We start from the raw sequence: 124,235 nt of genomic DNA on the forward strand, positions 1-124,235 counted from the left end.
AGACTGAATTCCTTAACCCCTCTCCACCTTCCCTTAGCCCTTCTTTATCTGAATCCCCCAGGGTCCCAGGAACACCTCCAGGCCATTGTTCTTGCTGTTCCCTCTGCCTAGAACACCCTTCCAGCTCTTCATGTCCCAGTTTCTACTCTCCTTCAATCTCAGCCTACCTGTCATCTCCTTAGAAAGGCCTTCCCTGACGTGCGCCTCCCCCTCATAAATGTCTATCCACTTACCGTGTGTCCCGTTACCGTTTATTTTCTGTACAGCATGTACTCCCATCTTTAATAATACTGCTCATTTTCCATTTGTTCCTTTTCTGTTTCCCCCACTAGAACAGAAGCCCCATGAATGCAGGGACTTCGTATTTCTTATTCACTATTGTGTCCCCAGGCCCCAGCACAGGACCTGGGACCTAGTAGGATCTCAAAAAAATTGTTGGAAAAAAAAATTGTTGAATGAATGAAGGAAGATGGATGGTCCTACCTAGGCCAATCCAGGCAACATTTGATACCTGCTGTGTGCCAGGCCTGGGCCACTCACCACTAAGGAGACCCAGTGAACTTAGGGAAATGGACATGCACATGTGCCCATACTGTGTATACCAAGGCAGAATGAGGTCAGTGAGGCCACAGGATGCAGTTGACTTGGCAAACATGAGCATTTGGCCTGTGTGAGGCCCTGTGTTAGAGCAAATGGCCTTCTTTGGCCCAGGCCTCTGCCTGCAAAGAGCTCACAGTATAAAGACTGCTAGAATTGTCCCCTAGGGAGACAAACCCATGCAGAGAATAATGCCAAATCACTGAGCTGAGTGATGTGCTAGGCATTGAGAACCAAGGAAACCAGGGATGGGAGAGACTAACTCCAGGACAGGGGACAGCCTTGTGGATGAAGTAATCTGGGCCTGGAAGGAGAGAAAGGGCGTTCCAGCATCAGGCACAGATGCTTGGAGAGAGAAGTACGGCCACTTGGTCTCTCAGCCCCTCTGCAAAGCTAAGTCCAGGAAGAGAAGAGAGCCCCCAGGCTGGGACTGGCTACTCTTTGCCTAACTTCCATTTTCAGTGCTCTCTGCCCTGCCCTGTGTCCTGGGATGTCCTGGGACTGGCTCCTGCTGACAGTCTCACCTGGGCCTCCATCTTATGGTTTCAGGTAAAGTGTGGCCATTAGGAGACACTGCCAGGAGATCAGAGGGAAGGAGAAGAGTGAGATACTGTGATTCAGGCAGGTACTCTGTTCCTCCACTAAAAGCCACGGCTCCTGTTGGGTGGCCTGTACCCACAGGCATGACTCCCGCCAGCTTCACTAACAAGGTTCCCTTCCCTTACTTCTTTAGGCCCTTGGAGTAGTGACTGTTCCACTGTTGTGAGCCCCAGGGTGTTTCACCGTGCCTTCCCTCATCTCTGTAAATTGTTCCTTCTTTAAACCCTCTTCTGGCAAATGCTTTGAGTCTTCCCCTGTTTCCTGCTGAAACCACTAAAGTAAGAACTAAACCTAGGGAAGATGAGCCCTTGGCAGAGAATTTGGGGAGAACTTTTTTCTAAATCACCACCCAAAACCAGGTTCAGAAAAGTTGTGAACTACTACAATGCTACAGTAATCAAAACAGTATGGCACTGACTAGTATAAAAACAGACACATAGATCAATAGAACAGAATGGAGAGCCCAGAAATAAACCCACACAATTACTGTCAATTAATCTATGACAAGGGCAGCAAGAATATGCAATGGAGAAAAGACAATCTCTTCAATAATTGGTGCTGGGAAAACTGGACAGTTACATGTAAAAGAATGAAATTAAAACATTTTCTCAAACCATATACAAAAATAAACTCAAAATGGATTAAAGACCTAAATGTAAGACTAGAAACGATAAAACTCCTAGAAGAAAATGTAGGTGGAACACTCTTTGACATAAATCATAGTAATATTTTCTTATATCTGACTCCTAAAGCAAAGGAACTAAAAGCAAAAATGGGATCTAGTTAGACGTAAAACCTTTTGCACAGCAAAGGAGACCATTAAGAAAACAAAAAGACAACCTGCTGAATGGGAGAAGATATTTGCAAGCCATATGACCAATAAGGGGTTAATATCTAAAATTTATTAAAGGTCATACAACTCAACATGAAAAAACAAACAATCCAATTAAAAAATGGGATGAAGAACTGAATAGATATTTTTCCAAGGAAGACATTCAGATGGCCAACAAGGACATGAAAAGATGTTCAACATCATTCATCATCAGAGAAAAGCAAATTAAAACCACAATGAGATATCACTTCACACCTGTCAGCATGACTATCATCAAAAAGACCACAGATAACAAATGCTGGCAAGGATGTGGAGAAAAAAAACTCTCATACACTGTTGATGAAAATGTAAATTGGTGCAGGCACTGTGGAAAATGGTTTCTCAAAAAAACTAAAAATGAAACTACTATATGACCCAGCAATTCCACTTCTGGGTCGATGTCCAAAAAAACCCCTAAAACAGTAATTCTGAAAGATACATGCACCCCAGTGTTCATAGCAGCATTATTTACAATTGCCAAGATACGGAAGCAACCTAAGTGTCCATCAACAGATGAATGGGTATTAAATTATTAAAACAAAAAGTATTTTTCAATGTATTTGCTAGTGCTGAATTGGACTTTTTTTAAATAAATGGAAAATTTTGATGTTCAAAAAAACAGATGAATGGGTAAAGATGTGATGCATATATACAATGGACTATTACTCAGCCATTAAAAAGAATGAAATTTTGCCATTTGCAATAAAATGGATGGACTTGGAGGATATTATGCTAAGTGAAATAAGGCAGACAGATAAAGACAAATACTGTATGATGTCACTTATATGTGGAATCTGAAAAATAAACTATTGAATATAACAAAAAGGAAACAGAATCACAGATACAGAGAACAAACTAGTGGTTACCAGTGGGAACAGAGAAGGAGGAGGGGTAAGATAGGGATAGGGGATTAAGAGGTACAAACTATTATGTATAAAATAAATAAGCTACAAGGATATATTTAAACAGGAAATATAGCCAATATTTTATAATAACTATAAATGGAGTATATATAACCTTTAAAAATTGTGAATCACTATGTTGCACACCTGTAAGTTATATAATATTGTACATCAACTATATCTCAATTAAATTTTTAAAAACCATTTTCTACTAAAAAATAAAGTTGTGAACTGATTAAAATCCCATTGTAAGTGAACAGTGAGCTCCTGGCCACAACTCCGAGCAGGGTCCCAACCCAAGAGGTCACTCTTAGCTCACTTTCTGAGGCTTAGGCCTATAGTTACCCTGACCAGGAGAATGGGTCAGGGAGGGGCTGAGTGTGAGGGAGCGACTGGCAGAGGGATGAGCTGGGGAGCAGAGGCTCCAGAGGGCAGCAGGGGGAGCATACCCCAGAGTGTGCCCTACATAAGCTTGGGAAGGCAACCCTGAACCTCAGTTCCCAGACTGTGAAATGGGCGACTAATACCCTCTTCACAGGATTGTTGTGAAAAGCAATGAAATGTGAGGTTCAGCACAGGAGGACTGGAAGTGAACTTGCTCTGAAAGCCGAAAGTAGCACATCCCCCATTATTACTGGGGCAGATGGAGACCATTCTGCTGAGTTTCTGTGTGCCAAGAGCTCCAGCAAACCAGCTAGAGGTGGGAGGAGGATGGTGAGAGATGCCCCACGAAGGCCCTCCAGCACACTGCTTCAAGAGAGCCAGGTTCAAATCCAAGCTTTGGAGATGGCAGGCCCACACCTAAAATCTGCCAGGAAAATCACTCTTATCTCACAGAGATTTTCTTTTCTGTAAAATCCAATAATGCTTTTGACCTCAGGGTTTGCTGTGAGGATGAACTGAGAATATTTAGTTGAGTACCTGATGCAATGTAAGTGCCCAAGAGATATTTACTATTACTTTATTTTTAAAAATTTTCTTAATGGAGATGCAGGGGATTGAATCCAGGACCTCATGCATGGGAAGCATGCACTCTATTACTGAGCTGTACCCTCCACTCTTAACTATAACTTAAAAAATTCCCTTTTTTTCCTCTTACTTTCCCTGAAACTGCAACCAGGGACTGACTGACTGCAGTATGTCCATTCATTCATTCATTCAGTCAGTCCTTTATTAGTTCATTCATTTCAACATTTATTAAGCCAGACAATGTGCTAGATCTTAGAAACACAAGACTAGGAAATAATTAAAGCAAGAAAAAAAATCTGTATTTCTTCACTGCTGAATCCCTAACCCCTAGGTTTTAAATAAATAATGACCATATGAGCAAATGGTATTAGCTATTTTCTTGAGCACCTATTACACGCTGGATGCTAAGCTAAGCATTTTGTCTTGCAAAGTATCCTCAGAACAGCCCTAGAGCATAAGGCCTGGGAGTTTGATATTTACAAATGTTAGCCACTATATATAAAAATAGTTTTTAAAAAAGTTTCTGCTATATAGCACAGGGAACTATGTTCAATATCTTGTAACAACCTTTAATAAAAAATATGAAAACGAATATATGTATTACATGCATGACTGGGACATTGTGCTGCACACAAGAAATTGACACATTGCAACTGACAGTACTTCAAAAAAAAAGCTTAAAAAATAGAGCGTAAGTCCTGTAATAAACCTCATTTACTGATGTTTATGTAAAACTGAGGCTCAGAGGAGTTAAGCATCTTGGCTGTCCAAAGTCACACAGCAGGAAATGGTGGCACTCAATTTCAGTATACTGCTCTGCTAATGACTGAATTATTTTTTATCATCATTGTCATTGTCATTGTGCGTGACTTCAAGAGACTTACAGCCTAGTGAGGGTCTGGTGGCCTTTTCCTTCTCGGACTTACGGGAGAGGAGCTCCTGGCACACACTGGGGCAGAGTTGGGTTCAAATCCGGTTCTGCATCCCTGGGCAAGTTACTTAACCTCCCAGAACCTCAGCTAGGTTGGGTGGGCATTAAATGAGAAAATGTGGAGGAAATGCCCAGTACCTTGCCTGGTATACAAGAGTGGCAGGTAAGTGTTAATCCCTTTATTTCCTCCTTCCTCCCCGCCTTTTGGGACCGCTGTCTGGGGGCACTCAGCTTGCCCGCCCTCAGTGCTGACCACCGGTGCAGTGTGCCGCGCTCGGCGGTCGGGCTCTGGCAACAATGTGGAACACTGCCTCCAGAGGGCGCCACCACACGACCCCCACGCCCGCGTCCCGGGAGTTGTTGTTCCCACCGCTGCCGCGCGGGGTCGTCTGGGCCCGGAGTTTTCAGAGACCGCGGGCCGCGAGGATGTTCAAGCCTGAGATGAATCAAGGATGTTCTTCTGCGTCACAGTGATAATAATAAACAATAATAATAGTAATAGCACCAGATCCAGCGGGAACCAGCTGTTATCGATTTAAGAGACGCATTCGCGTGCTGGGACGCTGTGGGACTCAAGGGAAGGAGCCAGGCTTAGTCCCATACGGCGTTCTATTACACACAGCTCACTGTCGCGTTCTGCTCTGTGACCTTGGGCCTCTCTGCGCCTGCTTCATCAGCATTAAAATGGGAACCATAATAGTATAGTTCTTGAGAGGAATAAATGAGCTCCTGGAGAGCTCATTGGAGAGCAACTTGGGTAAGTGTATTTATTGTAATTCTCACCTCCACCTTGTGAGGGAGCTATTATTAAATTCCCTTAACAGCTGAGGATCCATTGGTGGCCTTTCCCAGGCTCCCTCCTTGGGCCTCTCTCTTAGCACAGCCCAGAGGCCAGTCCAAGAGCTCACGCCCTAAACTCACCACTCAGCAGTGTTTCCTCTCTTCTCTGGAGGTGCGGCTTCACTCTCACACCTTCAGGCTCCTCTGGACACTATCTGTCCATCCCAAGGTACAGACTCAGGCTAGCAGACTTCCTCTGGCTCGTCCCACCACAGCCCCCTCCACCCTCAAACTGAAACTCTGCCCCCTCTCTTTGCCTGCCTACCTCTTCCAGACTCCATCCAGTCACCTCCTCCAGAAAATCTTTCCTGGGATTTCTCTCCCCAGGTCCACAGCCTTTGCACATGCTGTTCCCTCTACCTGGAACACCCTTTCCCCCAGCCCTGAAGCCTGTTACTCAGGGCACAGCTTCAATATCAGTTCTCCGAGGGAGTCCACCTCCCTATGCTCCTGCAGGCCCCTGTGCTTCCAAGCAGGTTGCAGCATAGGGGACTGCTTTAGTGCTGCATCTACCACCCTTACACAGTGACACTCCCAAGAGCAGACACCACACCTATTGAAGGCTCCATAGCATCCCACCATGGAGCCCAGTGACTGGGACAAAGTGATCCTTCAATGAATGCATGTCCATTGAATGAGTGATCAGATCCACCTGGGTCCACTCACTGAGACTTCTCAACAGCCTCAGCTCAGAGGCACATGCCTAGTCACCGAAACAGAGGCAACAGTCACACCCAGAGTCACATGCACACACAGAGTCACAGTCATATGCAAGAGGCATATACACAGAGCTGAGTTCATCTGTGCTCATCTCTGTTTCTCTTTCTGGGTACCTTTGTGTTATAGGTATGTATTCACTCTCTTCTGCTGTGACTTGGGGTCCCTGAGAACAAGAGTTGTGTCTCCCTTCCCAGCCTGCTAGCCCCTAGGAGAGGGTGAACTGCCCTCATCAGACTGGGACCCCCAGGGGAACTGTCTCCCCATGTAGTTTGGAGGCCTGGGCCAGGGAGTGTCTTCCCTACCAGCCTGGGAGCTCTTGGATTAGACTGTCTCCCACATAAGTCTTGGAGCCCTTGGGACAGGGCCATCTCTCCCCACCTGGATAGTCTAGGGCCCCCAGGTCAGAGTACCCTCTTGGGTACTCCAAGAGAAGAGCTGAACTGGATATTCCCCATCAGACTGGTGGTTCCTACGGGCATGTATCCCCCTTTCAACCACTCTCCACCCCTGCCACCTGTCCACCAGCAAGGCCCTCCTCCCACCATGGGACAGTGATCAGGGCTGGGCTGGGCTGCTGGGCTTTGGAAGCAGCAGCAAAACTAACAGCAAATCTGGGAGAGGCTGGACCTGCAGGATCCCCTAGAAGGCACCAGGATCAGAAAGGCTTCAGCAACAGGGGACCTGACCCAAATCAGTGTATCTGACAAGCCCTTCATGTGTCTTCAGTTCATTCACCAAGCCTGTCCAGAGTCCCTAGGCCTGGCCCTGCAGCCTCCACCTCTATTATCTTGTTTAATTCTCTCACCAATCCAATCCCGGGAGGTAGGTGTGATCATCACCCCATTTCTAGATGAGGAAACTGAGGCTCAGAGAAAAGCAGTCACATAGCTGGGAAGTAGCAGAGTTGGGCCTCCCACTGCACAGGCTGACTTCGCCCAGGTTTGAGGAACACTAGGGAGATAGGGTCCTCAGGGTGGGCAGTTACTTGTTTTTGTTTTTGTTTTTTTTTTAAACATTTTTTTTTTATTGTGTTATAGTCATTTTACAATATGGGCAGTTACTTGTTTGTGTGTGTGTGTGTGTGTGTGTGTGTGTGTGTGTGTGTGTATTTGTGTGTTTCTGGTTCAGGTCTGTGGTGCTGGCTATGGAGACCGAACTGCCAGGGGATGGGAGTGCCTAGTAGGGAGAATGGGAACAGTGAGGAGAAGCAGGTTCCACACGCAGCCGGCCAGGGCAGGCAGGAGGCGGGCCTGGGCCTGGAACCCAGTCGTCCTTGTTTGCAGAACCAGCATCCCCTCCCCACCAGCTCCTGGCACTGGAGTCCTGGTTTCAAGTCCCATTCACCATCTGACCCCTCTCTGAGCCTCACTTTCCCCATCAGAGAAACAAGGGCAGGGACCTGGTGGGGACAGAGCCCGGGATTCCTGCCCCTTTAAGCCTTTCTCCCTGGAGGGTGTGGCCTGCTGCAGGTGAACGGCGTTGCCACATCAGCAGGGCGAGCCCCGCCCATCCCCTCCCCCAGCTCCAGAGGGAGGCCCCAGAGGCCCCAGAGGACAGTGGGAAGTGGGTGGAGAGAGAGCTGAGCCTAGTTGGCTGAAGTGGGGGGATGGTTGCTGGGGTGGGTGAGGGAGGCTGTGTGAGTGTACCTGACCCTGCTATCCCTGGCCGAACATCTGTGAATGTTCCAGAACATACAGGAGTGTGTACACACAACAAGTGTGAGGAAGTACTCAAGGGTGCAAGCTTGTGTGCCAGCACGTGTGAGTGTGTATCTGAGTATGTCTGTGTGCCCCTGGGCGTGCAGGAGTGGGTAGGATTGTGCCCGAGTGTGTTCCTTTTGGTGTCTGTGTGAATTTGAATGTGCAGTTGTGTGTGTCTTTGAGTTTGCCCTTTTGTCTGTGTGGATGTTGTGGACAGGAGCTTCTTTGAAGGTGTGCCTTTGTGTGGCTCTTCTTGAAGGTAAAAATGTGTGTGGATGAGTTTGTGAAAGTCTCTGAGTGTGTCTTTGTGTCTGGGGGTGACTCTGAATGTCCTGAGTGCACAGCAGTGTGTGACTGTGTCTGTGTGTTTCCAGGGTGCCTTTGTGTGACCATGTGGACAAGGGTGTGGGTGACTGGGTGTGTTTTGCAGAGTCCTATCAGAATAGGTCTGAGCCTTTGTGAGTCCACATGGCACAGCAGCCCCCTCCCACTGACCCCTGACACTTCAGAAAAGCCCAGCCCCTGTGCCCTGCTCTCTTCCAGATGATTCACCTCCCTGCCTTCTCTGCCCCCCACCAGCCTCCTGCCTTAAAGGGAAGTCCCTCTCTTGTCTACTCTGCCTTCTTCCCAATCAAGCTTTCTGTGACCAGAGGAGACCTGACATCAGCTAAGCCTGTTGTACCCCCGCTGGACAAATGTAAACACAGGCTCAAAGTCCTGCAGGGACCCGCTGCAGGTCCCATGGTGGGCACACGCATTTGATCCCATGACTCCTACAGCTCAAGGTAGGACGCCTGGCCTCCTCCAGCTCCATCAATGGCCGCAGACCAGGACTCTGGGAAAGAGAAAAGGACCTGACACTAAGGGACCCCCAGCAGCTTGTTTAGCCCCTCCCATGTCATCTCACCCACTCCAGTCTTGCTCAGAGAAGTCAGGCAGCTTGCCCAAGTCACAGGCAGGAAGATGCTGAGCCAGGACTTGAACCCAGGTCTCTCTAGCTCTGGAGCTCATGCTTCTAGGGGTAGGGGTGAGGGTGGGGGGGTCAGTCCGGGGCTGACAGGCCACTAGTCCCCGAGAGAAAGGCACAAAGGTGATGAGACTTGAGTAGAAAGGAGGAAAGGTGCTCAAGACAGTTCCCGTGCAGCATCACACCCAGAGCTGAGGTGACATAGTCTCACGTGAGCCCCTGTGACGTCCTGGCAGGACTTCCTGTTCTAACTGGCTCCCTGTCTCAGGGTCCCTTCCCGTGGACTGAGGAACCGGGTTGAGGAAAATCGTGACTAAGTGGGCACGGCTGCTGGCTGGTCACAAGTGTTTGAAATTCCACCTTTCCTCTGACCTCTGTCCCCAGAGGCTCCCCTTTGAGATCAGAACCCCTGGCTCTGGGGACAGGGTGGTGGTGGGTGGCGGGGGGCGGTGTCTGGGGTCACCTCCCAGCCTGAGGGAACTGATTGGAGTGAGGGTCTCAGATGGGTGGAAGTCCTGGATGCCCTTCTGGAACAGGGATGGGAGCAATGAAATGGGACATGGGGCAGGAGGCAGTGTGAAGGGTGGGCCTGGGCAGGAGGCGGAATGGGGCTCTTCCTCCCAACAGCCCCTGGAGCAGCAGGCTGCACTCCTGTGTTTCTGAGGAGGTAACCGAGGCTCTGAGAGGCAGATACCTGACAAAAAATAGGACTTATATCTCACCTTTGGACCCCAGGTCCATGGGGGGAAGGCATAGCTCAAGTGGTAGAGTGCATGCTTAGCATGCACAAGGCCCTAGGTTCAATCCCCAGCACCTCCTCTTAAAAAAAAAAAAATGAACTCAATCACCTCCTTCCCCCAAATTACAAAACAACAACAACAAAAAAAAACAATAATGGTAATGGACTTCAGGTCCAGGACTGTTGCTACCGTTTGTGGCTCCCTCTGAATCCCAGGGCTGGGCTGGCTAGGCTGGGAAAAGGCCAGAGAGGCAGGGATGGAGAGGCAGTGTCCCTTTGACTCCTTTGGATGAGAAGGACCAGGGAGACTCCACCCTGTGCTTCAGGAAGCGGGGCTTGTCCTGGGGGACGTGGGGAAGTAAGGAAGACAGGGAAGTGCCTGAACCTCTGGGCCTTACACCGATGTCTCCCTCCCACGGGTGTTCAGGAAGCAAACAGCTCCCCTGACCTGGACTCTAGTCTTGGCCATGGCTCGAGGCTTGGTCATTCGGGCCTTCACTTCTGTTCTTCCTGCACGCCCTGCATGTCTAGAGTCCTTGCTGGACTTGGCTCCTGCAGCCTCATGACCCTGTGCCCGGCTCTCTCTCTCTCTGAGTTGCTCCCTTACTCCTGGAGAGAAGATCTGCTTCACTCAGTGAATCTGATTCCTGGAGGGCAGTCTCCAGCCAGACCACTTCACGGGCCCCTGGCCAGCTGAGTGAGAGCCCGGCCAGGCCCACCTCTGGTCCAGTCAGTGGCAGGGCAGGTGGGCCACTTGTTTCATAGTACAATGACCTAAGAAACCCTTAGAAAGGACTGTGGGTGAGGTGTGCATTTAACTTATAAACAACTCTCTTGAATCCAGACCCTGATTTCAGCCACTTCCACAAAGAGGGGGACAGTGCCTTGTCATCTCTTTGCCCCTAGTGGCCAACACAGGGCTGGCAGGGCTGAGTTGTGGTGACTGTGTGGAGTCAGCCAAGGAGCCTTGGGGCTCTGTTGAAGTCTGCAGCTGTGCTGTGGGGCCTGTGATTCCTATGTCCTTGTCCGAGCCACCCAGGATCACTTTTACCTCCAACCTCCCTGGACATGGGTCTCCCTCCTGTGCTCCTGTGTCCAGGAAATGCCTGGAACACCCGGTGACCACCCCTGCCACTCTGGACTCTGGGTATAAGCCACAGCCTCTCCGCCTGCAGGTCTGACTGTAGACTTCTGACCCTTGAGCTCATAGCCTCTCTCCCTTGTTCCTTGGCTGCCTGGGTGTCTTTCTGTTTCTGGCCTCCATGTGTGGCCCTGCCTGACCCTGGCCTGGCCTGAGGGGAGGGGTGGGGGGATGGGAGGGGTGTGCACAGTGCAGCTCTTGTTCAGGGGATCGGGGTGGGACCCACGCCTGCTCGCGTTCCAGACCCTGGCTTGACTCTTGGGGAACCAGAGGGGGAGCTGCCTCTCTGCCTGCAGGATCATCTCAATATCCTTTCCACTGGCAAAGTGGCCACTAGTCATGGTGGAAGCTGCCCAAGAAAGCCCTTAGCTGGGCTCTCCTTCCAGGCTATTATTGATCCCTTTGCCTCTGGCTCTTCCATCTCACAGCCCATGCCCTGGGCCATGACAAAGACAAGGATATGGCCGGAATGGCTATGCCAGAGACTGGGTGGACACAACACTGGTCCCAGGGCTGCAGTTTCGAGTGGCTCCTCTAGGAATTGAAAGTTTACCAACAAAGCTACATTAGGGAGATAAGGAATCAGTGAGGGGGTGGGGCTCTGTTTGAAGAATGGGAGCTCAGTGAGGGTGATGGGGACTCAGGCACACAATGTTGCAGAAAAATGTGTTATAGCTCAGTGTTACAGCTTGGAGCTACAGCTCAGTTGTAACAGCAACCTGGATCCGGGGGAGAGACCAAGCAGCACTTCGGAGAGTTGGAGAACTCAGGTTACTCAGGTTTATTATGCCAGCTGGGCCAAGAAAAGTTAACACCCCAAACTCTGGACGCTGTCTATAGGTTTACAGACTTTTATAGGCTGCCAGTTTACACTTTGCAACATCATATGCAAATAAGGTATAACAAAAGTTGACTAATTAGGAACAAGCTTTGTAGAAATGGACCAATCAGGAGGGAGAGAAATAACCAATCAGGAATGAGGGAAATGGACCAATCAGGAGTGAGAGAAATAACCAATCAGGAGTGAGCTCCATACAAATAAAGTACTACAAACGGACCAATCAGAAGTTAGGGAAATGGAACAATCAGGAGTGAAGGAAATAACCAATCAGGAGTGAGCTCAGGGAACCAATAGAATTATAGGGGTAAGTTCCACTTTCCTAGAAGTAAGCCATATCAGAGGCAAAAAGTGAGATAGAGCCTCTAGGCCAGGGACCCAGATGTTGCTGGCAGGAGAGTAGTGGCCCTGCCTGGGGGTCCTGCCGGTCTTTTTATGGGGCTTCCCACCTCAGCAACACCAAACAGTCCTCAGCAATAGACTATGAGGTCCTAGGGGCTAGAGAGCCAGGGCTGGGAGTGAGCCCCTGGAGACAAGTGAGAGGGAGGTCTGGCCTGGGGCCATGAAGGACAAGGAAAACTTTCCCAGGTTTTCTCATTTCTTAGGAGTTTTCTGTCACCTTTGAGGTCCTGTAGACTGCAGGCAGCTGCCAGAAAGGCCTTTGGAACCCTGGGATGGCCCTATCCAGGATCTCCAGGACCACCCCACTTGCCCCTCAGGTTACAGCCCTTGGCAAGCCTCCAGGACTGGAATGGGGAGAAAGGGATGGACAGTGAGACCACACCTCAGATTCTTGAGATTTCTCCCCCTCAGTGAACTCCCTCCCCAGCACCCTCCTCACCATTGAGTCCCTTGTTTTTTATAGAGGACCTCCCCCTTGATTGAGCCCACCCCATCCCTAGAGAGTCCCTAGCTCTCTCTGAGTTTCTGTCCCCTTACTGAGCCCAGGTCCCCTTCACAGAGCCTTCACACCCTGGACCCATCCACCCAAATCAGGCTGAGGCACTATTGCCCAAAGAATTGCAGGGGCTACTAATGAGAGAAGATGTGCTCATTTGCATTTATTTGCATGGGATCATTTAGTATTCAAATTCCAAGCTTGGGCTGGTGAGGAATGGCTTCTAGAATGTATGCTTTTGCATACTTTATTTTTAGTAAGAAAAACATCCAAACCCTCCTCCCTCTCCAGCTCCCCTGTTAGGAGACTGACTTGAGGAGACCCTTAGTTGGGCTTTGCAGAGAAGGTACAACAATGCAGAACTGTAAATAGGAGCTAGTCCCCAGAAGTATGCTGAGGACAGGCCTGGGGTGGGAGAAGGGGCAAGGATGCCCTCCACATTCCCCAGAGGAAGCCAGGATCTTGAACAGGGAGTAGAATGAAAAGGGAGAAAGCTTCTTAGAATGTTAAAAACTGAAGTGATTCTTAGGGATTTCTTAGACTACACAGTGGCTACACAGGAGACACACATACTACCACTACTGCGTTCTGCAACTGTAACAGACATGATTAATGGATCATGGCACTCCAAACCCAGAGCCATTTAACTTGATGTGAAATGAAACCTGTCTTCCTTGATTACTTCAGTGCTTTCCTTTCCAGACAGGGAAACTGAGGCCCAGAGAAGATGCAGAAAATGCAGATTATATCCACCCTCAACACTGCCTACCCAGCCTGGAAGCACGTGGGTCATTCTTTTGGAGGGTGAGGGAGGGCAACTCCACTCTGTAAGAAAATCATCAGCAAAAGGTGCTTTTGGGTGGAATTACAGGTGATTTTGATTTACAACTGTGTGCTTTTCTGCATCTCTCAGATTCTCTTTGAGCATGAATTCAATCTGTAATCAGAAATCCCTCAATAATACTAGGTATCTGTGTGTGTGTGTGTGTGTGTGTGTCTGTGTGTGTGTGTGTCTGTGTGTGGTTTTTCTTGTTTTTTTGTTTGTTTGTTTGGTTTTGGTTTTTTGGGGGAGGTTGGTTTGTTTGTTTTAATGGAGGTACTGGGGATTGAACCCAGGAACTTGTGTATATTAAGCATGCTCTACCACTGAGCTATATACCCTGCCCCCAAGGTATCTTAAAAACAAAACAAACAAACAACAACACTACCTGCTTTAGGCATTATCTAAATCAACCTGACGACCACTCTGATAGGGAGGTGTTATGATTGCTATTTCTGTTTTAAAGAGGAAGAAACCAAGACTTAGGGGAGACTGGAAGTTTGCCCAAGGTCACACGGCAAGTGTGTGACTCTAGCCACATTAAATGCAATGAAATCAATGAAAAGTTAATATCAGACATGGTCCAGGGTCTATGGAAGAATGCTGTTTGGGGTGCTCTTCTGTATAGTATATGTGGGCTGCCCCAGCTGGAAGGAGGTCAGTGACTTACCCAATGTCATTCTGGATGTCGTGTGGACAAACGGCCTGGGCCCTGGGGAAGGCTACTGAGCAGCCTGAGGAGAGAGGAGAGGCCTGGCGTGACCCCTGCCCTGCCCCCTCCCAGGACCTGGACACCTCTCCGTACTCAAGACAATGGGAACACTGTGCCCTGGCAGAGTGCAGGATGGCAGGACAGAGTCTGCCAAGGCCCCTGCTATTCCTCTCAGCATGACAGGGTGAGGAGAAGATGAAAGACACTGAGCAATGAGGTAGGGGTGGCTCAGAGCTGAGCCAACAACAGCAGGGGCAGAGGGAATGGGGAGGAAGGAGGGTCTGCCCTCCAAGGGGCTTGGAAAGGAGCCATTTTGGCAGGAGCATGGGCCAAGTGCCTTCCCCGACCCAGCTTTTGCAGGCATCACCCACTCACCTGAGCCCTTCAGCCCCTTTGTCCATTGTTTCCAAACATCAACCCCGCCTGTGTGCCCAGAGCTCTCCAAATCTGTGTGGCCTTGCCCAAGCCACTTTGTCTCTGAGTTTTCTCACCTGTGCCATGGAGACACTTTTTCAGGGCTGTTCTAAGCATTAAAAGCAAGCACAGAAGCAAACGACCCCAGCTGGAGTGGGATGAAGCAGCCCAGCAAATGCTAATGATTGTTGTTAATATGACAAGGGCTCTCCTCTCCCAGCCTGCCCTACTCAGCTGGCAAAGAGAGGACTGGCCAGGAGAGCTCGTCGGGGAGGAGTCCTCTTCCTTCCTGCCCCTTCCATCTGGGTATCAAGATCTGAGACCAGATGTGTGGCTGAGTGACTCAGCCCTTTCCTGCCTGGAAACTCCTCCCTGCCTGCCTCACCAGGCTGGGCCAGGGAGGGTGAGACAGCAGATTGGAGGTGGGGGTGGCTGGTCCTGAACCAACTCAGGGGAGCGGTGAGGGCGGGGTAGGGGAGGGAGAAGAAAGGATGAATGAGGCCAGTGTGGCTGGGCCTGCAAGATGGGGATGGAACGGAAGAAGAGGCGGGATGATCTCGCGGAGCTGTCAGGAAAAGATAGAGGATGTCCTTGACTCCAGTTGCTGACTCAACCTGAAATGCTCAGATGCTCACCCCCTCCTCCTCCCACCTGCTTGAATCCCTTCCCCAATATTTCCAGGCCAGCCTGAACCTGTTTGCCCCATCCTCCCAGACCCACATACCCACAGGGTGCTCCCTTCCTTCCCTCTTCTCTGCTTCTCTTTCTAGCCAACCACCTCCACTTTCTCACCTCCCACTCAGGCAGGTCCTATTACTGACTCCTCGAAGCACGTGGAAGCAGCTCTCTGGAAGGTTGCCTCTTAGTTGCTAAATCCCTCACCCAACCCAGCTTGATCTCTCAGGGACAGTAGGCACTGCTGACCTGGCCCTGCTTGGAGCTCTTTTCTTGGCCTCAAACACCTCCCTGCTGGTTTCCCTTTTATCTCTTGAATGGTTCTCTCTCTGATCTCAGCTTCCTACTCTCCCCCTTAAAGGTATGTGTTCGATAAACTCAATCCTCCATAGTCTACCATATGAAGGAGGGATTAAGTGCATGGACTCTGGCACCATGCAGACCTGGGTTTAAATCCTGCTTCTGCCATTTACTAGCTATGTAACTTTGGATCAGTTACTTTACCTCTCTGAGCCTCAACTTCCTCCTCCATCAAATGGGTTGATATTACCTATCTCCTGGGGATCAAATGGGATAATGCACATAAAACATTCAGCACTGGGTCTAGCACATAGTTATTATTCAGTCACTGGCAATTGCTGTGAATATCTTTTCTTCCTGGTCAGTTTTCCTCCCCACCCCACCCCCAACTCCTACCTACCAGGCCTGTCCAGCTGGATGTCCCAGTGGCACCTCAGGCTCCAAATGGCCAAAAGCAAAATCCTATCCCTTGTTTTTCCTCCCCAAATACTAGCTTCTCTTCTTGATGCCCCTATTTCTATTAATGTCCCACCATCTTCCACTAGGCCCAGCCCTCGTCATGTCATTCATTTATTCAACAAGTTCCTACTGAGAATGCAAATCTATGTGCAGGGAAGATAGACTTGAAAAATCATTGTCTTTTGCCCTTAAGGTGCTCACAGTCTGATGAGGGAGACAAGCAATTTAATTAGAGGATATTATCTATACTCTATTTGCACAGAGAAATCCAATCCAGAAAGCCTTCCTGGAGAAGGCATTTGAGTCAGCATGTGTAGGCTGAGTAGGAGCTTAAAAGGTAGACAAGTCAGGGAGAGCTGAAGAACCAGCCACTGGCAAAGGCATGGCAGTGTGAGGTGTGAGAACAGAGCTTAGCTGGGTCCTTAGATGTGGAGGTGCATGGTAGTATTTTGGAGAGCTCCCTTGGGGCAGCATGGAGGACTGCTGGAAGGAGGCAGAAATGGAGGCAGTGGGGCAGCAGGGAGACCCAGGAGGAGGATTAGGGTCTGAAAGTTTTCCCCACCTTTGCCCTGCATGTGCTGTGCAATCTTGGGAAAGTCACTCGACCTCACTGAGCCTCCATCCCTCATCTGTCAAATAGAGATAATAATAGGCACCCGAGGGGACACTGGGGAGGGCTGGATGAGCTAATGGAAGGGAAAGTGCTGGACAAATGCAAGCTGTTGTTGTAAAAAATCCGCCAGAGCAGGCTGTATTCCAGACACAGCCCCACCTCAAAAATGGCCTCCTTCAGTCTCCTCCGAGTCAGCCCACATCCTCTCTGGCTCTGGGGTTGAGGGGGTAGGCTGCAGGGGAAGAGATGCTACACATTGACTCTGGATCCTGGCTCACTGGCTGTGTGATCTGGAACCAGTGTCTTTTCCCTGTCTGAGCCTCATTTCTCCAGCTGCAAAAATATGACTGAGAACCCAACCTGCAGGGCTGTTGGGAGGATTCTATGGCACCTGGTAGGTGGTCATTAACTGTCTGCAGTTCCCTGTCCCCTGCTCTCTGGTCCCCTCCTCCAGGGCCTGGCACCAAGCTGAGCAGAGTGGGAAACAGTAAATATTTAATAACAGATTGGCTGAGAGCTCCTGACGGAAGGGACATGTGGAGGAGCTAGAGGACACCTGCTCCCCCAGCAGGGTCTGCACAGATATCCCTGTGCCCTAGGAACAGCCACATCCCGATCCTGAGGGAACTCTTGCCTTCAGCGGCTTCCTGGGGAATCCCATCTAGCAGGCGCCCTCCCAGGGTGCCCTGACCCCCCCCAGGTATCTCCTCTGCTCTCCTTATTCTGTCACTCAGGGTGACAGCAAGTGGGTGGGGACCTCATTTAATAACCATTCACTGAGCCCCTCCTCACTGTCCAAGCCTGTGCTGGCACCAGAAGGAGGCCAGTCCCTGCTCTGCAGAGCTTCTAGTCTAGCTGGGAGGGCAGTGGAAACATGTTTGCTATTACGTGATTGTATGTGACCTGGCCAAGGACTGACTTTTTTTAATTAAAAAAATTTTTTTTCCTTAATGGAGGTAGTGGGGATTGAACCCAGGACCTTGTGCGTGCTAAGCACACACTCTACCATGGAGCTATCCCCTCCCCACCAAGAACACAACTTTGAGGAAAGCAGCCCTTCAAGAAGGGACTTAAACCTTTCTGGGCCTCCATTTAACCATCTGTGAAGTGCAAACAATACTTCTGATCTCTTTAGGGCTATTGTAAAGATTAAGGGAGACAATTATGTCATACACTTAGGGCAGGCCTTGGAAGCTGGTCAGTCTGTGAGCAGAGATGCCATGATGGTGACTACGAGCCTCATGGGGGATGTCTGCTGAGCACACTGTGGGGTGGGGGTTGGGGGGTGGCGTGAGGTGGGGGGTAATCTGCATGGGGGAGTCAGAGAATGCTCAGCCAGAGGAACATTTGATCTGGTCCTAAAGGACAAGTGCTTTGCCAAAGGGAGAGGCAGGTTGTGCTGGAGAGTGAAGGGCCCTGTGTGTCCAAGAGCCTGGGATTTCTACTGGAGTCAACAGGAAGGGATTTAAGCAGTGGAGGGACAAGGTCCAGATTTAGCCTTCAAGAAGAAGGGCCCTTTGGGGCCCGTGGAGAAGGGATTGAGGGAGAGAGAGGTTGGGAGACTGGGGGAAGCTGGAATTGGAGCTGTGCCTGCTCACTTAGTCACCTGCTCACCTGGGGTCAATGATTCAAAGGTTCCCGTCCCAGGAACACATGTGCCCCTTAACAGGAATTTATACGGACAACGCCTTTAGCCAGCGGAGCCACCCAAGGGACCCAGAGTAATCAGGCAGAGAGCCTGTTGGGCCTCCCTTCCTCTCCAGCCCAGAGGTGCAGCCCTTCCCCCTGCTCTGGGCCTCCCCTTTGTGAATCTGTGTCTCTGTGGTTGTCTGTGGGCTGAGGCAGCAGAAAGTGTATTTTAGAGTGAGCCAGAGCTAAATCCAAATCCTGATTCTGCTACTAACCAGCTCTATGGCCTTGGTCACATTTCTTAATCACTCTGAGTTGGTTTTGTGGAAAATGTTCAAACTTGTATTACTTATATTATTTTTTAAATTTATTTTTTGGTGGGGGGTAGGTGATTAGGTTTATTTATTTAATTTATTTAATGGAGGTACTGGGGATTGAGCCCAGGAACCACATGCATACTAAGGATACACTCTACCACTGAGCTATATACCCTCCTGAAACTTGTGGTATTTTTAAATGCTTGTGTATAAATGCATAGAAAAACTGTATCCATACTGCCCACTGACATGAATAGTGGTGGGGTGGGGGTGGGGAACATGTGTGTGAAGAGGCATTTTCACATCTTACCCTATTTACTTCTGCATTGTTTGGGCCTTTTAGGGGCATGTATTAAAAGGCGGGGATAATACTACCAACCCCAAATTGTTGGAAGGATTTAAAAAAGATCCTACAGATGTAACTCCTTTCACGCTGCCTGTGCAGAATTGACCCTCACCAAGTGCTAGTTCCCTTCTTGTCTCTTCCTCTTGCCTGGATCTGTGTTGGGTATTTGTGTATCTGTGTTGCTCCTCGTAATTGTCTGTTCATATCTGTGTAACAAGGCCTCCTGTTTGTCTCTCTCTGATTTATTGGCCGGTGGGTATCTGTGAGTGTTGTTTTTGTATCAGTGGATGTCCGTATGAGTGTGCATCAGGAAATGTGGGCCTTTGTGTATCTATGTGTGTTGGTGTATCAGCATGTCTGTATCATTGGGTATGTTTCTGTATCTGTGTGTGTTTACATCTGTTAAGACATCAAGCTGTCTTAGTGTACCTGGGTGTTTGTGGGTATCTAGCTGGGTCAGTGTGTATCTGGGTTTGTGTTTTGGTGTGTGTACCATGTACCTGGGTACGCTGGTGTGAACTGGTGTGCATGTGGGTGTGTCAACGTGTGTTTGTGTCTCAGTGTGTTTGTGTAGGCCCCTGTGTGGATGGTGGGGATGGGGGATGTCTCTGAGAATCCACACACAGATGTTTCCCTCTGATCATGGGCACGCAGCTCTGCCCACACACATCTTGACCTCTCCCCCAGCTTCCAGAAGGCCCTGAGTGTGGGCACTTCCCTCCCAGCCTTGCCCTTGGGCACAGGGCCAGCTTTACTGCCCAGAACTGGTGGAGTGGGTGTCTGCAAATACCTGGAGGCCCCACCCAGCAACTCGCTACACGAAGCCTTATCAGCTGGCAGGCCAAGCAGGTCATCCCCCTGTTTTGGGGGTTAGAACTGATCCTTCTCCTTGGAGAGCAGTGAGCCCTGTGAATCTGGGGTCAGGAAATCCCAGCTCTCTCAGCCTAGGTCAGGGTCCATCTGGCCTGGTTTTCTGTGCTTGTCAGATGTAGCCAGACAGTTGGGAAACAAAGCATGTCTCCATGGCAACTCGCCTACGACTTCGAACTTGGGCAGTTAGGTGGTTTTGTGGCCCCTTCTTCAGGCCCAGTGCTGGGATGGAGTGGGTGGTAAGGATGAGTAATGAAGCTTCCATATATGTGTGCTGCCCCACCCCACATACCCCAACACATTCTAATACCTCCACACACACTCTCCTTTTCTAGGTGAAATTGGATGTTCATATGGGGACACTGGTGCCCAGAGAGGGCAAATATCTTGCCCAAGGACACCCAGCAAATTAGTGGCAGGACTGAGATGAGAACCAGGTTAGGCTAACTTTTAACAAGCCAGTAAGCTAGGCTGGATAACCCATTTCTGTGCAGATTTCAGAATCAAACTTCTTCTGATATTTCTACCAAGTTGTTAAAACTCTTACCATTTGCCCCTGCTTGTCTATGCGTTGCAGTATTTTCTAATTACCAACTAAGAGAAACTGCTGCAGAAATTAATTGAACACTGGCTCTCCATTAAAACCGCAGCCATCACCTGTAACTCAGGGTTTCAAAATTTTAGTCTGTCAGTCTTCCATCGGTTTATGTTATGGTAAGTTAACACATTTATACATTTTGATTTACAAAAATAAATTTGGATGTATAAAGCATTGTTTTTATCCATCTTATCTGTCATATAAAATTCAGGTGGCTTTTGTTTGAAGGGAAAAATAAAAGCTCCACTGCTAAAAAAAAAAAAAAGGTTGAAACCCACTTGTCTATACTGTATACAGCTCAGAGAGTGACAATCTGATTACAGACTAACTGGTCAATCTGGAAGCCTCAAGCACAGAGCTGGTGCTCAGGAGATAGTTGTTAAAGGAATGCAAGGAATCAGAATTCAATCCACAATGGAGACTGGGCAGTGGCAACAGTAACCTCTCCTTTCTGTCTCTCCCTCCCCTCTCTCTTTCCTTCCCTCCCTCAGCCTCCCAGGAGCTGGCAGCAGCTCAGAGTTAGGAGCCCACAGAACTCCATCTCCACTCCAGCCACACACCACTAACACCTTGGGCATTATTTCACTTTTCAAGCCAGCAGGGCAAATGGGTGGAATTAGGCTTGGAGCCTGATTCTAAGGGATGCTGGGAGGATCAAAGATCTCAGCAGGGATGGATGTTGTTTGAAATGCTGACACACTGCCACAGATGCCAAGAGTCACAGAGTAGGGGGCACAGGATTGCCCACTGTGGGGATGAGACCTGCAGGGTCCCCCATCCCCAGGTTAGGGAGAAGAGAGGTGACGGGCATTAGATGCAATAAGCCCCTAGCTATCTTCTCCTTCCGCTTAAAAGGATCAGAGGGTAGGTTCTTTGTTCATTCTGAAACAGGAACCCCTTTGAGAATCTGGCTAAAGCTGTGGACCCTTTTCCCAGAAAGAATGCATAAAAGTGCATTCGAAGTTAAGCAGAACATTTCTGGAGGTTTCTGGAGGCATAGCTGTGGCCCCAGGATAAACACTTTCCTTTTCCAGAGTGTTCCCTGTCAACCCTTGAAAGCAGCGGGGGTAGGGCAGGGACACAAACAAGTGATCCATTAGGAAATACGCACACACACGAACACATATCAGCTTTAAATTCCACTTCTGTCCAGAGGTAGCTGTGTGCCTGTTGGCAGGTCACTTCATCTCTCTTTAGGCTTTCTTGTCCATGGAAGAGAAGGATTATTAATCTGTCAACTAGCTTTGCAGAACTGCTCTGTCCTCTGACTGGTCTAAGAACTGAGGGAAGCCACAGGGGCTCCCACCAGTGGGTGTGTGATTTATAAGCTCTTTTCCTTCCTGGTGTGGGGAGGTTCAGCCACACCTTGGCCTGGCTGCCTGGTCTGGAGTCTGTGGGTGGAGGTCAGGCTCAGCAGGGGACAAAGCTGGAGCCTGTGGGAGGCAGGTCTTCCAAGGAGGGGGTGTCAAGGAGCATTGGGTGGGCGTAAGGGCAACATGGGGTAGTCCTTGGTTTTCTAAAAAGAAAGGGAGCAAAGCTGGATGGCCCTGGGGGCTGTTGCCCCAAGCCTGGCTGTTGCTGGTTCCTCCCTGGGGACTGGCTGGCAGCTTCCTGCCTGGTCAGGTGACAGCCTGACTCCAGGATGGACTTTGGGCCCTGCGGACAGGGGCTGCTGGGAAGTCAATTTCCTTAGCTGCCCAGAGGGCCAGCAAAGAAATGTAGCTGAGCTGAACAATCATGCATCCAGAGAGCAGAGGAGCAGGCTAGCCCTTCTCAGCTAGCCCTCGGGGGCTCAGAAACATGCCTGTCCATTAGGCCAGGGGACAGGAAGGAAAGATGGGCTGCTGGCCTGAGGATGGAGATGGGAGGTAAGAATGTCTGGATGTTAGAGTTAGGAGCAGTGAGGGGAATACAGCCCTAACCTCTCCTCACTCTTCTCTCCTCTCCCCACCTCCAAATCAGGTGACCCAATCTATGCATTGACTCCCAGGGATTGTGTTTTGAGAGAAGCCTTTGCTGATGCACTGGCAGGACCAACTTCATGGGTGTCACATACAAGGCCTCATGCTTAGTTGAATGCTCTGCTGTTGCCCTTCTTGAAATTTTGAAAAATTCTGGAACAAAAGGCCCTGCATCTTCATTTTGCACTGGGTTCTGCAAACTGTGTAGCCAGTCCTGGCCACCGGGAAGAAAGGACGTGCAAAGGGTTGGTGGGGGGCAAGACTGCCCAACTTTCGTCTTCTGATCACCCCTGCCAAAAGCCAGAGTGTGTTTGTCTTCCTCTGTCCTCCCTACCAACCCACCCAGACTACCCAACAGGGCAAGGCCCTGAGCATCACTCTCTCTCTAAGTCTCAGCCCTGCCTATGACACTCTTCCTCCCATACTCACTAATGGAATGAGAGGTAGGGTCCTTAGGGCTAGTGCTGGGCTGGGCAGAGCACCATGAGGACAGCGCCCACTGTGATGCCTGTGCATGGCACAGTATCTGACCCAGAATGGGTGCTCTGGGATTGTGGGCTGGATCCGAATGAATGGTGGTTAGATGGGAAACTGAACCCTAGCATGGACAGCAGTCTGCCCGAGGGCCCCCAGGCTGGGGGAGTGTCAGTGATGGCCCAGGTTTGCCACAGCTGAGCCCCTGGGGGAACTCAGGGAGCCAAGGCAGGTCAGAGAGGTCACACTGCACACTCTAATCATTCTACAATATTGCAGTGAGTGTTGTCTACATTGTGGCACAGCTGACTGGCCTGGTTGAGTCTCCCTGTGGTTCGAGGGAAGCCTAATAGCATCAGGAGAAAGCTATTATGTGACTTGGGTCAGGTCAGGTGATGAAGACAAATTCTAACTGGTGGGGTGATCACAATGCTTTTCTGAGGACCCAGACAGGGAGTCCAAGAGCCCTGATCCCACAGTTGGCCCCTAGGGTAAGTTCTACCTCCTGGGGGCCAGAGAGAGATAGGACCTAGATTGTTGGTCTTAGCTCCTCTGCTGTGGACCACTTCTGTGCTCTTGGATAATCACTATCCTCTCCTGACCTCAATTTCCCTTCTATACTATGGGGGTATCACTCCCTAGTAGCTTGTTGTGGGATCAGATGATATAAAAGTGCTCAGTCAGCTACAATAAAGAGCCAGAGGCCTGGAGGAAACAAGCACAGCACTTTTATGATTCTTAAAGGCTTCCTTCCTTACCAGCTTCCTCAGTCACACTTGGCACCTGCAAAGGATCTCAAAGCACTTTATAAAGCTGTGAGTTCAAGTCCAAGATCAGCCCTAATCCAGACCCAGGCAGGAGTGCTCTCACAGCCTGGCCCAAGGGTAAACAGCTCTCTTCATCCCAGTTACCAAAGGATGAAGTAGGAACCCAGGAGGATTGATGGAGGCTGGGGGAAGGTGTGGTGAGGAAGGGGAAAGGAGCAAAGAGACCACTCCCAGCAGCCAGATGAGAGAGGAAGGCCCACTGTCGGTCACAGGTCTCAGGGGGTTCTGAAGTCTCAATCTCTAGAGCAAAACTTCCAATACTGTCCGGGTCCTGGAATGCATTCTCAAAATTCCCTTATTTCAGAAAAAGAATCCAGAATCCCCCATCTCGTCCCTGACCAAACTTAGGACACTAAGTTCTCTTTGAATCCAACTCCAACATTTCTCTTCCCTCCTTCCCTGAGCACCCCCCACCCTAGTCCCAGTACCTCCCTCTCGGAACGCAGCTCCCTTTAGTGTCCCCACCGGGACAGAACCTCAGTACCGCCCCCTCCCGGACCCGCCCCCGCGACCCCGCCCTCTCCGCCCGGGCCAGTCGGCGCCGCTCTGGGGCGCCGGACCACCTTCCCTAGGGACCCAACCTCGCAGTCCTCCAGCCCACGAGCTCCCGGACCCGGGCCGCGGACGGAGGAGGCTTGGAGGGGCGGCAGGCAGCGCCGCCCCCGCCCCGTGGCCGCTCCCTCCCGGCCGCCTCCGCGCCCCGCCCGCCGCCCCGCGGCCCCTCCCGCGCCACTCCCGCCGCCTGCCCGCCCGCTCCTCGCCTGCTCTGCCTCCGCCGCCCAAACTTTTTTCCGGGCGCGTTTCGCGGCGGCGCTGTCTGTCCGCCAGCCCTCGGCCCATGGGCTCCCCGCTGCAGGGGGCCTGAGCCCCGCCGCCAGGTCCGCCCGCCGCGCCATGGCGGCCCGCGCGCCCCCCGCCGCACCTGCGGCCGAAGAGCCGGGGGGCCCGGGGGGCCCCCCGCGCAGGAAGAAGTCCCGCTCCGGCGCGTCCAGCCTCCGCCGCGCCTTCAGCTGGCTGCGGAGCAAGCGGCGCAAGAAGAAGGCGGCGGTGGCCGAGGGCGCCGAACCGGCTGCCCCCCGGGCCAAGAAGGCGGACGACAAGGCCAGGAGGGCCAAGGGCAAAGGCCGAGGTAAGGCGGCCGGGCACCTGGGCAGGCTCCAGGCGGCGCCGAGGGTGCGGCCAGGGTGGCTCCGCTGGAGGTCCGCGGCATATGGGAGGGGGACGACTCCCTAGGCTCGGGTGCTGGGGGATCGAAGAGCCCAGGGCTCAGCCTGAGCACCCCTACTCTGCACCGCCCCGTCTCCAGAATCCCAGACTCAGCCCTGCCCCGCTCGAGGGGCAAGGGTCCCCTGGCTGGGGCAGAGATCCCCTGGGTTAGGCAGGAAGTGCTGGCCGCCCGGCTCCTGGGACGGTGAGGCAGTCCCCTTCCCCCAGGCTCACTCAGATTCTGCCCTCTGCTGAGTCAGGGGGTCAGAGACTTGACTCTGGCGTGGGGCCAATGGGAGAGGCAAGTGGCCTTGCATCTCTGGTGGGGGGGTCCCCCTGGGTCTGGAAGGTCAACTGCACTCAAAAGGTGTATCAGACGTCGAGGTGAATCTGGGTTTCTAGCCCCCAAAAGGACCCAGCACGGAGCATAACATGCTTTAGGTTTTTAACAGTGTTAGCTTTTCCCACCTAGCCCCCCTCACCACTTACCTGGGCCAAACCGCAAACATCCACCTCCTGAGGTGGTGAGCTCAGGATGTGAGCCAACTGCCAATGCCACTCCTCCCACTCCTTCCCCCAGGCCTGGTAGAAACGTTCTGTGTTGGAAGTGTGCTTGCAGGTGGGGGAAACTGAGGCCCCCAAGTTGTTGGAGAGGCTGTACCTGGGCGGGGGTGGGTACTTGAGGCTACAGCTAATTGCCTGCGTCCAGGCTCCCAATGGCCTGATGGAGGGGCAGCCTGAGGGGAGGGGTGGCTGACCTGGCCCATCCCTACTGGGGTCACTTTTTGTTTGGCCGCTTGTTTGGTTCTTCCCTCATCTTCCTCTCTGTTTCTGTCTCCTGCTTGAGGGGGAGAGCATGAGTCTCTGCAAGAGGGTGGGGCTCCCCTGGGGCCTGCCATCCTAGGAAGTCTACCTTTCCTGTGCTCCTGCTGCAGTGCTAGAGGTGAGGAAATGGCGGTGTGTTCTGGCCCATCCCATTCTGCCTGTTTTTACCCTCCCAGTGTCCTTTAACCACCTTCTCTGGAGGAGAATTGGAAGGAACACTTTGGGGGTCAGGAAGAGGGTGAAAAGCCTCTTGTGTGATTGCATCCGGCCCCATCTTCCTTTTGGACATGGGCCCTGCTCCCCTGCGGCCCAGCCACAAATAGAAGTTGGGTACTGGGGCTGGGATGGCTGAGCCAGGCCCTGAGGAAAGGTTTGTGTAAGAGGTGTTTCCAAGGGCTCTGCAGCCCCAACAATATGTGAAGTCTGTCCCAGGAGTGCCCCACTGGGATTCAGTCTCAAGTCATCCCCATCTCACTCAAGGGGGCATGGGTCAGAATAGCAACAGGGTGGACTGTGGTCAGACTGTAAGAACTGGAGACAGAAGGCTAGTGGTGTACCCCAGGGCAGTGGACCCTTTTCCCTTGGGAGACCATGCTGGAGGCAGGGGCTGGGAAATCTGACTGTAGGTCTCTGCTCTGACAGCCTGGGTTAGGGCTCCTTGGGTCAGTGGCCTGGCCTCCCCCAGCCACTGTGTTTGGTATTGGGTAGCGCTGGGCTTTCTGGGCAGCAGGTTGGCCTGATTTGGGCCCACGTGCATGGGCAACACCTCCCTGCCCCTGGCTGTTGTTTTCTTGAGTCTGAGGGTGGCCCCAGGTACATCTGGAGGAAATCATGCTCCCTTTTGCTCCCACCTCCTATTATTCCAATTGTTTCCTTGTCACCTGCCTGGCCAAACTTCTTTTCTGTTTATTAAGAGAAATAAATCTGATCTCTCTTAATCTCCACTGGCACCGCTGGTCAGAAAAAGGAAGCCCAAACAAGGCTTAACTCTTTCTGGGGAAAATGTTTAGAATGGAGGTTGGGGGAGATGGGGAGGAGGCACACACAAAGTTCCTGGGAGGTCAGGGGCCTTTGCTAGGGAGGTCATTATCTCCCCATCCCAATGGCTGAACCAGACACCCACAGATGCAGGTCTTCGCTTCCCTATTCTGAGTCTCCTATTATAAATGGGAAAAGAGCTTGGAATAGATTTTGAACATCTGTCTTCCTGGACTCTCCTGCTCTCCTCACTGGCCTGCACAGACTTAGAAAGAAAAGAGAGGCAGTCTGACATTTATTGATTATTCTGAATGTGCCAGGAGCCCTGTATCCATTATCTCATTTGCACCCATTTGCAGATGAAAAAATTGAGGCTTAGGGACAATGAGTGATTGATTTGCTCAACTGGGATTTGAACTCAAATCATTTGTCTCCAAAACTGGTCCTGCCTTCATGATTCTTCCAAGGACATGGACTAGGAGGGTAAGGCTTAAAGATCTTTTTATTCAGCCCAGTCTACAGCTAGGAAAAGGCCCAGAGAAAGGTGAGGGAACTGACAGAGTGGGAAGAGTATCAGAGTCAGGCAAATTAATGAGAGTCCACATCCTGGCTCAGTGGTTAGCAAGCCCCATGACACAAGGCAAGCAACTTCCCTGTGGCCTCACTTATTCCATTACTGTCTCTAGAAGAGAGGGGACCTTTTCACAGGTGTGACCCTCTGGCTGGACATATCCTTGATGGGTCTGTGAGCTTTCTGTCTCTCCAAGTCTCACAAGAAAGGATGTGAAAATTGTATGATGTGAAAATTATATGAACGTGAAGTCACCACAGAAATGTAAGGGGTCGCTGCTATTATTGTGTTTGTGAGTTTAATCATCTGAGTTGTAAGGACCCAGTCTGGAAGGGATGGGCTCTGAGGCTGACAGGACAACTCCATCCTAGGCCCTAGTCTGCCCATCTTGGGCCATGTGACACTAGCAGGTTATTAACCCCTCTAAGCCTCAGTTTCCTTATCTGTAAAACAGAGATAACAAATCTGACTTCACAGGGGTGTTTCAAGGATCAAATTAGATAACAGACATTCAAGTGCTTTGTGAACTGTGGAGCATGGTCCAGATGGCAGCAGGTTGCTGCCGTTGTGATGCTGAGGACTTGGGCATTAGCTCAGTTTAACCTGACCCATGTTTAGAAAACGACTGTTTGGTTACACCTCAGATGCCCATGATGATGATTATTGAGGGGGGATCCACAGAAGGAGGAGTCTTTCCTTTTCTGACAGAGGACTCAGGTACTAGAAAAAAACAAGCAGGAATCCATATTTCCCAGAATATCACCTGGACTCTAGGCAAGCATGTGGGGAGAAGTGTTTCAGGGACAGATGCCAGAAATGGAGCCTTGCAGATAATCCGGGGAGGCTTCCTGGAGAAGGTGAGCAGAGTTTGGAAGGAGGGCAGAGTGCTGGCTCATTTGAAGAGGAACATGAAGGCTGTTAAGTGCCAGACCCTGGCCAGGCATTTTTATGACTGTCTTCCCTTGTCCTCACAACCACCTGGGAAGTAGTCAGTTATTACTATTTATAGGTGAGAAAATAGGCCCAGAGGGTGAAAGTAAGGTGGTCAGAGTCACTCGGCTTCATTCATTTGAAGAAGACCTATTCCTTGCTATATAATGTAAGGCACTGTTCAGGGTAATGCAAATGTTTGGGACAAGATGGCAAGGTTCCCCCTTGCATGGAAGTGATGAACACAGTGTGGCAGTGACAGAACCACTCAGTCTGCTTCCAGAGGCCACACTCTCTAAACAAGATAATATGAGGTTGGATGTGTCCCTGACTCTGGAGGGGAGTAAGTGCTGTAGAATCTTAGGACCAACTTTGGGGAAAGGAGCATACAGCCCTCCTGAAGGTTTCTCTCAGGCAGTGGGCCACTAGTGGCTGGGGGGCGGTGGGGATGGCTATGATACTGACAGTGAGAATTTAGGAGCTCCCCCACCAGACTTAGCAGATGTAATCCCATGAATTTTGGCCACTCACTCAGGGAGAACTGTCCTTGGTGTGGGGTTGTGGAGAGACTCCTGAGTTTGAATTCTGCTCTGCCGAGTGCTCCTGCCCCACTCTTGGCAAGACACTCTGTCTTAACAAAAAGATAGGCTTTAATGGCCTCTGACCATTAATGGCCTTTTCTCATTTTAGAATTCTATGAGTTTGAGAATGGGCTGGAGGAGCAAGCTGGTAGGGGCTGGGGGCCTGGGGGCCTGGGGGTGGGAGCTATGTTTAGGAAAGGAGAGCCCACCTCTGGCCAGTCAGTTGGATACAACATTGGGACCCAGTGGCCCGGACATCACAGGAAGGTGGGTGAGGAGAATGCAGTGTGAATAATGCCATCTCTCCCTGCTGAGGAAGGGGCCTGTGTAGCTCTAAGGTAAAGTGAGGACCCAAAGGCTCTTTGGTTAGTGGGCACTTTGCCTCTCTGAGGTCAGGGTGGCATCTGTTTGCCTTCCAATAAACACTCCATGTATTTCCACATTCTGTGCCATTGCATGTGCTGTCCCCCACTTAGGATGTGCTTCCCTTCACTTTTCTATCCAGGGAACTCCTCAAGGCCTGGTCCAGTGTCATAATCTCTGTGATACCCCTGGGGAAATTATTGCCCTCAGGCCCTAGAGCAGGGTGCAGAAGAGACTTGGAGCTGGACAGGGTATGCTTTCCTGGCTACCCTCTTGGGTAGGGCTATCTCAGTGTCCTTAGCCTGGGGCCTGGACTGATATGATGTGGGCAGGGCTCCCTCTGCTGTGGGACACATCCAATGGGGGAGTGGCTTCCACAGAGGAGTCTGGGTCCACCTCCTCCAGGCCCCTCTGAAGGGATGAGCATTGTCTGCCTTGGGTCCAAATGGGAGAGGAAGGGGTCTCACTAATTTATTGCACAAATACTTATTAAGTATTTACTATTAGTAATAAGTACCTACTATGTTCCAGACCCTGTCCTGAGGGTAAATGAAAGACAAGGTCCCAGTCCTCATGAACCTCACAATTTGAGGCAGGGTGGCAGACACTGAACAAGTAATTAAGGGTCAAGAAGTGTGACTAAGGAGGGAACAGAGTAACCCCAGGTGGGGATCAGAGACAGCTTCCCCATGAGGTGATACCTGAGCTAAGATGGAAGGATGAGGGGAAGCTGGGGTGGAGGGATTTGCAGAGCTGGAGTTAGGCAAGGCTCCTGCTGGGGGCTGGGACCTGCTGGCTGTTGGGTTCTTTGGGGCACAGGAATTGCCATACTTCACTGTTCCAAACACCCTGAGGGCAGGAGCCATGTTGACAGACTTTTCCCTCTGCACTGCCCAGCACAGGGCCTGGCCCTAATTGGCTTTGGGTGGTAGGTGCGTGATCTGATATGGGCCTCCAGAGCATGGACATCTCCAGATGCTGGGCACTCAGAATGGATGGCCTGAGATGTCACAGGGGGCCCTCATGTCACATACACATGGGCCACTGAGTTCCCGAGGAGGAAGTGGCTTGCTCAAGGCCACACGGTGTTAGAGGCAGAACAGCAGCCCACCCCTGCCAGGCTGACCTCAGCTTCCCTACTCCTTTGTTCTAACTTCAAATGGAAAATCCTTTCCCAGAGAGGTGCCTCTACCAGGGGTGGGATGAGAGGAGCAGGAAGCCAAGAAGGCCTCATCCATCCCCTCCCTTACTTCCGTCACCTTCAGGAACCTGTTCCAACAGCCTCTCCCTCTCCCCCTCCATGGAGGCCCAAATCCCCACCTGTGGCACACGGCCCAGGTTCTCTTGGAAACCCCCCTCAGGCTGGGGGGTCCTCCCCCCACCCTACTCTCTCCCTCTCCTGCTCCTGAAGCAGGGCTGCCAGCAGGGTCTGCTGCACTGGGGCAGCTATACCTTGTGGCCGGCAAATCTGTACTCTGGTCTGCAGAGGGCAGGGGTAGAACCTCCCATCGCCTACCTGCCCCTGGGAAATTCCCTTCTTCCCAAACCTTCAAAGCTGTCTCAGCTGCTCCTGGCCTGTCACATGCTGAAGAAAACGCATGAGAGGAGGCACTGTATATTGTTCAGGCCGCAGTGAGTGTGGCGGGGTGGGGAGAGCAGGTATACACACCTCCACCTCCCATCTGCAGACCCCATGGCCACCTCCAACCCTGTGGCTGACTCGGGGAAGGAAGTTGGCGGAAGTAACTTCCTTGGGCAGGAGGGTTGAACTCCTTGTCCAGCTCTCCCGTTATCATACTCCCTGGACTCTGTGCTTTTGTGTTCCACTGTCCTGGGGGCCGGTTCATCAAAGGCTGCCAGCTGCATTCACAGAGTGCTCTGTGGGGGCATGGAGGGGCGATAGCTCAGCCTCCCAGGAGGTTAAGCCCCAAATCTTCTGGCAAAGTGCATGCTGCCCGGGGGCTGCTGGTGGGATCTAGTCCAAGTAGAGCCTCCTGCCTGCTTAAGGACACCCTCTCCTCCAAGCCCCTAGCCAAGGGAAGCCTTTACTGGTCTCCAGGAGAGTCAGGAGACACTCAAGCCCTGCCTTTTGGTTCCAGGAGTTCTGGTCTGTATGTCTTCAGTACCGCCTACTTCTTCCCACCAGTCCTATCCCAGGCTCTCCCATGCTCTTGGCAGTAGGCTTCCTCCTGGATCCTGGAGCAAGCACAGCCCTTGTAGTGAAGGAATGTAAGACTGGGAGAGTGCCTTGGACTCTCGTGCCTGTGCCTGTTCACCTCCATCAGTACTTAAGTGCCATCATCATCACTTCTGCCAGTTTCTGTTTAATACCTACTATGTGCCAGGTACTGTGCTGAGCCTGGGGTTACTAAGGGGAGTGAGAAGATCACTGCCCTTGGGGAACTTGTTTTCTGGTTGGAAAGGGAGACACCAAAACAAACATCTGTCTTGAGACAAGTGCTGGGATGTGTTACACAGGGTGCTGGGGAGCCCTGAGGTGTGATCAGTACTGTATCTGAGGACAGCACTAATGCCTGGGAGCGCTGAGAACTGAACTGGACCAGGGGCAAGGAAGACACTATGGAGGAGGACACTGCTGAGCAGGGCCTTGAGGACAGGCAAAGGTGGAAGAGGAAGGAGCATGTGTGAAGGCCCCGAGATGTGCACTGGGGAGTGGCATGCAGTTCTGTGTGGCTGGTGCTCTGAGAATGAGAGGGCTGTGGTCTGAGATGAGGCTGAACTGGTGGGTGGGGGGCTCCTGCAGGGCCTCCTGCTACCCTCCAGACATCCTTCTAAGCTCTTTGTATGCCTGTCCTCACTCAGTTCATGCCAAAGGATTTGGACTTTACCCTTGCATGTCTCTCTGCTTCCCTATACCATCTTTCCCCTTTATGGGCCTCAGTTTCCCCATCTGTAAATTAAGGGAATTGGCTAGCAGATCTCTGAGGTCTCATCAGACTGTGACACTAAGACCCTCTTCTCTGTGCAAAGCAGGGAGCCTGGTGCACACAGTGTGGTATACAGTGTATGCTCAATAAGTATTTCCTGGGTATATGAATAAAATACCAGCTCCTCAGGGACTGCACTGTTCTCAACCTCGGTCTCTTAGCAAGAGATGGGCCTCAGGGAGGGTGTGACTTCAACTCTCCTATTTTGCAGGGAGGGAGCAGGATGTCTTGGAGCCTCTGGGCATAAGAGGCAGTGTGCTATAGTGGAGGGGCTTGCCTAGGTGGCAGAAAGGATGACCATAAGGGGATTAGAACTGAAGGCTGTGGACTCCCAGCCCAGCATGCTCTCTCTCTCTCCACCATGCTGCCTCTGGTTGGAGAGACAGGGTAGTGATGGTAAAGATAAGTCATTGCCCAGTGTGAGGGGCCCTGGGCAGGTCCCTGGATACAAGACACTTGTGAGGACATAAGGGTGGGGGCCTCGGGCAGCCTGGAAGGCTTTCAGAAGGGGTGAAACTTAGCTTGCTTTGAAAAACAAAGACTTGTACAAGGAGAGATGAGAGAGAACTCCACAGATGCACGTAGACATGGGTGGTTCCACGTATGTTTACCTATATGCTGCATTACTTACACATAGACCCCCCGCCAATGTAGATATGGGCATATCAACAACAAACAACTGCACAGTCATACTGATACACAAAAGCACATGCAATTACACAGTCTTATAGACACATTTTCACTTACATGCACACTTACATGTAACAGGCAGGCTGTTACAACTCAAATACACAAAAATCAGTGATATTAAAAAAAAAAGTCAATGATATTCAGCCACCTTGAGAGAGATGGTCACAATTATATAGGCAGATACACAAAAGTACACATCCAGATCTATATAAACAGACTCAATTAAATGGATACAGACATGCAGTCACATGTAGATGATTATACGGAGAGGAACCCATAGGTTCAGGGTCACAGATACACAGCTATATAGCCACATTCAAGCACACAATTACAAATGCCCAATTACATGCCCTCCTTCAAGGTCTTGCAGAGGCATAGATAAAGTGGAGGGGTGGGTAGCCTGGAGCAGTGAGTACTGGAGTCAGTCTGGGTTTGAGTACTGGCTCTGTAGCTTAATGCTATTTGGCTTTGAGCTAATCAGTTGACTTAATGAAACCTCAATTTTTCCATCTGTAAAATGGGGATGGTATAAGTACCTCCCTCACAGAATTATTTTGTGGATGAAATGAACTAATTCATGAAAACAGTTATAACAGTGCCTGGCACAAAGCGCTATATAAAAGATGCTGTTATTAATTTGAATACTATTACTGCAGAAATAGTCAGATAGATAATTGTACACACAAGCAGAGACAGGAGATATACAGACAGACACATAACACTCACAGGGTGGCGGTTGGTGGGCCCTACCAGCAGCAAGGCTCCGTAACTCGCCTGTCTGGAGCCTGGGCCCCTTGTTCTCTTGGTTCCACTGCAGATCTCAGAGGCAACCCCTGAGTTGGGGGAGCGAGCGATCAGCCAGCCCCACCTGGACAGGCCCGGCCCTTCCCAGAGCGCTCTGGGCGGGGCGGCTCAGCAGGTCTCCCAGGTCCTAGGAGGGGTGGAGCCTATGGGACGTGCGCCAGGCCCCGCCCCTCCTCCTGCCCCGCCCCCGCCCCGGCCATTGGCTGCAGAGCTCGGGGGCGTGGCCGAGCTGGGGCTGGGGGCGCCTGCGGTGGCCGCCCGCGCTTCTCTCTGCCTCCCTCCTGTGGCTGCGGGCCCGGCGGCCGGGCTGGTTGGGCTGCGCTAGGGTTCCCGCGCCGGCTCCCGCGCCCACCATGGGCAACTCACACCACAAGAGGAAGGCCCCCAGCGGCCCCCGGGCCCGCAGCTTCTGGCGGTTCGGGCGGTCGGCGAAGCGGCCGGCAGGTAGGGGCTGGGGGTGGGGGCGGGGCAGGCGGGGAGGAGGGTCTCCCTGCCGCAGCCGCCGCCGCGGGTGCTGCCCCCTCCCGGGGCTTGATGGGTGTGAGTGTGGGGGGGCCGGGAATCCCCCGCACAGACCCTAACCCTCACAGGCACACAGAAACAGGTACGCAAAAATACCCACGGACGGGCACACGTACATGTTCACAATTTACACAGTCACATGCACAACACCCACTCATATGTACGGCCATGCAGACACAATCACATACATATTCACACACACACCATCGCTGTGGGACGTACAGATCCTGAGACACAGGTACATATACCTGTGTATAAGGTTTACACAGCCACACGAACTACACCACACGCGCAGATTTAGACACAATCGTACACATCAGTCATGCAGGTACAGTTGCCCAACGTCTTAGGCACATATATGTACACACAGGTTCAAAACTGCATGACCAACTAGACACACAGGCTCAAAGACAGACCCTAAAGCACTTATACACACACACATTCACGCACACTTGTTCCCCAGGCTTTAACCCCCACGGACTGAAAGTTTGCAGGAGGGAGGGGAGACAAAGGTGGAGGGGAGAAGCAGGAAACCAGGGGCTGGAGACTCGGGCCGCCTCCATCTGGCGTGATCGGGAGTCGGACTGGTTCTCTGGGCTCCCTCCCCACCCCCATCCGCGTCGCCACTGCCTCTCTCTGTACCCTTTCCCCCCACCCGCGGTCCCCGTGGTCGCTGCCGCATCTCCCCCCTTTCAGTGCAGCCACCGAGCTGGAACGCAGCCTTTCCCGGCGTGCTGCGGGATCCCTCCGCGGGTCACATTCCATCCTCCAAGTCAGGGGGGAGGGGGCAGAATGGGGAAGGCCTCCAACCCCAGGGCTGGGAGCCAGGATTTCTGGTTTTCCCCAGGGAGTGTGGTGATTCAGGGTATCCCCGGGTACCAAGGGGTGTTGGAGGAGGAGTTGTCGGGGGTGCCTAGTTCTCTCACCTGGTGAAGCCAGACATAGGGTAGGGGCAGGGTGGGGGATCCACTCCCCAAACCACAAGATAAAGGATCTCCAACAGAGTCGGGTATCTGTTGGTCTTTGGGAGTGAGAGAATCCTGAAGAAGGTGGCTTGGGGGAGCTTCCTGCTGTGGTGGGAGAATCCACTGTTGTCTTCCCAGGATGGCCCACATTCCTAGAGGTTCGGAATTAAGCCTGATCTCATCCCTCCAAGCAGGGGGCAATAGACAGGGCCTAGGCTGGGAATTATGGGGTCTGGGTTCTCAGTGCGGCTCCAGCTCCGGTATGGGCTCTGTGACCTTGAGCAGATTGCTTTTATTTCCCTGCACCTCTCTGGCTCCTAGAGGGGGCCTGTCTGCGAAATTAGGGCAGCATAGCTTAGGTGACTTCTTGGGACCCTTACCGTTCTGGCTAGTCATTTCATGGATAGAGATTAAGGTCTAGAGAAGGTAGGTGGGCTTGTCCAAGGTCATCGTGTGCAATGGTTTGAAGAATAATCATGATTATTAGGAAAAGGGTTAATTAAGTTCTGTACACTCTCTGAAATTCCTCAGAAGGTGGGTTGATAAGAGACTCCTGGACCTTCCAGTCATCTCCCTGTCGCAGCAATCCCGAAATCTGGCTGTGCCCACCTGTCTCTCCTCTTGAAATCTGCATGGGGGTGGGGTGGGGCTGGGGCTGGGGCTGGGGCTGGGGCTCTTCATCTGCCCTCACATGGCCAGTCTAATCTCATGGTTTCCTGAGAACCAACTGTGGGTCCAGACTTGTGACCATTTGTGGTGGGGGCGAGAGAGATTAAGAGGTCTGTGTTTACAGAATCTGCTCACTGGCCCTTGCGGAAGACGCATGGGGCTTCTAGCACCCCTTGTGCTTTTCCAGTTCCTGCTGCAACTCAAGGGTCAACCAGGCTTTAAAGGTGTTCCTAAAACCAGAAAGCAATGTCAAGGCAACACAGAAGAAAGTGCGGGGGCTGGAGAATAGTCTAGATTATATATTAAAAGACTTTTGGGTTGAGGTCAGTTTTAGAAAACTGGGGAGCTGGTCTTAATTTGGTCTTTGAATTAACGATAGGGTTGGAACTAGTCCTAAATTGTTGATTAAATGAGAGAACCTGGCCAGGGATGCATTTCAACTCTGGGGTATGGTCAAGAGCAAAGGCATGGAGTTGAGACAGAGTATGGAGGTTGGAAAGAAAAGTAGTTGAGGCTTCTTCCTTGTGCTTGGGAGGAGAAAAATTTCCATTGTGAATGCAAACTTCAATCCTTTTGGTTTTACTTACGCTGAGGATTCTAAGGCTTCCCTGGACTCAGCCTCTGCTGTCACAGGCCCAGGTATGGGACTGGGGCTTGAGAACTTACTCATTTGATTAGTCTGTGAAAGGATAGGGGAGAGAATGCAAGGCAAGCAGGGAGGGCTGGTGACTACAGGCCATAGGGAGCCAGTGAAGGTGTTTGAGCAAGGGAGGAACTGACGAAAGTAGTGTTTTAGGAAGATGGCAGGTGCACTCAGGACAGGCTGGCGGGGTGGGGCGGTGAGAGTAGAAACTCATAGAACTGTCTGGAGGCTGTTGCAGTAATCTAGGGGAGAGGTGATGAGGTGAGGGCTGGGGACAGGGTGAGGGCTGTGGGAGTGGAGAGGAGTGGCAGCTGCAGAGACACTGTGGAGGAGGTGGGAGAAGTGATAGGACCTGGGATTAATCAGATGTTCAGGATAAGGGCTAGAGAGGGCTGCTTGGCTTAGGGATGGTAGCAGATAATACAGAGATAAACCCTGTGCTAAACCCTTTACATTGATGAATTCATTTGTCGTCCAACAGTCTTACAAGCTAGAAGCTATTATTCTCCCCATTTTACAGATGAGAAAGCTGCAGCTCAGAGAAGTGACATCTCTTGTCCAAGGCCACTCAGCAAGGTTACCAAACAGGGATTCAAACCCAAGCCTGTCAGATTCCAAAGCCTGTGCTCGTCATCATTGTAGGGATAGATGGGTTTTCTCTTATGATGAAGGGGCCTGCATGTCCTCTGGGCAAAGAAAGCCTGAGGCCCTGAGGGATTTGGACTGTGTAGAGAGCACACGTGGAGGAAGCACTGTGGTGGAGGGGGCGGAGGAGGGGTTGAGGACTAAACATTGAAGCCCCCAACAGCTCAGAGAGGGAGCAGGTGGGCAGTGGGAGGGGAAAAACCAAGATTCAAGGAAGAGTTGTTCGATCCTATGTTACAAATACCCTTAGACCACAGACAAGGATGAGGGTGGATGGGGAGAGGTCTCCCCACTGCTGGAAAGACACCGTAACCTGGTTGGGATTGCTTAGCCTTGGCTCTCAGGCATCCTACTCAACCCTCCCACTCCAGTCCAGCTGTGGGCTTGGTCCTGGGAAGTTAGGGGATTGGTGGAGGATGTAAATTGGAAGTTCAGGGAGTACCCCTACCACTCTGCCCTCCTCCTGTTCCCATGCATTATACTGTCAGGTTTACACACATTGCCCTCCTCCTAGTAGGGTTTATTGTTCCCACTTTGCAGATGAAGAGATTGACTAAGTCATTGGTGGAGTCAGACTCCCCTGCCTCTGGGCTTGAAGTATCAGGGGCCACAGCTGGGGGAAGGCCTGCTCCTGTTACCTCCACTGCCCCCTTTCTTCCTATGTCTCCTCCCATTTATTAGGGTGGGGAGACCTGTTACCAACTGTATGTCTAGACTTGCTTGTGGGAACCCTGGGCTTTCAGATAAGGCACTGGCCCAGCCCTCTCTGGTCTGAGGGATCTGAGATAAGCTGAACCCCCTTGTGCCCCAGGCCCTGAGCAAAGAGTGGGACCACTGCCCTCGTTCTAGGGGCAGAGTCATGCATGCTAAGGGCTCTTTAAAGATCATCTCTCCTACCCTCCCACCTCACAGATGAAGAAACTGAGGCCCAGAAGAAGGCAGGGCCTGGCTCAGGATCATGCTGCAATTGAGGGGCAGTGAGAGCTCAGGCCTAGCACTCCTGACTCCCAGGCAGCGGGATGCCTGATCTGGGCTCTGAATTCCCTTTCCTCCCAAACAGGGGTGTTAGGGCTGCCAGACAGGACTAGGCCACTGAGGAGCTGATACTGGAGCTGATGTTAAGTGTCCCTTATCAAACCTTATCTTAACAATGGTTCTTAACTCCACTTGAGATTTGAAGAGCACTCCGGAAGTGGATGGGCTAGGAGGCCTCTGGTGGCATGGGAAGAACATGATTTTGGCAGCCAGTCGGAGCTGGGCTCACATCCCGACTACCATTGCTAGCTGTGTGACCTTAGGCAAGTCACTAACCCTAGGGGAGTGTCTCTGTATGGTGAGGAGGATTTAGTGAGACCATGTGTGTCTCAGTTGGCACTCAGATCCTGGAGAGGCAGAGGCTCCTGATGATGACAGAGACTTTGTGTTTACACTTGGTTGCGTGGCTTTAACTTTCAAAGGCACTCTATGAGGTGGGTATTAGTCCCACTTTACAGATGAGACTGTGGCCCTGAGAGGCTGGTTCGTTTGTCCAAGGCCTGGAATCCAGACCTTCTGACTCCCAGCCTTTTTCTCTCTTGACTTTATGGTGGCTGCCTCTCCGGCATCTATAAAATGAGCTTAATCATGCCTTGAAGGAACAAAGGAAAGAGCTTTGGAAAGTCAGAATTGCACGCTGGCCGAAAGAGATTATTATGTCATTGTCAGTAACAGATACTGACCCGGAAACTCATTATGACATTTATTAATATCATGGTAGCTAATTCCTCCCTGTGTTACTGCCCGTTCCCCCAGGCGCCTGTGGGAGGGGATCCTCCCCTCCCTGTCCCAGGCACTCCCTGCCCCCCAATATTTACCGTAGAACCGGCCTGTCAGCTCTGCCCTGGCCAGGGTGGGGCTTCACACTGAGAAAAGGAAGGACGGAGATTCCCCTTCTGCACAGATGGGGTGCAGAGCTCCCCCACTTTGGGCAGGGACTGAGGTTGGGACCACCCCTCTGACTCCCCACTCCCTTAATTTCCTGAGACTTAGGATCACTAAGGCATTTGGAGTGAGACCCAGGTTCGAATGTGGGCTTGGTCACTTCCTCATTGGGTGACCTTGAGCAAGTCACTTTCCCTCCAGCCTCCTTGTGCTCATTTGTAAGAAGGGAACGCACACCTACCTCTCAGGTTTCTTGTTCTGCGAGACTGTAGAAGAGAAAGTTTTTGAAAATTGGAAAGTGCCTCCACCTGAAAGTTATGTCCACTTTCCTTTGTCTTGCCCCTAAGAGAATAAAATCTATGCGTGCTCTGGTTTCTGCTCCTATGGGAAGACTCTGGCCCCCTCTGGACCTTGGTTTGTCCACCTGTAGGACAGTGAGGGGTTGAGACTTAGGGTCTCCAAACACCCTGCCTCCTGGCTCCTGAGCGAGGCCACCTGGGCAGCTGAGCCCTCCCCCTTCATTCCTCTCTCCTGAGTCAGGCCGGCCTGGCTGTGGGTGCGCCGCAGCCCCCGCCCCTTGCTCTGGAACAGGACAGGTTGAGGCCTCACCCGGTGCAGGATGTTGCCAAGACTTGTGTACACATGCACACATCCGCATGTGGCCTTAGACAGCAGGGGGCTCCCTCCATCATTCCTTCCTGTCCCCAGGCTCAGGAAAGCCCCAGAGTGGTGATACATGTACCTGCCTTCATGTACACATAGCCACCCAGTAGGGCCCTGTGTGCGTCCGTGCATTGACACTCATGTGCACGGAGGACGTGGACTAGGGAGACGTGGGTGTGCTTTGTGGACGTGACCATGAGAGCACCCACCTGGAGGGATGGCCCAGTGGGACATTTTGGAGGTGTGTGCCGCACATCTCTGCTGGGGAGCTGTCGCTAAGCTCCTGAACTTGCAGGTGTGCTTCCTGATGTGCCCTGTGCCTTGGGAGGCGTGGCCGGGGAGGTGGGCAAGGTGTGTTCTCTGATCCTGAAGCCTCCTCCCCAGCGCAGGTAGGGGAGGCCGAGGCTGCAGCTGCATGGTGAGCCTCAGCACCAGGCTGCACCTCTGGACTTTGCCGGGCAGGAAGTCCTGGAACACTCCATGTGGCCTTGGGCAAGGTCCTCCTGCTCTCCGGGCCTTAGTTTCTTTGTGAGGTGCCTGCCCTCCACCTGAGACCCCAGTTGCTGAGCCTCTCCCCCAAACATGCCACAGGTGTGTAGACCTGTGCCTGGGGTGTCTCAGAGAGGGCCTGGCTCTGGCCTAGCCTTGGGTGGGTAGGGGGAAGGGTGTTGCTGGGGGAACCAGATGTTATCAAGTGTGAGAGCCTTGGATCTGGCTGGGGAATTTGCAGCTGTGGCCCTGACTGCCTGCTATGGGCCTGGGACCTTGAGCTGATGTTCCCCGTCCCCTGACTTAGCAGAGCTCAGCCCTTAGTTTCGCTGGTTGAGGTAAGCTGAGCATGGCTGTATCCTGCATGGTTGAAGGCTCCACTTTTGGGGCCAGCCACAGCGTGGGAAGTCACCCAGCTTTCTGAGCCTCATAGACCCATGGTCAGTTACCAGGAGAGTATCTTCGAGTACCCGCCTCGAAGTGCTGTTGTCAGATCTGTGAGGGCAGAGACTGCCTTCCACCAGTTCCTGGCAAAGTGCCTGGCATGAATTAATCAGCCTACAAGTGTCAGTCTACTGTTCTTTTCCGTTTGAGTGGGACTAATAAGAAGGGTGGATGAGTCTGGCCTACGAAGGAGGGAAGAGGGGACAATGTGGTCAAGAAGCCTCAAATTTGCAGGGATGATATAGGGTCATTCAACCCTTCTTCAGAGGAGAGATCAGGTTTGTAGCTGGCACAGTGGACAGAACATGGCTTTTGGATTTAAGTGGGTCTTGATTTCAAATGTTGCTCCCCTATTTACCAGCTTTATAATGCTTGCCCTCTCTGGTCTCCATTTCCTAATCTGCAAAATGAAGATAAAAGTGCCTACTTCTTAGGAGTGGTGTTTAGATTTCAGTCATCTGTGGATATATACCATCCAGCCCCACAGAATTTTCTCCAGAGAGCCAGGGCTCGGCTGTCTGCATGAGTGGTCCCTGAGAAGTGGCTCAGCAACGGGGAAGGACCAGCAGAACGGTCTTGCAGGGTGGGAGCCACTGCGAATTCTTAGATCGCTAGGGACTCGGAGAGAGAAGGGCGCTGTGAGAGAGGGGTGTCCTCAGGTGAGCTTGGGGGACAGCACTTCCAGTTCACAGGCCTTCTCGTCCACTGTCTCAGCTACTCTTCGGAGTTGCCAGGGGGAATCTCTTTTAACACTGTCAATACCCAGCTTAACCTTCACTATTGACCTCCTGGAGCTTTTTAAATAAAATCCAGACTCTGCCAAGGCCCTACCTGACCTACCTCCTGCCTCTTCTCATGTCCTGCCATTCTCTCCTTTGCTTACCACGTTCCAGCCACACTGGCCTCCTCTCTGTTCTGGGAAGCCCACCACGCCTGCCTCAAGGCCTTTACATTGCTGCCTCTTTCTAGAAAGCTCTGTGCCCAGCACTTGCCCTAGCTGGCTCCTTCTCGGGTCTCAGTTCCAGCGGCCTTTCTTTGATGCCCCCTAAAGGCACCTACTTCCTGTCACAGCTCCTCAGCCCTCACTATCTAAAATTATTTTGCTGGTTTATCTAATTCATGTATTCATCAAATATTTATTGAACACATAGTATTTGCCAGACACTGATTTAGACACTAGGGATATACTGGTGAACAAGATGAAAGCTCTCCGCTAGCTGTAGCCCTTAGTACTAATTTAATAAATATCTGCTGATTAAATGAATGGATACAACAGTCTTATAGAGGAGTTATTGGCCTTGTTTCCATATGAGGTCATGACTTGTGTGTGATGGAGCTGGATTTGAACCTGGGCCTGACTTCCCTCCAAGTACCTTCCTCCTGCCCCCAGTCTTACTGCCCTCATCTCTGAGCTGTTTCTTGGCTCATTCTGCTCTGCCTGGTGATCCAACAGAGTCACTGAGGCACAGAATGAGGCCAATGGGAAGAATCCTGGGGTGGAGGAGCATGAGGTCTGCACTGAAGGCCTGTCTCTGTTGTGTGACCTTGGAGAGTTTACACATTACCAAAGTGGGAAAAATAATCCTTTGGAAAATCTGGGGCTGAACCTACACATGAGGGGTTATTAGCACCAGCCACTGTGAGTCTACTCTGGGCATCTCCTTGGCTTCCCAGCCAGCACTGTGTCCTGGGCTGGCTTCTACTCCTCCAGGGACCTCTGCCAGTGGCCTTGCCATCCCTGCCAGGAGTCCTGGGCTTCTGCTTGGCTGCTCCATGCTCTGAGCTCCTTCCCCAGGGAATCATCCTTACCAGCCAGGAGGACAGCAGGGGTGGGCACCTTGCCAAGTCTAGTCTAGCAGCTTTTCCACCTACCATCTGGCAGCTGAGACCCCTGCCTTAGCTTTGGCTCCTGACTGCTTAGAAAAGGACTCAGGCACAGGGGTAGTGGGTTGCCCCTGGAATTATATCTTTGAAACTCCTAGAGGTTCTCCAGAGACTCTGGGCCTCAGTTTCCCTGTCGGAGTCTGGGAGGGTTTGTGCCCATGCAGGACACTCGAGGGGCGGGGTCGGTGGATGGGCGGGATCAGCGCTGAAGGTAGGAGGAGGACCTGGAGAGCAGCCCCTCCCCCTCGTCTGCCTGGATCCGGCGCTCTGCAGTTGGTCGCAGACTCATCCCCTTCGCGCTCGGTCATGGTGAAGGCGTCACCCGGCGTTCTGGAGAGGTCGAAGTAGGGGACGATCCGAGTGGCGCCCGCAGTCATGGTGGTGTTCCTGGGCCGCCACCTCCCGGCGCTCCTCGGCCTTTTCAAGAAGAAGGGTGAGTGGGTGTGGCTGGGGGAAGATGAGGGATCCCTGACACCCCCATTTGCCAGACTCTTCTGTAGAATGGGGGATCAAGGACGGGGAAGGTAAGGGGGTGGGGGATGGGGGCCAGTAATGAGGCCAGACTCCTGTCCGCGGTGGTGCCTTTGTCCAGCTGCTTTCCCACTGCCTTTGTCTGATCTCTTGTTTGGAGGATGGCTCCAGGTGTCTGACCTTGAAGCCCGCAGTCCTCCGGCAGGACTGCTTTCCTCCAGGGGTACCCACACTTTACTGAGTACATTCCAGTACCTCAGTTCCAAGAGGTAGGGGACCCCCTCCCAATTCAGCTCAGTGTGTGGGGAGGATGGGATGTGGGGAGCAGGGTAGAGAGGAAAGTAGTACCCCTGGAAGTTGGGGGTGGAGCAGATCAGCAAACACATGTTTAGAGACCTGGGGGTGAAGTTTTGGTGGGAGGGGCCTATGCCAGCTTCCTTCTAGGAACTGGGCTTTCAGGCCTGGAGTAAGATGTGGGGGTCAGAGGACCCCCAGGTTGAGTGGAAAACTCGGGTTTAGTCCTGGTTCTGACTCCGATTTGCTGGGTGACCTTAAGCAAGAACTTTGAGCTTGTTTTTGGAGTTGTAAATTCATGAGATTAGGGAGATGGTCCCTGAGAAACCTCCTAGCTCTGACTTTGTGGGATTCCTGAGGATTCCCTGGGCAGGAGCTTGGCTGTTGAAGAATGGGCTGAGGACCGAGGACAGGGCAGGCCAGGTGTCAGCTGAAGACCAGGATCTTGGGGCGTGGCCGTTTAAAGGGCTTGTTTTGTTCCTGTCCTTCTACAAGGTGCTGCCAAGGTCACATGACCCTCCCAGAGCTTTTGCTTATGCTGTGGGTTCCATTTAAAGGGGGTCTGGAGCTGCAAAGTGCTGACACAGCTCCCTATTCCTAGGGTTGGATGACCAGCTCCTCCATGGGCGGGGCCTGTAATAAGATCCTTTGTAATGGATCTCTTGGCTCCTCTGTGCCAGGGGCCTGGGCCTCCAGGAGAGGGGGATGCCTGGGACTGTTCCCCCAAGAGAGGCTGGGGCTGCCTCATCTGGGAGTGGAGGGGCCCAGATCCCTTTTCTCCCCTCCCCTGCCTTTCCTTCCACTAAGGGACAGCCACATGGGTGAGTAGGGGACCCAAGAGACCATATCCTTGGTTTGGTCCATACCCCAGGACTTCCTGGGAATCTGGTTATGACCCTTGCTAGTGCCCACCCATTCCTAGTGTCCCGTGGTGTCTTTTTCTTGGACCTGGGCCAAGGGGGTGTACAAAAAGATGGGTTGTTTTCCTGTAAAGTTTTCGGGATCTGGAGACAAGAGGAATGTATTTGTTATGGGCTCTGTGTACACTGGGGTTCCTTGCATGGGGCCCTGAGTGACAGTTGTGTGTATATTTGGCTACTGTTTGCGTCTATACAGAATGGGGATTGTGGGTATCGTGTGTACACCTGGGGGCTGGGCGTGCTCTGGTGCGGGTACACAGATGTGGTTATACTTGGATGCTGTTTGTTTGTATACATATTGAAGCCTGGGGGTCTTGTGTGGATATCTGATGGGCATATGGGCCTTGGGTATGGTACCCTTTGTGGGGTGTGGTGCTCAGATAAATGTATCCTTGGATGTAGTTTGTGTATGTACTTGGGGGTTGTGTGTGTTGAATGTATACCCTAGAACTGTGTCCTGAGTAGATGGGGAAGTGGGTGTTGCATGTATGTGCAGGTGCCCTGTGCAGTCTGGGGACTGTGGATGCCCTTGTTGTGGGGCCTGTGCATCCCCAGGGCCCAGATGCCTTTGGGCCTCACTTTCCTTCCTCCTCCATCCCACCAGGTTCTGCCAAGGCTGAGAGTGACAAACGTCTAAGTGTAGGGCCCGGCCAGGGGCCAGTATCTGTAGTGGATGAGCACCAGGACAATGTCTTCTTCCCCAGTGGGCGACCACCTCACCTGGAAGAGCTGCACACGCAGGCCCAGGAGGGGCTTCGTTCCCTACAGCACCAAGGTAACTTCTGCCTCCTCCCCTCCAGTGCTGCTCTCAGCTCCTAAGGTCTGGTGCCTTGCTCAGTACACCATTCTGGTGTCTTCCAGAAAAACAGAAATTGAACAAGGGTGCTTGGGACCATGGAGACACCCAGAGCATCCAGGTGAGCCCTGCCCCCAGCTCAGTCCTGACTCTACCCTTCCCTCCCTGGTGATCTCAGGCAAGTTTGTCTTTGCAGCCTTCTGGAACTGTTTCCTTTCTGTATCATGAAGGGCTAGACTAGATGCCCCCTGAGGGCTGGTCCAGGATTGTTCTAGCTGATGCCTGCTCAGTACTAGGTGACAATGGTGTGGGGGTGGGAGGAAAGGGAGGTGAACCTGGGTTAAAATTTCCAAAGGGGAGCCTGAAGAGGCAAGGGTAAGCCCCACTCACACCTCTAGGGTGGTTCTGGGTCTGAGGCCAAGGCCTGATCCTTCTCCCAACAGTCCTCCCGGACCGGGCCTGATGAAGATAGCATCTCCTTCTGCAGCCAGACCACGTCCTTCACGGCCGAGAGCTCCACGGCAGAGGACGCTCTCTCTATCCGCTCTGAGATGATCCAGCGCAAAGGTGTCTGCTTACCAGCTGGGATTCTTGCACAGGGGAGAGGGGTGGTGGCCACCATCTGGGTCCCAGCACCTGCAGCCTCCCCTTTTCCTCCTAATCTAGTGTTTCCCAAGGCTCTGTGACTCAGTGAATTCAGGAAATATAGTACCCTATGTCCTCCTGGAGATTCATGATGAACATTAACTGAAAAGCAGGCCAGTTAAGAGTTGGGAAACCTGGGTTTGAGCCTAGTGTTACTATTTACAGCTGTGTGATCTTGGGCCAACCCTTAACCTCTGTACTTCTGTTTGATGTTCTATAAAAATGAGGATAGAATACTTACCTTACTGGGATGAATGCCAAGTGCTTAGCATGCTAACACACAATAGGTGTTTGCCAAATGGAAATTACCATTATAGACCTAGTAAAGCCTTCCAGAAGGCTTGCAGAAAAGAAGTATGTAGCTTTGTTTAACCTAGCTTTGCCCATGCTTACTTGACTGTGGAAATCTTTTTTCGCAGAGCTCTTTTTAATATTCTATAAAAGTAGCGCTCTGCAGAATTTGCCCCGAGACCTGCTCTAACAGTTTCTCTCCTCTGGACTGGCCCCTAGGCTCCACCTTCCGACCCCATGACTCATTTCCCAAATCATCTGGAAAGTCAGGGCGGCGTCGGCGGGAGCGGCGGAGCACTGTGCTGGGACTGCCACAGCATGTGCAGAAGGAACTCGGTGAGCCCCCGATGTGGAGGTGTTGGGTGGGGAGCCCTGGCCAACCCCTCTGCTGACTCCCACGTCTTCCCTGTCCGGTCCAGGCCTGCGGAACGAACGTGAGGCTCCAGGTACTCCTCGGCCTCCTGGTCCACGGGAGGCCGTACGCATCCCCACAGTGGATGGCCGCCCGGCGGGAGTAGCCACAGGGCCAGGGGCCAGGGTGTCCCTGCGGGCGCTGGAGGCAGAGGCAGAAGCTGGTGCTGAGGCAGAGGCCATGCTACAGCGCCACATCGACCGTATCTACCGGGATGACAGCCTTGTGGGCCGGTCCACGGGGGCCCGGCCCTTGCCACTGACCCGGCCCATGTCCCTAGCAGTGCCGGGACTGACAGGAGGGGCAGGGCCGCCGGAACCCCTGAGCCCGGCCATGTCCATCTCGCCCCAGGCCACCTACTTGTCGAAGCTGATCCCGCATGCTGTGCTGCCACCTACAGTGGACGTGGTGGCCCTGGGCCGCTGCAGCCTGCGCACACTGAGTCGCTGCAGCCTGCTCTCAGCCAGCCCAGCCTCTGTCCGCTCACTGGGCCGCTTCTTCTCAGCCTCCAGCCCGAGGCCCCGCAGCCGCCACCCTTCCTCCTCCAGTGACAACTGGAGCCACTCCCAGTCCTCTGAGACCATCGTATCTGACGGCTCCACTCTCTCCTCTAAGGGTGGCTCTGAGGGCCGGCCGGAGGGCTCTGTGGCCAGCAATAGCGTGGTGCCCCCTCCCCAGGGGGGCAGTGGGAGGGGCTCTCCCAGCGGGGGCAGCACTGCTGAGGCCTCGGACACCATCAGCATTCGGAGTGGTGGGCAGCTGTCTGGCCGCAGTGTGTCCCTACGTAAGCTGAAGCGGCCCCCGCCACCTCCCCGCCGGACCCACTCGCTCCATCAGCGTGGCTCAGCAGCACCTGATGGGCCCTTGGGATTGCCCCCCAAGCCCGAGCGGAAGCAGCAGCCACAGCTGCCCCGGCCGCCCACCACGGGCGGGTCAGAAGGGATGGGGGCAGCACCCTGTCCATCCAACTTAGCAGGTAGCTGGGTGCCTGGCTTGTCTCCAGCTGGTTCCCGGCGCCCCCCACGCTCCCCAGAACGGACACTCTCACCCTCCAGTGGATACTCGAGCCAAAGTGGTACCCCTACCCTCCCTCCCAAGGGTCTAGCAGGGGCTTCTGCTTCCCCAGGCAAGATCCAACCCCCTAAACCAGAGCGTGTCACTTCCCTCCGATCTCCTGGGGCTTCTGTGTCCTCCTCTCTCACGTCTCTCTGTTCCTCCTCCTCTGATCCAGCCCCCTCAGATCGTTCTGGTCCACACACATCAACTGCCCTGGGTGACAGGTTCGTCATACCTCCTCACCCCAAGGTGCCTGCACCCTTCTCCCCACCTCCCTCAAAGCCCAAGAGCCCTAACCAAGCTGACCCTGCTCCAGCTGCCCTGGCTGTGATCCCTGGGCCCATCTCTACCACTGCTGCCAGTCCTGAGTCCCTACCCACTCCCCAGGTATCCCTGACCCCACCTAAGGCTTCTCCTGTTGCCTCCAAAGCCCCGTCACCCCCACCATCCCCACCCCCATCTTATCATCCACCCCCACCACCCACTAAGAAGCCAGAGGTGGTTGAGGAGGCCCTGTCTGCCCCAGAGACTACTGAGGAGTCCCTCCAAGATCCCAACTGGCCCCCACCCCCACCTCCTGCACCGGAGGAGCAGGACCTCTCCATGGCTGACTTCCCTCCACCAGAGGAGGCCTTTTTCTCTGTGGCTGGCCCTGAGCCTGAAGGCCCTTCACAACCCTTGGAGCCCCCTTCAGCTACTATCTCTTTCCAGAGCCAGCCCTGTGATACCCCAGACCCTCCTCCAGCTCCACCAGCCCCACCTCCTGCTGGTTCTGTCACAGGGCTTCTGGCCAAGGCTCCTCGAAAGGAACCAGTGGGCTGCAGCAAGGGTGGGGGGCTCCCCTGGGAGGATGCTGGTGCACCCCTGGTCACGCCCTCACTCCTGCAGATGGTTCGGCTGCGCTCTGTGGGCGCCCCCACAGTGGCTCCAAATCCAGCATCAGGGCCATCACCCCCCCAGAAGCCACTACGAAGAGCCCTGTCAGGGCGGGCCAGCCCAGCACCTGCCCCCTCCTCAGGGCTCCATGCTGCTGTGCGACTCAAGGCCTCCAGTCTGGCGGCCAGCGTGGGCCCTGTGAGTGCCCAGCCCAATGGACCACCTGAGGCAGAGCCACGGTCCCCTGCCTCTACGGCCAGCTTCATCTTCTCCAAGGGCACTAAGAAGCTGCAGCTGGAGCGGCCTGTGTCCCCTGAGGCCCAGGCTGACCTCCAGCGGAACCTGGTAGCTGAACTACGGAGCATCTCAGAGCAACGGCCACCCCAGGCCCCAAAGAAGCCACCTAAGGCTCCCCCGCCCGTGGCCCGCAAGCCCTCTGGGGGAGTCCCCCCACCCCCCTCCCCCTGCTTTCCTCGGGCTGAACCCCTTACTGCTCCTCCTACCAACGGGCTCCCTCATGCAGAGGACAGGACTAAGGAGGAGCTGACAAAGAATGGAGGTGTCCTGCAGCTGGTGGGCCCAGAGGAGCAGAAGCTGGGCCAGCCCGGCTCAGGTACAGTGAGCAGCAGTAGGGTGTGGGTCCCATCACTGGTCATGGGAAATAGGTATCAGAAGTCCTGCCACTAGGGATTTGCTTTTGGATCTTTCAGATTTTTCTGGTCTCGGTGCCTGGGAAGGGTGACCTGTCACCTCTGATGAGCTACAGTGAAGGAGCATGGTGTGTGGAGCTTTGGAATCAGACCTACTAAGTTTGAATTCCAACTTTGCCATTTTATCTACTCACCCTAGCCTCAAGTTCCTCACTGTAATGTGTGGGGCAGTGATATGTTATAGTGGCAGAGGGAACATTTGTGAAATGTCTAGCCCAGTGCTGTTGGCATGGTCAATAAAGTGAGGGGTGAGGATGTGCCCTGGGCTCTTAGTGGCCAAAACCAAGCTGGGAGGCCCCTTGTTGAGTATCTCTTTTCCCCCCACAGACCCACAGAAAGAGTTGGTCTGACCACCAGGCACCTTGCTGGCACTGCTGACCCATCCCAGGAATACAATCTCAGGGACCTGAGTGGCTCCAAGGATGAGAGGATAACGGTGGACACTTAACCTAATAGAGAGGACGCCTGCAGCCTTAACCTCCACGGCCTTCGATATTTATGCAAGCCTGGTATTGATCCTGCCCTCCAAGTCATCCAGCTCTCATGCCTTTTCCCGAGTGGATTCATCTCTGGCAGCTGCAGCCTCAGTCTTGGCCTTAGCCTCATCTTGAAGGAGGTAGCTGGTGGGAGTGGGTGGCTGCGCCCCCTGCTGGCCTCAGGGCCACAGAGTTGGGAACAGAACACCTCACTTGAGTTAAAATTTTTTCTTTTCTTTTTCATGTCCAAATCATGCACATACTGTAGTCCAGAATCAAAGCACTTTTGAAAAGTGGCTGCATGTCCATCCTCCAGGGCCCATGAAACCACATTCTGAGGGCCTGTTTACATGGCAGCAGCATCAGTCCCCAGCAGCCAGCCCATGGCTGGGACTGATCTGTCCCCCTCCTCTGATCCACTTTGCTCCTTTTTTTCAGTTCTTGGAGGTGGGCAAATTATTGTATTCCCACAGGCTTCTCCAGGCTGGAGGCAGAAGTGGGGCTGTGGAATTCCAAAGCACAAAAGGTGTAGTGGGGGCATTAGCCTTTTTGTGCCTCAACGTACCACCACCCACCCTCCTGCCTTCCAGTTCTGCCAGGTGCTCCACGCGGGAACAGGAAGTGGGAGTCTGCCAGGTCCCAGATGCATCGGGGAGAAAGAACCAGAGGGGAGGTTCGCTCTGTCCTCAGTGAGCAGAACAGAGTAGGGAGTCATCTCAGTGGGCACTTGGCCCTGTTTCACTTCATCAGGTTGGGGTGGGTGGGCACGACTCTTCAGAGGCAGAAGCCCATGGTCCATGGCAAAGCTGGGTGGGTCCCTTTCAGCTCAGCAGAAGTCCTGCGGACCTGGATGCAGGGGTGGGTCTGGCAAGGAAGAGCTTATTTGGGCAGTGGGCCCAGACCTGGCCCTATGGGTTTCATTCTCTGGCCTTTCTTTCTGCTCCGTGCATGTCCTTTCAGCACAGGTGGCTCCACTTGGGGAGCTGATGCTGAGTAACATGGATGGCAAGCCAAAGGTACATTCTGTTCCAGACTCTTCCCCTAGTCAGTGAGGGGGCACTCTGCTCCCACAGGCAGACTGGGTGGTTGCCCCCTAGACATCAGCCTCTGCTACTCATCCCTCCTCCAGGAATTTCAGTGACCTTTCCATTTTCAGCCTGTGCCACTTATCTAGGTAAGCCGGCTTTCCCACTGGCCCCAGTGGCTCCACGGGGGTGGCCCTAGTGCCTCCTTCCACTGCAGCGTGGCTGCCACCAGGACCACCCCTTCTGTCTTGATCCTCTTTTCTCAATAGTGACTAGGGCTTGAGCCTGGCATGGAACCTCACTTTTAGCTGCTTCTCCTCCACCCAGGAGAGAGGTTGACCCCTTCCCAGTACAAGAGCTGGGGACAGGGGGAATGTGGTTTGAGAACCCAGGTAGCTCTGGCTCTCTCACTAGTCTCTTCTTCCTGTCGTTATAAACCAGTGTTCTTCTCTGCCCTTTGGGTAATGGAGAGCTGCTGCTGGGTATGCGCTGAGCCTGCCCAGTGAGTAGGGGAAAGAGGACAGTTAGTTAGTAAGCAGTGCTCAGCTCAGAGCTCCTGACTCAACCCCCTGGGAACCGGGAACCAGGACCAGGCCAAAGCTTCTGTAACACCAGGCCCTGGCAGTAGCCTAGAGCTGCTGGAGGTGGGAAGGAGCCCACCTTGTGTCTTTCCCTCCCCTCCTCGTGTTATTTGAGCTCCTTATCTTCACTTAGAATCTTCTGAGCTTGTTTCCCCACTGGGTGGGACAGAGTACAAGGAGAAAGGAGGATCTCCAAGAGGCAACCCTTCTTTGTCCTCTGGGATAAATGAGCTTGACCTAGTGCACATGGAGAGACCAAAAGCCTCTGATTTTTAATTTCCATAAAAATGTTAGAGAGAGAAGTATATATATATATATATTTCTTTAAATTTTTGAGTCTTTGATATGTCTATACAAACAATCCATTTCCTCTGCCCCAAAGCCGGAGTGAGACACATGGACAAGCTCTGTGTGGGTTTCATTCAAAGGTGTTAATTAATTAAATGATTAAAACTTGGCTGTGGCTGCTGCTTCTTAATGGGGAGGGACAGGGCAGTGGTCTGGGCCCACGTTTAGAAGGGAAAATGTTCTGGACCCCAAAGTGAGCCTCTTCTGTTTAACATTGCTAAAGGGAAAGTCAGAGTGTCCGCTGTCCAGCCTAGTCTACCCCTGCCCCCATTTCAGGGTCAAAAGTCCAAGATCCAAGCAACCCTAGGCTGGGTGAGGGGCCCAGAAGCTGCTATACACTATTCTTCTCTCCTGAGATGGTCCAGCTCACAGACAGGTCCCATCCAGACACCCTTATTCAGACATTTTATTTGAATTTACAACAGTGATGCTTGAGATGCCTTATGGAGAATTACTCCACCCTCTCTGAAGAACCAGGCTGTGCCATCCACCCTACTTCTGATGTTAACACAAAGCTGCCTTAGGCAGTGTCCCCACCTAGCAGGATCAAGGGAAATTCCAGGAGCCCTGGGGCAGATCCTGCCCCACTCCCCACCTCCTCCCCAAGCCTCAGGGTTGGCAGGCACTGGGGAAAGCTGCCAACCACTTGGTAGACCACTAGGTTCTCTGTTTTCCCTTCCCTTTCCTTTTCAAATCCCACAGTTTCCTGTTGGGGAGAGGCTGTAATTAGCCCAGTTCAGGCACGAGATCCCAGCCAGAGGCACCACTGCTGGGATAACTCTAGGAAAACGGGGAACCAATATTTTTCCAATTAGAAGGATTGTGGCATAAACTTTTTCTGAGTTGTTATATTGAAACCAGATTTCTCAAGTCAGCTGCCAGGGAAAGAAGGCAGAGCTGAGCTCCCTGTGTTGCCTGGCCCTCATCACTGCCTGGGAGGCCAGCCTCTCACTGTGGCCAGACAGGATGATCCTGGATTCTGGGGAGGCTGAGCTGCCCCTTACTGAGGTCCTGTACCAAACTCCTGCTTCAGTGTCCTGAGAGATGGGTAAACGGGTGATGGACGGAGCAAATTAAGGAGACAGCAGATGACTCAGGATGAGAGACAGGAGGAAGATGCTGGGCGGGCTAGCTGATGTTCCCCCCTTTCAGCGATTTACAGGAGATGGACCCCAGCTTGGTCATGAAGTTGGTTTGCTTCCACTGTGCGATGCAATCCTCAGAAATTTTAAAGTCAGTCTGGACAAGATAAACCAAAAAAAGTGATTATAGTGATGATGGCAAGACGGCAAGAAAACAAAGACTCTCTGGTACTACTAATAGAGTAAAGTGACTCAATTTCTCTAAGAGCAGTTTGTGAAAAGCTTTCATGTCAAGGTATTCCTCTCTTTTGCCTAAGGTAAGTTCATTTTAGGGATTTAGTTTAAGAAAATAATCAGAAATAAGTACAAAGAACTAGGTACCAGGACATCCATCGTAGCATTCTAATAGTGAAAAATGGAGAACAACCCCAATGTCTAATCAGGTTTTGGTTAAATTTGATAGTCATGATACAATACTGTATTATAAGATCCACCCTTTCAATATTTAAGAAGATGGGGAAATTTTTGAGGCATAAAGTTAAATTTTTAAAAAAGCAGACTAAATATATTGTATGACTTAAACTGTAAATATATTATCACTATGCATAGAAAAAGCCCAGAAGGAAATAATCACTAATGACATTTTTCAGTATCACTAGGTGGCAGGACTATGGATATTTTATTTTGTTTTCCCCTACATTTTAGACATTTCTACCATGAAAATTTATTTTATAGCTTATTTTTATAGCTATAAAACTATCTTTATAGAAATATAACAAAACTTATTTTTATAGAAAAAAATTAGGGAATCAAAAAACCAGCGTGGAAAACTAGGAGAGGGAATAGACAGAGCCATTTGCCATTTGCAGGAGGATGGAGAGAGGTAGACACCACTCTAAATGCCCCCCCAGAAACACTTTGTCTAAATGAGGAAACAAGGTATTAACTAGAAAAAGTCACACATGTAGTGGTGATTCCACAAGGACAGTGAATCTCTGCTGCCTTATTCATTGATGTAGCTGGAGCACCTAGGACAGTGCCGGACATTTATGTTAGGGATTCCATGTTTGCTGAATGAATGAATGAATTCGAGGCAGGTCATGCAAGTCAGTGCCCCTCAGGGCAGAGAGAATGAGTGGGCAGGAGGGACCCTGGGAGGGCTCTGAGCCAGGCCTCATCACTTCTGGTGACCCTGGGTGGCCTTCGCAGGTATCCTGCGAGGTAAAATGGGGATAATCTATCACAGACTGAAGATCTAATGAGGAAACCTCAAGTCCTTCACACAGTGCCTCACATCATCTGTCAGTGCTCAGTATGTGTGAGGGCCCTCAAGCTCCTTAGGTGCCTCATTCAGAAAGGTCTGGAATGAAGAAGAGAGGGGCTTTGATGCAGGAAGGCCTGGCTGGGAAAAGGGCAGATTCAGTAAGAACAGTCTGGGGACACAGTCCAGGTGGCCTGGGTAAGAGGGAAAAAGTGAAGCTTTTTACCTGTAACTTCTCAAAGACTTTCTTCTTGGGCTTAAGCTCTTCATCTGGTTGACCCTTCTCATAGCCCTCCACGAACACTCGCTCCCCGGGAGCAGAGCCTGCAGGAGGGTCCAGAGGCTCAACCTGGCGGCTCACCCCTTCTCTGGGAAGACACACAGGACAAGAAAAGAGTGAGGCTATGGATGGCCTCCAGCTGCTGTGGAGGCCAAAGCATTGGAGCCTTTACCTCCGGGCCCCCATGGGATTTAGGGCACTCTCAGTGCCAGAGCCCCAGCAGTCTCTCACTGCTGTACTACGTCTTTGGATATCACCAGCACTGGGTTAACTGGGACTAAACTGAAATCCTATGTCAGGAGAGATTCCAAAATCTGGGCTTTTAGGGGAGGAAGTATGACCTAACAGCCAATCAGAACTGGCCTTGAATCCTGGCTCCACCTCTTACTAGTAGTGAGATGTGAGTATGCACACAGCTTTAACTCATCAATTTCTGTTTTTAATAAAGTGCTTCCTCCATGGTACTTGCACAACAAATACTTCCTCCATGCCTCATCTTTCAGGTAGTGTTCCCATGGCCCCCACCTGGCCTGTGGAGTGGCCATGGGCTAACTCCCCGCTCTTCTTGGCTTCCCCAGGTCCTGTGCCCTGCCCAAGCCCTCACTCACAGAGAAGCACACAGGAGCATGCCTTGGGACTCGACTCCTCTCATCTTCTGGGGCTTCAGATTGCACAACACCACCACCAGCCTGTCGTGCAGTTCCTCCTGGGGCACAAACTGCACCAGGCTGCTCACTACCGTCCGTGGCTCAGCTTCCCCGACATCAATCTTCTCCACGTACAGGCTGTCAGCATCTGGGTGCTGCCAGCAAGAGATGTCAGTCCTGGAGAGTCTCATAATGGAATGGATCATGGGGCTGGTGAACCCTCTGACTCCAGAAAGGGGACTCCTATGCCCCACAGAGGCTCAGGAGGAACCCTCAGAAGTTAACTCTCCAGGTCCCAGACAGTAGACATGAGGGGCCCTGAAGAGGCAGATCTGAGTAACAGGAGCCTAATTACTTGTGTTAGAGGCAGAAGGAATCTCTAGCAGAGACAATGGCCTGAACTGCCTGTGTGGCTATCATTAGGTAATATGCTGCCTTAGGTCAAACTCAATCCTGGGGGGACTGGAGGATTGGGGAGGACAGCTGCTGGCTTAACTACCTGAAACAAGAGCATGAGCAGCTATTTCAAAGTAGTCTGGTGGGTGGTCTATATGGAGAAAAGCAAATCAATACTGGGAGAAAGAAACCCACACCAATGGTCCCAGGCCACTGGTTGCATAATCTTCTGTCTCTGGGAAAAAGGAAGGCCTTCTCCCTTCACCATTTTCTGGGGCAGGGAGAAGGAAGGACCAAGGGGCTGATTCAAGATAAGGCCTGCAGCTAGTCCAGACAAGCTGGGAGAGACCAGGTGAGTCCATCAGACTGGATTGGAGAGATAAACAAGTTCCCCCTGACTAACATCCTCTCCCAACTCTGAGTTCCTGGCTCTGTTTGGTTGCATTAGGTCCAGAGACAGCAAAGGGAAAAAAAGCCTGACGCCTGAAATTAGATGCCCGAGTTCTGACTTGCAATATGACCTCAGGGATGTTACTTCCCATCCCGGGCTAGGTTTCCTCCAGATGGAAACAGACAAACCTGACCTCTGTCTGCCTCTCTAGGATGTGGTGAAAAATGAATACCTTGTCCACACTGATGATTTTCCCCACACGGATATCCAGCCGGGATGGGATGACCTCCTCTGGTTCTGAATTCTTGGGAGGGCCTTTGGCAATGGACTCTGGGAATGAGAAGAATCCAAGTGCTCAGAACTCTCCTCCTTCCCATGACAGGTCAGCTGCTGATCCCACCAAATGAGGATACTAGTAGGACTTAGTGCAGAATCCCCAGAATCTACCCACTGAATTACACGTCCTTTAAAACAGAGCCGGCAGCCTTTGAGGAGCAACAGGCCAGATTTCACCTCTCTCCCTCGCGTCTTGAGCTGGAGGAGGGGAGGGGCCGGCAGGAGCTATGCTGCCATTCCTGCATTCTGCTTGTATGTACTGAGTCTTTTCTGGGAGAGCCACACAAAACCATCAACGTTAACACCTCAGCATCATGGATACAGGGATGGCCAACTAAGAACCAGTCAGGAGCATGCGGAAGGTAACTGGGCGAATCTAGAGCTGAGCTTCCCTAAGAAGCTGGGCAGTCCCGGTCCGAGCAGCTGCGTGACCCTCTTGGTCTAACTGAACTGGTCTCCTTAACTGAAAGGGTGCATTTTGTGACAGGATCAGGGACATGGCTCAGGCCAGCGCTCAGCAGTGTTGTTAGAGCAGGATATAATCACTTCATAGTACCGACCAAACCAAAATCAAGAAGACTGGAGTTCCATTCCAGGAGTCAACAGGGCATGACATTCCTGCACTGTAGACCCCTTGGTTTCTTGGGCCTCAGCTGAAGACAGAGCCTTTTCTGAGGCCCACTGACAGGCTGTCTACCCTGATGATGTCAACCCCTCCCTGGCCCTTCCCCTCCCCAGCTGGCCTTACTCTGCTTCGAGGGGTCTGGGTAGGCAGCGCTGGACAGTTTCTTTAGTGCAGGGTTATTAAACTTCTCCCGGATGGGATCCAGCAACTTGTTCAGGGCGACTTCCACAGAATTCTTTAGGTCTCCAGGGTGTACAACCTGCAAGGGTACAAGGCCAGGTGAGACAAGGGACTTGAAAGGCCCACGGGACACCTGAATCTAAGAATAATGCACGTATAGGATGTAGGGTGTTTTCCTGGTAGAGTCTTACTTGATCCTCTGGACAACCTTGTGAAGCTGGTAGAGCAGAGAAAGCTCTATGGTATCTAACTTGTCTGAGACCCAGGGCTTTGGATCCTGAATTCCATACTAACTTGAGGGGTTTTAGAGGCTGAATGCATTTATTAGTCAAACTCTTCTAGTCCCTCCATTTATGCTCAGAGTAGTGGCATAAACCAGTGCTGTCCACAGGCAGAGGGGCGTTCACAGGGGCAACCCAGAGGTGGGAGACAGCCTGAGGGAGAGCTGATGGGCAAGAAGACAGAACAAGGGCTCTGCAGCTAGACTGCCCGGGGTCAGCGTCCCAGCCAGCTGGGCGACCCCGAACCACGCACTTCACCCCTCTGAGCTGTGGATTCTTCACTTAAAAAATGAAAATAACACCACCCATGTCTCCTAGAGCCGGAATGAGGATTAAATCACATAACGTGGGTGAACATGGTGAGTAGTGCCAGTACATGGTAGGAGTCCAGTAAGTCCATTTTCCCTCTCGTGTCCGGTGACTAGCGCTTTTCCACCCCAAAGCTGGCCTGAAAGGAACTTCTAGATATTCTGAGGGGGTATCCCTTAGGCATGAATGCCTGTAATAAAACAATGCCCACATTTTTGTTTCTGGTGCTACTCCTTCATTTCCTTGGGAATGTTTAATTAAAATTTTTAACAGACCCTTGTAAACTGATTGACTTAATAGATTGCAGCAGCAAGGGAGCTGCTCTGCCACGTACAAAACCCCAGGGAATGTTTCTTTCTTTTTTTTTTTTTAACTTTTTTTATTGAGTTATAGTCATTTTGTTTCATTTTTAAAAACAGTAAAATGTTAGACCTGTCCTGTCCAATATGGTAGCCACAAGCCTCAGTGTGGATATCTAAACGTAAATTAAAGTTCAGTTCCTCAGTTGCGCTGGTTACGCTATGAGGTTCAACAGCCACACGTGGCCAGTGGTGGCTGTGTCAGTGCGGACAGAACCCGTCCACCGTCACAGGAGGTGCTGCTGCTGAATGCTGCTCAGGCTTTTTCTCCAGAGCATTTCTTCTATGCCTTCTTATCATTCCCACCAAGGACTGTTCACAGGGCTGAGGAATGGAGTGTGGGTTCTGTGGCCTGCCTCAGACTGCAGATGGAAGGCTTTCAGAGAATGGCTGTTAAATATCCAAAATATGGGCCTAAGGGCCCTCAGACCTCAGAGGTCACTGAGTCCTTTCCTTGGATTTGACGCTCAGACCCTCACACAACATTGCCTCTATCCTCTGGCCTCTGCCCGAACACCTCAGTGACAGGGACACAAGGGCAGGTAAGACAGCCCTGTCCATCACCACACTGCAGTCATTGGAAAGTTCTTCAAGCCTAAATCAACCTCCTGGTGGTCCCCACCTGTGGTCCTGGTTTAGCCCTCTGGTGCCACAGGAAGAAACCCAACTCCTCTCCCAGGAGAGCCCTCTGTGCATTTAAGGACAGCTGAACACAACCTGGCTTCCCAGCTAAACATGCCTGGTTCTTTCAACTGTGCTTTTGTAACATGGTTTGCAATCTGCTTCCTCTCATGGCATCTTTCCTTTCCCCACCAACACACCCCAGACTGTCAAATTAACCTCATAAAACTGAAGTCCAGGGCTGAACGCACAGCTCTGAAGGCACTTGGAACAATGGAGAACTGAGCGGACAATCAGCTCTCTGGTTCTGGACTCTACATTTCTGATGACTTAGGCCAAGACCTCGTTGCCATTTCTGACAGCCCTGTCACATTGCTGATTCAGCCCAGATTCAGAGTCAGTCAAGACCCCCCATTTTATTCCCCACATATACTGTCAGTACTCTTTCCCTTTATGACCTGGCCCTGCCTACCTGTCCCATGGTGCCCCGCCTCACCTTGTAGACACCAGTCAGACCAAACCACTTGATTCCTTATGTATCATGCTGTTCCACCTTACCACGTTTGTGCACAACGTATTCCCTCACAGATTTCCTTGTGAACACCCACCTCATCCTCAAGTGAAACAGAGTCTGGATGTTGTCCCCTCCACAAAGCTTTCCCAGACAGCCAGTTAGTCACTTCCTCCTGCTCTACTTCTGGACCATGTATACATCTTTACTGTACAGTAAGGAGTAAATGATGTTTGTTTACATGTCTGCCTCTCCTTCTGGACTACGAGCTTCATGAGGATGGCATCCTCTTTGTAATGCCAGCCCCTAGCACGGTGCCTAACACATGGGCACCTAGTAAATCTTTCATTAAACTGTTTGTCGAAATGAATATTATCCTCTATTTGGTCCTTTTATAGTTATATCTCTTTTCTGAACCTTGATTTTGCATCTGTCCCTCAAATGCTTCAGCTTGCTGGGTTTTGTCCTTTGTTCCAGGTTAAGTCCTTTCCAAAATGATGAAGACACTAGTATATTAGCTTTATGCCATTTGCTAATCCAATCCGTGGACCACCTGAACCCTCATCTAACAAAATTTAACAAAATCTGTAGCCTCGAGAGCATCATGACAGAGCCCTGTGGCACAGAACCAGAAACCTGGTTAGGCCACCACAGAGAGGTGTGTCAGTATGAGCACAGTGGGGATTACTCCTCTGGTATTACCTCATCAGCAAAGTCCTTTTCCAGGTCCAAGTAAGCTGTGTAGGTTTTGTTTCCACCCCATTTTTCATCTCGAAGGATCACAAACTCTGTAAGAAAAAGGATCCATGCCAACAAACTCACTGATAATGGCAAGTCAGCATCCCTGGCCCAAATGTGTGGGTATTTGTAGTTTCTGCCACATATTCTGAACTTCATCACACGGCACTTTATTGTTTTTAAGTTGGATGAGTGGCAATGTTGTACACCCAGCTAGCATCCAAGCTCAAAGGGAAGGACTGTGTCTTACATCCCTTTTGGATTCCCCTGGTCTGACAATGCCTGCCTGCCCCCTTCATATCTACCACCCATGCTGACACCCAACTTAGAACCTAACCTGGTAACAAACACACAGACAGCTCAACGTTATCTCCACTTCAATCACACGTTATGAGAAATCAGAGCGGAGAAATCAGGGAAGCCACCCCCTGGAGGAAGTCTCTGTGACAAACCACAAGTATGATCATGGCACTGGTTTTGGTATTTCAGCCTGGCCTCCAAGGAGAAAATGGAGAGTGCCTCACCAGACTTTAGGGGGAAGAGGACGTGCTTGATGAAGGACAGAACGCCATTGTTCTCCACGTTCCCTGGCTCACAGAAGGCCTTCTTCAGTTTTTTCTTCACATCCTCTTTCCGATCAAGGAGATCAATCTTGGACTCCTAGAAGCCAAAGAGGAAAAGAGGACCTCTTGTGGTTGAAAATGAGAACGTGCTCAACTAATCTGTGTGTTTTAATTTTTTTGAACAAAGATTTAAACATTAACTTTAACAAAAGCAGAATTAATCAGTGAGGAACCACTCACAATACTGCCACCCAACAAATAAAAATATTTTAATTTTGGGGGGTGGGGGTTATAGCTCAGGGGTAGAGCACATGCTTGGCATGCACAAGGTCCTGGGTTCAATCCCCAATGCCTCCGTTAAGGGGGAAAATAAGATGGAAAAGGCATTAAATTTGTACAATAAAATATTTTTTTTAATTAAAAAAAGAAAAATTTTTTTTCTGTTCTTCCCAGGCCTTATTGCAACATATAGAATTGTTACAAATTTGTAGCTGGAGAATAAATGCCCTTTATGTTTTCACTTGAGACTATATCATAAGTACTTCTGAGTGGCTACGCAGTCTTCACATGTAATTTTCATGCTATTTTATATTCCCAATTATTAGTGACACCATAATTTATTTAGCAATTTCTAAACTGTTAGATTATGAGCTGATTTTTACAAATTATACACAATGCTATGATGAACATCTTTGCAGAGCTTCCTTTGCCTTCTCTAGGATTATTTCTTTAAGCTATCAAAAATTGCTAGGCCCCAAACGGTCTTCTAACAGGCATACACCAAGTGACACTGCCACCAGCAACATGTGAGGATACCTATTCCACAACAAACACCAACACCAGGTAGTATGTATTATTTAGAGCCATTTTTCCTTTTTAGGGTAATAGGCTTTGTTTCTTAGTTTAGAGTGACTGAGCTCACGCTCATTTTTGTGTTCAGTGGTTACCAAGCTCTGGTCCACATGTGACGGGTGTGAATCACCTGGGGCGCTTTAAAAAAACATAAATTACTGGGCTCCACCCAAACCTAATGCATCAGAATTTCCTGGGGTTGGGCCAGGCATTTGTATTTTAAAAAGTGATGCTGATGCAGCCACGTCTGGGAACTGCTGCTAGCACTGGTTTCCAGGATGAAGATATGGTGAATGTTACCAAATAGGATGAGTGATAACACCTTATCAGAGAAGCAACTGACACGTGGAGCATTTTAATGAAAGAAAAAGGAATGAGTTTATTCCTTTAAAAAGTTTCTATGCTTATATTTACCAGTTTCTGGTCAAAGATCTAGAAATCAGACTTAAGAGAGCTCAATGAGCACCCAAAAAAGAATCCAAACAGAATCAACTACGAGGATTTGAAAAAAAAATACAGATTCCTGAGTTGTTTCCCAGAGCCACGTTACCAGCATCTCTAAGGACAGGGTCTAATCAACTCTCTCTCTCTTTTAAAAGTTCCCCAGGTGATTCTGAAGATCAGCCATGTATGGGAACCCAGCATTTAACATTTTTTACATCTTTGGGTTCCACTAATTCCTTTATTCTGTGCTCTTAGTGATCAAAATAGAAGTGTACTTTCCTCGAGCAGAGGAAACATCACCCTAACCATCAAGATGCTAACTGGCGAAATGCAACCACAGCCTTCTCACTAACAAGGTTGAATTTTATCACAGTTCTATGGGTGAAGACATTACTTTTGCTTGTGTTTTTTACCAGTAGCAGTAAAACTATTAAAATTGATTGCTTTCTATCAGGACTGCTTCCTGGGTCCTTCAATATTCAAGAACCACTGGAATTAACTGGGTAACTTAAGATTCCTTATGGCTCAAATATTTGAGAATTCTAGTTAGCCAAGTTACTGTTCTTTCTAGTCTTCAATTTCTTCATCTCTCGCTAAAGATTTCCCAACTCAAGTCAGAGTTGGCAACCTACCTCTTCTGAAGAGCTCATTTTGCTGCCAGTTAGTCCTGGAACCATAGGATTCATCAGATGGACCCGTTTTGAATAGCCAAGTGCAGGGAGGTACTGAGGGGTTAGAAAGAAACACAAAAAAACAGGTATTAGTGTAAATCCTCCTCGGTGCCCCAATCTCATCTAATTTAGCCAGCCACCGAATAGTTTGATATATTCCTTCCAATCTTTTCTCCACTGAATATATAACTTTTCAATGGTAATCATAATATAAACAAAGCTTTTTTCTCCTACTGTTTCTTTTTTTTTATTAGTATTACATCGTGAGGTTACTGGATTCACCCAACCACCATAAACAATTCTAAAAGATGGAAGTACAGTGTAGGGCTACAAATCTTGAGAGAAGGGAAGTTGGGTGACCCCACACCACCCTAGCTTGCTCCCTGATGGCATTTTTTTCAAACTGAGTACTGAGAAAAAGTGACCAAGCAGAGAGCAGCAGTCTGACTAAGCAGAGGAGACAGAGACTGGAGTTCAGGGCTGCCAGGAGGCCAGGATTTGAGAAGGGTTCTAGAGAGAAGGGAGCCCCCTCTAAAAATCTAAGTCAACATTCTCCATTGAGTGCTTGACTGACTCACAGCTGTGTGTGCATTCAGAGAGACACCAGGAAGCCCAGCAAAAACAAGCTCTGGGAGGCTGGAGACCTGAGCAGAGGTTTGAGAGGCTGCACAGTGCTGGGGAGACAGAGGTTGAAATTTAGGTCCAATCAAAGCAGAGAGGGCTTTGTGAGCATCCTGAGATTTCAGTTTGAGATCCTAGAAAGGCCACATCCTGAGAACAAGGTCCACATCATAGGAATTAAGGCATACTGAAATAGACCTGTTCTAACAAAGTCCAAAACCAACCCCTGACAGGATCAAGGTGATAAGTCAGTAATTTAACAGCCTACAGAAGACATAGCACTCTGTAAGCATAATCCAGAGTGTCTACAGCATATCTACAATGTCTCTGACACAATAAAAAAGTACTAGAAATGGGAAGTAGAAAAAAAGTGACTGATAGTTCGGAGAAAACAGTAAGTAAAAGCAGACACAGAAATAATCCAGATATTGGAATAAGCAGATCGGGATGTCAAAATAATAACGATTGGTGCACTAAAGGAAATAGAGGAAAAGATGGACAAAAGGGAGAAAAGATGGAGAACTGTAAAAGAGAATTAGAAACTATAAGAAAGAATCAAATGGAAGTTCTAAAATGGCACAGCGTGATGCTGGGTGGCTTTAACAGAAGATACGATGAATGAACATGAAGAAAAGTCAATAGATAATATCCAAACTAAAGCACAAAGGGAACAAAGGAAGGAAAAGAACAGAACAGGCCCTGAGACACATGGGACGTGATCAAGAGGTCTCATCTATGTAAAATTAGCATCTCAGGAGAGGAGAGAGAGAAAGGACAGAAGATATTTTTTTTCCTTTTCATTCTTTAAAAAAAAATTTTTTTAAATTGAAGTGTAGTTGATTTACAATGTTAGTTTCAGGTGTACAGCAAAGTGATTCAGTTATACATATACATACGTGTATATTTTTTCTTTTCAGATTCTTTTCCATTATATGTTATTATAAGAAATTGAATATAGTTCCCTATGCTATGCAGTAGGTCCTTATTGTTTTGTTTATCTATTTTGTATATAGTAATGTGTGTCTGTTAATCTCCAACCCCTAATTTATCCCTCCCTGTCCTTTCCCCTTTGGTAACCAATTTGTTTTCTATGTCCATGAGTCTGTTTTTGGTTTGTAAATAGAATTTGTATCATTTTTTTTTCAGTTCTATATATAAGTGACATTATATTTGTCTTTCTCTCTCTGACTTACTTCACTCAATATGATCATCTCTAGGAGGGCAGAAGAAATATTTAAAGGAAATAAGGGGACAGTTAAAGAGGAAAATTTACCAAATTTGATGAAAACATTGACCCACAGACTTAAGAAGCTCAGCAAAATCCAAGCAGGATAAATAAAAACACTGTAGTCAAATTGCTGAAAATCAAAGACAGAGAAAACCTTAAAAGCAGCCAGAGAAGGGGAGGGTATAGCTCAGTGGTAAAGCGCGTGCTTAGCACATGGGAGGTCCTGGGTTCAATTCCTGGCACCTCTGTTTAAAAAAAAAAAAAAAAAAAAAGCAGCCAGAGAAAAGATATATTATCTGCCAAGGAGAAACAAATGATACTTACAGGTGACTTTTCGATGGAAACTATAAAAGCCAGAGACAACAGGACAACTCCTTAAAGTGCAAAAGAAAAATAACTGCAAACCTAGAATTTTATAGCCAGCAAAAGCAAAAGAAAGTTCTCGGACAAAAGAGCTGAAAGGACTCATTACCATGAGACCTGCAATGTAATCCCAAAATACAAGAGGGTCTTTTGGCTGAAGGAAAATGATCCCAAATGGAAGCACAGAGGCACAGAACAGCAGGAAGGAGTAAAGAGCATCAGAAAGGGTAAATATACATGAAAATTGACTGTTTAAAAAAACAATTATAGTCAAGTCTTTGGGATTTAAAATATACGTAAAAGTAAAATATATTACTATAGCACAAAGGGCAAGAGGGTATTAAGTGGGGTAAATCTGTTGTACGTTCTTGCATCTTTGGGAAGTGGTAAAAATATCTAACAAACTTTACTAAATTACAGAGATAGATGTTGTAATCTCTAGTGCAGGGCTGGGCAAAACTTTCTTGAAAGGGTCATGTAATAAATACTGTAGGCTTTGTGGGCCACATGTGATCTCTATTGCACATTCTTCATTTGTTTCAAAGCCCTTAAAAAATATGAAAACCATTCTTAGAGCTTTTGAGTCATATAAAAACTGGCCATAGGCCATATCTCTGTTAGAATAATAAAAGAAGGCTCAATTAAAAAATTAATAGAGGAGATAAAATGGAAAAATGAGAAATACTTAAGTAATTAAAAAAAACCCTTGCTTTGTAAACATTTCCCCATTCATTAAATATATCTAACAACCATTTAAAAATATTATATAATATTCCATTCTGAGAATTTATCACCATGGATTTAACCAATCCTTTGCCACTGGATATAAGATTATTTCTAGATTTGCTTTAAATTGATAACATGATAAATACTTTTATACATAATTCAAGTTGTACTTCTAAAATTATTCCTTGAGGACACATTTGTATAATTATTAGGGCAAAGGGTAGAAATATTTCAGAGTCGTCAAATCACCCCCTAGGAATTTACATTTCCACCAGCAGTGTTTTTTCCACACTCTTGCCAATATGAGGTTTTGAGAAGCCTTCAAAAATACCAACCACTTCTCAATAGCCCTTTTCAACTTACTTGAGTTCTTCCCCAGAGAAGAACAAGCATGGGTTTGTGATTTCCTCCTTTTAAACCTGTTAAGCCTCATCTCAGAGACGAGTGGTTATGGAAGATCCAGAGCAATATGGACCACATGCTCTGGGAAAGAACAATGGTTCTGACTGGTGGTTCCTTTCCCTGGAAACTGAGCTGTTAGGAAAGAAGCAAATACTGGTCTGGGGGCAGCTTCCTAGTGGCAGCAAGAGCCCAGGCTTTTGAGTCAGACAGATCTCAGTGCTAATTCCTGCTTAGTCATTAACGGTGACAACCTTCTTATTCTCTTTATCCTCAGTTTTCTCATTTGCAAAACAAAGAGAAAAATACCTACCACACAATATGATTGCTGGGACCAGCACATTTGAGAGACTTTAACGCATACCCCTGAGGCTCAAAAGAGAAAAAGAGAGGAAAGAGAACACTAACCTTCTCTGCAAAGGTGAAAATCTTTCTCTGATCAACGCCTCCAAATTGAGCATCTACTTTCAAATACTCTTCATCCAAGGCCTGTGGAAAGAAACACATGAACATAAACTCCTACTGTATTTCCTCTGTATGCATCTGAGAAATCAGATACTTTTGAAAACCATTAGATTTTTCAGAAGGAAGCAAATAAGCAGCATTCAGCCTCAAGAGCCAGATACACATTTGCTGAGTGCCTGCAAGGAACAGTCCTCCACATGGATGTCACGGGGTAAAATAAGCAGCGTCTCCACCCTCAGGAAGCTCAGAATCCAGAGGGAAGGAGGGAAAGAAATACTATAGTCATGCCAAAGGTACCCAGTGAACAAGGCAGCCTGTGACAAGTGTCAGATAACTGGCACAAGAAACAAGTGCTATGAGATGGCAGGAAAAACAGGAAAGACTGAACTATCACTGATACTAACTGATTATCACTCACTACATGCCAGGCCTAGTGCCAGCCCTGTGGATGCAGAGATGAAACAGACCCAGATTCTTCAAGGAGTCAATCACCCAGTTGAAGAGAGAGACCCGTAACCAGGGCATTTCAATACAGGGTGCCAAGGGCTAACTTACACGCTCACTTAAGGAAGATGCTAACATGAAGAAAGAAATGGTTATTTCTATCTGGTCAGACAGGTGGCAGTGAAGGCTTCCGAGAATCAGATTATGGGCTGATCTTGGTTTTGAAGAATATATAGATATATATAGATGTTTTTCACCATGCAGAGGAAACAGAATGTAAGAAGGCACAGAAGTGTTAAGTGTTTAAGGAAATTATAAGTGATTCATTCTGCAAAAGCACAAACCTCAAGGGATGTGGGAGATGGTGCGTGATAAGGTTAGAAAAGTTGGTGAGGACCCTGAATGGCATGTGAGAATACCTAGCATCATCCTGGCCAGTGAATAATTTGAAGAAGGGAAGGAAGAAACATGACCCACATGGCAGAAAAATTACACTAGTAAGAGGGTAGAGTGTGGAGTGGTGGCCTATGGGCTGAAGACAAAGAGAACAGCTAGGAGGCTGCGGTGAGAGTACAGGTGAGAAATAATGATGAACAAAGTTAGTGGGGATGTAGAGCAAGAATGGGGGGAGGGTATAGCTCAAGCAATAGAGCGCATGCTTAGCATGCACAAGGTCCTGGGTTCAATCCCCAGCACTACCCCTAAAATTAAATAAATAAATGAACCTAATTATACCCCTCCCCCCAAAAACCTAAATAAATAAGTTACTCTTTAAAAAAATGAATTTAACAGATTTTTAAGAAGTAGAATTGATAAAATTCAGTGCCCGATTGGCTAGAGGGGAAGAAAAAGGTGAATAAGCAGTTAGAATCTAGAACAGCACTGTCCAATAGAAGTTTCTGTGAGGATGAAGATATTTTCTATCTCTGCTGTCTGACAGGTTAGCCACTGGCCACACGTGGCTTGTGAGCAACTTGAAACACAGCCAATGAGACGGAAGAATTAAAAATTTTAATGATTACTTTCAACAGCCACATAGGACTATGACTAGGGGCTACCATAGTGGGCAGTGCAGACCTAGAATGTCTGACCAAGGGCAGGCTTGATTTTCTTACATCATTCAAGAAATATACAAAGGAAAAACTAGGTCTATTGACATTTTTTATCCTACCTTCCCTGAGCTAATAACCAGTATTAACAGCTTGGTTTGAATTTTTCCACACTCTCTCCATGCTCATAGCAAATACACACACACAAGAAGTACGATGTGTTTGTTTTGCTTAATGGAAAATAGGATCATGCCTAAAATTGACTTTTACCCATCACTCTGAAATTAACGTTCTTCAATTAAGGGATTACGATTAACATGAAGAAGATGTGTCAGATGAGCAGTGTTTTTAAAGAAATTTTTTTGGGCGGGGGGTAGTAATTAGATTTATTTATTTATTAAATTTATTAAATAATTAAAATTATTTATTTTAAAATAGAGGTGGTGGGGATTGAACCCAGGACCTTGTTCATGCTAAGCAAACGCTCTACCACTGAGCTATACCATCCCCCTAGCAGTGTTTTAAAGGACAGACAGGTAGGCGAAGACTTACAGCTGAAGAAGTCAAACAGTGGTCCAGGGAGTCTGGGGAGAGGGGTGCGGGGAAGGAAGACAGGAAGGCAGGCCGACAGCATGATGAAGGAGCAGCCAGTACGTCAGTCTAACTGGGGCTGAGAGACAGGTTTGCGACCAGTAGTGAGAAACAGTGCAAAAGAGGTCACTGGGCAACTCCATCCCTCCTATGTTACCTGCAGCCCCGGGTACAGCAGGCCACTCAGCAGCGGGTGCTCCACCTGCTTTACCACCTCAGCTCCAGCCTTCTTGGCGTCGTGCTGTGTGACCACGGAGGAGAGGCGATACACATCTAGTGTGTACTCTCTGAGGGGGAAACAAGAGCGGACAGCTGTAAGGCTGGGCTCAGGCCTCAGTCTAATCCTAAAGCGCGTTATTACTTCACTCTCCCAGTCTTAAGACTTTCAAAGAGAACACTGCCTGGTAGTTTCTAACATGTGAGTGGTCCACCCTCTCATTCAAAATACTACTTTATTTTTATTTTTCCTTTCTTAAGATGGCTTTAATTAATCTTTTTCTTCGCTTATCTCTTGAAATACAGCTTCTGTGCCATTCCCCTCCATTCTCTTCTGGAATGCCTATTAAATAAACAGCAGAATTTCTCAATGTATCTTTTATGTCTTTCGGTTTTTTTTTAAAACGTAAACACATGTAAGGAATAAAGAGCAATATTAAGAATAGAGTAGCCACCACTCAGTTTAAGAAAAGGGACCTAATTACTTCTGATGCTCCCATGTAACCCTCCATGACCCTATCCCACTTCCTCCTTCTCCAGAGTAACCACGAGCCTGAACTTCTGTGTTTCTTTCTAGTTTTATACTATGTTGTATCTCTAAACAATGTGTTATAAATATTCTTACATGTGCATCCTGGTATACATGTGCAAGTTCCTTTATATATGCTCAGGAGTAGAATTTCTGATCATAGGAGATTTGCACCTTGAACTTCAGTTCAACATAACATCAAACTATTTTCCAAAGCGGGTTTTTAAAATCAGTTTTATTACTTAATATTGTTATTATTTTAAATTTTGCCAATTTGGCAAGCATGAGTGGTTTCTTACTGCAGTTTTAATCTACATTTAAAAAAATAATAACCAAGGAGGGTAAGCATTTTTCCATAAGTGAACTAGTCATTTGGTTTCTTCTGTGAAATGTCTATTTAAGTTTTTCCTACTGGACTGATTCATTTTTTTGACAATTGCTTTTGTAGTTTTTGACATATAATACTGGGCATTATCTCTTTGCCAGTTATACATGTTATAAATATCTTCACCCAGTTGGTGGCTTGTCTTTTTACTTTATCTTACTTTCAATGTACTGAAGGTCTTAATTTTAACAAAGTTGAATTCATCAATCTTTTCCTGTGATTTGTGCTTTTGGTGTATCTTGTTTAATTTTCCCTGACCTGCGATCATAAGACTGTCTTATATATTGGCTTTTAAATGTTTTATAGTTTGGCCTTTACAATTAAATCTTTAATCCACTTGCATAAAGAGATCATTTTTTTCCCTATATGGATAACCAACTGTCTTTGCATTACTTTTTCTTAAAAAGTTTATTCTTTCTCTGCTGACCTGCAATGCCAGCTCTGTCATAAATCAAGCTTCCATTATCTGTGAGGATCTATTTCTGAACTTTCTATTCTGTTCCAGTGGTTAATCCTCTTTCCCCATGCTATATTAATGACATAAGACTTGGTATCCAGAACACTTTAGGAACTCCTAAAAAAAAAAGTTAAAAAATGGGCCAAAACACTTGCATAGACACTTGATTGATAGAAGAGGAAACACAGATGGCCAAGAAAAACATGAAAATGATTTTTTTTGATAGATATTTTCAGGTAGTTTACTTCTATACTCGAATGGTAGTTTGGGTGGATAAAGGTTTTTAGGCTGGAAATTCTTCTCCTTCAGAATTTTAAAGGCTTTGCTTCGTTTTTTGGCTTTCAATGTTCCTTTGGAGAAATGCAAAACCATTCCAATTCCTGACATTTTGTATATGACTTCTTTTGTTCCTTTGGAAGTATGGATAATACTTTCTTTTTGTCCCTAGTGCTTTGAACTTCCAAGAGAATGCACTTTAACGTGGGTTTATTTTCATTCATTGTATTAGGCACTCAGTGGACCCTTTCAATCTGGAAACTCATGTCCTTTAGTTGTCCTTACATTAGTATTTCATTGATGATTCCTTCCCCAGTACTTTGTTCTCTTTTCTGGAACACTTATTACTCAAATATTAGACCTCCTGGCCTAGTATTCTAGTTTTTACCTTTTTCTTTCTTTCTTTTTTTTCTTCCCCATTGTGAGCTGTGAGGCCACAAAAACCGAAGTTCAACCACACACAATTCAGTGAGGCCCTCATGGTACATGCAGTCTTCAGTGTTCTATTTATCATATTTTACAGATTCTAGGACACATTTTAAAAAAAACATTTAGCGTCTCTGAAATCTAGACGGCTCTTTTAAATAAAGGCATGTTATAGATTAATTAGCAGTGTTTTTAAAGACATCTTCGATCAACTGAAGTACAAATTTCTTTGTATTCCTACTTTCACTTCGTTTCTGGCCACTGAGTATTCTTGACTAATTTATCAGTTGATTTACCTGAGGCACTTAGGAAGCTTAAAAAATATTTTATCCAGCATTTTAAAAATGCTTTTCAGCAGGAAGTTCGGTCAGAGTATCTAGTCTGTCAGATTGCTGGAAACAAAAGTCCTTCACCACATCTCAACCACTTACAGTTTTTTTTGTCCATCTCTCTGGGCTGCATTTTAGGTGAATTTCTTAGTACACGCATACCTCGTTTTATTGCACTTTACAGACACTGTTTGCTACAAATTGAAGATTTACGGCAACTTTGCATTGAGCAAGTCTATTGGCACAATTTTTCTAACCGCATTTGTTCATTTCGTGTGTCTGTGTAACATTTTGGTAATTATCTCAATATTTCAAACTTTTTCATTATTATAATATTTATTATTATAACATTATTATAATATAGTAATCTATGATCAGTGATCTTTCATGTTACAGGCATACCTTGGGGATACTGTAGGTTCAGTTCCAGACAACCGCAAGTAAGTAAATATCACAATAGAGTGAGTCACACGAGTTTTTTGGTTTCCCAGGGCATGTACAAGTTATATTTATACTGTACTGCAGTCTATTAAATTTACAATAGCATTATGTCTAAAAAAAGTATATACATTAATTTAAAATACTTGATTGCTAAAAAAAAGCTAACCATCATCTGAGCCTTCAGCAAATTGTTATTTTTTGCAATAGTATCATCAATAGGGGTCTGCTAGCTTCAGATTTCATGAGGTTTAAGGAAAGAAGCCGTCTCCATAATATAAAAGTACAAGGTGAAGAAGCAAGTGCTGTTGTAGAAGCTGCAGCAAGTCATCCAGAAGATCTAGTTAAGATAATTCATGAAGGTGGCTACACTAAACACCAGATTTTCAGTGGAGATGAAACTGCCTTCTATTGGAAGAAGATGCCATCTGGGACTTTCATAGCTAGAGAGAATGCCTGGCTTCAAAGCTTCAAGCACAGGCTAACTCTCTTGTTATGGGCAAATACAGCTCATAACTTTAAGTTGAAGCCAGTGCTCATTCACCACTACAAAAATTCTAGGGGCCTTGAGAATTATGCTAAATTGTGGGGAGGGTATAGCTCAGTGATAGACTGTGTGCTTAGCATGCACAAGGTCCTGGGTTCAATCCCCAGTACCTCCTTTAATAACTAAACAAACAAATAAATCTAATTCCCGCCCCCCCCAAAAAAAAGTGGGGGAAAAAAAGAATTAGGCTAAATCTACTTTGCCTGTGCTCTATAAATGGAACAACAAAGCTGGGATGACAGCACATCTGCTTATAACATGGTTTACTGAATATTTTAAACCCACTATTGAGACTTACTGCTCAGAAAAAAAGATTCTTTTCAAAACATTACTGCTCATTGACAATGCACCTGGTCACCCAAGAGCTCTGATGGAAATGTACAATGAAATTAATGTTGTTTTCATGCCTGCTAACACAATATCCACTCTGCAGCCCATGGATCAAAGAGTAATTTCGACTTTCAAGTCTCATTATTTAAGAAATACATTTTGTAAGGCTAGAGCTGCCTTAGATAGTTATTCCTCTGATGGATCTGGGAAAAGTAAATTGAAAACTTTCTGGAAAGGATTCACCATTCGAGATGCCATTAAAAACATTTGTGATTCATGAGAAGGGGTCAAAATACCGACATTAATAGGCGTCTGGAAGAAATCGTTCCCAACCCTCACAGATGACTTTGAGAGGCTCAACATTTCAGCGCAGGAAGCAACTGCACATGTGGTGGAAATAGCAGGAGAACTAGAATTAGAAATGGAGCCTGAACTGCTGCAATCTCATGATAAAACTTAAGTGGATGAAGAGTTTCTTCTTATGGATGAGCAAAGATCATGGTTTCTTAGATGGAAACCACTCCTGGTGAAGATGCTGTGAAGATTATTGAAATGACAACAAAGGATTTAGAATATTACATAAACTTAGTTGATAAAGCAGTGGCAGGGTTTGAGATGACTGACTCCAGTTCTGAAGGAAGTTCTACTGCGGGTAAAATGCCATCAAAAGGCATTGCAAACTGCAGAGAAATCGCTTGTGAAAGAGTCAATCGATGTAGCAAACTTCGTTGTTGTCTTATTTTAAGAAACTGCCATGGCCACCCCAGCCTTCAGCAACCACCATCCTGATCAGTCGGCAGCTGTGAAAATCCAGGCAAGATCCTCCACCAGCAAAAAGATTATGACTTGCTGAAGGCTCAGATGATCAGCATTTTTAATAACAAAGTATTCTTAAATTAAGGCATGTACATTTTTTCTTTAGACACAATGCTATTGTACACTTAACAGACTACAGTATACTGTAAACATAACTTTTATACACACTGGGGAATCAAAATATTTGTGTGACTCACTTTACTATGACATTTGCTTTATTGAGGTGGTCTAGAACCGAACCCACAATATCTCTGAGGTATACACTTTATTTAAAACTCTCAATGTTTAAAAGTAGGAAAATTATGTTAGAAAGAAAATTATGTTAGATGAAGTAAAAAGAGAAATCAACTTGTAAGGGAGAGATCTGGGTTCACATCATGGCACTTCTGCTTACTAGCTGCACAAACTTGGGAGAGTTAGATCTGAATCTATTTCCTCATCTGTGAAATAGGCTAAAACAATGTTTACCTTAAAAGTTGTTCTAAGGGTTTAAATGCAAAAGTCATCAGTAGGGTGATACATGGCTTATCTGTCAGGTTAAAAATTTTTTTAAATGTGGAAACTGAGGCAGCAGAGGGGAATTACTTAGGAAATTGTAGGTTAAAAGACTAAGACACAAAATTTTATATAGCTAACATTACAAATATGAATAAAACTGACGATAAGAAGCAGTAAAAATTGTGGGGGAGGTAAGAAATATTTCAGATATTTTTCTTTCACATTTCTTTTATCATTATTTGCTGAGGTTGGAGGGAGAATGGGAGGTTGAGCAGTTCACCACTCTTCCATATATATGCTCTGAGGTTTGCATGGCCAAGGACTTTGCTATGGTTACACTCACATTTCCAGCAAATAAGATAATACCTACGCATTTACTAGTCAGTAGACTTTTGATGGATGAATTAAAAGGACAAAGGGTATAAATTTTTTAATGGTTCTTAACAGGTAGAGACCAATAGCTTCTAACCCAGATTTGAATACCTAGACTCCCCAGGCCAGTAATTAGCTAGCCATGAGGTGGGCGGATGATCAAGCACTTACTTGCTGAGCTGGTAATCAGTGCCTTTGATGAACTTGAGCTTCTCCAGGGGCACACCAATGCTCTCCAGCATTGCCTTGATCACATTCTCATAGTAGCTGGTTCGGAGTTCTAGAAGTTCCCACGGGGCTTTCATGTTATCCAGATATGCATGAAGGTCCGCAAACAGAACCGTTACCTGGTCATACGAGATAAGGGGCCACCAAAATGTGAATTTGTCCAAGTACCTCCAAACAAGTGGGACAAGTCTAGTAAAGTCTCTCTTTTGGCCCTTCCCTAAGGCAACTGCTTGGTTTATAATGTTAGTTCTTACCTCACATCCTGCTTTCAGGAAGTCCGCTATCTTAGACATGGGCACGAAGTAAGCCACATGTGGCTTGCCTGTGGTTGCTGTCCCCCAGTAAACTTTAAGTTCCCGCTCCTTCAGTATCTCCTTCAGCTTCTCTTCCCCGAGAACCTCCTGTTGTGGAAGCAGAAGAGCTGGTTTAATGCCGGTGCCCCACCTTGCTCATCCTTTACCCTGTGACAAGGAAAACAAAGTCAGGTATCACTGAGGGTCCAGGCTCAGAGCAAACAGGGAGGTCCGGCCAGGCTCTCAGTGCTGAGTGAGAGCCAACCTAAGCCGGTGCTATTGCTAGTACCATTCCAGGGGAATGACACTGACATTAGGGGAATGGAACATGTCCCCAGCCGTATCTTCCTCTCCAGCTATCTCTAAATCACACACTCTCCTTTCATGGCCAACTTCTTGAAAGATGTCTCTTCTTTTGGTCTCCATTCCTTATTTCCCATTCTAGTTTGAACTCCATACAGCAGCACACCACTGAAAATGCTCTTGCTAAGATGGCCCCCTTGTTGCTAAATTCAATGAATACGTTTTAGTCTTTGCTCCCCTCTGAAACAATCTCCTCTTTTGTTCTCCTGTATTTTACATCTTAGTTTTCCTCCTACTTCTCTGGCTGCTGGGACTAAGATTTCTTTGCAGCTGCTTTCCTTCCTAATCATTAAATACTAACAATCTTCGGGGTCCTATCTCTTCTCTTCTTACTCTCTGTTCTCCCTAACTGATCTTCTTCTGTGCTTCGGTTACTACTTATGATCTAGTAACTACCAAATCTCCTGCTCATACCCATATATAAAACAAGTACTTTTTATCAACCCAGTTAATTCAAACTTGACATGTTCAAAATTAAACTGATACTTTCATCTTCCTATCTCACTCCCAACCATCTTTTTCAATTATAGTTTCACACCTAGTGAAGTACATGGTACTATCATTCACTGAGTTGCACAAGTTACTCTGAAACAGCTCTTAACTCCTCCTACTTCTCTCTACCTCTACACCACCTAGTCTTGGCCACCATTCTATCACACTAAGATTACTACTGTTAATAGCCTCTTAACAGGTCTCCCATATCTACTCTTGTCCCATGTCCCAAAAGAAAGCCGGGGAGGTCTTTAAAATCCAAACATATTTAAATACTTTAGTAGTTTCCTTTTGCCCTAAGACAGTATTAGAAAAATCCTAATAGGCCAGTATGCTGCTGATAAGATTTTAGTGTTTCTTCAAGTAATGGTTTGGGGAGGCTGCTGGAAGCCATGAAAGACAAAAATTGTTTTGCTGATCTGAATCATCACCTATTAGCAGGACTCGTTAGAATTCTGTTTCAAGCCAGCTGGAGACTAATCCTGCATCCTTTGAGCCTCTGACTATTTGGACACTTGGAGACTTTTCATTACCCAAGGAAAGGTCTTATCACTTACCTTTTAAGACCTGAGTAAGTCAATGCCCCTGGCTTTGTGTGTCATTTGTCCCCAGCCACCACTGTTTTATGGAGAGAGGCTAGGAAACAAAGGATCTAAGGGCAAGCATGCAAGAATCTCTGGTTAAGATCAGTTATGAGTGAAAATACCCCAAATGTCCATCAACTGACAAACAGAGAAACAAAATGTGGTATATCCTTATAGTGGAATATTATTCAGCCATAATAAGGAACACAGTTCTGATAAGTGCAACAACATGGATAAAATCCGAAAAAATTATGCCAAGTGAAAGAAGCCAGACACAAAAGGCCATGTATAATATGATTCCATTTATATAAAATACCCAGAATACACAAATTTGAGACAGGAAGCAGATTAGTGTTTCCCTAGGGCTGGGGTGAAAGGAGGAATGGGCAGTGATTGCTAAGGGGTATGGGTTATTTTTGATGATGAAAATGTTCCAGAATTAAATAATGGTGATAATTGCACAATGGTATGACAAAACCAAAACCCACTGAATTGCACACTTCAAAAGAGTAGATTTTATAGGATGCGAATTGTATCTCATAGAAAGAGAAAAACAAGCTGTGGCCCAATCCATGTGTCACTGCTCTTAGAATACCCCACAGTTTTAAACATAGCCTACAAAGCCCTCATGACCTGGTCCCTGCCTCCTAAACAAACACATAAAATATATAGTATGTCAGATGGTGATAAGTTCCACGGAGACACAACAAAGGCAGAGCAAGGGATGGGACAGTTCTGGGGGCAGGGTTTGTTATTTAAATAAAGCGGTCAGGAAAGGCCTTTCTAACAAGAGAACAATAGAGGCCTGAAAGAGGCAAGGGAATGAGCAATATAAATACTTATTAAATCTTGATCTTCATTTTGCTTCCTCTACTCCAGCCAAGGTAACCTTCTCTCTGAACCTCAGGGTTCTTTCTCCCTTCTGGGTCTTGATCTGGGTTCCTTTTACCATGACATGTTTTTACCCCTGACTATTCCGGTTAACTTCTACTCCTGCAGTTCTTGGAAACAGCAGGAACATATGTAGAGTGAAGAGGTGATCTGCATCCTTTTGGGCGCAGTTTAGAGGTCACTTCCTCAGCTTTCCCTGACACTCCCCCTCAGCCCTCTCCTTTCAAGAAAGATCTCCACGTAAAGTACCTTCCAGCACTTGTTTCGACTGTAATTAAGTGTTTGGGTTATGGCTCATTTTAAACGTTTGATTTCCTCCAGACAAGCTCCGGGAGGGGATGGCCCTGACGTGTCCCCAGCCCCCAGCACCGCGCCTGGCACATAATAGGGTAGGTAGCGTGGGAGCCCTGGATTCAAACCCTGGCTTGACACAAGTAACTACACACAGGTGAGCCCACTGTGATTTCTGTGGTATCCAGATAATCGCACCTGTACTGACTGACCGGCAGTGAGGACTACAATCTCTCAGAGATGCCTCGGTGCGGAGTCCCCGGCCCCACACACTTACGACCCCGTAGCGGGGCTCAGGATCACTGGACCTTGGGCCCCTGTCCCCAGTGGCTCACTTCCAACCCCGAGGTCCGACCTGCAGGTTCCGGGTGATAAGGTGCAGCTTCTCTTCAGGGCTCAGAGCGTCCCCCATGGCTCTGTCGCCCTCGACTCCCTCGCTCAGCACGGCACCCCCTCCCCTTCCTCGGTCACCGTAGCCGCCGCCGCCGCCGCCTGCCCGGAACTGTCACGCGGGGTCGGTTAGGTTGCATCAGCTGAGCTCGTCGCTCGGCTTGCTCGGCCTGGACCCTCCTCCTCCTACCAAAGGCCAGAAAAGAGTCAGGAGCAGCGGAGAGTGGAGCGGGTCGATGAGATGAAAAGGGGTGGAGCCAGTAGGAGGGGTAGGCGGTGCGGAGGGCGGGGTTGTGGCGCCTACGCGGGGCGCAACCCTCCGAGAGGCGGGGCGGCTTCCTGCCAATCACTGACTGTTTGCCCTCCCCCTGGCGATTGCCCGGCTGCCTCGGGGTGGAGAAAGTCGGGGAGGGGGCTCTAAAATGGCGCAGGGGGCGGAGTGAGGCGCAGCTGTTCACCTAAGCTTCGACCCGGCTTCTGGAGGTGAATAGCCGAAGGGACGAGGGGGTCGGCGTTCCTCGGCTGGGAGGGGGATGGGGCCTCCTGTTGCTTTTCCAGAGGGTCGCGCACACCGTTGGCCCCGCTGAGGGGTTGAGAGGCCCTCGCCCTGCTGGGAGAAGGCTCTTTCTCGTTACTGAGGTGATGGCGGCGGGAGGGGGGAGTGTCTCTGCCCCCACCTCCACGTCGGCAGGCGATAGATGCTCCTCACCTTGCCGAGGCAAAGGGAGGCGGTCTGGTTACCTGAAAGGGGGGAGCGACGTTAGTGCTCCTAGCCCAGTGGGAGTTGCGGGGTGGAGATGGAGGTGGATGTGGGGGGATGCCTCTGCCCCCTACACCAGGGCGGGGGAGGGTGTTGCCAGGCAGAAGATCGCGGTCTTTCTGGCCGCGCCTTACGGGCGGGGGAGGAAGAGGCTGACCCGCTCACGGGGAAGGCGGGGGCCTGGTCCAGCGGAGGTGTGGGTGGGCGGCCATCCGAAGGGTGAGGCCTGCCAGGGGGGCGTTTTGGCCCCTGCTGGCTGAAGGGTGGGGAGCCAACCCCGCGCTTCTCCCGCCTTCCGCGGGGAGGCGGGAATTCTCCATCTTTTTGGAGGAGGGGAGCGGGAGGAGGGAAGTACGAAGGCCATGCCCCGAGGGTGATGCGTGCCGCGGCCGTAGTACTTCTAAAGGAGAGCTGGAGGAGGCCGAGCCGTATCCCACAAAGGGTGGACTGGGCCTCCCCTCTTTCCTCCTAACTCTCGAGAGCCGGAGGCGCCACCAGTTCCTTCCTGGGTAGGAGGGCAGGCAATTGGTACCTCAAGGTGGGTCCTGGAGACGGAGTGATTGAATTGCCCGCCGGCTGTCCCAACTTGATTTCCAGTTTCTTGTGGATTTGTGAGAGGCTCCAGGCTTTAGCAAAACCTGTCTAAATCATTTCAAAAACATTTTTTTTTAAAGGAAACCTGTTGCTGTAGCTGAGTAATATTTGGTTTCTATGCCCATGTGGGAGGAGAGTCCTGGCACTCTTAGCCAAGTGAAACGTAACTTAAAGCATAGATTTCCCGCCCCGGGTTGTTTATCTGTCTTGCAATGTTCACAGTTACTTCAAAGGAAGTTGCAGAATTCTTACGGATAGTTTCAGTTCACTTTGATTTTGTTTAAACGTTTGCCCGTTTTATGGAGTGATCAAGTCTCCTGAGTGCCTTTGGTGCTGTGTGTCACCCAGGTATATAAGAAAGATTTGAAATCAAAGGCTAATGGGGAGGTCTCTGGAAATAATCCTTGCCCTTACCTGTCAGATCCAACTTAGTAATGGTCTTGGTTTTAGAGCCCTGAAAGATATGGGGTTGTGTCTAAATAAAATAAGGCTTTGTGCTTTAAGGCAGTAGGTTTTCTTAGGTATGATAAAAATAGAAAGGAAACCAGTTTCTGAGGTTGCAACCAGGAGGTTAGAGAACAGAGCGAGGGGGTGGTAAACTGAAGTGTGAAGAAGGGGGTGGACAGGTGAGTGAAACGTGGAAGGACAGAATAGGGTCACAGAAGGGATGGGGAGCAGAAGAATTAAGAGATAGACTTGGGAGAAGGGAAGAATATTTTTCCCTTAAGAATAAAGAGATCTTGATATTTTAGATCACTACAAAGCAAATGCCAAGAAAGGAAAGTGATGGTAGAATGGCAGAGAAGTACTAAGACTGTCTCATGGAACTTCACTTTAGCACTTCAGTTTTAGGGGTTTTTTTCTCTGTTGCAAGTTCATTAAATATCAACTTTCATTAGTATAAGGCTTTTAGGTTTAGAGTGTTTTCATAAACATCCCCTCATTTGATCCTCATGATAATCTATTTGAAGTTAACAGTGAGTAACAATCCCCCATTTTTCAGATAGAAGTTCTCATCTGTACTGAGATTCAGAGACTTCAAGTGAATTACGGAAGTCTGTGAATTTTAGTCTAGTGCCTCTCTATACAAAATACTTCGTTAACCACAGATTTGCAGAATTTGCCTGATATTTCAAATGTCCATACAGCCACGTGCTCAATCAATTTAGTGTGACAAGATGGTTGACAATATGCTGGGTTAAATTACAAGAGATTGTAGCATACTGGATAATTTCCCAACAGGCAAGGACCAGGGCAAGTTTCCTATCTGTTTAGCTCTCTTTTCCTACCATTCCTATGCTTCCCTTAAGACTGTCTCTTTAGATGTCGGGAAGGTGATGATGATGGGGTAAAATAATAACTATAGCCACTACTTTTTTAGCTTTTACATTGTGCCTGTAGCATACTAAGTGCCTTATGTTCATGAACTCACTTAGTTCTTGCAACATCCTTATGAGGTAGGTACTGTGATGGTCCTTATTTTACAGGGGAGGAGATTTGAAACTTCAGAGTGTAATCATTGTATCTTTCCCTACTGACTTCTTAATTTTAAAATGTTTTTATTATTAAATATTTCAAGCATATAAAGTTACAGGAAGTAACATAATAATGAATACCGTTATACCCACCACCCAGCTTTATCTTATGTTGCCATTTTTGTTTTAGGTCTTATTAGTGTTTTTTAAAGAAATAAAGCATTACAGATAGAATTGAAGCTATTCATGCCCCTTTACCATTCCTCTTCCCTCCCCACCACCACAGGCAACTTCATTCTAAATTTGATGTTTTATTCCTGTGCATGTTTTTATAATTTAATGGCAATATGTATGTATCCATACACAATTTATGTTATAGTTTCTTTAACAAATAAATTGCAAGGGAAAAAAAGATGGGGAGTCTATAGATTAAAATACTCACAAGACATATCAGCCGATTGCAATGTATGGACGATATTTGGATATTGAGTTTTTTAATTTAAAAAAATGACATTTATGAAATAACTGGAAATCTGAGCCATATATTCTGTGATAAGGAATTCTTGTTATTTACAGATGAAATGATGTGAAGCCTGAGATTTGCTTCAGAATAATACGGTAAAGGGGGCAGTGGATGGGGCAAGATTAGCTGTGGGTTGATAGTTGTTGGGGCTAGATGGTGGGTATGTGGTGATTCATTATACTATTATGTTATTTTTGTATATGTTTTAAATTATTATAAAAAGTTTTTTTTTAATGAGGAAATAAGATTGTGAAGAGAATGATTTGTGCAAGTTAAAAATTATGTACGTGGTATTTTTTTTGCATGATTTGCTTCTAGACCTGTTGGAACCTTCATTGAGAGAAGCTCAGAAGAGCCATCTCTGTGCCTCTGGATGTCATATGGCATAGGAATTGATGCTTTCAGTGGTTGTGAAGAAAATTGGTCCTGTTGCATAGTAAAGTTTGCAAGTAATGATATTTTTCTTCCAGTGAGATTTGGCCGCATTCAAGAGTACTTCTCGTTCTTCCATTCCATCTGGGAAATCAGGAGAAGCCTGTGCATTATAAAGTGGCTTAAATTATTTTTGCTAAGGGACTTTTGCGTTCTTTGTTGTCTGCATCCTTCATAATATATTAGGGAGTGTACTGAATTTAGAAGGCTCTGCCATTTGCTGACCGACTCTGGGCAAGTCTGTCACAAGGGTGGTAGAAAAAATAGAAGAGAAGACATTGCTTTTGAAATTAGACTTTGGTTTAGATCCTTTTCTAGCATAGCTGCTCTGTATACTTGGTTAGGTTACTGAATACCTCTGAACTTTAGTTTCCCAAGAGTGAAAAATCTATTGAACTCTTCATTTGAACAAGCAAGTGTTTGGACTAAACCTTTTGGAAGGAGTTGGATAGTTGCCCAAGTGGCTCAGAAAGAGCTTCTCAGAAATGTGGCTGCTTAATCCCAGTGCCTGTGATTCTTGTGCTTGACAACCACATACTTGAAAAAAACTTTTCCAGAAGTAAACTTATTTTTTTCTACTGTTGCCTAAAGAATAACTTTACTCTATAAAATAAACTAGTCACTGGGCAGAGAAATTAATTTTCACTTCACAGGGAACCTGCTTCAGTGCCTAGAACTCCCTCACAACAATTGCAGGAATATTGGTAAAATAAGATTTAAAAAAAAATAATAGCATAGCAGCACTAAGTTAAATATAACAGAAAACTTTTTTTTTTTTTGATAAGATCTGTGTTACAGAGTTATATTGAGGGATTAGAGTTCTAAAACGTATCTTACAGTGCCTAGTTTATAATAAGTACTTAATATTTCTTCCCTTTCTGTCCCACCTCATTTCTAAGATGAGCAAATCTTTTTTTTTTAACTTACACCCCCCAGTTTTATTGAGGTATAATTGCCATATAACATTGTATTAGTTTAAAGTGTGCAGCATAATGATTTGATATATGTACAAGATGCAAAATGATTGCCACAGTAAGTTTAATAAATATACATCACTTCCATAGTTAGAAATTCTTTTCTAGTGGTGAGAACTTTTAAGATGTCTCTCAGCAACTTTAAAATAAAACATACAGTTTTGCTAACTATAGTCACCATGCTATACATTACTTAGGTCCCTTCTAATTCTAAAATTCTGTAATCCTTGCCATTTCTTTCTAACGCTTTCTCTAGTACTTTATTGTCTATGCCATTTTGTATTTTCTCATATTGGTGCATAACTTATAGTGTTGTTTCCCTGGGAAGATTATATATTCTTTGAGGGTGGAAACCAAATCTTTATTTCTTAGAAAACGTATAGAGACATAAAATCTAATGCAGGGCTGTGTGATGATGATAGTAGCTCAGAAAATGTTTTTCGAAAGAATGCATGAACCAAAGCTAAAATTCAGGGTGTGGTATGGAAGGAAGTGGGGTGGGGGGAAATTCACAGTTAAAAGGCTACAAAAATTTTTCCATATTATTGAGTTCAGTGTTTATTAAGTGTTTCTTACAGCTTCTCAGATGTTGACATGTGATATATGAGTATCAACTTTTTATCACCTTTCCCATCTAGAAAATAATTAGAGATTAGGACTATCATCAGCTATCTAAGCACTAGGTTTTAATTATACAAGTAATATGCAGATATTCAAGTAAAAAAGTAAAATACTGGAGTGTCCCCTTGTCCTCTCTGAACTCCCTTCCCCCCTGCAGGTTGTAACAGCCATCAATTTTGTATTGTATTGATTGAGACCTGTTCTTTGTATTTATATATGTGTTGAAAACAAGACTTTTGTATGTATGGTCATGATTACAACTTTTAGACCTTGATGGAATCTTAGACTATCACCTAAATTCCATTCTCCATCCCTTCCCCATTTTATAAAAGAGGAACAAGTACAGATGGTTGAGGCTTGCCCAAATTATTGCAGCTGGTTGGTGACAGAACCAGGACTACAACCCAGGTCTTTGGACTCCCAAGCCTGTATTCATCTTACTGGAGCAAATGATATTCTTAAGAAAGTATAAATTATTGGGAGGAACAAAAGTAGTTCCTTAGTTGCATAATTTTTCCTCTAAAGATTTTTCTTTGATGTTCTTGACTCAAAATCCAACTTTCTGGTATTTAAAAAAAAAATCAAGATCAAAATTAATAGATGGAACACCTTAAAGCATAATGCAGTTGACTTTGTAATTAGAGTTGAAAGTGATGAGAAGATCCTCTAATTTTCTTTGTGCCTGCAGGAAGGTGGGAGTCAATCATTTTGACAAGTCTCCCGAAAGGAACATCTAACAGGAGCTGAAACCTTTTCCATTTGGTCTCGTGGCAAAGGCAGAGATCACGCCAGCAGCTCCACACAGTATGGAAGACAATTCTTTATCTTCTTGTATGGTTAAAGTTTTTTTTTTTAATTTCAAAAGTAATACATGTTTGTTTTTTTAAAAAGTATAAACTGTGGAAGTCTACATTTTGCATATATATTTCTTTTGTTTGTATGTTGTAGATATTATTCCATGATAGTATATACAAATCTACTTCTTTGTGTTTTTAAATAGTTGTAAAGTGTTCCACAGCATGAATGTACCATGATTTTACTGGAGCAATCTGGTGATGGACATTTAGGTGGTTTCTGATATTTGGATGTTATGAATAATTCTCCTTTGAACATCCTTGTAAATGTATCCATGTACCTTTGTATAATTACTTCTGCAGGATAAATTTCCAGAAGTAAGATTGCTGGGTCAAATGCTACTGCCCAAATTACTCTCCAAAACTATTATGCTGACTTATACTCTCACTGATAGTCATCTTTATCATCTTTAGTGAGGGTCTTTGTTTTTCATATTCTCACCAAACTAGATTATTGTGTCATTTTAAGTTTTACCACTTTGATAGGAAAAAAAAAAATCCCATTGTTCTGATGAATATTTCCATGATTCTGGTAAGGTTAAATACCTTAAAACTGTTTTTCATGTTACAAGTCACAGTGCAAAGAATTTGAAACACTTAGACACTACCACTCTTTAGAGCAGATTGGCGTTGGTGTGCGTGTATTTCCTATTCATGAGTGAAACTGCCTCTTGTTTCTCCAGATATGACGTGCTCACTAGTGCCCTCTAAACAATCTTCTGGTACCTCTCTCTTGCCTAAAGACAATGCCCCATTTTCTTGGGGTTCCTTGGATGAGGATGGACTGGATGACTCCCTGCTGGAGCTGTCTGATGGAGAAGATGATGGCCATTTCAGTTTCACGGAGGAAGAGATTCAGGAGCTCTTAAAGGATGATGACCTATCAAATGAGCACTTGTCTTGGGGAGGAAAGTTGCTTAAAGATGACAGCAGGAATGTTGAGAAGGAAGGGAGGAATGAAATTCTACTTGATGCTCCCCAAGAGGAAAAATCATTGTACAGCTTGGGACCAGTAGCTGAGACCCCTGGCCTCTTCAAACTACCTCAACTAAGTACATCAGTTGGTCATGGACCAACTCCTACAAAACCATTGAATAGACGCTTTGCACTAGAAAATAATCTTATAAAAATAACAATTGTTGCACCATTTGATCCAACAGTTTGTGATGCTGTACTTGATAAGGACAAGACTGATACATCCAAAGACATTGGAAAACCCTCCTCCCTTGGAGAAGAGTTGAGAGAAGATGAGCTTAGCCCAAATGAGAGCACACTTTGCACAGAATCTGAAGGGATCGGCCCCAGTAACTCTGTCTATGATAGGCCCCCACTCCCTTCTTCAAACAATAACTTTCAACAAACTGTCTCCAATAAAAATATGTCTGACAGTAAGAAACCTGCACTTCTCAGATTCTCTCAAATCTTGGACCATTCAGAGACTTCTTCTAATATAGGGTCATCATGGAGAAATGGATCACATAAATCAAGTTGTGAAATGAGGTTTCCAGTTGTTTCCAGTTCATCAAACAAAGTAAGTATATTTTTCAAAGTGAAGAGAGGAATAAAATATTTTCATTCAGAAGCTGTATAGCAGAGATTTGTATCAGATAAATTGGAATTTGAATACTGACGAGCACTGTGACCCTAGGCAACTTATTTAGCCTCTCTGTTTCCTTACAATTCCTTTATATCTATAAATTGGAGTAAATATTACTTTATATTTTATACTATATAGTATAGTAAAGGTTAATGAATATATTTACAGTAACTGGTACATATTATTAAACATTGAATAAACTAAGATGATGATGATTTTACTATTTTTCCTTTCTTTGGGTTTTGGCCTACGTCTCAATCTTTGGTTGCCATGCTATACATATTAGATAAACCAGCTCTGAGTCAGCCACTGAAGAGCTGAAAAATCTTGGGCAGTTTACCTAACCTCTTTGAGCCTGATTCCCAATCTGCCAAATAGGTATAATAATCCATACCACTTAAGGTTTCTTTTTTTGTCCCCTGCCCTTGAGATTACCGTCACTGTTTCATTTAAAGCACGCATCTTAGTGCCTGGTACACAGTAAGGCTCAAGAATGTGCCTATGTAGACTTTAGTTCAAGAATATTTCCAAAAGTAATGTTTTCAGTTGTTTTCTAAGGGCCATCTTTACTTCTTCATTCCTTATGCTCTGAAAAGAAGCAGGATGTTCCTGACAAGGATTCTGGGAAGCTGAAAGTCCGTGAGAAAAGACTAGGCAAAGTCATTCCTGTTCTACAAGCCAAAACAAGGTATAGTGAAATATTTTGGTTTCTGTTGGCTCTCTTTGGTTGCTTTCTTCCTCTTCTAAGTTTGTCCTTAATGTGGGGGAAAAACTGTAGCCAAGAGTAAGCATACTTCGAAGTTCTGGGACTATCAATAACTGTCAAATATTAACAAGTCAAATACTCTCTGACCTCTGTTTCTTTGTCAATAAAATGAGGCTGATGATGCCTTCTCTGCTGCCTCACAAGGTTATTTTGAAGAGTAAAAAAAAAATTAGTGAAACCACTATATAAATGTAAGATTTTTTTTCCCTGTGTGTGTGTAAGCCTGGTCACAGATACGATAGAAAGTTAGAATAATTTTAACAAAAATGTTAAACATAACTATGTAAAAATCATTTAGTCATCTCTCCCAACTTGCATATAACTGTCCTTAGGGAAAAAATTTTATAGAGGTTGCAGATTTGGGTCACCTTTTCAGTTGGTTCTCTTGTTGCTAGAAGATGGCAGTGTCTCTTTATGGGCCTTTCCAATTAACAAAGCTGTTTTTTTAGGTTGAGACAGATTAGCTTCCTTACAATGACTTTTTTTTTAAAGTTTTGATAACATACTAAATTTATTCTGCTTAAAATTTTTTCAATATTACAAATAAGGCTAAGGTCCCCTTTGACTACCACCCCCAATTCCAGTTTTCTGGGGTTTTTTTTGTTTTTTGCGTTTTTTTTTCCTTATATTTTGTTTACTTGAGGGAACTTTGTGAATTGCTTACAATGAAAATTGTACCAAAGTACACAAGTCAGGCTGCTTGGAACAGTAATAAATAAACTTTCTCATCCACAGACTCCTCCGTACAGTGTAATCAGTATGAGCAAGGGCCAGAAATCGTTATTGTCAAGGTCACCAATGTTTTAATTGCCAGATCCAGCTGGTTCTTTCTGGTTTTTACCTTATTCAGTTTTTCTGAAGCTCTGTGAAGTTAGCTATTTCCTGACTAACCTTGAATTACTCTACAAATGCTTTCTTTCTATATGGAGTAGATTGTCTTCATTTTGCTATGCCTTGTTAATAGGAGGATGTATCTATTTCTTCTTTTTTCTCTCAACTCCATACTTGATTTCAACTTCTTACTACATGACTAACACTTTCTTTTGCCTCTGAGTTAGTTGTTGTGACCTGTCTACAGTATGTGAATTCTCTGTCAAAGAAAGCACTATACTCATGGTTCTAATGATTGTTTTTCTTCCTTCTGGTTTTATTTTGTTCAAGGACTCATGTTTCAACGTTTTCACCGTCAGATCTAGAAGAGCAGAAGCAAAGTTATCTCAGGAATGTTATCGCTCATATAGAAGACCCAGTGGATTCTAACCAAGGTAACATGGTAACCAAAGAATAGCATGTGAAAAGATGCAATGGGACTTTTTCCCCCAGTGTAATATAGCTTAAACTGGGAGAGTGTCTTGAATTATCTTAAGTTGGTGAGAAAGATAATTTCCTTACCCAAAGATTTTTCACTTAAAGGGACTGCCTGATCCAGATAATCCTTAAAGTGGTCTGGGTAGCCAATATTAGGGGGATGGTCCAAGGAGACTCATGCCAGTACATGAAGTGTGTCTCCTGAATGGTAAAGGCTATAACCAAAAGCTAGGGATGTTTTTTGCCTGAAAAATAGAAGTAGATGACCAGGCACTGCTTAGTAATCATTAGTTTTTCATTTGGGATTATTTTCCCTGTTGCCTTCAGCATTTAAATGTAAAAAGTAGGCATTTCAAATGCCATCTTGCATCTTGGCATCTGAATAAAAGCTCTTGAAAGACTTTGATTACCTTCCAGATCCTTCAGTCTGAGTTCTCCCTAGTTCATTAAAAGCTATTGCAAACCAAAATGGCTAGATTCTTTCTCCATCCCTCAGGAGACTATAGACCATGTTATCATTCATCCTGAACTATTGGCTGATGGGATAACTCCCAAAGGGAAAAACTCGTGAGCTGTACTGAAAGTAAAGAGGTTAGAAAATACTGATAAAAGAATTCGTTCTCATAAAAATCACTCCATATTCTGTCATCTTTAGCTTCTGTCTCTATTCATTCAGCAAAACTTTCAGTGGTGCTCGGTTTGAAGATTAGGGATTGGAAACGTAAGCAGGAGTAAGGTAGAGACTTGGATCCCTGGGAACTGATAGTCCAGAGAGGAAAAGATAATTACACTGCAATATTGACTAGTGCTCTAGTAGAATTATGTTATAAAGTGCAGTAGGAGCAGGGAAGGAGCCCTTCTGTTTGCATTTGGGCAGAGCAGAAGATGGGGACGGAGGATGCCTTTGACAGGCTCCACAGAGATAATTTAGTTCACTTACTCTGAGATCTATTGTAAATCAGTAGGGAGAGTTTTAGAAGAATTTTTGGCCAAAGATTGAAGGAGAACTCCCCTTTCTTTGACAAATTTTGAATTATTTAGTAATTTTTTTCTTTTTTGTTGTATAAGGCTATGAATGAAGGGTTTAGAACTCTTAGATATCAGCCAGGTTTTTATTCCATGTCCTTTTTTCTTTTTCTTTTTGGTCAAAGATTTCATTAAGCAATCAGATGCTACTCATACTGATTGCTCAGGCCTCTGCTTGTGAGATCTCTTTGCTTGAACTATTTTAAAGGTCTTGTGGAACTAGACACACTCTCCCCCTGCTCCCACCCCCGCTGTCATTGGAGGGGCAAATTAAAAGAAGTTTGTCTATATTCAACCTCTGTGGAAGAGATTTGATCATTGCTTTCCCTGTGTAAGGTGACTTACTTTCTTTTATATACTAGGCAGTTGACACAGATGATACCTGGTCACATTTTCCTTTCTCATTTGGGACATTTAGAAAAGAAAATTTCACAAGATAAGCATTGAGTAGCTGCTCATATTTCTGCATCTTTTCTAATCCCTTCCTCATTCAGCAGTCCCTCTTCAATTTTCTCACAACAATCTGTATCCCATAAGAAACAGCTAGAATAACTAGTGTAGAGAAAAGTCAGCCTACTTTAGTGGTTGGGAGAACAAAGTCTGGTCTAGAGTTAACTCTGGGTTCTTATCCTAGCACTATTGCTTACTGGCTTGTGACCTTGAGCCAGTATGAAATTGGTTTTCTCATTTATAAAGTGGAGATAATAATGAGGCTTAGTTTATGTGAAAATTATACATGTTAGTAGTTTAATGCATAGAACAGTACCTAACCATAGCAATTAACATTTATTGAATTATTTAGTATTAGCAAGAAAGTGTATCTTCTCATACTGAAGTTTTTATAGGTGAAATACTTTAATGTCAGATGTTTGTTTTTAAATCTAAAAACAAAACAAAACAAAAAATCCCAACCTGGAAAATTAGAGAAAACAGCCTTACAAAAATACTGTTAATGAAGCTGAGTGATGGGTATTAAGGGACCGGGAAGCTCATTTTACTATCCCCTACTTTTGTGTATATTTGAAAATTTCCATAATAAAAGTGCATCTTTTAGGGGATTCCTTTTTGGCATCTAAGAATTTTCAACATTACCAATTACTCTAAAAATGTTATAGGCCTTGCTCCTGCCTTCCAGGAACCCAGTGTGATACTAAGTTGTGTGTCACTTTCCACTGCCCAGCATTCATACATCCAAAACTTAAAGATATTTTATACCATATTGCAGGGGGAATGTGGGCATATTCTTCCTCTCGCTCTTTATATATGAATTCACAGGGCAGCCAGAAGCATTGTGCTTCCTGTCTTTCTTTTTGAGATGTTTAGTGCTATTTACCTTGGAAAAGTATAACTTTTCAGGTTCCTTATTAGACACAGAAATTAATAGAGGGCATGTTCAAAATTAGTTTCTGTCAATTTAGTTTGAACCCTCTCCATTAAGTTAATCATCTTTCATTTTATCAATAATGTGTATATTTTTAATACAGAATACAATATTGTAAATCATCCTTCAACTGCATCATTCTAATATAATCTCTTTTTGGTTTAGTGCCACATGGGTCTTTAATAGCATTTACAAAGAAGTACCAACCACTTTCTTCCTGACATCCCACCTAAGAGAAAACTTTATATGGGATTGTAAGTTGTTAGAGTAGAAAAGGACCATTAAGATCTTCTCATTAATCGCCTAACATATCAGTCTGTTCTGTGTATCTTTGCCAAATGACTATTCAGCTTTTCCTTAGAGTTCTAATAGTGCAAACCTCATTACCTCATAAAGCAGGCCATTCATTTTTTAGAAAATTCTCATTGTTGAGCGTTAGTCCTTACACTGAGCCAAACTCTGCTTGCTTGTAGTTTCTAGTGGTAGTTCCTAGTTCTGCCCTCTAAGATCACAAAAAATAACTACTCTCTTCCATTTACTTAATGTATTTTAAGGACCTTTCCATGTTAAAGATCTCAAATTAAGGTTTTTAATTAATACAGAGTATCATAATTTATTACTTCATCTTGGATAATTAGGCTATGTCCATTTTCATTAATAATGCTGCAGTGAACGTTCTGGTCCATAAATGTTTATGTACAACTCTTATTTCTGTAGGATGAATGCCTAGAAGTGGAATTGCTGGGTAAAGTATATAAACATTTTTAAAACTTTGTTACATGTTTCCAGATTGTCCTGCCCCCAAAAAATTGTATTAATTTTTGTCACCAATTTGATAGGTAAATTTTAACATTTTGTTTTAATAATTAGGTTAACCATTTCTCATGTTTATTGGCAATTTATATTTAATCATAATTTCTTAAAATTATCTATTATCTAATCTATATTCCAATTTCCTCAGTTTTCCCAAAAATGTCTTCTTGTGAATTGTTCAAACAGGATCTAGTCAAGGTTCATGTGTTACTTATTGTCTCCTTAGTCTCTCTTAATCTAGGTCACTCGTTTTGTAGATTGTCCCACATTCTGAATTGTGTCTTACTGTTTCCTTGTGGTGGTGTTTAACTTGTTCTTCCACCCCCTGTATTTCCTGTAAACTGGAAGTTGGGTCTGGAGGAGGTGTGAGATTCAGATTAAGCATTTTTTGCTGGAATAATTCATAAGTACCATTGTATATTCATCCTGTATCAAATTAGGAAGCAGCACCTAATGACAGATTGTTCTACTAATAGTCATGCTAGGTTTGATCACTTTGTTAAAATGTTAACTGCCACATTTCCATTGGAAGGTACATTTTCCCCTTTGTAATTAGTAAATCATCTGCGGGGTGATGCCTTGGTATCATATGAATATCATGTTCCACAACAATTGTTCACCTAATGGTTTGAGCATTCATTGATGATCTTTGCCTTAATCAGCCATCACACAGAGTTGTGTAGAAAATGTTCATTTTCTAAATCATTTTTTCTATAATTATTAGCTAGCATTTTTGTATAAACATTTTAATGTTTTTATTATCACAATTACCTCATGAATTAAAAATCAATATGTTCTAATCAATTATAGGTCATTATTCTTTTTGATGCTCAATTTGTCCCACACTTAACCAATGAGAATTCCTTCATGTGGTCCCCTGTCTTCTGACATGACCCCATTCATCTATTTTTTTTTTAAATTGTGATTAAAGAAAAAAAGTAACAAAATTTGCCATCTTAGCCATTTTAAGTATACAGTTCAGTAGTACGTTTATTCACATTGTTGTGAAAAAGATCTCTAGAACTCTTTTATCTTACAAATCTCAAACTCTACCCATTAAAAAATAACTAGAAATAACTAGCCTTCCCCCACTTATCCTGCAGAAGCCCCTGATAACCACCATTCTACTTTCTGTTTCTATGAATTTGACTACTTTAGATACCTCATAAATGTGGAGTCATACAGTTGCTTGTCTTTCTGTGACTGGTTTATTTCACTTAGTATAATGTCCTCAAGGTTCGTCCAAGGTATAGCTTGCGCCAGAATTTCTTTCCTTCTTATGACTGAATAATATTCCATTGTATGTATATACCACATTTTGTGTATTTATTCCTCCCGCAGCGAACATTTGAGTTGCTTCCATTTCTTGGCTATTGTGAATAATGCTGCTGTGAATATGGGTATGCAGATATCTCTTTGAGACCCTGCTTTCAATTCTTTTGAATATGTACCCAGAAGTGGGATTGCTGGGTCATATTGTAGTTCTATTTTTAATTTTTTGAGGAACCTCCGTACTGTTTAACATAGTGCACTATTTTACAATCTCACCAATAGTGCATAAATGTTTCAGTTTCTCTACATCCCCATGGATGCTTGTTATTTTCTGTTTTCTGGTAGTAGCTATCCAAATGATTGTTAGATTAGTATTCATTGCTTGTATTACAACTAAGTAAATATTGTTCACTGCAAAGCCAGGTAGTATTGTACTATCGCTTCATTTTTCTTTCTTGAATTATTTGTTTTTCTGAAGTTGTTAATTACCTCATTTTTTTTAAAACTGCAAATGAATTTATCTTTAATTTTTTTTACAAATGTGACTTACATCCCTATCAATGTTCCCTCTTCCACCCCCCCACCCCCACAGAATGCTCAGTAACATATCCAGTAATCTATCAATTCATTTTTTATTTTTTTTCTGGAGACCTTCCTAGAGCCTTCTGTTCTTTTGCTCCAATCTGTACTGCTTGTTCTCCAGACCTGCTACAGAGCTATCATCCCTTTGCTCTCCTGGTTTAAATCTTGTTTCCTAGATTCCATTTCTTCCTCTTTCTTGATCTGTGTCTCAGTGGAGCACATCCTCTGAGAATTTCTAAGTAAGGGTGCACAGGAGATAAATTTTGGGAGCTCCTCCATATCTGAAAATGTCTTTATTCTGTCTTCATACTTGACTGATGATTTGATAGAGAATTCTAAATTGAAAAGTCATTTTTCCTCAGAACTTTGAAGGCTTGCATCTAGTGTTGCTGTTAAGAAGTCTGGTTTGAGTTTAATTTTTATTCTTCGATATGTGTCTTTTTCTCTCTGAAAGTTCTTAAAGTTTTATCTGTCCATTGCATTCTGATAATTTGTACCAATTATTGAGATCTTAGTGCAGGTCTTTCTTTTTCTTTTTCCTTCCATTCTTTATACTAGATACTCAGTGGGCCTTTTTAATTTGGATATATATCTCTCGGTTCTGAGAATTTATTATGTTAATTGATGATTGTTTCCTCCCTGTATAATCTATTCTCTAAGAAATTCCTAATAGTTAGACATTGAACTTTCAAGAATTGATCTTCTAAGTCTGTTATCTTTTCTTTCCTTTTTCTGCCTCTGTCTCTTTCTGTTTTCTATTCTTTTGAATTTTTTATTTTTACATTTACGATTTCTAAGAGTTCTTTTCTGTTTTATTCCCTTTTCTTACCATGTTCTTATTTTATGAATTAATTTCTTATTTCTCAAGATTTTTTCTTCTTATGAGTTACTAAAATAAAATAAACTGCACAAGTTTTCCAAGTATACAATTTGTTGAATTTTGACATATAGAAATGCCCATGAAACTATCACTACAATTAAGATAAACATACTATAACATCCAAAAGTTTCTTTTGTAATTCTTCCTCCTGCCTTTCCTTGCCCCCTCCAGTCCCTGAGCAACCACTGATCTGCTGTCACTATAGATTAGTTTATAATTTCTAGAGTTCTATAAAAATGGAATTACATAGTATATACTCTTTTTGAGCCTGGCTGCTTTCTCAAAAGATAAATACTTTGAAATTCATCATTTTCTTGGAAGTTTATTCCTTTTATTGCTGAGTAATATTCCATTATGCAGATATAACACATTTTGTTTATCCATTCACCTATTGATGAGCATTTGGATTATTTCCAATTTTTGGCTATTTAAATAAAGCTGTTATGAACATTCATGTACATATCTTTGTATGGATATGCTTTCATTTCTCTTGAGTAACTATCTAAGAGTAAAATGACTGGGTCATATAGTAAGTATATGTTTAACTTTTTAAGAAACTATCAAACTGTCTTCCAAAGTGGTGGTACCATTTTATATATCCACCAACAGTGTATGAATTTCAATTACTCTCATCCTTACTAAGATTGTTCATTGCTAGTATATAGAAATTCAATTGATTTTTGAACATTGATCTTATATTGTACAGCCTTGCTAAATTCACTTACTAATTTTAGTACCTATTTTGAAGATTCTAGTTTCTACATATATGATCATGTCATCAGCAGATGCACTTGCTTGTTCATTTCCAATTTGGATGCCTTTTATTTACTTTTCTTGCCCTATTGCACTGACTAGAAGCTCCAGTACAATGTTGAATACAAGTAATACAAGTAACTTGTTGCTGATCTTAGGAGGAAAATATTTGGTCTTTCACCATTAACTATTATGTTAGCTGTATGTTTCTTTTGGATACCCTTTATCAACTTGAGGACATTTCCTCATATTTATAATTTGGTTAGAGTTTTTATTAAGAGATGGCTATTAAAAAAAAAAGAGACGGCTATTGGGTTTTATTAAATACTTTCTCTGCATCTATTGAGATAATCATATAGTGTTAGAGAATTATTTGATTTTCTAATGTTAAACTAATCTTACATTCCTGGTCTCATGCATTCTGCACTTGGTCTTAAAGTATTATCCTTGTAATAATGTGTTGGGTTGATTTGCTAAAATTTTGTTATAAATCTATCTTCACAAGAGACAATGGTCTGTACTTTTCTTCTAATCTTTTTGTGTGGTCTTGGTATCAGAGTAATGATGGCCTCACAGAATGAACTGGGAAGTATTCCCGCCTCTTCAATTTTCTGGAAGAATTTGTATAGAATTAGTATCTTTTGGGGTGAGCTTTGGTCATTTTTCAAAGAATTTGTTTATTTCATCTAAGTTGTTAAATTTATTGATATACAGTCAATAATATTCCCTTATTGTCCTTTTGTATAGTATCTGTGATGATCTTTCCAATTTTTAGTATTAATTTGTGTTTTCCGTTTTCTTCTAATTAGTCTGGAAAAAACTTTATCAACATTATTATTCTTAAAAAACAGCTTTTGTTTCATTGATTTCTCTGTTTCATTAATTTCTATTCTGATATTTATTACTTCCTTTTTCTGCTTGCTTTGAGTTTCATTTGCTCTTTTGTAGTTTTTTAAATGGTTGCTAAGATCATTGATTTAAGACTTCTAATTTAGTGAGGGAGAAAGAGGAGATAAACTCACCCTGCTATGTTTATCTGGAAGTATGCCTTAACTTTTTTTCTTTTTTTAAATCAGCTTTATTGTGGTATGCTTTACATGCAATACATTTTGGTGAATTTTAACAGATGTATGCACTTGTGAGATAATATAACTATCAAGATTGATAGAACATTCCCACCACCCCCAAAATTTCCCTTGTGCTCTAACCCAGTCAGTCTGTCCTTGGCCTGACTCCAGCTCTGGGAAAGCACTGATTTCTTTTTGGTCATTATAGATAAGTCTTTTCTAGAATTTCATATAAATGGAACCAGCAGTAGTTGCTCTTTTGTGTTTGATTTCTTTTACTTGGAGTAATTTCTTTAAATAGGCATCCATGTTGTTACATGTGTTAGTAGTTCTGTGCTTATACTTGCTGAATTTTTCTTTGTATGAATATACCAGTTTGGTCATTTGTTGATGGACATTTCTGTTTCTAGATTTTGGCTTTTATGAATAAAGCATCTTTGAACATTCATATATGGGTTTCTCTGTGAACATGTGTTTTCATTTCTCTAGGTTAAATAATCAGGGGTGGAACTGCTGAGTCAAAAACCATTCTCTGGGGGGGGAGGGTATAGCTCAGTAGCAGAATGCATGCTTAGCATGCACAAGGTCCCAGGTTCAATCCCCAGTACCTCCATTAAAATAAATAAATAAAAACCTAATTACCTCCCCCACCCAAAGAAAAAAAAGTTCTCCAAAGCGATTATACTGTTTTATGGTCTTTGTAAGGCAAAGGCTTAGGTTCTTTTTCCTCCACCTTTGCCCCCCACCTCATATGGATATCTAGTTGTCCTAGCACCATTTGTTGAAAAGATTATCCTTTCCATGGGGTTTATTTCTGAATTCTCTATTCCATTGATATGTGTTTTTCCTTATGTCAGCATTATACTGTCTTGATTATAGTATACCTGTTGGGTATTTCACTGGGATGTGTTGACTATAGAACAGTTTGGAGAAAGTTGACATCATAACTTAGTAATTGAGTCTTCCAATCCATGAACAGGATATATTTCTCCATTTATTTCTTTCTTTCTCAGTAGGTTTTGGTACAGATTGTGTATGAATTTTGTTAAATTCATTCATAAGTATCTTACGCTTTTTCATGGTGGTTGCAAATGAAAAATTTTAGTTTTCAGTTTCCAGCTGGTCATTGCTAGCATATAGATATACAATTGATTTTTTATGTTGATATCTTGTCCTATAACCATGCTAAATTTTTCTATTACTTTTGGAACTTTTTGATAGATTCCTTAGAAGTTTCTATGTTAACATGATATTATATGCAAATAAGGGCAGTTTATTTCTTCCCAATCTATAAGCCTTTTATTTCTTGTCTTTCAGTGCTGGCTGGGCCTCTAGTACATTAAGTGTGATATTAGATGTAGATTTATCATGGATACCCTTTATGACGGGAGGAGGTTCCCCTTGTATTTGTAGTTTGGTAGGAGTTTTTATCGTGAATGAATGATCGATTTTATCAAGTGAATTTTCTGCATTTGGGCCATATGGTGTTTCTCCTTTATTCTGTAATATGGTGTATTACATTTATTGATTTTTTTTTTTTTTCCTGTTAGGCCAACTTGCATTCCTGGGATAAACTCACTAGTCTTGGTGAATTATCCTTTAGTCAATTTGTAATATTTTTAATGGTTTTTTTGTCTTGTTCATACAGGAATATTGGTCTTTAATTTTTCTTGTATAAATTGTCCACCTCTGGTTGAAGTGTCATGCTGATGCTGGCTTTATAAAATTAGTTAGAAATTGTTTTCTCCTTTGTTTTTTTAATTTGTGCAGAATTGGTATTGTTTGTTCCTTTAAATGTTTGATAGAATTTATCAATAAAATTATCTGAGCCTGGAGTTTTCTTTTTGGTGGAGTTCTTCACTATAGATGTAATAGATATAGGGCTTTTCAGGATTTCTTTATGTTCTTGAGTCCATTTAGGTGATTTGGGTCTTACAAGGAATTTGTCCATTTTATCTAAGTTGATTAATTTATTGACATAAAATTATTCATAATATTTCCTTATTATTCCTTTAATTACTATAAGACCTGTACTGATGTTCAGTGTTTCATTTCTAATATTGGTAATTTGTCTTTTTTCCTTAAACAAATCTAATTAAAGGTTTATCAATTTTATTAATTTTTTCCCCAGAGTAAGTTCTTAGTTTCTTATTTCTATACTGTTTTTGGCTGTTTTCTTTTCACTTTATTATGTCTTTTCCACTTACTTTGGGTTTAATTTGCTCTTGTTCTGTAGCTTTTTAATATGGAAGCTTAGATCACTGATTTGAGATTTTTCTAATTTCTGTAAGCATTTAAAGTCTCAGATTTCCCTTTAAGTGCTGCTTAGCTGCATCTCATAAATTTTGATATGTTATTTTTCATTTTAATTTTGTTCAAAGCAATTTCTAATGTCCCTTGTGATTTCTTCTTTGGCCTATGGATTATTTAAAGTGTGTTGCATGATTTCCTAATATTTGGGAGTATTTTGCTATCTTTCTATTATTTATGTCTAGTTTAGTTCTGTTGTAGTCAGAGAATATACTTGGTGTGATTACAGTCCTTTTAAATATACTGAGGCTTACTTTATAGGCCAGCATATGTTGTTATAGTGGTGAATGTTCAGTGTGTCCTTGAAAACATACATTCTGATGTTGGTGGAGTGTTCTATAAATTTCAGTGAGGTTTTGTTGGTTGATGGTGATGTTCAATTCTTATCCTTACAGATTGTCTTATTAAAAGAGAAGTATTCATATCTCCAACTCTAGTTGTAGATTGTAGATTTTTCTGTTCCTCCTTTCAATTCTATTATTTTTGCCTCATGTATTTCAAAACTCTGCCATTGGATGCATAAACGTTTATGGAGATTATGTCCTTGTGATAAATTGACCCCTTTATCATTATGAACTGTCTCTTTTTACTGTTACTCTTTGTTTAGGAGTCTAATTTGTCTGATATTAATATAGCCATTCCAGCTTTCTTTTGACTTATGTTTGCGTATTTTTTTCATCCGTTCACTTTTAACCTATCCATATCTTTATTTTTAAAGTGGATGTCTTGTAGACAGCATATAGTTGGGTCTTGCTTTTTTCCTTCCAGTCTCACAATCTGCCTTTTAATTTGCATGTTAGTCCAGTCACATGTAATGAAATTATCAGTATGATTGGATTTAAGTCTACCATCTTACTAGTTGTTTTCTATTTGTCTACCTGTTCTTTGTTTCTTCTTTCATCTTTTCCCTTTTTTTTGAGTATTTTTTAGTATTCCACTATCTCCATGCTTGACTTATTATTGCCTGTACCTCTTTTATTTTCATTGGTTGTTCCAGGGTAGTAGTTCTCAAAATTTTTGGTCTCAGGATTCATTTGCCCTCTTACAGTTTATTCATTCTCTTAAAAATTGAGGACCTCAAAGTGTGTGGGTTATATCTATACCCAACCATATTAAAAGTTATAACTGATAAATTATTAAAATATTTATTAGTATATTTTAAGACAATAAATTCATTGCATATTAGCATAATGTTTTTATTAAAATAACTATTTTTCAAAACAAAACCAAAACTTTAGGGAGAGGAATTTACTAATTTACATTTTTTTAAAGTCTGGCTTAATAAAGGACTACCAGATTCTCATATGTGGTTCTGTATTCCATATGATATCATGTAGCCTCTTGAAAACTCCACAGTACACTTTTGAGAGGATGCAAGTAATAAAAACAAGTAACATCTTCATGTTGTTTTGAGAATAATTTTGACCATGTGAAGCCTCAGAAGAGTGTTGAGGACTCCCAGGGATCCTGGGACATACTTTGAGAACTGTCACTCTAGTTTACTCTATAGATCTTTAACTTTAATCAGTCTACCTTCAAATAACATACCGCTTAACATAAAATATAAGGCCCTAACAACAGTGCTCTTCCAAATCGCCATTTTTTTGTTTTTATTCCCACATTTCACATATACATATATTTTAAAGTCTTTAATACATTATTGCTTTTATAATACATTATATCTTTTAAAGACTTTTTTAATGAGAAAAGGCCTTTTATGTTTACTCACATATTTACCATTTCCAGTGTTCCTGATTCCTTTTCATCTCATATTTTCTTCTTTCCTCATAAACTCCTTTTAGTTTCTTACAGCACAAGTCTGCTGGTGAAGTCTCTATGCTTTTGTTTACTAATTTACGAAATGTTTGTTTTGCCTTCATTAAAAAAAAAAACTTTTAATTTTGAAAAATTATAGACTCAAGTTTCAAGGGTTACCTCAGTTGTTTCCCTTCCCTTAGGGATCACAATTCTAAGAAGTCTGAAAACAGTTGTTTCATACATTTTTGCCCAGTCTCTAGTTGTTTACAATGGAGGTAAGCCATTCATTATGATTAGAAGTGGAAGTCTGCTTTTTTACTGAAGATCATAAACAGCAATGGTTGTGTAAATTCTGATTCTGCAATTGCCATTACTGTTCAGGACATTCATATATCACTCAGTATCCTCTATATAATATAACAGTTCAGAAATGAGTTATGTAATAATTTTTGTTTCTTTTGTTTTTTGCCTTGTATGCACAGAAAGTTAATCAAGGTTTATACTAGATCATCGCAGTTTGTTGACCTAAAGTTGACACATTTGCATTCTTGCTTTCTACTTAATTTTTTTCCTTTTTATTCCTACTTTTATCAATCTGTAGAAGCAGTAGCCTCTATTCCTGTAGCACATTATTCTCTTTCCTTCTCTCTTCATCCCCTCTCCTGTATTAGGTATTTTTTGATTGCATTGAATAGAGATATTGTGATTGCCTTTAAGTAACTGAGTTTAAGGATTTACAGGAAAAGATGAAGATTGGAGGCTCAACAGCATAGCTAGGCCTCACAGTAAAAAGAGTCAGCCGTAGAGCCAGGCCCCCTCAGAAATGGGGGCCTTTGTTCCCTATTCAATAGGTTTTCCCCAGCTGAGCTAGTGGTTCTGATACTCCTAGTCATCTGTCTCTATGACTAGTGCTTCTGCTGCTCTCAGTCAGCAATCTCAAGTGTCCGTTCTCTCCTAGAGCCCTGCCTGTGTGTGTGATTCTCTCTCTTGTTCTCATTACTAAAGTTCACATTCACATTCCAAAGGAGAGTATCTGACTGATTCACTTAATCACCTCTTGGTGCCAGGCCAGCTGTTAGGTCATTAGCCAGTGGAGAGTTTCCCTGTTCTTGGGTCATGTGGTACAAAGTGAAGTGATGTATAAAACCTGTCAGAGGTCCATTGGCATAGCAAGCACTCAGCATTATCTCCTCCTTTAGAAAAACTGATTCACTTTTAAGCTACTAAGGAGAGTTATTAGGCCAAATTTTCTCCCAAATCAGTCAGCTACATATTTCTAGATTATGGTTTATATGAAGTGATCTCATTCCTGAAATGTTGAGGGTTTTTTTCCCTCTTAATCTCATCCCTAGCCACAAAATAAAGGACTATCTTCACCACCTTTTAGCCACAACTTAAAATAAATCCATGGTACTGATTGTTGGTCCAAGAAAGCCCATCTGTTAAAACTATGAAGAGAAGAGAAAATTCAGATATTTCCATTCTTGTTAGCATCTCTAAATTTGGAGGAAGAAGAGATTGAAGCTATGAGCTGAAATAAGGTTTTTGGATTAATAGCCCCACATGGGTTTAAATCCTGGCTTTCCCATTTACTAGATGATAGATAGATGAGTATCTTTTCTAAGCTTCAGTTTATTCGTGAATAAAATGGAGATTATAGTATTTGCCTCATGTGATTGTTACGATTAAATGATAGGATACATGCAAAGCAGTTAGTAAAATGCCTGGCATATAATAAATGCTTAATAAATATTAGCTCCCATTATCTCTAGATCATTAAGCCTTATTAATAATAAAGGTTACCCTGGTACATCAGTAAGTTCTTTGTGCTAATGAAAACTAACACTTCTTGGTGTATTAGCTGAGACCTAATTATTGAGCCTTTGTTTACTCAGCGCTGTGCTAGGTACTAACTGGGTATACAAGAGATATTGCAGTGTGATTCTTGCTTTCTAATTCCTACAATGAAATATCAGTCCTAGAACATTTTTAAGGAAACTCAACCCTAGGATGGTATTGTATTGTTGGAATTTAGGCTCGGTCACTATCTATGTGACCTTGAGCCAGTTACTTCTCTGTGCCTCAGTTTCTTCATCTGTAAAATGCGGGAAATACCTAATAGGGTTGTTGTAAGGAATGTGTAACGAGTTAATATATGTAAAGCACATCGGATAGTGCCTGATAAATGCATGATAAATACTATAGGTAAGTTGCTGCTGCTAGATTATGACTCCTAGCAGTTGAATACTTGAAGGCTCTTTGGGACTAATTGATCAGTTTTTTCTTCTTTTGGTTTAAAGTGAATAGGTTTTTTTGTAGGAAGTTTATAGTATATCTTTAGTCTCCATTGTCAGGATAGTTTTACTGAATCTAGGTGGTAAGAGATGAGTGAGCTGAAGGACATGGTCTGCAGATAATCTTGTTCCATTTTGAGACTGGACGCTGGACTTTTCATATCTCACCAGCCCTCCTTTGGTGATGCTTTAGCAGGAAAAGTGTATCTTGAAATTATTACAAAGCTCATTTCCGCCCCACAACTGAGATGTCATTTTTGTGGGAGCTAGAGGGAGTGGGGCACGAGTGACATGAAAGTATGGTAAAGGAGAGACAGTTTGAATAGAGAGCTTCGATTTTAGCTAAAATCAAACAGGCAAGGGATTTTCTAATCAAAAGCTATTTCCCTCTTAAAGGGAAAACTAATTTCTGATTTGTATTTCCTTCTCAAGAAGTAAAATTAATGTTTTATTTCCAGATTAGTGAGATTGACCATCTTTTTATTATGTTTATTGATTACTTATATTACTTTTGTGAATTACCTATTCATGTCCTTGACTTCTTTTATTTGATTTGTTTGATGAGACTTATTTTTGTAGAATAAGAACATTAAACCCTTGCAACTGTGTTTCAGATATATTTTTCATTTTCTCAGTTGTCTTTTGCCCTTGGTTGTGCTTTTTTCTTTTAACTGCATAGAAACTTTTAATATAATAAATCTATAACTTATGCCTGAAAAGTGTCATCTCATTATGGTTAGAGAATTTCTGCTGAGTGTTATAAAACATGTCATAGTTTTTGTGTAGACTGATCCATTTAAGAAGCATTTATTTTCTTACAAACAAATGAATGATTTGCACAGGATTTTGAAAAGTCTTTGTAAACTAATATTGTCCTGAGGCTGTAACACTATTATAACAGTAGCTACCATTTACTGCACACTGCCTGTGTGCCAGGCAGTATGCCACGTCTTTTATGTACTATATTCCTCATACTCAACTTCAACCTAAATATTATTATTATTCACATGTCATAGATAAGTGGAATGATTTGCTCAGGGTCACAGAACTAGTTAGCGGCTAGATTGGAATTTTAACCCAAGTCTGCCTTACCTCCAAAATATATACTTTTTCCCTACAAACTTTGGGTTCTTGGGGCTTCAAATAAATTAAATTGGTCCTAAAAGTAAATATATTTTACCAGAACTTGAAAAGATAGCCTGTAGCCTAGTTAGATGACTCTTAGTTCCTGAGGGTAGATGAGGTAATGAGAAGTATGTAAACCAGCTGAAAGAAAGGTCTCCACTGTCTAGGGCAGTGGTTTTCAGAGTGTGGTTCCCAGACCAGCAGCAGCAGCATCACTTGGGCGTTTGTTAAAAAAGCAAGTTCTCAGGTCCCACTCCACACCTATGGAATCAGAAACTGGGGTTGGGGCCTAGCAACCTGTTTTATACCGCCAGCTGATTATGATGCATGTTAAAATTTGAGAGCCACTGGTCCAGGGAAATTATTTTATTCTCTCTAACCATAATTTTTGCTTTTGTGAGCTTCAGCCTAAGTCTTAGCCTGTAAGTGCAAAATAACCATTAGAAGCAAAATAGCAAATATAAGCCAAAAAAAAAAGCAAATAGTAGCAAAAGCATGGAATCAAACAGGAGCCAGTTTTGAATCCAGTTTGATAAGTGTTGAAGGCAGGTTTACCTCCCTGAGCCACAGTTTCCTGTCTCTAAAACAATGTCAATAAACTGTATCTCCATACAAGATATTTTTTCAGAATTAGTAAGATAATATGTAAAGTGCCTTGCACCTTGCCAGGCTCCCAGGCATTTGAGAAATTGCCTCCAGTGATTTTTCTTAAGCAGAAAGCCCCCACCTGCCTTCTGTTCTCAACTTCTATTGTTTCTTGAATGTATTTTGCTGTCTTGTGTCTCTGCACCTTTGTATTAGCTATTTCTCTTGGACAGCCTCACTTCCCACCCCTTCACCTCACTAATTCCTATACCTCCTTTAGAGTCCTGCTTATGATTTACTTCCCCTGGAGAGAGCATTCTCCGACCCTCACTTCCCAGTCTCTGTGCTCACCATAACAGCATGTATTTCTCCTGTCGCTGCCCTTACCACAACTTTTGGAATTGCCTGTCTCCTGTATAAACTACATTGAGGGCAGGTACGGTGTCTTATCTGCACCGTATTGTAGAGACCAGTAAAGTTCCTCTTACATTGTAGGACCTAATAAATGTTGAATGAATGAATAGTGGCTGTCATTATTGCTCCTTCATCATCATCATCATCTGAGAGCAAGCTTCCCTCTCTGGCTTATAGTTTTTGTGCTGACTACTTGTGGTAATCATAAACAGTATTTAAGACCAATGCCTGTTTTCTCTTTCCATGAAAGCACACATTTTGACTTAGGCTGATGTGGTAGTTCGCTGAGCTGCTTCCTAACCACTGATCCCTCTGTATCACAGGTACCTTGGGGGAGCTGTGTGCCTTGATGGATCAGGTTCATCACATGCATAACCAAAAATGGCAGCATCCTTCGGACCTCACCAGGCGGTGAGTGGGTGATTAGAAGGAGGAGGAAAAGGGTGGAATTTGGCTGCAGGAGAAACGTGGTAGGGTTGGGGGTTGTAATTGTTGTTTAATTCTGGAAATGGAAAAAGAATTGATGTAGTATGATGGAATAAGAGTTGGACTGAAATTCAGGAAACCTGGGTTCTAAGTGCTTTGTATTTTGTAACTACCTGTATGATTTTGATCTAATCAAGTCACTTCTCTGGTCCTCACAACAATAAAGTTAAGATATTGGACTAACTGATGTCAAAGGGCTTTTCTAGTCCTGACATCTTCTGGATTCTTGATGCAGTGTAGTTTTAGATTTACTCAGCTGCTTTGATCCAATTACTCATCTGTAGCTCCTTTCTCTCTCACTCCATAGCCAGCCTTTTAGCAAATCCTATAAGCTCTACATATATCCAAATAAAATACATCCAAAACATGACCACTTCTCAATCATTTTCACCTGGATTGTTGCAAGTCTCCTAAATGGTCTCCCTGGTTCTGCCTTTGCCTGTCTACTGTTCTCAACTCAGAAGCCAAAGGGATTCTTTTAAAGTATAAGTCAGATTCTCTTCTTTGTTCAGAATCTTCCAGTGGCTTCCCATCTCCATGATCCCTTATAAGGGCCTATGTGCTTTGGTCTAGGCTGACTTGGTTAGCTTACTGACCTCATCTCCTGCTATTATTTGGCCTTGCTTATTCTGCTCTAGTCACACTGACTTCTTTGCTGTTTTTCAGATATGTCAGACGTACTTCCAAATCAAGGCCTTTAAATTTAGTGTTTCCTCTGTAGTTGCCAAAATGACAGCAGTTCTCAGAAAGGCAGTGTTGTGTAATGGTCATTAAATTCTGGAGTCAGATGTGAATTCAAATCCAGGCTCTTATTCCATTATATGACCTTGGGCAAGTTATTTTACCTAAGGCTCAGTTTCCTAACCTATACAAAGAGTTAATGAGAGAACTCTTCTGGTAGGATTGTCATTAGCATTGAATGCAATGGGATGTTTAAAGAAGTCATCAAGGATTTGCAGATAGGACTAGATAAATGTCAAGTACTGTTAAAATTATTTTCAACCTGGGCTGCTCCCTATAATCACCTATGGAGATGTCTAAAAATACAGATGTCCAAGGGTCTAGGGGTGGAGAGAGGGGCCAAGAATGTATATCTTAGGGAAGAAAGAAAAAAAAAAAGCTTTCCAGGTGGTTATTTGGAACAGCTGGAGTTGAGAATGGGATGAAATTATCTCAGAGGGTCCTGTTCAGAACCTCAGCCCAGCACATGAGTAAAGGAGACTCTTAAGAAACTTTGAGTCTGTTCAGTCTCTAAGCTTGCAATGTGATACTCACGTGATGACTTACCTTCTCTGGGAATTTTATTCTAATTTTAACTGCTGTGTTCTGAGCAACCTTGAGCTGTGTCAGACAGTGAGGTCCTGCTGGAGGTACAGATCTGATACAAGCAGTGAAATATAGATCCTCTAAATGTTTCCAGAAAGATAACATGTTTTTTCCTGCTTAAATATTATTATACATTATACATTGAGTTTTCTTGGAACATGTGTATATTTGGACTATATCACCATAATGCCTGTATGGGAATTGGGTAGCTTTGAAAGTTGGAAGGAAATAGCACTTATTGTGTGACTTTCATATAAATAGTATCAAATTCTAAAATTAAGAGAATTGAAGTAAAATGAATGTCCAGTTTCCAAAAGTAACAATATTCTTTAAATAGTTGCCTTGGCCATTTTTGTGTGCAAATAGCCAATACAGCTGAAGTCTCATCTGTCCTCTTCACTTTCCCTCTCTCCTGATAGGAACTACGCCCGGTTCCGACAGAAGTCTCTGCAAAGATACAGTCTGACTCAGTGGGTTGACAGGAACATGCGAAGCCACCACCGATTCCAGTGTCTACAGGATTTTCCATAGTCCTTTTGCCTCCTCCCGTCAGCAGTGAAGGTCCCTATCAAGGTTCCTGTTCAGAGCAGCATCTTATCTTCTACTGTTTCATGCTCTGTAGATTTTGAATTTTATTTTTCACAACATTTTTATTTAAAGAATCTGTTACCTTTTGGAAATACCCATTGCTGACTTGAAGTTTTTTGTATAAGGTCCTTTCTGTTTGTGTGTGTGCATGCATTTAGGCAATGTTGAGTTGATACAGTTTTAATTTTTAAATTTACATTGAAGGTGGCTGCCTCCCTAAAAGCCAGCATTGAGCCAAAACACCCAGGCTCAAGCAAAACACCCACCTCTGCAGAGAGGTGAAGTCTGCTTCTAGTGCCCAAAAAAAGTCATCCTTTAATCTCCTGTGAGGAAGGGATTCTTTATCAGGCTGCAAGCCAGTGTTAGTTATTGCTGATGACTTATAAAATGGATACAAGTCACTTTAAACAATCCCTCCTACTTTTCTATTTGAATCTCTAAGTATCTGTCAGTGTTTTAAAGTTAGTAATCCAGGACTTCTGAAGTAGTTGAAAAGACAAATTAAAAGTATAAACCTCTTTTGTGTACCTACTAGCTGCCTTTATTTTTTTTAGCTTTTTTTCATTCTTCATTAAATTTGTTTTGCACAATAGTGTTTACAAATCTGACACATTTTAACTGACAGAAGACCGATGACTAACAAATAGCTTGTGCTGGTTTGTGGTCTTGTTACTAGTCGCCTTCTCTGCCTTTCTTTTTTCCTCAGTGACCTTTGGGCTCTACCGGCATATTCCTATATCCTGTTAGACACAGATATGCCTCTTAAGAACAGCATCCCTGTGCTCTTTACTGAAGAGGTGCCCAACCGGAGTCTTGACTCTATAATAGGCCAGAAAGCCAGTGCTATTGAGAGGTGACAGTTGGTCTTCATTTTCATCTGCTGAACCCCAGCTTCAAGTATGAGTTGTTGTGTTAATCAGTGAGCCTCCATCCTATGGGAGAGACTCTGGAGAGGCAGTCTTTTGTCTGTATTATTAGTTAACAGGAGGTGCCTTTTGATCCTGGATGCTACCATTTCCTCACTTGGTCAAACCTCTGATGTACAATTTTGCAAAACTACTAAAGTGGATCTAATATAGTTTTGATTAAGCCTGTGTACAAAGTATTACCTGATCTTAAGGATTGGTATTCTGACCCAAGTTGACAGGTTCTGTGCAGCCACCTTACTGGATGTCCTAGGAGTTCGTTATTCTCTTTACAGACAGCTCTAGACATCTCTTGGGAGATTTTGCAGTCGGCATTTGTGCTGTTATTGTTCACTCTCTGTCAAGGTGGTACCCAGCTGCTGTGGCACAGCCTGTGGTACTGAGCTCGCTGCCTCTGTCTGGTTTCGTTGTTCAGTCAGCTCCATCTTTGTATGCAAGTAACCCATCTTAAACATCCTACCCTGCTTCAGAAACTGACTTGGGAAAAGCTCGGTCATAGTTTCCAGTAAATTTAGATGGATGTAAACTATTTCTATCTGGTCAAGGATTCTCTCTTCCTTGAACATTTGTTTAGAGTCTGGGACCAAAATGCAAAGGAGAAGTTCTGTTCAAAAGCAAGAGAGTCAGAATCTATTATTTCAATTGGTATTTATCATAACACTTTTCCAGGTTTCCCTAAATTAGCCTGATGAAGTAAGACAAGCAAGCATCTGTCTTTGGAACTATAGCATAGTTAGAATTAATTGTAGCTGGGTTACTAGCATTGCGGTTATCTTGTTCCCTACAGATAACCAAGAAGTAAAGGGACAGCCTTTTACTTAGCCAAAAGACTAAGACTTGTGTTCCTGCCTTCCTAGTACAGGAGGGTTTAAGTCTGATGTGTAATGGGAGCATCGCCTTTGCCAAATCAAATGAGTGACGGGTTAACTAGAAAATGTGACAATCACATTTCCTCTTTGCTCAAATAATTCTGTTTTTCTAAAGCTTTAGCAGCTTAATTAAATCTGTTGGACTGGGGGAGGAGAGAACTGTTCCCTAGCGGTTAACATGGTATTCTTTAAGAAGAAAAAGCCAAAGAAAACTTATTATTAGGCATGTTCGCCTTAAAGATGGTAGTGGGTAGAATCTGGAGTTTTAATCTGTTTTTAAAGCTACATACATTTGGTGTTGGCCGCTAAGTCTCACGTAGAATTCTTGCCATGTTGTTTTATTTTAGTATTGGTTGTGTGCATTTAACTGCCTGCCTAGCTTTTCTTCATCCATGATGACATTCTCACCACAGGGGTCTTAAAGCAGACGAGAAACTGGCTGTTTACATAGTTGACTTGTAAGTATAGAGCCTGAAATAACCTATAGTTTTGCATCTAAGGCAGACCCCAATTTACTTGAGTTGTTGTCAGGATCAATTATGAAACTGAAGTTTGGTGCCTCCTCTTTATCATGTTTTTCCCCTTGAAGCAGTTGTGTTTAATGTCATTAAAAAGAAATAAAAGTTCTTGTCAGTGGCTTATGTACTGTGGCCGTCTGTTGCGGGCTTTAAAGGAAGAGGGTTCCTTCCTTCTTTGCGTAGGTAGGTTAGTGGGTGGTGGGAGGGGGTGGTAGTTAGTAGAATGTGGTTCTGGGGAGGCGAGGGTGCGTGCTCCCTGTTCTTTTGAGGGTAAATTACAGTGTTGAGAAAAGCGTTCTAGCAGGTAAGAAATGTTGAAGTTGATTGGGATTTGCAGCTACATATAGTGCATGTCAGGAGCCTGACATAGGGAGAGCCTGAAATACCACTGCGCTGCTGTTTTTGCAGAGAGGGAGGAGGGTTCAGCTCCATCACCCACGCATTGCCTCGCACTCTTTCCCGTGGCTGTGAGGCTGACCCCAGTGTCCCTCTGCCTCTCCAGAGCCAGCACTGATCAAGGAAGAACTGAGCTACCTGGGGGCATTCTCCCTTTGAGAAGGATTTGAGAAACCAGAACTGATAGTTGTTCTTAACCCAACTTCTCCAGAAGTTGCTACTAGAACCTGGGGTGAAGGTTGGAATAAGAGTGGGCAGATGTGGGAGACACAGCGTTCCTACGATCCCTTTTGTGAACCTAAGCTTCTTATACTTGCCCCAGGAGCAAGGATGAAATGGGAGACAGTAATAGCTTGTCACCTGCATTAGCCAGTGCTTGAAAATGTGAACTCGTGCTGAGTAAATACATAGTAACATGTTTGGACAGGCTCTCTGTCCTGCTGTTCTGTAAGTTTTGTTGAGTATGTATTCTACAGTCCAGGCAAAAGGCTTAACATAAATGTTGCTGAATACTCAGCTATTTGGTATTGTCTGAATCTGAGCTTCTCTTGACCTATAGGTGGTATCCATTTTGTCCTGTCAGGAACAGATGTTCCTTTGTCCAGCAATTGCTTATTTTCTTTTTAGCAATGTGTTACTGTAGGCAGCAAAAGTTTCAGAGACCAACCAGGCTGAAATTCTCTGAGGTGGTGGTGTCCCTTACCCTCAGTTTGTTTGACATTGCAGAGAAGTGAGGAGAATTTTAACTTCTCTAAAAGCTCATTCTCTGACCAGCCTGTTGTGAGATTTTACAGGAAGAAAAAGTCCCAACCACCTAAAACTAGAAAGCAGAATTCCCTGCTTTGCTTAGTGCTGTCCTGCTTTTTTAAGAGAAAGCAATCATTCCTAAGCTGGTTCTAGGGTATGCTTGCTTTATAGGCCAGAGCACCTGTCAGGAGAAAAATGTCCACTTGTCACAGGAAGTATCAGCTGGTCAGTGGTGGAATTCCTCAACGAGCAAGCTCCTGTCTTGTCAATCTTCCCCACCTGTCCTCCCCCTACGACAACTGGAACATGACACAGACAGAAAATCTGGCCCTCCCAGCAGCCGTTGAGAAGAGGTAGAATGTAATCTTTTGGATGACCTTTAAAGCTGTCTGTATAATAGTCCTGAAAAGCTGTATCATTAAGGAATTATTTGTATATGAAGACGTCCTTCCATTTAGCTTCATATCACATTTGAGGGTTTGGGCCAATAGAGCCTGGTGGGGCTGGAGCTAGGGCAGTGTCCCATTTACAGAAGCGTTTTTTTCTTAAAGGCTACTTTTTAAAAAGCAAAATCCAGAAACTGTCAAATAGGTTTAAAGAAGATGAGAAATAAAAGTAGAAGTCTGAAACATCACATGACTGGAATGGTGAGATGTTACATATTTCTGTAAAAGGCTGAACTGGAAGTCTTAAAAATGGATTCTAGAGGTCCATACTGAAAAGCTGAGGTTGGGACAAGACTAGAGAGAGAAAAAGGACTCCTGCCCCTGCAAACAGCAGTCCCCCTTCCTCTCCTCAGACCCTGGGGTCGCCCTCTTGCTCCTATGAGGAAGCCCCTTGGCTCCTACCCGCCTTGGTGGGTGGGGTCTGGGAGTCCTCTGGGTCTTACCCCTTTGGCTTTGACAGACAGGAAACCAAGGCTCCGTCAGAGAAGTAACCGACCTAAGGTGTGATGACGATGCAGGGTCTCCTGCCTCTCAGTCCAGCGTTCCTCTCGTGGGCCTGCTGCGGTCTGCAAGTCCATTCTCTTATTAGTCTCAGAGAACTTGGCCTGGGCCCTTCCCAAGCTGTGATGAATCTGCAGCTCTAAGTGAGGGGTGAAGAAAGGACCACAGCCCAGGTCACAGCTGCAGGGTTCTACAGTGCAACTGCAGCTGATTCAGGAAAAGCTCAATTGTTGTAGAACTTGGGGGTTTAGGGAGGGGATGAAAGGGAATGGAGTTTAGTTAGCCAGGAGTGTTGTTCACTCCTTTCCCCTCACACCCTCAGAGGATGTGCCACGGGCACAGATAAGGTGAAAACAGGAAAGTCCCATCAGCGGGGCTCCCTGGACCCCACTGACATTTGTCTACACCTGATGCTGACCTGGGGCTTCTCCGTCGGCAGGCACTAGACAGGGACAGAGGGCCTGGGAAGGACCTCTCTGAGGTCTGGCTTAGAGTTCTGTGTGCTAATCCACTTCCCACTTTCCCACTCAGCTTCTAAGACCCGCTTCCCTCAGCTCTCAGAACCTTCCAGAACAGCCTGCCCTAAGCCCCGCTCACCTGACATTTTCTCTCTAAGCTCCTCCCAGCTCTGGACAGAATGTTCAAGGTGCCCCATTTACTGATTTTCTCATTGGCTACTGGCACCATTACTCTACCTTTCAGCCTGCTGCGGGATCATAATGATGTTCCTTTAACAGCCCCGAATGGCATGCTGTGAATTCTGAGCCGCAGCAAGCAGCTTCCATGGTTCCTCTTCTCTCCCCCCTCAGCCCCCCTCCCCCTCCCCCGGGGAGAAGCAGGACTGCATTCCTCAGGCCAGGGAAAACACCAACCCCATCCAGAGAGGAAAACCCATTGTTTTAAAAACTGAGCTCCAGCCTGCATACCTATGCGGTGAGGCAGCCCAAGCTTGGCTTGTGGGGGGGGGGGGTGCTCAGTAATAGCTATTTTCTCCTCCTACACGTGCACCCCCATCTGTTTGAGATTTCCCTTCCAACTCCAGCTTGCCTGGCAGGCTTGTCCCTAAGAAGCTGCAGGCCAAAATGGAGAGAGAGAACTGACTCCCTCCTCCACACATCCTGACTTGCTGCCAACTGCCAGAAAAAGAGGGCAACATTTGGGCATTTACCAGAAGACAAGGATGTGCCTTTTCATTTGTGTTTTTATTTTACATTTAAAAAGTGGTTATTGCTCTAACTGAATCAGAGGTAAGGACCTCTCCCCTAAGGAGCCTTGGCCTTGCAGCCCGGTTCAGCAGGGATGGAAGTCACAAGACAATGAGTGGAACCTCATGCCCTCCCATGAGGAAGCCCTTAGTACTGCTGACATCTGCCTTTTACCCTGTCTCTCCTCCCTCCCTGTGCTCCACGCTCGGGCAAAGCAGAGTGGTAGCTGACCCAGCCCCGAGAGCTCTTATAGACCGGAAGGAAGGGGCGGTCATTGGGTAATGGCTTTCAGCTCTCTGGCTTGGGGGCCATTGCTCTTATCATTCAGTTCAACAGGTATGCACTGGGCACCTACTGTGTGCCAGGTGCAGTCCTCCCACACTCCCGTCCTCAGCCACCAACGGAAGATGGAGAGGTCCATCTCTTCCCACACAGGCATTCAACAGTCATAGCTTGTCAGTCCGAGGGAAGGGTCTGCCTTCCCTTAGCAAGCACCATTTGTTTTTTAAACCAGAAAGAGGCAGTGGAGAGAGAGACCTGTCACCTCACACCACTCAGGCTCTAGGGAAGGACATGAGGACCCCGGGTAGCTTTCACAGAACCCTGGATGAGATGGCAAGATATGGAGACCCCAGAGGCCAGGACTGCTCTGACTGTCCGTGGTGAATGGCTCAGGCCTGCCTTCCAGCAGCTTCCATCCCAGAGGGTGTGATTTAGCAGCCCCCAGGATGTCTGTCCCACGTGGACGTACCTTTTCAGTTGTGCAAGCCAGCACTGTTGCAACTCCAAGAGACTCTTCCTAAAGAAACGGGGCCAATTTCTTCCAGGTCTCTTTCCCACTTTGTCTTCTTCAGACCCCAGACTGATGATCTCACAGTCAAAATAAGGGCCAAAGAAGACAGAATATGCAGGCAACCAGCTTGGGGAATCTTGCCCTATGGAGTGAAGCCCTTCGATTGTGTTTTCCAAAAGAGAGAGAACAGATAACACCCTACACACTCGTCAAGTTGTGCTTTGCACCACAAACAAGTCCTTGATGGCTGGATCCAGCAAAGGCTTGATGGCAGCCAGGACCCTGCCCGGCAGGCAGCCCCACGGCTTCCCTGAAAGACACAGCTTCTGTCAGTCTAGGTGCTTGTCATCTCCCAGGAGCTTTGTGCATTTTCTCAAAGAGGCCAGTCCAGGAGAGGCGAGGAGGCAGAAAGAAGGCTGTGTCTCATGCAGCTTTGCCTTTTCCAGAATGGGGCCAGGCCTTATAGTTTTGTGGCTTGTTTATATTTTTGCAGAATTTGGGTTGGTAGTTCAGCCTTCTTCACCGGACTAGGATGGGGGAGCAGAGGGAGACCTGTGCAGCTAGCTGTGCCTCCCCCCTGCCCGGCAGTCCTCTCTCTCCCCGTGCCCATGGACCTGGGGACCAGCAGAGAAGAAAAATGAAATCCTTCTCCCTGCAGACAGGCAGTCATGCTTCGATGATGTTCACCGAGGGCTTGTTTGGAAACTGGGAGGAAAAAAATGAGAGAAGCGGCCAGGGCTAATTGAATAGACTTCTCACAAGGTTGGAAACAGAAAGAGGACACAAGATGGAAGGGGGCAGCAGGGCTGCAGCCTAAAAAGCCAGGCTCTTGTCTCAGGAGGAAGGAAAGGAGAAGCCCTCCCTGGATGTCTTGTCTCTCTGCCTTCTCAAACCCGGCCTTCGGCCTCACTCAGCTGAATGGCCAGGACTGGATCCTGGGCCCACAGCCCCTGGTACCCAGTCCACCCCCAGCAGAGCCATCCCGCTGGCTGGTTCTCTCACATCCTGCAGATCTGCCTCTGAGCGCAGCCCCAGACACTGACATTGTTGAGGTGCTTCTGGAGATGGGGGCTAGTAAGAGGCTTCAGGAAAGTGCGCCAGAAAGAGAGAAGCTGAGAGAGGACAGTAAGCCAAAGGGTGTAAGGAGATGGAGGGAGGAGGGTCAGATGTTTGTTGGATAATCATCGTCAGAACCATGAGATCCTCTCCCATCCTCTATGTCTTTCTTCAGAGCAAGCACTGAAAGGTTCTCATATCTGTTTTACAGAAGAGGAAATGAAGGTACAAAGAGGTGAAGCACCTGCCCAAGGTCACTCAGCACAGCGGGAGCAGGAATGAGCCCAGAACCCCTCCTCGTGCTGTCCCGCATCAACCAAGAACTCTGCCCTCCCCGTTCGTTGCCTTTTTTTAAACCCCTACTGGCCCCTGACACCCTGCAAAAGGAGAGGATCCAGAATCAATTTGCAGTGTCCCCTGTGTCACACAGGCAGCGGCCAAGCTTGGCTCTGCCCAGCTGCAGCCATGCCAGGCCCTGAGCTGACCCCTTCTGCAGCCCAGGGACAACCAGCACGCAAGCCACAGGGCCACCCACCCGGGCCCAGGTCCTGCCCTCACCTTGCTGCGGAGAAGACCCCCGCCTTGGTGCTCTGGTGTGCTGGTTTCTGATGCACTCTTGGTTTTTTCCTTGTTGTTATTGGGTTCATTGTCCTTGATAATGTCATACTGGCGGCAGAAGAGGGCGATGACACCTACAGTGGACAAGGGAGAGCAGTCAAAAGCCAGAGCCACTTCACTCCCACTAGACCTTGCTGAGCTCCTGTGGGTACTGGGCTCCAGGTGGCCTCTCACCTGTACTTCCACAAAAGTCTGCTTCTGTCCCCTGGCTCCTATGTCCACCTGTCCCCCTACCAGCCATCCCTTTCATTGCTGCAGGATTGATCTTCCTACAATATATTTCTGATTGTGTCTCCTCCCTTCCCTTCTTTTAAACCTCAGAGGGCTCCCCTTTTCCTCCAGGGGAAACCAAACCAGTAGCACCTGTCTAGCATGGACCAGGCCCTGTGCTGTGCGCCGACAGCCCATCCCACTGAAGCTCAGTCTCTGAGGGCACCTGGTCCTACCATCCCCAGGTGACGAGTGAGGACACTGAGGCAGAGCCTAGATAACCCACTCAAGCTCACACAGTGGAGCTGGGGCTGTGCACTCCATAGCCTGCACTCTGCTAAATGTTTATTGCTATCAAACCAGTAATACTTTTTGAAAGTCAGTAGTATTAAGGAAGCCAACCCCGATTCTTGTGGGTGTTTTCCCCATTATTGCCTGCATACCTGATTTATAGGGCCATTTACTGATGTATCTGTTTTAGAGATTATCTGTTGATGTCCCACCACAGTAGACGAAGCCTAACAACTCCCTCTACTTCCCTCCTCATCATCCTAACAGAATTATGTCACAATTTGGGGTTAACTCACTACGTTTATATTGTTATGGTTATACGAATACTGTCTGGCCGAGTCTAACAATGCACCCTAAGCAAACCTCTCCTTTTGTACAATCCTTTGTTTTTCCTGCTTTTTTTTTTCCAAGTGCCTGTTTTTCTGTGTGCCTACAGAACATTTTTTTCCATGTGCTTCTACAACAGAACCTGCCCCCTCAACCACAATGCTAATACAGCTTTGATGTGGTGTTTGATTCCCTCAGAAAGGACTGCAGTCCACCTGACAGCCTCGCCATCCCTTAACTACCCCACTTTCTACCTTCCCCGGGTTGCAGCTGCACTGAGTCAGACTGGGCTTAATTCGCTTCTTGAACACACCATGCCCAGAATACCTGCCCCTTTTTTGGCTGCCTGGTGAACTCTTATTGATCCTTTAAAGCTCAACTCCCATTTACCTCCTCTCTGTGTTTTTCTTGATTTCTCCTCCTAGCCCCAGAATCAATTCCCTGTCCTCTGCTCCCCTACATGGTACCATTAGAGCACTCATCACACTGAATCCTAGTTAAGTATGAGCCTGGTGTCTCCCCGACAGAGTTCCTTACAAGCACCTGGCTCTTCTTAGTCACAACTTCAGCATTACTCACTGGAAAGGAGTGGCTGTTCAGAAAATTCTGGTTGAGTTGAGTACAAAGATGATGGCCTTTATCCTCAGGGAGCTTACAGACAAGTGGGAAAAGAGAAAGACTTATCTAGGAAGGGTTACATTTAGAGAGGGTCACACTGTGTGCTATGGGAGCAGCGAGGCAGGAGGGACATTCTCATGGATGGATTGGGGAGTTTTACAGAGGTGGTCTCAGAGCCCGGTCTAGAAGGATGAGTGAGTTAAGGGGGTGTCCCAAGCCTGAGCTGTCTGCCGAGGCCTGAAACACCTGGAGGCACAGCAACCCAGGGGAGGAAGGAGAGGCTGCTGTAGCCGCTGGAAGGCAAAGGCTGTGGCTGTGTCCACCCCCCGGAGCCTGAGCCGCTCATGAGGGAAGGGGAGGGCAAGCACTCACATAATCCTACAAGACAGCTACCGAGATGCTGTTTTTTTTTGGTGAGGGGTGAGTTAGAGAAGGGATCAGATCTGGTCCCCAAAGCAGGACGTGGGCTCCTCAGTCCTTTTCTCTCCCTGCCTACAAGCCCCTCACCTTCTGTTTCTCTGAGAGAAGGGTCTGGTCAGGGTCCTCCACTTCCCCGAGGTTAAGTGAAGAAGGGCCTGGGGCCAGACTCACCGGCCCACATGAACAGGACCACGACAATGATCAGCACCTCGCCCGTCCGCAGCTGCTGGTTTCTCCCCATCTCCTTCATGGTCACCTCATCTGTGAGGTGAGAGACACTAAGTCCAGGGCTCCCTTTCTCCCCCAGCAGCCCTTCTAGGGCCAAGCCTAAGATATTAAGGGCTTATTTCTACAGGAGCCCACACACCTAACAAAAAGAGATTCAAGAACATGCTGACGGCTACTCTGGTGGCAGTGACTGGACTTAATATAAAACTGAGTTTGTATCCCATTGTCTTGGGACCAGAGTGAACCTCTCCTCTTCTCGGGGACCACTGTACTAGGCAGCAGGGGCTGGGGGAGGGATGGGGGCGAACAAGCTTTCCTCAAGCCGCCCCCTGCTCTGACCCCGACCACCCCTCACCGCACCCCTGTCCTTCCTGACAGCCACCCAGGCCTGCCTTTGTTCTTGGAGGCCATCTTCTCAGCCTCGCGTGGCGTCTTGAAGAGCACCGGCTCGCTAGCCGGACTCTGGCCCTGAATGGAGATGGCCTGCACGTGCACGATGTACTCGGTGTCCTCCTCCAGGTCCCAGAGCGCGCACGAGCGGGTGGTGGTGTTCACCTCCTGGATGAAGCGCAGCATCCGCACATCCTTCTTCTGCAGAAGCAAAAGCCAGGCCCCCTGTTTTCAGGGTACAGGCCCCAACCCCACTTCTGCCCACCTCTCCAGTGTCATGAGGCCCCACCTGGCTACCAGGCTAAATCCCTAACATCCACAACCTGACTAAGCATTCCAGCATCTCCATTTTACAGATATGGAGACAGGTTCAGAGAGGTCAGGGAAGTTGCTCAAGGCCATACATCTAGCGAGAACTGGAGCCAGCTCCCAAACTCAGGTCTGTTTAAGATCAAAATCATGCTCTTCATGCCCAGGTTCCAATCAGAGGCTCCTGAGCCCTCCCTCACTGATCCCTTTCTGGGGCCTCCCTTCTCAGCTATGGGTGCAGCTTTCCACCAGTCTCTGTTGCTCCTCATTCCTTTTTCCTTGCTCTTTCTGCATCCCTTCCTCCCCCACTCTCCACTTCTATCTTGATGTGTTCTTTCCTCCCAGGGAGCCTCGACGGTTACCTGCTGAGAGATGGCAAATCCAATGACCACCTCATCCTCTAAGACGTCCCAGCTGACCACCGCAGAGTTGGCCTTGAGATGCCTGACAGTGACATTCACTGGGGCCGAGGGGCTGTCTGGGGTGGGGAGGCACGGGAGCCTGAGCACCCCTGCTGTGAGGCCCAGGCTCACTGTCTTATAAGTGTGAAAGGGAAACCTGAGGAAGGCTCTGTGGTGAGGGAAAGAAGAAACCCAGGCCTCCAGCGGGATTGGCACCTGGGGCTCAGTGCCTTAGTGGCTGAAGAGCTGGGCCTGAGAGGCCCCAGGCTGCCGGTACCCCGGGCAGGAGGCCCTGCTGGCCACAAGTGGCCCCACTAAGGCTTAAGCTAAAATTGATGGGCCACGTCTAATGGAGGAGGGTGGTGAGAGGTTGGGCGGACAGGTAAGGGGGGACATAGATGGCTGGGGTTGGAGGAGCTGAAGGTTAGTCTGATGAAAAGCCTCCCAGTCTAGTGCTCTTTCTACAGAACAGCACTGTCAAGTGAGTGACCTTGAGGGAAGGAGAAAGACCCAGAGGTTGAGAAGAGCCAAGCTGAGTGAGCCGTGGGATGGGAGTGAGGATCAGGAAAGGAAGCCCCAGTATTGTGGAGACCCAGGCAGGATGAAGCCTGGGGAAGGGCCTCTCCTCCAACCCTGCCATCCCCAAGAGGCAGATGGGCAGGCAGCAGGGGAAGATGGGGTCACTCAGAGCAGGGCCCCTTCAGTGGAGTCAAGCGTATAGGGAGGGCCTTCTGGATGGGGGGAGAGGAAGAAAGGGATCAGCTGAAAAGGCAGTGATGGAGATGGTGGGGGTCAGGGAAGGAGGAACCTTCTAGGAGAGGGACAGTGGAGTCACACAGCCTCTATATCCCCCAAGGGGCAAGTGCTGGACGGGGAAGAAGACCTGAGCCTGAGCCGCACCCCTCACCCCACAGACGAGTGGACCCCCAAAGGGCTGAGCCTGGGGCCTGGGGAGACAAAGCCAGACATGGTGTGAGAAAAAGACACAGACAGGGGTGGCAGACAGAAGGACAGGACAGTAGGATATCAAGTGGGTATCAGAGACAGGACGGAAGCAGAGAGAGAGCACTGAGCCAAGGAGAGCCTGGTAGGAGGACATGAGCAAGGTGGCGACAGCCAGGAGGGACAGCTACAGGGCATCAAGAGAGGCTGGGCAAGGAGGAGGCCAGGCCCCAGGGGGCAGGCCAAACTCCAGGCTCGGGGTCCGTGCCCCAGCACCCTCTTATGCAGACTTCCATCCCCCTCACACCAGGACCCCATCCCGCTCCGACCTGCAAAGTTGGCCTGCAGTGCTCTGGGGACAGGGACAGAGGCCCAAGGTGGGGGGACCGGTGTCCTCAGCTGCTCCCTGGGCCAGAAAAAGGAGCTTGGGCTCCTGAAGGAAAGGCCTGGGGCCAGGGCCATGGGATGCGGGCACTGGGAATCCCAAGACCCTGGACCCCAGGGCAAGTGTGGTGGGAAGGGGTTGGGACGCCAGAGGTCGGGTCTGGGGGTCAAGAAGGCAGGGAAGCGGCTGGGGGTGGGGCGAAGGGAGCCGTGAGCGTGCCAGAGACAGGGTCCTCAGGGAGCAGGGAAGGGGCCCTAGGACTCCCGCGGCTGGGGCGGCAGAGGAGCCCAGCCGCCCGCCCGCGCCCCCCGCCGGGGCCCCCTTACCCGCCTGCACCAGCGCGAGGCAGACGCAGCCCAGCCACAGGCGGAGCGCGGCGCGGGGCGGCCCGGGGTGCATGGCGGCTCCTCCGGCCGGCCGGCCCGGGGCGGCGCAGGGGGACGCGGCTCCGGCGGCCGGCGGCCGCTCGCGCTGGCGCTCCGGCCCGCGGCCCGCCTGGCCCGGCCGCCCCGCGCCGCCCCGCGCCCCCTGCATGCCGGCTCCGCGGACAGCGACTCCCGCGCGGCGGCGGCGGTGGCGGCGGCGGCGGCCGCGTCCACGTCGGGCGCCCGGGGGGCGGGGCGCCCCCGCTGCGGGGAGAGGCGCGGGGGCGGGGTGAGGGGCGGAGGGCGCCCCCACGCCGCCCCCACCCCGCTCGCCCGCTACCTGGCCCGCCTGGCTTCCCGAACTAGCGCTCCCACCCTCTCGCCTGTGCGGGAGCCTGCGCCGGGTTCTCCGCGCGCCACTGTGCTCAGTCCCAGCCTCGCAGCCCCTCTCCCCGCTACGCAGTCCTGACCTGGCCCCCACCTCAGCCCTTTCCCGAGGGAGAGGGAGGGCAAGTGCCACGGAGATGCTCCTCTGTGCTCTCACCGCACTCCACCCCAAAAATGACCTCCCCTCCCTGGCCTGGGGGTCCCCTCCCTGGCCTGAGGGTCCCCACCCCTCACTCCACACCGATCCAAGGCCTTGCAGGCTGGGGCAGGAGTGAGCAGAGGGGAACAATCCTAGTGGGGATGGGGGTGCTGAGTAGGTGCTGTAGGTGCTCAGTGTTTACCATGGGGCCGAGAAGAGGGTGCTCTGACTCACTGGAGGGCTTAAAGGCTCTGTGACCCCAGGCCAGTCCTTCCCCTTCTTGGGTCTCCTTTTTTCTCTCCATCATGAGAGTAACAGCGATCATCTCGAGATGCCAGATTCTTGCTAGGGGCTTTGCTTGCATCATGTCGCTTACTTCTCACTACAGCACTGTAAGGCTCTAATGTCCCCTCTTTGCATAGGAGGAGACTGCAGCCTGGACACTTGACTTGCCCAAGGACCCACAGCAGAGCCAGGATTTAAACACAGGCTGATCTGACTCCCCATCGTGTGCTTGACCACATTGTTTCTCACCCTGGGATCCCTGAGATCCTAGAACTTGCCTGTGCCCGCTCCTTCCCAGACAGAGAACAATCTGGAAAAATCTCTTCCCAACAGCAGGGTGAGGGAGGAGTGGCTCTAGCCCCATCCCCACCTCTGGCTGGGCTGAAGGCTGTGAGCAGTGACTGAACTAAGGACTCTAAAGTGCAGGGGGATTTAGAGATGTGGCCAGCAGCCAACAGTTCAGGAAGTGACCCCTCCCTCATTACCCTGGAGACATCCATATGCCTACCACTATCCCCATCTTGGTCCCACATGCCCTTCTGCCCAATTCACTCTTTTTCTGATCTTGGAGTGGCAGAGAAATGCCCTCACCCTGCACCCACCACCCTCTCCCTAATGAGAGGACCTCTGGAGTGCCAGACAGCTGGGGAAGCCCTCCCTCCAACCCCTGTGTCACTCTCCACCCTGAATCCCAGTCAGGGAAACAAGGCTGAAGAGATAGGCATAGACCAGGGCCCCAGGGCCCTGACATGGAGGGGCCACCCATCCTCCAAATGAGCCCCCTTCCCCTCTATCTGAAATTCCACCATTAGAGGGGCATTCCTCTGTGTCTTAAAGGCCCTCCGGTCTTTGAGAAGCCCCTGGAAGGGCTAATTCTTTTGGAAAAGGGGACTTCTTGCAAAGCTATCCCACAGAATGCCTTCAAGATCCCCCCCAGCCCACCCCGGGCCTGCCTCCATTTTAGATTAAGAAATTGAGGTCTAGAGGTGGAAAGAGCTGGGTGCAAATTCACACAGTAAGTCAAGAGCTGCAGTAGAGCCTTCATCATCTAATGCCCACCCTGGGACTCCTTGTACGGCCCCTCAGGTTTCTATTTGGTCACCTTGGAAGGGGTGAGATGGGAGGGGGCTCAGAGGTTCTTGCTGAGCAGCGGGATCTAACTGGCTAGCCACCCCCCCCCCCCTTGTACCCCCTGGCCTGCTCCACAACCCCTTCTGTTCCCTCAGCCACATACCTTATCCTGGGATGAGCCTCAGTTGGGACCTGCACCTGTTTGGGATAGGAGACAGGGAACCAGAGTACCTCTCTCTCCCTCTCCTTTCTCTCTTCTCTCTTTTTCTCTCCTTTCTTCTTTCTCTTTCTCTCTCCCGGCAGCTGCTTTCAGCCCCACCCCGCGCAGCCCCGCCCCACCAGCTGCAGCTTGCCCCCAGGGACCCTCCTCACCCACAAGGCTGGAAAAGACAACTCGGGGCCTGTAGGAGAAACTGGAGTCTCCTTAGGCCCCATCGCAGGAGCCAGCAGGAAGGAGAGGGGTTGGTTAGAGGTCACAGAGTGCACTTCTGTCCCTTCTGGGGAGAAAAGGAGGGAGGGGCAGGGTCCTGGTGGGGTCTGGAGTCCAGTTCAGCGCCGGGGAAAAGAGAATCTCAGCGCCACCTGCTGGCCGAGTCAGGTATAACCCAGGTAGATGTAGGGCACTGGGAGGGGGGAGATGACTGTGTCTGAGGGTTTGAGAGGGATGGGAAAGCGTGGTTGGAGGACCCGGCAGGAAAGGCAGAGAGGATTTGGAAAGTTGTGGTTGTGGGGCTGCTACCTTCCCAGGCCCCGTGATGCATAGGGGTGCTTGGGCGTTACCTCAATTCTGGGAAAAGTCCTGATGTCTAGAGCCTGGCAACCAGTGGAAGTGGGGTTCTGGATGGGAAGAGCTGGGAGGATTTAGAGGCCCCCTGGGTGATCTTGGGAAGGAGCTTTCAGGACCAGTTCCTTTATGTGCACCATCTGTACACCATCTCTTAGCACAGGGCTAAGAGCAGTAGACATTCAATAAATGTGTGTTGAATGTAAAAGCTTGTTCTTCCAACGTATTTATTGAGACCTATTATGTACTAGGCTCTGTGCAATATTCTTGGAAACATAGCAGTGTAAGAATGAATGAATGCATGAATGGGGATCTGGAGAGGGGATGAGGGGTGGATCCTCTGTCCTCCAAAGTTGCATTTGGAGGGCACCACAGACATCTCCTAGGGGGCTGGTCACTTACACATTGGTACCTGGTGAGGTCACAAGCATTTGGATCCCCCTGAGTGTCCAGAGCTGTCCAGAGTCCCAGTCCTTAGCCTAGGCTGCAGGTGCCCCAGCCACATCCCAGGTCACCATTTTGAATGGGAAAGCTCTTCTTTGCCACTTAGACCGGTCATGGCTCTGTCTGGGGGGCCCCCTTGATACACCCTCAAATCGCAAGAAGAGTCAAGAGAAGGGCAGGAGATTGCTTTAGGGATACAATAATCAAGCACCTACCAAGAACTTGGCTTCTTGTCCGTGTTATTTTGAGTCTTAGTCTGGTAAGTGTTATCGGCTCCTGTTCCAGGTAGGAAGCTGAGCTCAGAGAGGTATGAGGACTCACCCAGGGTCACACAGCCAGTGAATTATGGAGTCATGCCTCAAATTCAGACATGTGGCTTCAAGTCCAGGGCTTGATCCAGTCTGCCTATATCCTCCCTTCAGCTCTAGGGCTCCTCAGGGCAGGGATCTGGGGCCTGGGCTCAGTAGAGGATATACCTTTTCCTTCCCTGGAGGACTTGAGGGAGTTTGCTGCTTACAGAGGCCCAAGACCATTACCAGCAAAGGGACCCACTCGTCACCCAACAGTTTCCACGTGCCAGCAAATTACATACCAGAGAGGAGCTTCTCTTGAATCCGTACAACCCTGAGAAGTTGGGATTGTTATACTCGTATTACAGATGAGGTCACTGAGTCTTAAAGAGAAGAAGATCTGGCCTGTCTAATCCCCAGAGTCCCCATCACAGCAACGATGAGGCCAGCCCAGTTCAATGTTTCCTGAATGCCTGTGCCAGGCCAGCCTGGGGCTGGGTGCCAAAGACATCGTGATGAACCAGATTGGTCCAAGTTCTTGTGGAGCTCCTTAAGGAGAAAGATACTCTTAAAATACAATGAGAGGACTGCTTTCTGGACCAGGTCCCTACCAAGAATCTGCAGGGGCCAGGAGAGAGCATGAACTTAAAAGGAAAGCAGAGAGGGCTTCTGGGATGAGATGACACCTGAGTTAATTAGTACCAACCGTCAGGTGAGAATTAGTCAAATGAGGGGAAGGGGACAGAGGGAAAAAGGTATTGTTGGTCCTTGAGGCCTAGGAGAGCATTGTGTCTCTGGAGAGGAAGCAAGGGAGGCAGAATAGGGTGGCGGGGAGGAGTGGGAGGGGTTGCTACAAGCGCTGAGCTGTGACAGTGGGAGCAGGAAAAATAGGATTGGATTTGAAGGACTGCTCTGAGTTTGCAAGAGAAGTCAGGGCTGGGGAGGGCTTTATACATTCAACAAACACATACTGAGCTCCTAAGTGCTAGGTCTTATGCTAGGTCCTGGGGACACAGCTGTGAACAGGATGACAAGGTCCCTGCCTCCATGGATCTCACATTCCAGTGGGAGAGACAGGCAATAAACAAGTGAGCTAATGACTAAGTATCTTCAGAGACCCACAGGGCTGTGAAAAAAAAGGAGGAATGTGGTTGAGAATGGCTGGGTGGGGGAATGTTAAGTAGTGTGGTCTGAGGGGGTGACATCTGAACTAAGAAGGAAAACAAGGCAGGCATAACACATACTGGGGGTGTTCTAGCCACGGAAAATGCAGGTGCAAAGGTCCTGGGGTAGGAGCAAGCTTGGCATGGTCAGGAAACTTAAAGAAGCCAGTGAGACTGGGGCTTCATGAGGAAGAAGTAGGAAATGAAGGTGGCTAGGATTGAAAACACAGGGCTGAGGGTGTGGAAGGGAGTTTAATTCTACTTGCAATGGAAACTGTCAAAGAAAGATGTGATGTGATCTGACTTACATTTTAAAAGGGTCATTTTACCTGCTTCAGTGTGTAAACCAGGCTGCAGAAATCAGGGCCAGATGATCTGTGGGGAGGCAAGTAGGCTGCTGCAGTCACAGGCCAGAAATGATGGTTCTTGGCCTGAGTGGTGACAAGGGACAGGGAGAGAAGCTGATGGAGGATTTGGGGACACTTTCTGTTGGACAAGATGTGATGAGTAAGGAGAGAGGAGATGAAGAGAGAACAGGGAAGGGGTCAGTTCTCTAAAGTCTGGATTCTAAGCCAAAACACTTGGCTGGGTGTTGCCAGGCCAGTTACTCCACCTCTCTGAGCCTCAAATACCTCCTCTTGAAAAAAAAAAGATGATAATATCCACAGCACAGAGTGGAAGCGATAGTAGGGGGTGGAAAAGAGGAGGAAGAGAGAAAGAAAGGGGGTGGGGTGGGTGGGGCAGGAGGGAGGAGGAAGAGAAGATATCTGAGTAAAGTCCTTCTAATTCGGTCAAGGAAACTTCTTCAAATTTCTTCAGTCATTTAGAGGCTATAAAGGAACTGATCCCCATCTGACAGTGCTCAGAGAGGTTGGGAATCTTGCCCAACGTGACACAGCCAGTCAGTGGCATCTCCATGCCTCAAGTTGCCTGAAACCATAGGCCCCAGATTTACCTTTGGAAACAGATTCTTAGCTACAAACCACAGTCACTGAGATCCCTCAGGAGCAGTGAGGCTAGAGGCCCTATTTTAGGGGGCCCAGATGTGGGTTGGGGATGGCAGGAAGTGAAGGCTGCTGGAGTAAAAACCCTTCCCCAGGAGGGGTGGAAAGACAGGAGCCTGAGAATCAGACACCCCTTAGATCCAAACCTCAGCTTAGCCCCTGACTGGCTGGGTGACCTCAGGTACCACTA

The 124,235-nt window shown here is 46.7% G+C and overlaps 4 protein-coding genes across 20 annotated transcripts; 2 read left to right on the plus strand and 2 right to left on the minus strand.

Moving 5' to 3' along the window:
* The first annotated feature begins 24,285 nt into the window (after positions 1-24,285).
* On the plus strand, positions 24,286-51,478 carry KIAA1522 (KIAA1522 ortholog). 4 transcript variants are annotated; one of them, XM_032495825.1, is made up of 8 exons: positions 24,286-24,857; positions 44,758-44,928; positions 45,015-45,070; positions 45,393-45,516; positions 46,105-46,221; positions 46,305-48,842; positions 48,940-49,007; positions 49,267-51,478. In XM_032495825.1, the coding sequence occupies exons 1-7, from the start codon at positions 24,623-24,625 to the stop codon at positions 48,969-48,971; spliced, it is 3,273 nt and encodes a 1,090-aa protein (XP_032351716.1). In that variant the 5' UTR covers positions 24,286-24,622; the 3' UTR covers positions 48,972-49,007; positions 49,267-51,478. The 4 variants fall into 4 exon arrangements, with proteins under 4 accessions (XP_032351716.1, XP_032351717.1, XP_032351718.1 ...); XM_032495827.1 differs by lacking the exon at positions 24,286-24,857 and adding an exon at positions 33,874-34,068; XM_032495828.1 differs by lacking the exon at positions 24,286-24,857 and adding an exon at positions 42,676-42,901.
* A 273-nt stretch (positions 51,479-51,751) lies between these two features.
* YARS1 (tyrosyl-tRNA synthetase 1) lies at positions 51,752-77,117 on the minus strand. Of its 3 annotated transcripts, none has more exons than XM_032495829.1 (13): positions 76,919-77,117; positions 73,904-74,110; positions 73,593-73,768; positions 67,960-68,089; positions 65,662-65,742; positions 61,878-61,970; positions 59,911-60,046; positions 59,351-59,436; positions 56,511-56,646; positions 55,659-55,756; positions 54,601-54,794; positions 53,939-54,080; positions 51,752-52,608 (listed from the first exon to the last, which is right to left on the minus strand). In XM_032495829.1, exons 2-13 carry the CDS (start codon positions 73,940-73,942, stop codon positions 52,498-52,500), a joined length of 1,422 nt encoding a protein of 473 aa, XP_032351720.1. In that variant the 5' UTR covers positions 73,943-74,110; positions 76,919-77,117; the 3' UTR covers positions 51,752-52,497. The 3 variants fall into 3 exon arrangements, with proteins under 3 accessions (XP_032351720.1, XP_006176273.1, XP_014407434.1); XM_006176211.3 differs by having other exon boundaries at positions 73,904-74,050; positions 76,919-76,990; XM_014551948.2 differs by lacking the exon at positions 76,919-77,117 and adding an exon at positions 76,762-76,882 and having other exon boundaries at positions 73,904-74,050.
* Positions 77,118-77,274: 157 nt separating this feature from the next.
* On the plus strand, positions 77,275-107,952 carry S100PBP (S100P binding protein). 10 transcript variants are annotated; one of them, XM_032495830.1, is made up of 8 exons: positions 77,311-77,436; positions 80,624-80,754; positions 83,021-83,163; positions 83,870-84,717; positions 85,380-85,471; positions 86,711-86,814; positions 103,441-103,528; positions 105,349-107,952. In XM_032495830.1, exons 3-8 carry the CDS (start codon positions 83,139-83,141, stop codon positions 105,458-105,460), a joined length of 1,269 nt encoding a protein of 422 aa, XP_032351721.1. In that variant the 5' UTR covers positions 77,311-77,436; positions 80,624-80,754; positions 83,021-83,138; the 3' UTR covers positions 105,461-107,952. The 10 variants fall into 10 exon arrangements, with proteins under 10 accessions (XP_032351728.1, XP_032351725.1, XP_014407435.1 ...); XM_032495835.1 differs by having other exon boundaries at positions 77,312-77,436; positions 83,021-83,136; XM_032495833.1 differs by lacking the exon at positions 80,624-80,754 and adding an exon at positions 80,359-80,400 and having other exon boundaries at positions 77,343-77,436.
* A 3,151-nt stretch (positions 107,953-111,103) lies between these two features.
* FNDC5 (fibronectin type III domain containing 5) lies at positions 111,104-120,645 on the minus strand. Of its 3 annotated transcripts, none has more exons than XM_032495838.1 (7): positions 120,524-120,645; positions 118,440-118,742; positions 116,748-116,863; positions 116,079-116,277; positions 115,630-115,719; positions 113,533-113,666; positions 111,104-112,532 (listed from the first exon to the last, which is right to left on the minus strand). In XM_032495838.1, the coding sequence occupies exons 2-7, from the start codon at positions 118,645-118,647 to the stop codon at positions 112,479-112,481; spliced, it is 801 nt and encodes a 266-aa protein (XP_032351729.1). In that variant the 5' UTR covers positions 118,648-118,742; positions 120,524-120,645; the 3' UTR covers positions 111,104-112,478. The 3 variants fall into 3 exon arrangements, with proteins under 3 accessions (XP_032351729.1, XP_032351730.1, XP_032351731.1); XM_032495839.1 differs by having other exon boundaries at positions 111,104-112,623; positions 120,524-120,642; XM_032495840.1 differs by lacking the exon at positions 111,104-112,532 and adding an exon at positions 112,630-113,174.
* Between the last annotated feature and the right edge of the window lie 3,590 nt (positions 120,646-124,235).

The sequence above is a fragment of the Camelus ferus genome, chromosome 13 (genome assembly GCF_009834535.1).
Source record: "Camelus ferus isolate YT-003-E chromosome 13, BCGSAC_Cfer_1.0, whole genome shotgun sequence".
In the NCBI taxonomy this organism is placed as follows: Eukaryota; Metazoa; Chordata; class Mammalia; order Artiodactyla; family Camelidae; genus Camelus; species Camelus ferus.

Coding starts and splice junctions, on each gene's coding strand:
- FNDC5 (XM_032495838.1), bottom strand. CDS start 118,647: ATGCAGGGGGCGCGGGGCGGCGCGGGGCGGCCGGGCCAGGCGGGCCGC. Junction 113,667..115,629: donor GGTCCTGTTCATGTGGGCCG/GTGAGTCTGGCC, acceptor TGTCCACTGTAG/GTGTCATCGCCCTCTTCTGC. Junction 112,533..113,532: donor GGGGTCTTCTCCGCAGCAAG/GTGAGGGCAGGA, acceptor GCTGGTCCCCAG/GTCCATGGGCACGGGGAGAG.
- YARS1 (XM_006176211.3), bottom strand. CDS start 76,975: ATGGGGGACGCTCTGAGCCCTGAAGAGAAGCTGCACCTTATCACCCGG. Junction 68,090..73,592: donor ACTGATTACCAGCTCAGCAA/GTAAGTGCTTGA, acceptor TTTCCCCCTCAG/AGAGTACACACTAGATGTGT. Junction 55,757..56,510: donor CCCAGACCCCTCGAAGCAGA/GTAAGGCCAGCT, acceptor TCTCATTCCCAG/AGTCCATTGCCAAAGGCCCT.
- S100PBP (XM_014551949.2), top strand. CDS start 83,139: ATGGAAGACAATTCTTTATCTTCTT. Junction 83,164..83,869: donor AGACAATTCTTTATCTTCTT/GTATGGTTAAAG, acceptor TTGTTTCTCCAG/ATATGACGTGCTCACTAGTG. Junction 86,815..103,440: donor CCCAGTGGATTCTAACCAAG/GTAACATGGTAA, acceptor TCTGTATCACAG/GTACCTTGGGGGAGCTGTGT.
- KIAA1522 (XM_032495825.1), top strand. CDS start 24,623: ATGGCGGCCCGCGCGCCCCCCGCCGCACCTGCGGCCGAAGAGCCGGGG. Junction 24,858..44,757: donor GGCCAAGGGCAAAGGCCGAG/GTAAGGCGGCCG, acceptor CCATCCCACCAG/GTTCTGCCAAGGCTGAGAGT. Junction 48,843..48,939: donor GCTGGGCCAGCCCGGCTCAG/GTACAGTGAGCA, acceptor TGGATCTTTCAG/ATTTTTCTGGTCTCGGTGCC.